Here is a 144179-nt window from a genome sequence, read left to right as displayed (position 1 = left end):
TGGCTGGAATCCCTGTTGGAGGAAGGAGAGAAGCGAGGATCTGAGCGGGGCACGGAACAGTCGGGAGCGGCTACCCGAGGTAGGCCGCAGCGCGTTACACGCCCTCCGGTTCGACTGAGCCCTAGCCCCGTTGCTATGAGGGGTGCTGTGACTGCTGCACAGTCATGCGGTGGTCCCAGCAGGTCCCCTAGGCCTATGTCGACGGGCGCTTCGTCGGTCGACATAGTGCCCCCCTCCCCCCGCCCACTCGTCGCGCTGGCGTCCTTCCCTATGGCGGTAAGAGGGCGGCTGTTAAACCGGCACGGGCACGGTACAACCCGCCTTGAGCTGCTGATGCGGGCGCGGAGGCAGCGGTCGACTTTCGTGACAGTGGGGTGAATATGGCGGACTCAGGTGATTGGTCCGACATGGTCGCTTACCATGCGGCATGTTCACAGGAGCTGGGACTTGCTTCCGGTGCCTGTGTGCAGCCGGGGTCGGCGCCATCTTTCCCAGTGCTGTTCTCTGCGCAGCCAGAATTGGCGGCGGGGGGAACAGGGGCGGGACGTCCTGGCAGACGCAGTGCGGCCAGGAAACAAGATGGCGGCTCACATAAAAAGAAGATGGCGGCGGGTTCGGGGAAGCGGGCGGTGAGCAAACAGCCCAGCCAGGGGGCGGGGGCTTCTGCGGTGCCTGTCGCTTCTCCACCCCGGTCCCCCCCGGGCCCCTGTCAGCATGGGTCAAGGCCAGGGGGGGAGTGTGCTAGGAAAGATAGGGTTGAAGGTGTTTTGGACTCGATTTGCCCTTCTCCTGCCTTGTCATCTTTTTCTCCTGCAGGTCCGAGGAGGGAGCGTTCCAGGCGAGGGAGGAAACGCCGGGCTGGAGGACATCGCCGGCACGGCCATCATAGACGTCGCAGGTCAGGTGACGTGAAGAGGCATGGTCGGCGGTATTCCTCGTCTTCCAGCGATGGATTCTCCTCCTCGTCGTCGACGACGTCTGCATCATCAGGATCGTGGAGGAGGTCGTCGAGGAGATCATCACGGCCGCAGAGACGCAGTCGACGCCGGGAGGTGCAGCGCTTGTCGGTTGATCAGGAGCAGCTGTCCCAGGTTGTCCCTCCCGCCGGGCCGGTGGAGGAGGTGCAGGCCGTGGTTCCAGTGCCGCGGCAAGTGGCTGAAGGACCCTCTGGAGTCGGTGGGACCTCTGGGAGCGGTGAGTCGGCCTGCGGTGACGCATGGCTTAATAAATCTAATGCAGCGGGTGCGGATTTGATTTCTGTTTTAAAAGCTGTGGTGGCTGGGTTAAAAGTGAATGAGGGAACGTCGTGTCCCTCGGTGCCACCAGAGGGAGCTATGCCCCCGTCTGAGAAAGAGAATGCTTTAACTAGTTTGACGTTTAGAGATTCATTGTTTTGTGGAGTCGCTCCTCTCGGGACTCATTTGTCAGCTGAGATCAAGGACAAGATTTGGAGGAATGAATTTGTGGATATTTGGTCCTTGGTCTCGGTGGAGCAGGTGACTGTCGACAAGGAGCGGGGTTTTGAGAGAGGTTCAGATAGGAAAGCGAAAGTCGCGAAAACATTTGGCAACTGGGTACAGTGTTACGCTACACTGGCTCATGTTATTTGCCAACGCTATCCTGGGAAAGGGGCCGAGTTGTTTGTCTATTTTGACACAATTTTCAGCGCCCACAGGCTGCACGGTGGTGCGGCCTGGTGGCGATATGATGAAGAATTTCGGCGTCGTTTGGCTTTGTCGCCTGATATTAGTTGGGCGACGAAGGCAACGGACGTGTGGTTGCAGCTTATCTTAGCGCAAGGGAGCAGGCAACAACGCCCCTTTCCCAGTGCGGCCGCAGCTCCGGGTCCCGCCCCTGGAGTTGCGGCCGCTAGGCCCACGGGTGCCTGTTGACTCTACAACGAGGGCCACTGTCGTTTCTTTGCCACGTGCAAATTCCGACATGAATGCTCCATCTGTGGGGGCGCTCATGCGGCGCTCCGGTGTTTCCGGAGAGGTAAGCAGCCGGTTAAGGCACCTCCTCCCGGCGCAGCGGAGAACGCCGGTGAACGTTCTCGAGATGGGCCCATGGTTAGAGCGGTACCACAGGAGGCGGGAAGCAGAGGTGCTCACTAGCGGGTTTTCGTTTGGTTTTGAGATTCCTTTTGAATATTCTGCGACATTGTCATTGGCTGACAATTTGAAGTCGATCAATGAGAATGTGGGCATTGCGCGGCTAAAATTGGCAAAAGAAGTGGAATTAGGGAGAATGGCAGGTCCATTCAGCGAGCCGCCGTATACGAATCTGCGAGTTTCCCCCCTTGGTTTAGTTCCAAAGAAGGAACGAGGAAAGTTTAGGCTGATTCATCACCTTTCCTTTCCTCGCGGTGGTTCTGTTAATGACGGTATTTCTAGGGCGGAGGCGGCGGTTTCGTACACGTCTTTCGATGTTGCAGTAAGGCTGGTACAGGCGGCTGGACAGGGGGCGTTGTTAGCTAAATCTGATATTGAAGCGGCCTTTCGTTTGCTGCCGGTTCATCCGGAGTGTTTTCACCTGCTGGGTTGTTGTTTAGATAAAGGGTTTTACGTGGATATGTGCCTTCCCATGGGTTGTTCAATATCATGCAGTTACTTTGAGATGTTTGCGTCATTTTTAGAATGGGTAGTTCGTTTGGAGTCAGGTTGTGACTCGGTCATTCATTATCTGGATGATTTTCTCTTTGTAGGCCCGGGGGGCTCTGGGTTGTGCAGCACGTTGCTGAGAGTGTTTCGACAGGTGATGTCGCGTTTCGGTGTACCTATTTCCGAAGATAAGACGGAAGGTCCTTTAACTGTTTTGTCATTTTTGGGTATCGAAATAGATAGCGAGCGGATGATTTTTCGCTTGCCCGATGATAAATTGGCAAGGCCAGTGACGCAAGTTGACCAGGTCATGGGGTCGAAAAAAGTGACGTTAAAACAGTTACAGTCGTTAATGGGATTGCTGGTGTTTGCTTGTCGTATAATTCCAATGGGTCGTGTTTTCTCTAGGCGTTTGTCTTTAGCCACTAGAGGTATCTCGAAGCCAAATCAATTTATCCGGGTAACCTCTTGGATGAAGAAGGATTTGTTTGTCTGGCATTCGTTTTTGAGTTCGTTTAATGGGAGGTCGGTGTGTCAGGACGCGGAGTTGTCTAATATAGACTTGGAATTGTTTACGGATGCAGCCGGAAGTGATGGTTTTGGAGCAATTTTGGGCCGAAGTTGGTGTAGGTCCCCTTGGCCCTTGCATTGGAGTGATTTGGGAGTTTTAAGTAATTTGACGCTATTGGAATTGTTTCCTATTATAGTTGCAATAGAGTTGTGGGGTAGCGTGATGGTGAATAAGAGGATTGTATTTTGGACAGACAACATGGCGGTGGTGCATGCGGTGAACGGGTTGTCGTCTAGTTCATTGCCGGTATTAGCTTTATTAAGACGGTTGGTTTTGAAGTGTTTGCGTTTGAATGTGTGGTTTCATGCAAAACATGTTCCGGGAGTCCGTAATGTGATGGCTGATGCTTTGTCTCGTTCACAGATGTCCCGGTTTCGGGAATTGCACCCAGCAGCTTTGGCAGAAGGGGTGTCCCCCCCCCCTTCACTTATGGGCCCTGGTCGAGGACAACTTATGAGGCTGTTGAGGGGTTCGGTGGTACCGGCGACTTGGAAGAGTCATTGCAGAGCGTGGGATCGGTGGTTGGAGATTGCGGGGAATAACTTCCCATCACAGGATGGGTGTCACCTGGACGTCACGTTAGCAAGTTTGGTACAAATACGTCAGGAAGGGGGTAGTGCGGCCACGGCGAGCAAGTTTTTAGCAGGGGTGGCCTTTATGTTAAAATTGTGGGGATGCAGAGATGTTACAAATGAATTTGTAGTTCGGCAGTCTTTAAAAGGGTGGAAAAAAGAGGCGTGTTCCAGGGACACGAGGCGGCCAGTATCTTTTTCGCTTTTGGGTCGGCTTCTAGCCGTTTTATGTTTTGTGTGTCGGGATGAATATGAAGTGTCCTTGTTCGGCGCGCCGTTTTCTTTGGCTTTCTTTGCCGCATTACGGGTTAGTGAGCTGGTTCCGCACAGCGTGGGGGCAAGCGGTGGTCTTCTCGGATCGGATGTAGTGACGTTGGGAGATTCTCTCAGGGTCTGTGTGCGGAGGTCAAAGACTGACATGGTAGGGAGGGGGGCTTGGCTGTCGATTGGGAGGATTGGGGGGCAGTATTGCCCGGTAAAATGGGTCCAGGAATTCGTGTTGGTCCGAGTGCCCGGGGCTCAATTCTTGATCCATCAGGATGGATCCGCAATGTCGCGTTTTCAATTTGAGGCGATTTTTAAGGCCGGTTTGAAGTACCTGGGTTTGCCACCGGGCGAGTTTGGTACACATTCGTTTAGGATAGGGGCGGCAACTGAGGCGGATGCCTTGGGCTTGGATTCGGCGGCTATCATGAGTCTGGGTAGATGGCGGTCTAATAGCTATAAGTCATATGTGCGACCTGATTTGGTTTTAAAGAGTGTGTAAGCTGGAAATTTTATAGTAAAAATGTCGCCCCTCCCCCCCCCCCCTGTTTTCCTTCCTTGTTTTATATGGAGTGTTATGTTAATCCTGCCTGTATCTTCATTTGACCGGAATGTAGCTTAATTTCTTTGTTAGGGTCGCGGCGCCCCCAAGTGTGGATCTTGGGGCATTCGTACGTGCATTGGGCAGCGGTTCGAGCGGGTCGAAGGCCATTAGGTCCGAATTTGGGCCTCTCACAGGCCGACGTCCATTGGAGAGGTGTCCGGGGATTACGGTGGGTGCAGTTACTGCCAGAAGTAGTGGCAGTTACAAGGCACACGTACGGACCTGTTGTCCTGATCATACATGTTGGTGGAAATGATATCGGCCAAGTAAAAATGGCCGAGTTATTGTCAATTATACGGACTGATTTGGCGCGTTTTCAGGACCTGTTCGCCCGTTGCGTGGTAGAGTGGTCCGAGATAGTGGCGCGCACGGTGTGGCGAGGAGCGAGGAACATGGCAGCGTTGGAGAGAGTGCGCAGGCTAATTAATGTGCGGGTGTCGCGGTTCATTCGCTCTATAGGGGGGATCGGGTTGCGACACCAATCCCTGGAGGGGGATAATGCAGATTTGCTGGCGCCGGATGGAGTGCATCTGAATGATATCGGGCTCGATATCTTTTTATTGGATCTCTTGGATGGTGCCGAGAGAGGGTTGGCGTTGCTTGGTGGGGGTGGTCGGGGGACTGAGTAGGTTTCTCAGTTCCCCCTTCTTGGCGGAAAGTACGGCAGATGAAGACGGAGGTAGCACCCTACATGCCTGATGGAGACAGGGAGCATCGGCAATTCAGGAGGAGAGAGAAATAAATATATATATATATGTCTTCATGCCGATGTTTGTAAATAAGAATAAAGCTGTGGCCACTTCCACATTTCCATAAAGAAGGTGTTGGTGTGTTAATTCAAAGAAGGATGGTTAAGGTCCTGGGCAGGTAAAGTGGATAATGGGTCCTTGCAGTCTTAATGGAGAGGAATGCTCAATAACTTAGAGCATGTTGAATCAGAGCAGCAGTTGTTTTCAATGTGCTGCTCAGCTGTCATTTCTTGCACGAGGGAAAGCTCGATTAGAGCAAGTTTGCAGTGGCAAAAGGAATCCTTAACCCCTTAATGACCGCCGATACGTCTTTTTACGGCGGTCATTAGTGGGCTTTATTCTAGAGCGCCGCCAAACTACGTCGCTGCTGTAGAATAAAGTAAACAGAGCAGGGAGCCGTGAAATCTCCCTGCTCTCAGCTGCCAGAAGCAGCTGAGGGCTGGGGGCGTCCCTGCTCTGCCGGGTGAGATCGATATTAGTATCGATCTCACCTGTTTAACCCTTCAGATGCGGTGCACAATAGCGAGCACCGCATCTGAATGGTTTTGGAGAGAGGGAGGGAGCTCCCTCTCATCTCACTGACACCCGGCGATAAAATCGCCGAGTGTCTGTGTCTTCTATGGCAGCCGGGGGTCTAATAAAGACCCCCAGGTCTGCCTGCAGCGAATGCCTGCTAGATCATGCCGCAGGCATGACCTAGCAGATGCCTGTCCGTTTTAAACGGACAGGCAGTAATACACTGCAATACAAAAGTATTGCAGTGTATTATAATAGCGATCGGAGGATAGGGAAGTCCCCTAGTGGGACTAGTAAAAAAGTAAAAAAAGTTTAATAAAGTTAATTAAAAAAAAAAGTGAAAAACCCAGCTTTTCCCCTTACAAAATGCTTTACTATTAAAAAAAACTACAATAAAGCAAAAAAGTTACACATATTTGGTATCGCCGCGTCCGTAACGACCCCGACTATAAAGCTGTTACATTATTTAACCCGCACTGTGAACGCCGTAAAAAATAAAATAAAAAACAATGGAAAAATTGCTGTTTTCTGTTAATCCTGACTTAAAAAAAATGTGATAGAAAGTGATCAAAAAGTCGCATCTACTCTCAAATGGTACCAATAAAAACTGCAAGTCGTCCCGCAAAATACAAGACCTTATACAGCTATGCCGACGCAAAAATAAAAAATTTACAGCTCTTCGAATGTGACAATGGAAAAATCTAAAAAATGGCTTGGACATTAGGGCCCAGAATGCCAGCAGGGGGAAGGGGTTAAGTTAGAACAATCTTGCAGTGGCAACGATTATATCCTTCCTGGTAGGAGGTAAACAAAGAACGCCTGTCCCTGGCGTGTGCCGTCAGTGTACTGAGGGAATCCCTGCTTTTTATGCTAGATTATTACCCCTGGCCCATCCCATCCAACACACCCCCTTGTGACGTATCAAGGGAGGTGTGTGTTTGAAGTGACAGATCTCTCCTCCCCGCGACTGAACGCACGCCGGGCATGAAAATCATGCCACGGCTGTGCGAGCAGCCGCGCCGAGAACGAGTGCCACTATTTACCCCCGGCGGACTTACCCAAATCTATTTACTGCAGATATTACTGCATCCCCTGGTTGCGATCAAGTGCAGACAGGAGATGTATGAAGGAAAAAATATCCCTTATGGTGACGTAGCAGCCAATGATTGGCTGTGACGTACCCAGTGTATTTCTCTTGCATCAGGTCCGTGTGCCTATACAGGCATCACGGGTCTGTGTTAGAGAACATGGATGATATCCATGCTTAGAGAGAGGCTACCCATCAAAAATTTTGAAAGAATCATTTCTACATGCACACTCATCAAAAAGGGAGGAATTACTTATACCTAAAAAGAAAGTAATTACACAACAACCTATACGACTAATAGGCACATTTGATATGGCAAACTATACGATCAGGAGTATACTAGACAAACATTGGAGAATTCTCCAGATGGATACAGATCTTAGGGGGATAGTTACACCTAAAGCACAAGTTACCTACCGAAAAGGCAGAAGCATCGGGGACCAACTAATGCATAGCCATCTAGAAACCACAAAAAGTGAAGGCTGTTGGTTAGATCGTAAAATAAATGGATCCTTTAAATGTGGGCACTGCAGAGCATGTACATTTATACTAATCACTAAAATGTTCAACAGTGCACAAACAGGAATTCACTACCCGATTAAAAGCTTCTCAAATTGTAGTTCCAATAATGTGGTATATAAAATCACCTGCCCATGCCCCTTGGACTACATTGGAAAAACAACAAGAGAATTCAGAAAGAGAATTTTAGAACATATAGGTGATGTGCGTCATAAAAGAGATAAACCTGTTTCCCGTCATGTACACTTGAAACATAAAGGAGATCCAAATTGTCTTAAATTTATGGTAATTGAACAACTACGACCATCCATAAGGGGTGGAGATCTGGATAGAACTCTGTTACAAAGAGAATCCAAGTGGATTTTTAAACTAGGTACTATGGTACCAAATGGTCTAAATGAACAACTGGACTTTGGTTGTTTCATCTAAATCCACTTTATATCCAATATTCAAGTATTAAATAATATTTCTGCTAAGTATCTCTAAATACATATTGAATTTTTTCAACCTCTGATAATAGCTTTAAAAATATCAAACTAAGTTTGCTACTTAAATATCAAGAATTTTAGTCACATGACTATTTATAAATGGATTACCCTAAATTAAACATAGCTTTTTTGATTATGCTCAGACATAATGCTGTGTGCCTGGTTCATTGAGTGCTGACATGCTTATGTCGGCACCACTGTCCCACGCACACGGCATTTGTTCCATTCTGACACTTCCCCTCTTTTCATCCCACCAATTACTCCCTGGCCATGCTCCTCATCTCTAAGCATGGATATCATCCATGTTCTCTAACACAGACCCGTGATGCCTGTATAGGCACACGGACCTGATGCAAGAGAAATACACTGGGTACGTCACAGCCAATCATTGGCTGCTACGTCACCATAAGGGATATTTTTTCCTTCATACATCTCCTGTCTGCACTTGATCGCAACCAGGGGATGCAGTAATATCTGCAGTAAATAGATTTGGGTAAGTCCGCCGGGGGTAAATAGTGGCACTCGTTCTCGGCGCGGCTGCTCGCACAGCCGTGGCATGATTTTCATGCCCGGCGTGCGTTCAGTCGCGGGGAGGAGAGATCTGTCACTTCAAACACACACCTCCCTTGATACGTCACAAGGGGGTGTGTTGTGTGGGATGGGCCAGGGGTAATAATCTAGCATAAAAAGCAGGGATTCCCTCAGTACACTGACGGCACACGCCAGGGACAGGCGTTCTTTGTTTACCTCCTACCAGGAAGGATATAATCGTTGCCACTGCAAGATTGTTCTAACTTAAGGATTCCTTTTGCCACTGCAAACTTGCTCTAATCGAGCTTTCCCTCGTGCAAGAAATGACAGCCGAGCAGCACATTGAAAACAACTGCTGCTCTGATTCAACATGCTCTAAGTTATTGAGCATTCCTCTCCATTAAGATTGACAGCCACATTTCAAGCAGCAAGCACTGACTTTGGACATCACTGCTTTATCGACCTATCTCCCCTGAGGAATTGCCTGGTCAGCAGGAAACGCGTAGGGAGAATTACCTGTTGTTTTCCACCATCCAAAGAGAGGATTCAATATATTTCGCTGGACACATTTACGTGGAGGACTACCAACCAAACACGGGGTAGGAGGGCAATTGCCCCACTGTTGTTTTTTACATTTTTTCCACATGTGATCCAAAAATCAAGCACCATTCATATTAGGAAACCATACAAAAGGCGGACTGATTTATTGCTGTTCATCGCTGTCAATAGAAATCTTGACAATATTCCGAAATGATGGAAAATCAATAAATATCTGTATGCAGTATTGGCAGATAGGATCCTCATGTTGTCTTACATGTTTGTTCATTATTTTTTACCTATACCAGTAAAAGTTATATTTTAGTACTCCGGATCTACTCTTTTTTTCTTTGTGCCTAAACAATGAAAGGGAAGTGGAGCTCCCTGGTGAGCTGTGGCCCCTTCATGCAGCCAAGAGTCGGACACCCACCTATCACAAATTGATGGCCTGTCCTGAGGATAGGCCATCAATTTTATCTCTCCGGATAAACCCTTTAGGGTGAAAATCTACAAATACGCAAACAATATGTCCACAAATGAATTACTAAAGTGCATATTTTTTTAATTTATTAAACAATTTCAGCAGCTGTTCAGATTATAAAATAATACACCAAGTCTGATGTGCTCATGCTGAATAAAAATGTAGATTGAAATTATATTCTAATTATGGCCTGACACGGATAAGTTTTATCAGTTTTAATTATTCAAAAATTAGTTTTTTTCATGTCATAGATTTGCTTTGCTTTGTCGTTTTTATAATTTTACTCCAGTTATCTCAAGGATTATGAGCCTGCTGAGAAATTAAGAGAATTTCCATTGTTTATCACTGGAAGATGTAGTTTAATTTAAATGATTTGTTATTAAAACTATGATATATTTAACTTTTAAATAAAGCGTTTTTGATGGTTTAATTTGGAGAAGTTGAGCTGGTTCTACTTTTGCCCGGTTAGGGTATGTTCACACGCTTAAAGAGGCTCTGTCACCAGATTTTGCAACCCCTATCTGCTATTGCAGCAGATAGGCGCTGCAATGTAGATTACAGTAACGTTTTTATTTTTAAAAAACGAGCATTTTTGGCCAAGTTATGACCATTTTTGTAGTTATGCAAATGAGGCTTGCAAAAGTCCAAGTGGGTGTGTTTAAAAGTAAAAGTCCAAGTGGGCGTGTATTATGTGCGTACATCGGGGCGTTTTTAATACTTTTACTAGCTGGGCGCTCTGAAGAGAAGTAACATCCTCTTCTCTTCAGAACGCCCAGCTTCTGACAGTGCAGATCTGTGACGTCACTCACAGGTCCTGCATCGTGTCGGCCCCATCGGCACCAGAGGCTACAGTTGATTCTGCAGCAGCATCAGCGTTTGCAGGTAAGATCGACTTACCTGCAAACGCTGATGCTGCTGCAGAATCAACTGTAGCCTCTGGTGCCGATGTGGCCGTCACGATGCAGGACCTGTGAGTGACGTCACAGATCTGCACTGTCAGAAGCTGGGCGTTCTGAAGAGAAGAGCATGTTACTTCTCTTCAGAGCGCCCAGCTAGTAAAAGTATTAAAAACGCCCCGATGTACGCACATAATACACGCCCACTTGGACTTTTACTTTTAAACACACCCACTTGGACTTTTGCAAGCCTCATTTGCATAACTACAAAAATGGTCATAACTTGGCCAAAAATGCTCGTTTTTTAAAAATAAAAACGTTACTGTAATCTACATTGCAGCGCCTATCTTCTGCAATAGCAGATAAGGGTTGCAAAATCTGGTGACAGAGCCTCTTTAACCAAATACGTCCGTAAAATACGAAGCTGTTTTGAGAAAATCAGCCTCTGAATTTGAGGCGTTTTTCGTGTCGAGGCATATTTTGGGGCGTTATTGCTCAGAGCCGTTTTGGAGACTTTTTTAGGTGTTTTTTCAGGCGTTTTTTAGGTGTTTTTTCAGGCGTATTCCAGGCGTATCAAAAACCAGCCCACTAGGGGCTGTACTTCTATTCCAGGCCTATAAAAACTCATTCCAAAAACAGCAACTTCCCTTTTTTGCCTAAGCTGTGGTTGGTGAGTGTTTTCTGTCTCAAAAATGAGTTCACCGACCTTAGAAGGGCCATTCCAGCAGAAGCAGCAGGGAGAACAAGTAGGAGAAAGTCACATTAAAGTTCACCGCCGCCATATGGTGGTATTGATGGAAGTAGTCCTCAATGTGATTCGACAGAGAATTTGTGAGGTAGGTTTTGAAATTAATGAATTTTGTTGTGACTGTTTTTAGAAGGCTTGTTCTTGCACATTTGGAGCATAAAAGGCGTCGGAGGTATTGGGTGCACCCCATTAATCTGCTCGGGAATGCAAGGGGACACATTGGGCACCTTTACCAAGAATTAAGACGGTGAGTTTGTTTTGGGTTGTTTGAAACAAAAGTACATTGATGATATATCTTCGCAAAATAATATTTGCTAATGCACATATTGGTTTAATTTCTCTGGTAAAGTGTGTTGCATCAGCCTACAATTGTTGCATCAGACAGTGTTTTTGATTAGAAAGACAAATGTGTAAGAAATGCAGCTTAATTTTTTGGCTTACAACAGTGGTTATTCTCCAATATCTTTTTTTTTTGCCTTAACTATAATGTATAAATGTCCCTTGCTTTTATCTATATATATATTCTCTTTTCAAATTGTGCCTACATATGGCTCATTTTGTAACCATTCATGTATGTATGTATGTTGCTCATGCTATGTTATTGTATTTGGTTTCTAACCCCTTCAGGACTGAGCCTGTTTTGGCCTTCAGGACGAAGCCGATTTTTCAAATCTGACATGTGTCAATTTATGTGGTAATAACTCCGGAATGCTTTTACCTATCCAAGCGATTCTGAGATTGTTTTCTCGTGACATATTGTACTTTTTGTTAGTGAAAAAATTTGTTTGATAAATTTTATATTTATTTGTAAAAAACACCAAGATTTGGAGAAAATTTGCAAAAATTTGCATTTTTCTAAATTTAAATGTATCTGCTTGTAAAACATATAGTAATACCACACAAAATAGTTACTAGTTAACATTTTCCATATGTTTACTTTAGCTTGGTATAGTTTTTTGAACATTCTTTTATTTTTCTAGGACGTTACAAGACTTAGAACTTTAGCAGCGATTTCTCATATTTTCAAGAAAATTTCAAAAGGCGATTTTTACAAGGACCAGTTCAGTTCTGAAGTGGCTTTGAGGGCCTTATATATTAGAAAGTCCCCATAAATCACCCCATTTTGAAAACTGCACCCCTCAAAGTATTCAAAACAACATTCAGAAAGTGTATTAACCAGGGGCGTAACTAGGAAAGACTGGGCCCCATAGCAAACTTTTGACTGGGGCCCCCCTCCCCTGGGTGTCACACAACCCCCCCCCCCTTGTAGATAGTGCCTTTTTTACAGCCCCCCCTGTAGATATCTACAAAGGGGGCTGTATGGCGTTCCCTACAGGGGGGACTGTATGTCGTTTCCTACAGGGGGTTGGCTGTATGGCGTTCCCTACAAGGGGGGGGGGGCTGTATGGCGTTCCCTACAGGGGGGAGGCTGTATGGCGTTCCCTACAGGCGAGGGGCTGCATGGCGTTCCCTACAGGGGGGGGCTGCATGGCGTTCCCTACAGGGGGGGGCTGTATGGCGTTCTCTACAGGGGGCTGTATGCCGTTCTCTACAGGGGGGCTGTATGGCGTTATCTACAGAGGGAGCTGTATGGCGCTAACGCCATACAGCCCCGCTGTAGAGAACGCCATACAGACCCCCCTGTAGGGAACGCCATACAGCGCCCCCTGTAGGGAACGCCATGCAGCCCCCCCCTGTAGGGAACGCCATGCAGCCTCCCCTGTAGCGAATGCCATACAGCGTTCCCCCTGTAGGGAACGCCATACAGCCCCCCCCCTGTAGTAACCCTACAAACAAAGTAGTAAGGATGCACTCCAATTCGTTGGTGCTATTCAGGTTCGGGTTGTACCCCACTAATAGATAGATAGAAAACCTAAAAGCACTCCAAAGACATATGGTTGTATTGATTCCAAGGAAGAATTATTTATTTTGCATTCATTCCACATGGTTTAATATATGTACAGAACAGTAGAAATTTCCATGCAAGCGATAAGTATTTAATGACGTTTCGGCCCAACCAAGGCCTTTCTCACATTCGCTGCAATGAAGATAAAAAATACAAATTCATATATAACAGTTTGTATAGGACGGAGAAAAATAATAAACATAAAGGATACAGAAATAATAATATATAAATATATTCAAAACGTTCCAATACGAGAGAATCGTTCATAATAGAAATTAACGATATAAATGACACTCTGCACAGGCAGTAAGACTTATTTAATAAATTTGACCATTTTATCTATGATCCAGTATAGTAAAGATTGTCTCCCTATAGCTAGGTATATAGGTATATATAAGGGATATGACCTAGAAACATGTAGATCTACAGATAGAAATGTATAACATAAATACAATTAAGACATCCAAGCCTGATCTAGTTAGAGAGGTATTGAAAAAATACCTCTCTAGACCATACCATAAAATACCGGTGTGGAAGTCAATGGTGGGTAGGAGTATAGACATAAAGAGAAGGTGAAGGGATAGACTGGTACCGTAGGTGCCTGGATACAGTAGCAAATGGTGTCATACCTGCATACAATCTCGGGGAAGTATAAAGTTATAATGGCGTCTGCCAGACGCTCGCGGGTGTGGAGATATTCACTGCAGCGTCTGTTTTTATGGCGCCCGCTTCAAAACCGGAAATCCGGTGTGTGGCGCGCAAAAAGGTGTTGGCGCATGCACAGTAAGGGGGATAACGTCCCCCAATGGAACGCAAGCTGTCCTGGTTGTTATGACTAGAGATGAGCGAACTTATCAAAAGTTCGGTTCGGCTAGTTCGCCGAATTTCACAAAAAAGTTCGGTTCGGACCGAACTAGTTCTGACCGAACCTGTCACTTACGTGCGCCGAGCATGCTACTGTCCAGGGTGCTGATAGAGTTAATGGGCTGCACTAACTCTTTCAGCAACCTTCACAGTACATGCTCGGCGCGCGGAAAATACCATTTAAATGTAATAAAAAAATAAAAATTATACGTTCGTACTTACTTTCCTCCTGTCCGGCCTCCAGCGATGACGTTTCATCCCTTTCGCCGATGCAGCCAATCACAGGCTGTAGTGGCGGTCACGCACGTCAGGATGACGCTTCATCCCACGTGACCGCCTCTGCAGCCAATCACAGGCTGCAGCGGCGACATGAATGAAACGTCATCGCTGGAGGCCGGACAGGAGGAAAGTAAGTATGAACGTATTATTATTATTTTTTGGCATGTATGTATGTTGGCATGTATGTATGTATGTATATCTGTGCATGTATGTTTGCATGTATGTTGGCATGTATGTATACATGTGCATGTTTGTATGTATATTTGCATGTATATATGTTTGCATGTGTGTATGTATGTTTGCATGTATGTATGTTTGCATGTATGTATGTTGTCATGTATGTTTGTATGTATGTTGTCATGTATGTATGTATATATGTGCATGTATGTATGTTTGCATGTTTTTATTTTTGCATGTATGTTTGCATGTATGTTTATATATATGTGCATGTATGTAATTATGTTTGCATGTATTTATGTTTGCATGTATATTTGTGCATGCTTGTATATATGTATGTATGTATCTTTGCATGTTTGTTTGTATGTATGTATGTTTTCATGTGTGTATGTATGCATGTATGTATGATAGTTTGCATGTATATATGTGTGTATGTTTGCATGTATGTATATTTGCATGTATATATGTGCATGCTTGTATGTATGTATGTTTGTATATATGTATGTATATTTGTATATATGTATGTATGGCCATGTATGATACTGTCTGCTGGCGCCCTGTATCTAAGTCAACTTTGCGGCAGGCTTCTATACATGGTATAACAGTCAGTATCACACATTAAACTGAATCTAAGCCTACGACATGTTTTATTTCATTATTTTATTTTTTTACAGGTTTGGTGTTTGGACTACGTCGGTTTCGAGGACTACTTCGATGACGGTTTTTTTTCTACAATAAAATGGTTAATGAGGGTTGTGTTGGGGGTGCTTTATTTCAATAAAATATTTTATCTATATCTTTGTCTTTTTCTTTTCAAATTTTATTATTACCACTTTAGTAATGGCCGCTGTCTGAGTGACAACATCCATTACTAATGCGAGGCTTAGTGTTAGCCGGTGCAGAGGCTAACACTAACCACCATTATTACCCCGGTACCCAAAACCACCAGGGGTGCCGGGAAGAGCCAGGTACGATCCAGTACCCGACCATCTGTTGTGATGGTCGGGCCCTGGGGCGGCCGCAGGCTGGTATTATGAGGCTGGGAAGGGCCAAAAACAGTGGACCTTCCCACCCTTGTAATGCTAGGCTGCTGCTGCTGTGTTGTATCTGGCTGGTTATAAAAGTGGGGGGGACCCCACGTCATTTTTTTAAATTATTTATTTATTTACATTTTTTTTTTAAAAAAGACATGGGGTTCCACCCAATTTATCATAACCAGCCACATACAACACAGTGTTATTAGCCTGGGAATGGACAAAACCAGTGGCCCTTCCCACCCATGTAATGCCAGACTGCTGCAGCCTTGTATATGGCTGGTTATTAAAAATGTGGGGGACCCGTCTATTGCTAAATTTGTTAAATTCCAAAAAAAAAACGACGTGGGGGTCCCCCCCATTTTTATAACCAGCCCGATACAACACAGCAGCAGCAGCCTAGCATTACAAGGGTGGGAAGGTCCACTGATTTTGGCCCTTCCCAGCCTCATAATACCAGCCTACGGCCGCCCCAGTACCCGACCATCACAACAGATGGTCGGGTACTGGATCGTACCAAGCTCTTCCCGGCACCCCTGGTGGTGGTGGGTACCGGGGTAATAATGGGTGGTTAGTGCTAGCCTCTGCACCGGCTAACACTAAGTACCGCCTTAATAATGGACGCTGTCAATCAGCCAACTGCCATTATCTAGGCACTAATAAAGTTTGAAAAAAAAAACACAAAGACAATTCTTTTTTATTGAAATAAGAAATCCCCAACAAAACCCTCGTTAACCATTTTATTAAAATTTGAAAAAACGCAGATCTACGCAGTAGTCCAACGAATCGTAGATGTAGTCCAATCGGTACATCAAAATCTGCAACAACATAAAAAAACAGTTATCAATGTGAACAATACCAATACTTCTACTCACCTACACACATATATACACGCACACACAAACAAACAACCATACACAGACACACACATATATACACAAACACAACAAGATATACACACACACATAAACAGACAAACACGCACATATACACAAACTCACACATATACAAACAAAAACACACATATCCAAACACACACACACACAGTTATACACACATACACGAACACATATACACAAACACATATACACAAACACACCCATATATACACACAAACACACACCCATATACACATACAAAAACACACACAAACATCTACACACAAACATATACACAAATACACCCATATATACACAAACATATACACAAAACACATATACACAAACACACCCATATATACACACACACACATATAAAAACAAAAACAGACAAAGTCACATACCCAAACACACATATATACACAAACACACACATACACAAACACGGTTTCTTTTAAATGCTGCTGGGGAACCCGCTCGATCCACTATATACGGCTGCGCTACAGTGCAGCATTTAAAAGAAACAGGATCCTGACCTGTCCATAGAGTTTAAGGCAGCACAGAGTATTTCAGGAGATGAGCGTGCAGATTCAGTGCTGCTGCGAACTCTGCTCTTACCATTACGTAGCTCTCAGTCTGTTACCTCTCCTCCACTCCTGTCCTCCAGAACACCTTCACATGATTGGCAAGTCACCACGTAATGGTAAGAGCAGAGTTCACAGCAGCACAGAGTATTTCAGGAGATGAGCGTGCGGATCTTGTGCGGGGTGGTGACTTGCCAATCACGTGAAGGTGTTATTGAGGACAGGAGTGGAGGAGAGGTAACAGACTGAGCTACGTAATGGTAAGAGCAGAGTTCACAGCAGCACTGAATCTGCACGCTCCTCTCCTGAAATACTCTGTGCTGCTGTGAACTCTGTTCTTACCATTACGTAGCTCAGTCTGTTACATCTCCTCCACTCCTGTCCTCTATAACACGTTCACATGATTGGCAAGTCACCACCACGCACAAGATCCGCACGCTCATCTCCTGAAATACTCTGTGCTGCTGTGAACTCTGCTCTTACCATTACGTGGTGACTTGCCAATCATGTGAAGGTGTTCTTGAGGACAGGAGTGGAGGAGAGATAACAGACTGAGAGCTACGTAATGGTAAGAGCAGAGTTCACAACAGCACTGAATCTGCACGCTCATCTCCTGAAATACTCTGTGCTGCCTTAAACTCTGTGGACAGGTCAGGATCCTGTTTCTTTTAAATGCTGCACTGTAGCGTAGCCTTATATAGTGGATCGAGCGGGTTCCCTAGCAGCATTTAAAAGAAACAGGATCCTGACCTGTCCACAGAGTTTAAGGCAGCACAGATTATTTCAGGAGATGAGCACGGGCAGCCGTTCGTTTTTCCGAGCCGTGCTCCCATCATGCACACGACCGTAAAAACACCCGTTATTGCGGGTCGTAATTACGACCCGCAATAACGGGCTCATAGACTTCTGTTACCCACGGGTACCTTTCCGTATTCTCACGGGAAGGTGCCCGTGCCGTTAAAAAAATAGAACATGTTCTATTTTTCTATTTTACGGGCCGTGCTGCTATAATTATAATGACAGCACGGTTCGCAAAAGCGGCCGGCTGCCCGTGGCCGGCCGGCCGTGCTCGTACTTACGAGTCGTAATTACGAGCACGGCCCGTAAAATAAAAAAATAGAACATGTTCTATCTTTTTAACGGCACGGGCACCTTCCCGTGAGAAAACGGGAAGGTACCCGTGGCTAACAGAAGTCTATGGGCCCGCTATTTCGGGTCGTAATTACGACCCGTGATAACGGGTGTTTTTATGGTCGTGTGCATGAGGCCCCGTAATGACGGGTGGCTACATGTGTGCACCCGTCATTACGGCAGCGTTGCTAGGCGACGTCAGTAAGGGTATGTGCACACACACTAATTACGTCCGTAATTGACGGACGTATTTCGGCCGCAAGTACCGGACCGAACACCCTGCAGGGAGCCGGGCTCCTAGCATCATACTTATGTACGATGCTAGGAGTCCCTGCCTCTCCGTGGAACTACTGTCCTGTACTGAAAACATGATTACAGTACGGGACAGTTGTCCTGCAGAGAGGCAGGGACTCCTAGCATCGTACATAAGTATGATGCTAGGAGCCCGGCTCCCTGCACTGTGTTCGGTCCGGTACTTGCGGCCGAAATACGTCCGTCATTTACGGACGTAATTAGTGTGTGTGCACATACACTAAATAGTCACTGTTCAGGGTGCTGAAAGAGTTAACTGATCGGCAGTAACTGTTTCAGTACCATGGACAGTGACTACCGATCACAGTACCTGTAAAAAAAAAGACGTTCATACTTACCGAGAACTTTCTGCTTCCTCCAGTCCGGTCTCCTGGCCGTTGCCTTGGTGACGCGTCCCTCTCGACATCCGGCCCGACATTCCTTGATGACGATGCAGCCTTGTGAGCGCTGCAGCCAATCACAGGCTGCCGCGGCCTCTGCAGCCAATCACAGGCTGCAGAGGCCTCTGCAGCCAATCACAGGCTGCCGCGTCAGAAAAGGTCGGACTGGAGGAAGAAGAGGGACTCGTCAACAAGACAACGACCGGGTACGTATGAAATGCTTTTTATTTTATTTTTAATCAGCAGCCTCTTTTCTCTATCAGTGATTGATAGAGATAAGTGGCTGCCGATTTGTATAATGTTTTTGACCGGGTTCGGTCAAAACGGGTTCGGCCGAACCCGGTGAAGTTCGGATTCGCTGCGAACCGAACTTTACCGGAAGTTCGGACCGAAACCGGGTTCGGTTGTCCCGGTTCGCTCATCTCTAGTTATGACGCCTAATGCAGGTTGATTACATGGCATGATTATACATAGCGACGGGATACAGCGATGCCTCACTCCTGGAGGTAAACATATGTGCAAGTAGCGTAGTGTATATCGAATATATATTAAATATATCAGTTAATGTTTACATTGACTAAACGGCACAGTAGTCTAGATGGCCGACGTGAGTGATTTTTTGACATAATAAGCTAGTGTAATGCGTGAATGGATACGATAGTGACAACGGAAAATGGATTCAATTCATGTAATGAAACGAAATTTATATACGTCTATATTGTATGTCAAAAAGGAAATAAAGATATTATATGTAACTTGAAAATGTATAATGTAAATAGAAAGAGAAATCTATATTTTTTTATTTTTATATAAATTTTGATATATTTTTATATTCCTATTTTTTTATTTTTTATTATTTTGTTCTTATAGTATATGTGTATCATAATACAAGAGAAAGGCGATATGAATTAATAAAATATGTCAGTAAATTATGTCAGAAACTGAGGAAGACTAAAGAAAAGATAGAAAGAAAGTGAACCGGTTTTATGGTACCTGTATCTGGTCGCATATTGGGTCTCTGTTACAAGCTTTTTCTAGCGTGCCTGAGAAAGAGATAAACATACTGTATTAGTTATATAAAACACTGTGATCGACAGAGGATATTAACATTGTCAACTTAATAAATCAAATTCTCTGTTTAAACCTTTGGGTGTCAGGGTATCTAGTGTGTGAATCCAGTATGACTCCCGTTGTTTTAATAATTGTATATGATTGCCACCCCTCCTAGGTCTTGAGACCTGCTCAATGATTTGAAATCTTAGCTGGGAAATGTTATGGTTAGATTTGATAAAGTGATCGGGGAGCGGTAGCCACGTTTTCTTACACCTTATTGTGGATTTATGGCTCGATATCCGATCTCTAATGTGTTGGGTCGTTTCCCCAACGTAGGTCAACCCACAGGGGCATTTGATTAAGTAGACAACGAAATTCGAGTCGCATGTAAAAAAGCCCTTAACTGAGAAGGTTTTGTTGGTGTGGGGGTGTTGGATCATATCCCCCTTAATAATGTTGGAACAGCACGAGCAATGCAGACATGGAAATGTGCCATTGCGTTTTGTCTGCAAAAAAGTTTGTCTCTGTATTCTAGAGAGGCTGCCAATGTCAGCTCTAATAACGCGATCACGAACGTTAGGGGGCCTCTTTGAGCACATCATCACTGGATTATTGAATTCTTCGATCTCCGGGTAGGCGGTATGTAATACCGACCAATGTCTGCGGACGCTCTGTAATAATTTCGGTATTAAAGGATGATAAGTCAAAACTAGTGGTAATCTAGCTTGTTTGTGTCTTCTCACCATGGTCTCGTGATTCGTCACTATAAACCTATCAAGTTCCTTCGACAAGAGTGGTCTATGGTAGCCTCTCTGCTCAAATTTTTTAGACATATTCTGTAGTCTAGTTCTTTTAGTGTCCACATCAGACACAATCCTGCACACCCGCATAAACTGAGAACGTGGTAGGGAACAAAATGTGTTCCTAGGATGGTTACTGCTATAGTGCAGCAAACTATTTCTATCTGTAGGTTTCGAGTAAAGGTCTGAGCTAAGAGATCCCACCTCATCCAGTATAATGATAGTATCCAAAAACGAGATCTTTTCCTTACTAAAATTAAGAGTAAATTTTAATTCATCTCTCACATGGTTAATGTGGGTGACGAAATCATCAAGGGACCCTGCGGGTCCATCCCAAATGCAGAAGATGTCGTATATGTATCTAAACCAGCATAGGGCATGTTGTATAAAGAGAGGATTGTTGTACACATGTTCCTCTTCAAAAAAAGCCATATATGCATTTGCATAAGGTGGAGCTATGTTTGAACCCATGGCCGTTCCGCATGTTTGAACATAGAACTCATCTCCAAATAGAATTATTTTTTTATGTAGAATTAGTGTGAGTAATTCAAGGCATAGTGATATTGAAACGGGTGACATAGTAGTGGATTCAAGTAAACGAGTAACAGCCTGAATACCCTTCCAATGTGTAATAGAGGTATATAAACTCGTCACGTCCAAGGTAGCTAAGATACAGTTATGACTAACCCTTGGGAGATCCCTAATTTTCTTTAGAAAGTGTCCCGTATCCAAGATGAAAGAGGGTGTGGTCTTAATCAAAGGAGTAAGAATCTTTTCCAAAAAGATAGAGAGAGGGGAAAGGATAGAATCTGTCGAGGCTACTATAGGCCTACCAGGTGGATGTTGTAAAGATTTGTGGATCTTGGGTAGGATATAAAATACCGGAGTCTTAGCTACCTTGGACGTGACGAGTTTATATACCTCATCTCCAAATAGAATTTTTTTTTAATGTAGAATTAGTGTGAGTAATTCAAGGCATAGTGATATTGAATCGGGTGACATAGTAGTGGATTCAAGTAAACGAGTAACAGCCTGAATACCCTTCCGATGTGTAATAGAGGTATATAAACTCGTCACGTCCAAGATTCTTACTCCTTTGATTAAGACCACACCCTCTTTCATCTTGGATACGGGACACTTTCTAAAGAAAATTAGGGATCTCCCAAGGGTTAGTCATAACTGTATCTTAGCTACCTTGGACGTGACGAGTTTATATACCTCTATTACACATTGGAAGGGTATTCAGGCTGTTACTCGTTTACTTGAATCCACTACTATGTCACCCGATTCAATATCACTATGCCTTGAATTACTCACACTAATTCTACATAAAAAAATAATTCTATTTGGAGATGAGTTCTATGTTCAAACATGCGGAACGGCCATGGGTTCAAACATAGCTCCACCTTATGCAAATGCATATATGGCTTATATGCGACCAGATACAGGTACCATAAAACCGGTTCACTTTCTTTCTATCTTTTGTTTAGTCTTCCTCAGTTTCTGACATAATTTACTGACATATTTTATTAATTCATATCGCCTTTCTCTTGTATTATGATACACATATACTATAAGAACAAAATAATAAAAAATAAAAAAATAGGAATATAAAAATATATCAAAATTTATATACAAATAAAAAAATATAGATTTCTCTTTCTATTTACATTATACATTTTCAAGTTACATATAATATCTTTATTTCCTTTTTGACATACAATATAGACGTATATAAATTTCGTTTCATTACATGAATTGAATCCATTTTCCGTTGTCACTATCGTATCCATTCACGCATTACACTAGCTTATTATGTCAAAAAATCACTCACGTCGGCCGTCTAGACTACTGTGCCGTTTAGTCAATGTAAACATTAACTGATATATTTAATATATATTCGATATACACTACGCTACTTGCACCTCCAGGAGTGAGGCATCGCTGTATCCCGTCGCTATGTATAATCATGCCATGTAATCAACCTGCATTAGGCGTCATAACAACCAGGACAGCTTGCGTTCCACTGGGGGACGTTATCCCCCTTACTGCGCATGCGCCAACACCTTTTTGCCCGCCACACACCGGATTTCCGGTTTTGAAGCGGGCGCCATAAAAACAGACGCTGCAGTGAATATCTCCACACCCGTGAGCGTCTGGCAGACGCCATTATAACTTTATACTTCCCCGAGATTGTATGCAGGTAGGACACCATTTGCTACTGTATCCAGGCACCTACGGTACCAGTCTATCCATTCACCTTCTCTTTATGTCTATACTCCTACCCACAATTGACTTCCACACCGGTATTTTATGGTATGGTCTAGAGAGGTATTTTTTCAATACCTCTCCAACTAGATCAGGCTTGGATGTCTTAATTGTATTTATGTTATACATTTCTATCTGTAGATCTACATGTTTCTAGGTCATATCCCTTATATATACCTATATACCTAGCTATAGGGAGACAATCTTTACTATACTGGATCATAGATAAAATGGTCAAATTTATTAAATAAGTCTTACTGCCTGTGCAGAGTGTCATTTATATCGTTAATTTCTATTATGAACGATTCTCTCGTATTGGAACGTTTTGAATATATTTATATATTATTATTTCTGTATCCTTTATGTTTATTATTTTTCTCCGTCCTATACAAATTGTTATATATGAATTTGTATTTTTTATCTTCATTGCAGCGAATGTGAGAAAGGCCTTGGTTGGGCCGAAACGTCATTAAATACTTATCGCTTGCATGGAAATTTCTACTGTTCTGTACATATATTAACCCCTTCCCTCTTTAGCCACTTTTGACCTTCCTGACAGAGCCTCATTTTTCAAATCTGACATGTTTCACTTTATGTGGTAATAACTACGGAATGCTTTCATCTATCCAAGCGATTCTGAGATTGTTTTCTCGTGACACATTGCACATAAGTTACTGGCAAAATTTGCTCAATATGTTCAGTATTTAATTGTGAAAAACACCAAAATTTTGCGAAAAATTGCAAAAATTTGCATTTTTCTCAATTTAAATGTATCTGCTTGTAAGACAGGCAGTTAGAATACGCAAAATTCTTGCTAATTAACATCCCCATATGTATACTTTAGATTGGCATCGTTTTTTGAACATCCTTTTATTTTTCTATGACATCACAAGGCTTAGAACTTTAGCAGCAATTTCTCACATTTTCAAGAAAATTTCAAAAGCCTATTTTTACAGGGGCCTGTTCAGTTGTAAAGTTGCTTTGAGGGCCTTATATATTAGAAACCCCCAAAAAGTCACCCCATTTTAAAAACTTCACCACTCAAAGTATTCAAAACAGCATTTAGAAAATGTCTTAACCCTTTACACATTTCACAGGAATTAAAGCAATGTAGAGGTGAAATTTACAAATTTCATATCTGATAATCTGGACAGGCTCTGAACATGAACTGCTTTCTTTCCATAAAAACTTCAACAAGTTCCATCCTACCATCAAACTCACTCTCAACTACTCTACATCTCAAATACATTTTCTGGACATGACCATATACATGAGAGACAATACCATACAAACAACAATCTACCATAAACCTACAGGCCGTCCAGCATATCTGAGATGGAACAGCTTCCATCCGAGACACATAAAGAAATCCATCATCTACAGCCAGGCTCTGCGATACATACGGATCTGTTCAGACTGTGAAGACACAAAACAACACCTGATATCACTGAGGAATACATTCTTACAACAGGGATACCATCCAAGGATTATAGATGATCAGATCTACAGAGCAACAAGAATTCCAAGGAGCAATCTTCTGGAGTACAAAAAGAAGGAAGACAACAGCAGGGTTCCCCTAGTGGTCATATACAACCCACAAATGAACATCTTGAGGAAAATTGCTGCTGATCTCCAACCTATATTTAACAAAGACAATAAACTGAAGGAAATATTCCCAGATTTACCACTCCTTGCCTACAAACAACCACCAAACCTAAGGAATCTCCTGGTCAGAAGTGCCCTCTCACCACCATCAGAGACTGGCACTTTTCCTTGCAACAGTAGAAAATGTAAGACCTGTACCAACATCTGGTCATCAAACACCATCCAGATACCAAACACACAGCAGGACTATAAAATCACTGGCTCGTTCTCCTGTACATCCTCCAATGTAGTTTACATGATCCTGTGTACAAGGTGCATCAATAAAGGAATCTACATTGGAGAAACAATACAAAAACTACAAACCAGCAAGAATCTTCACAGACATACAATAAAACAGGAGGTGGATACACCCGTGGGAAAACATTTCTCTGGACCTGATCACAGTTTGGCAGATTTAAAGGTACTCATTCTGAAGGGTCATTTTAAAAACAACAGAGAAAGAAAAATTTGGGAATTCAAGATGATGATAAAATTCCAGTCATTGACACAAGGCCTCAATCTAACACCAGGATTTATGAGCCACTACATGGACACACGTCACGTCCCCCATCAGACTGACTCCAGATGCCTTAACTCCTAAGTCATCACCCCTATAACCTCAATTTTATTGCCCCGGCTTATCTTAATGATATATCACTTCATGTACTAATTGTCTTTGTGTAACATCTAAATGTTGTGCTTTTTTCTAAGTCATTCATTTGTAAACTGCCTGAAGAAGGAGCCTCTGCGCTCTGAAAGCTTGCATATAGAACTTTTATGGTTAGCCAATAAAGGTATCATACCTATTATACTTTTGTCTTTTTTGACACAAAAGTATTTAACATTTCATATTGTCTCTGGCTAACACGGTACTACACTATTTTTTACAATATTTTTTTGCAGAAATACATTTTTAATACAATTTTTTTTATAACACAGAAGTATTTACCAGAGAAATGCAACTCAATATTTGTTGCCCAGTTTCTGCAGTTTTAGAAAATATCCCACATGTGGCCGTAGCGTGCTAATGGACTGAAGCACCGGCCTCAGAAGCAAAGGAGCACCTAGTGGATTTTGGGGCCTTATTATTATTAGAATATATTTTAGGCACCATGTCAGGTTTGAAGGGCTCTTGCGGTGCCAAAACAGTGAAAATCCCCCAAAAGTGACCCCATCTGGGAAACTACACACCTCAAGGAAATTATCTAGGGGTGTAGTGAGCATTTTGACCGCACAGGTTTTTTACAGAAATTATTGGAAGTAGGCCGTGAAAATTAAAATCTAAATTTTTTCAAATAAAATGTAGGTTTAGCGATATTTTTTCTCACTTCCACAAGGACTAAAGGAGAAAAAGTACTGCAAAATTTGTAAAGCAATTTCTCCCGAGTAAAACAATACCCCACATGTGGTAATAAACGGCTGTTTGGACACACGGCAGGGCTTAGAAGTGAAAGAGCGCTATTTGGCTTTTGGAGTTCAAATTTAGCAGGAATGGTTTGCGGAGGCCATGTCACATTTACAAAGCCCCTGAGGGGACAAAACAGTGGAAACCCCCCACAAGTGACCCCATTTTGGAAACTACACCCATTGAGGAAATTATCTAGGGGTATAGTGAGTGTTTTGACACCACAGGTTTTTTGCATAAATTATTGGAAGTAGGCCCTGAAAATGACAATCTAAATTTTTTCAAATAAAATGTAGGTTTTGCTAATTTTTTCTCATTTCCACAAGGACTGAAGGAGAAAAAGCACTGTAAAATTTGTAAAGAAATTTCTGCCGAGTAAAATAATACCCCACATGTGGTAATAACCGGCTGTTTGAACACACGGCGAGGCTTAGAAGGGAAAGAGCGCTATTTGGCTTTTGGAGATCACATTTAGCAGGAATGGCTTGCGGAGGCCAGGTCACATTTGCAAAGACCCTGAGGGGACAAAACAATGAAAACGCCCAAAAAGTGACTCCATTTAGGAAACTACACCTCTTGAGGAATTCATCTAGGGGTGTAGTGAGCGTTTTGACCCCACAGATGTTTCATAGAACTTATTAGAATTGGGCAGTGAAAATAAAAACAATCCTTTTTCTTCAATAAGACGTAGCTTTAGCACAAATTTTTTCATTTTCTCAACAAATAAAGGAAAAAAAGAAACCAATATTTGTAAAGCAATTTCTCCCAAGTACGGCAATACCCCATATGTGGTCATAAACTGCTGTTTGGGCAAACGGCAGGGCTCAGAAGGGAAGGACCGCCATTTGGAGTGCAGATGTTGCTGGATTGGTTTCTGGGTGCCTGGGAGCCCAAAACAGTGGAAACCCCCCAGAAGTGACCCCATTTTGGAAACTACACCCCTCAATGCATTTACCAAGGCGTGTAGTAAGCATTTTAACCCTGCAGGTGTTTTGTAGAAATTAGTGTGCACTCGATGTTGCAGAGTGAAAATGGGATTTTTTCCATAGATATGCCAATATGTGGTGCCCGGCTTGTGCCACCATAACAAGACAGCTCTCTAATTATCATGCAGTGTTTCCCGGTTTTAGAAACACCCTACATGTGACCCTAATCTTTTGCCTGGACATATGACAGGGCTCAGGAGTGAAGAGTACCATGCGGAGTAGAGGCCTAATTTGGCGATTTACAAAGTATTGGTTCACAACTGCAGAGGCTCAGATGTGAAATAATAAAAAGAAACCCCTGAGAAGTGACCCCATTATGGAAACTGCACCCCTCAAGGCATTTATTAAGGGGGTGTAGTGAGCATTTTCACCCCACAGGTCTTTTCCATAAATGAATACACTGCGGATGGTGCAAATTAAAAATTTATATTTTTCCCTAGATATGCCATTTCAGTGGCAAATATGTCATGCCAAGCTTATGACGCCTGAGACACACACCCCAAAAATTGTTAAAAGGGTTCTCCCGGGTATGACGATGCCATATATGTTGAAGGAAACTGCTGTTTGGGCACGCTGTAGGGTTCAGAGCTGAGGGAGCACCATTTGGCTTTTGGAGAGCGGATTTTGCTTGGTACTATATTTGTTTGAGTATTGCTGGTGTTTCCATTTATAATGTGGGGGTACATGTAAGCGGGGCGGAGTATATAAGGGGCATAGTCAGGTGGTATAATAATGGGGTAAAAAAAAATAATAAAATAATCCATAGATGTGTGTTACGCTGTGAAGCAATCCTTTCTGCACAGGCCAGTGTCGCACTGATAAATGGTGTCATTTCTTATCCCCCTTTTGGTCCACACTCCGCGCCTTTGTAGTTTGGGGAATTTTGCTGGGAAAGTGTTGTCCTGGTATAATACGGGCACCGTCGCTTCCAGCGGATATGTTTGGGCTCTCCCCTTCCTGGTTCCCTAATTTTAGGTCCTTGATAAATCGCCTCTTGAAACAGAAGAAATGTTCCCCTCGGGCACAACTGCATATTTTTTTATTTCCTGACTTATTGGAGCCATAACTAATTTTATTTTTCATAGACGTAGCGGTATGAGGGCTATTTTTTGGGATGCCAGGTAAACAAAAAAACGCAATTCTGGCACAGCTTTTTTCGTTTTTTTTTTATACAGCGTTCACCATGCGTTATAAATTACATGTTAACTTTATTCTGTGGGTCAGTACGATTCCGGCGATATCTAATTTATAGCACTTTTTTATGTTTTACAACTTTTTGCACAATAAAATTACTTTTGTAAAAACAATGTATTTTTTCTGTCGCCAAGTTGTGAGAACCATAACTTTTTAATTTTTTTGTCGACGGAGGTGTATGAGGGCTTGTTTTTTGCGGGACGAGCTATAGTTTTTATAGGTACCATTTTTGGATACGTGCGACTTTTTGATCACTTTTTATTCTAATATTTGTAGGGCAAAGTGACTAAAAAACAGAAACTCTGGTAACGTTTTTTACGTTTTTTTTTACGCTGTTCACCGCGTGCAATAAATAATATCATATTTTGATACCTCAGGTCGTTACGGTCGTGGCGATACCAAATACATAGGGTTTATTATTATTTTTCAATAATAAAGGACTTGATTAGAGTAAAAGGGGGATTGTGTTTTATTTGATTACTTGAAACTTTTATTGTTTTCAAACTTTTATTTTTTGCACTTTTTTTTACACTTTTTTATACTTTTTTTTACACTTTTCCTCAAGTCCCGCTAGGGGACTTGAAGGTCCAACGGTCAGATTTTTTTCTTCTAATACATTGCACTACCTATGTAGTGCAATGTATTAGATCTGTCAGTCATTCACTGACAGCAAGCCGATTAGGCGTCGCCTCCCGGCGGGACCTAAATCGGCTTCCGTAATGGCAGAGCAGGAGACCATTGTGTCTCCTGTTGCCATAACAGCAGTCGCCAGTCCTGATTGCCTGTCAGGGCTGGCGATCTGCTAGTAACCGCTATGATGCAGCAATCGCTTTCGATTGCTGCATCGAAGGGGTTAATGGCAGGGATCGGAGCTAGCTCCGGTTCCTGCCGTTACAGGTGGATGTCAGCTGTACAGTACAGCTGACTTCCACCGCTGATGACGCCGGATCAGCTCCTGACCCGGCGCCATCATCAGGAATTTCAGGGCCCCCTACAGCTAAATTTTCTGGGCCCCCCTACCGTGGCACCGCCTGTTAACGGTACTCCGTCCAGCACTATATCATGGTACCCAGGGCCGCCAGCAGGGGGGGTATTAGGGGTACTGATGTGAGAGGCCCGGCCAAACCTAATTGAAAGGGGGGCCCGGCAAACTGCCGCGACTTGCCTTTGGTAGAAAAAAAAGAGGCCCCTGCAATGGGGCCCGTTTTTTTCACCAAAAGAATGACGTGAGCTGCGGGCCCCCCTTTCAATTAGGTTTGGCCGGGCCTCTCACATCAGTACCCCTAATACCCCCCCTGATGGCGGCCATGGGTAGCATGGGGGTCGTCAAACACCGCCGCACGTGCGACCGATCGCGCGCACCCGCAAACTCCCGCGCATGCGCACCCGCGATCACCTGGAACCGCGCACCGAATTTTGAGGCAGATTTTGACCTGCCCACACTATCTTGCCACGTTTTTTGCCCGCAGCGATTGAGGACAGCAGACAAAAAACGCAGGGAAAAATGCATTTTCTGCCTCCCATTGATTTCGATGGGAGGTCAGAGGCAGAACCGCGGCAAGAAAGGACGTGTTGCTTTTTCTTTTTTCCGCGACTGGCTCCCATTGATTTCAGATTAAGGCTGGGTTCACACGACCTATTTTCAGGCGTAAACGAGGCGTATTATGCCTCGATTTACGCCTGAAAATAGGGCTACAATACGTCGGCAAACATCTGCCCATTCATTTGAATGGGTTTGCCGACGTACTGTGCAGACGACCTGTAATTTACGCGTCGTTGTTTGACAGCTGTCAAACGACGACGCGTAAATTGACTGCCTCGGCAAAGAAGTGCTGGCCACTTCTTTGCAACGTAATTTGAGCCGTTCTTCATTGAACTCAATGAAGAGCAGCTCAAGATTTACGAGCGTCACAAACGCCTCGCATAATACGAGGAGGAGCATTTTCGTGTGAAACGAGGCAGCTGTTTTATCTTGAAAACAGTTTGTCTTTTCACACGTAAATGCCTGCTATCATGTGCACATACCCTAAATCAATGGGAGGCGGTTTTGGAAGTTGTTTGGTGCTGATTCTGATACAGTGTTCAAGTCAATATCAAGGACCAAAAACTCTGTGAACTGGGCCTTATTGTTAGGGCTTATTCAGATGAACGTGTAATACATCCGTGCAACGTGCGTGATTTTCACGCGCCTCGCACAGACTTATGTTACTCTATGGGGCCGTGCAGACTGTCAGTGATTTTCACGCTCCTCGCACAGACTTATGTTAGTCTATGGGGCCGTGCAGACTGTCAGTGATTTTCACGCAGCGTGTGTCCGCTGCGTAAAACTCACGACATGTCCTATATTTGTGCATTGTTCGAGCATCACACACCCATTGAAGTCACTGGGTGCGTGAAAATCACGCCCAGCACTTCCACATCAATATAAACTATGAATGAAAACAGAAAAGCACCACGTGCTACAAACATACAGAGTGTCATAATGATGGCGGCTGTTAGGGCCTGTACACATCACCGTTCGCTTCCGTTCCGGGGTTCCGTCTGAGGTTTCCATCGGGTGAACCCCGCAACGGAAAGTGAAAGTGACAGCACAGCTTCCGTTTCCGTCACCATTAGCGCAGTCGACTGCGCTATTGATTCTGTCCGAAAACCAGCCGGAATGGTGACGAACGGAAACCATTAGCGATGTTTCCGTCACCATTGAGATCAATGGTGACTGAAACGGAAGCTGTGCTGTCACTTTCCGTTGCGGGGTTCACCCGAGAGAAACCTCAGACGGAACCCCGGAGCGGAAGCGAACGGTGATGTGAACAGGCCCTAACACAAAAATTTTGTATTTTTTTAAGCTGGTTCACAAAAAAAAATAATTCCAAATTCTACTGGACCAACTGCCTATTTAGAGACCGGCAGCAGCTCCAGGAGTGACATCATAAGGGACACACAAGGCGGATATGCTGAGTAAAATTACACAGCTTATCCGCCCCGGTAGCTGCAGGGAATTCCGACAGCAAAACCGCACCAAATAGTGGCGCAGGTTTCGTGAGGCATGTCCGCTGCGGGAATCCTGTAGGGAAAAAAAGTTTAGACTTACCCCGGCCGTAGTCCTGGTGACGCATCTCTCTCTTCTGAACGTAGCCCCGCCTCCTGGGATGACGCTGTAGACCATGTGACCGCTGCAGCAGTCACATGGGATGAAACGTCATGACAGGTGGCCGGGCTGCGCTAAGAATAGAGGATCGCGTCACCAGGACTACGGTCGGGGTAAGTCTAAACTTTTTTATCAATCTAACCCGTTAGTGACCGCCAATACGCCTTTTAACGGCGGCCACTAATGGGCTTTATTCTGATGCATACGCCTTTTCATGGCGCTGCATCAGGATAAAGTAAACAGAGCAGGGAGTGTCAAATCTCCCTGCTCTCAGCTGCTAGAGGCAGCTGAGGGCTGGGAGCGTCCCTGCTCTGCCGGGTGAGATCGATATAAGTATCGATCTCACCCGTTTAACCCTTCAGATGCGGTGCGCAATAGCGTGCACCGCATCTGAGTGGTTTTGGAGAGAGGGAGGGAGCTCCCTCTCTCTCCCACCGACACCCGGCGATACGAACGCCGAGTGTCTGTGTCTGTAATGGCAGCCGGGGGCCTAATAAAGGCCCCCAGGCACTGGCGTAGCTATAGGGGTCGCAGCGGTCGCAATTGCGACCGGGCCCCGAAGCCAGGGGGGCCCACGGCCCTCCCGCACCACATCAATAAAAAGTTACTATAGTAACTCGGGCCGCGGGCCCCTGTTACTATAGTAACATACTTTACTTACCTTCCTGGTTCCGGATCGCAGCGGAGGTCCTGACGTCAAGCGCTGTGCGCAGCGCATGACGTCACAGCGCTATGCCGCCGCGCACAGCATCGAGACTACAGAACTCCCGCCGCGGCCGAAGAGGAAGGTAAGCTTAGCCCTGACTGGCGGGGTCTGACTCCGGGACCCGCCAATCAGCTGTTTTGAAGGGGCCGCAGCACTCGTACGAGAGCTGCTCCCCTTCATTCCTGTCACTTCATTCCGGTCACACTGTGAATCGGTGTCGGCGATTCACAGTGTGAGCGAGTAGTGAAATGAAGGGGAAGCAGCTCTCGTACGAGTGCTGCGGCCCCTTCAAAACAGCTGATTTGCGGGTCCCGGGCGACACATCAGCTATTGATGGCCTATCCTGTGGATAGGCCATCAATGTTTAGGGACTGCACAACCCCTAAGCCTACGATGTAGCAGGCTTAGGGGGCCCATGAGACAGGATCACAGATTGTGTGATCCTGTCTGCTGGGCCCTGTATCTAAGCCAATCACATGGTAGGCTTAGATACATGGCCCATGCGTGATCCTGTCTGCTGGGCCCTGTATCTAAGCCTACCACACTGTAGGTTTAGATACAGGGCCCCAGCACACAGTAATCTTATACTGTATAAGATTACTGTCTGCTGGACCCTGTATCTAAGCCTACCTTGTGGTAGGCTTAGATACAGGGTCCCACAGACAGTATCACACATGGGCCCTGTATCTAAGCCTTAGGGTATGTGCACAGACACTAATTACGTCCATAATTGACGGACGTATTTCGGCCGCAAGTACCGGACCGAACACACTGCAGGGAGTCAGGCTCCTAGGATCATAGTTATGTACGATGCTAGGAGTCCCTGGCTCGCTGCAGGACAACTGTCCCGTAGTGTAATCATGTTTTCAGTACGGGACAGTTGTCCGGCAGCGAGGCAGGGACTCCTAGCATCGTACATAACTATGATGCTAGGAGCCCGGCTCCCTGCACTGTGTTCGGTCCGGGACTTGCGGCCGAAATACGTTGTCAATTACGGACGTAATTAGTGTGTGTGCACATACCCTAACACATGTGTTACTAATCATTTTTTGTGTGTTTTCTTACAGGTTCGGTCGTTGGACTACGGCGGATTCCAGGACTACTTCGATGACAGCTTTTTTTTTATTAATAAAATGGTTAATGAGGGTTGTGTGGGTTTTTTTTTTATTTCAATAAAATATTTTTTCTTTGTCTTTGTGTTTTTTTTTTTAAACTATATTACTACCGCCTTAGTAATGGCCGCCGGCTGATTGACAGCATCCATTGCTAAGGCGGGGCTTAGTGTTAGCGGATGCAGAGGCTAACACTAACCCCCTTTATTACCCCGGTACCCACCGCCACCAGGGGTGCTGGGAAGAGCCGGGTACGATCCAGTACCTGACCATCTGTAGTGATGGTCGGCTACAGGGGTGGTGGCAGGCTGGTATTATCAGGAGGGGAAAGGCCAAAAACAGTGGTCCTTCCCATCCTGGTAATGCTGCCTGCTGCTGCTTTATTGTATCTGGCTGGTTATGAAAATGGGGGGGACCCCACGTCATTTAAAAAAAATAAAAATAATTGGAAAGAACGATGTCGGGTCCCCCCCAATTTTCATAACCAGCCAGATACAACACAGCAGCAGCAGGCAGCATTACAAGGGTGGGAAGGGCCACTGTTTTTGGCCTTCCCCAGCCTAATACTACCAGCCTGCGGCCACCCCGGTGCCTGCCCGTCACTACAGATGGTCGGGTACTGGTTCGTACCCGGCTCTTCCCAGTACCCCTGGTGGCGGTGGGTACCGGGGTAATAATGGGGGTTAGTGTTTGCCTCTGCACCGGCTAACATTAAGCCCCGCCTTAGTAATGGAGGTTGTTAATCAGCCAGCGGCCATTATTAAGGCGGTGATAATAAAGTTTAAAAAGATACAAGCACATAGAAAAAATATTTTATTGAAATAAAAAAACACAACCCTCATTAACCATTTTATTGAGAATAAAAAAAACGCCGTCATTGAAGTCCTCGTATCCGAAGTCCAACAACCGAACCTGTAAAAAAAACACAAACACACAAAAATAATCAGTAACACATAAAGAAGCAAAATTATTATTCTTACCTATCCTGGGTCCAGCGCTGGATCCGCAATGTCAGCGAGCTGGGCCCTGTATCTAATCCTATCATGTGTGATACAGTCTGCTGAGCTGTGTATCTAATCCAATCATGTATGATACTGTCTGCTGGGCCCTATATCTAATCCGATCATGTGTGATACTGTCTGCTGAGCCACTGTATCTAATCCTATCATGTGTGATACTGTCTTCTGAGCCACTGTATCTAATCCTATCATGTGTGGTACTGTCTGCTGAGCCACTGTATCTAATCCTATCATGTATGGTACTGTCTGCTGAGCCACTGTATCTAATCCTATCATGTGTGATACTGTCTGCTGAGCCACTGTATCTAATCCTATCATGTGGTACTGTCTGCTGAGCCACTGTATCTAATCCTATCATGTGTGATACTGTCTGCTGAGCTGTGTATCTAATCCTATCATGTGTGATACTGCCTTCTGAGCCACTGTATCTAATCCTATCATGTGTGATACTGTCTGCTGAGCCACTGTATCTAACCCTATCATGTGTGATACTGTCTGCTGAGCCACTGTATCTAATCCTATCATGTGTGGTACTGTCTGCTGAGCCACTGTATCTAATCCTATCATGTGTGATACTGTCTGCTGAGCCACTGTATCTAATCCTATCATGTGTGGTACTGTCTGCTGAGCCACTGTATCTAATCCTATCATGTGTGGTACTGTCTGCTGAGCCACTGTATCTAATCCTATCATGTGTGATACTGTCTGCTGGGCCACTGTATCTAATCCTATCATGTGTGATACTGTCTGCTGAGCTGTGTATCTAATCCTATCATGTGTGATACTGCCTTCTGAGCCACTGTATCTAAGCATATCATGTGTGATACTGTCTGCTCAGCCACTGTATCTAATCCTATCCATAGTTTATAGGGTCGTAGTGCTATAGATATGCTATGCTGTCTCATATACACACTTTTTTTTGGGGCGGACACATATGTATTGGGGCTATTTCTCCTGACATTTTAAGCCCTGAGGGTATGTTCACACGGCAGCGTCTGTTACGGCTGAAATTACTGTGCTGTTTTCAGGAGAAAACAGCACCGTAATTTCAGCCGTAATGGCATGTGCAGGCGTCTTTTGCTGCGTCCATTACGGAAGTAATTGAAGCTGGTTTTCCATGGAGTCCATGGAAAACGGCTCCATTTACGTCTGAAGAAGTGACAGGCACTTTTTTACGCGCCGCCTTTTGACAGCGGCGCGTAAAAAAAAATGACAGTCGGCACAGAACATCGTTAGACCCATTCAAATGAATGGGCAGATGTTTGCCGACGCTTTTGAGCCGCATTTTCGGACGTAATTCAATGCTAAAACGCCCGAATTACATCCATAAATAGTGTGTGTGAACCCAGCCTTAGTGACGCCCCAGCTGCTAGTGCTGCATTGTTGGGTCACTTAGGCCATGAGAAGTTTGCGGGGGGGGGGGGGCCCAGTAAGAATTTTTGCATCGGGGCCCATGAGCCTCTAGCTACGCCCCTGCCCCCAGGTCTGCCTGGAGCGACTGCCTGCTAGATCATGCCGAAGGCATGACCTAGCAGATGCCTGTCCGTTTTAAACGGACAGGCAGTAATACACTGCAATACAAAAGTATTGCAGTGTATTACAATAGCGATCGGAGAATCACATATTATATTCCCCTAGTGGGACAAGTAAAAAAGTAAAAAAAAAGTTTAATAAAGTTAATGAAAAAAAAAATGTGAAAAAAAATTAAAAACCCAGCTTTTCCCCTTACACAATGCTTTACTATTAAAAAAACAAAATAAAGTAAAAAAGTTACACATATTTGGTATCGCCGCGTCCGTAGCGACTCCGACTATAAATCGATAACATTATTTAACCCGCACGGTGAACACCGTAAAAAATTTAATAAAAAACTATGGAAAAATTGCTGTTTTCTGTGAATCCTGACTTTAGAAAATTTTTATAAAAAGTGATCAAAAAGTCGCATCTACTCAAAAATGGTACCAATAAAAACTACAAGTCTTCCCGCAAAAAAAAAGCCCTCATACAACCGCATCGGCGAAAAAATAAAAACGTTACGGCTCTTCAAATATGGAGACACAAAAACAAATAATTTTGAAAAAAAAGCGTTTTTACTGTGTAAAAGTAGTAAAACATACAAAAACTATACAAATTTGGTATCGTTGCAATCGTAACAACCCGCTGAATAAAGTTATGGTGTTATTTATATCACACGGTAAACGCCGTTGATTTAAGACGCGAAAAAGAGTGGCAAAATTTCAGGTTTTTTTCTATTCACCCCCAAAAAAAAGTTAATAAAAGTTAATCAATAAATAATATGTCCCCCAAAATGGTGCTATTAATAAGTACAACTTGTCCCGCAAAAAACAAGACCTTATACAGCTATGTCGACGCAAAAATAAAAGAGTTAGAGCTCTTGGAATGCGACGATGGAAAAACGTAAAAAATGGCTAGGTCATTAACCGCTTCCCGACCGCCCACTGTATATTCACGTCGGCACTTGCTGGGCTCTGTGCAGTGCCGACGTGAATTCACGGTGGGTGTTAAAAGCGCGATCCGGGTGCCTCAGAGTAGCGCTGACACCCGGATCGCGCTGTTATCACCTGCCTCTGGTCCCGGAGTTATGATCGGGACCTGATTAGTTCAGGTCCCGGTCATGTGATCGCAGGGAAAGTGTGTTGTAGCAACGAACTGGAAAGTTTGTTGCTATAACAAACTGGAAAGTTTGTTGCTACAACAAACTTTCCCGGGGACCGATTGCTGGTGCTGCAGTCGGTTACAAGGCAGAACCGGGGGCCATATAACGGCCCCCGGGTCTGCCATGCACAGCAGCCTATGAGAACCAGCCGGATGCTGGTCCTCATAAGCTTCCTGTCAGTGTGACTCTCAGCGTCACACTGACAGTTTATAATACGTTACACTACCTAGGTAGTGTAATGTATTATAGCAGCGATCAGTGCTGCCAGTCTTCAAGTAAAACAAGTAAAAAATAAAGTAATAAAAAAGTTTTATAAAAGTGTAAAAACAAGTTATAAAAGTTACAAAAACAAAAAATGCTTTTTTTCCTATAATAAGTCTTTTATTATAGGAAAAAAATGAAAATGTAAAAAAAGAGTACACATATTTGGTATCACCGCGTTCGTAACGACCCGAACTACAAAACTATAATAATATTTTTCCCGCACGGTGAACAGCGCAAAAAAAATAATTAAAAAACAATGTCAGAATCACTTTTTTTTTGGTCATCAACCCTCCCAAAATATAGAATAAAAAGTGCTCAAAAAGTCGCATGTACCCCAAAATAGTACCAATAAAACCGTCCCGCAAAAAACAAGCTCTTACACCGCTTTTTTGACGGAAAAATAAAAACGCTATGGCTCTCAGAATATGGGGACACAGAAAATAAATAATTTTATCAAAGTGATTTTATTACGCAATCGCCACAAAACATAAAAAACCTATATACATATGGTATCGCCGTAATCATACCGACCCGCAGAATAAAGTACAATGTCATTTATACCGCACGGTGAATACTGTAAAAAAAAAATACAAAAAACATTGTCAGAATTTATGTTTCTTTGTCACTTTGCTTCCAAAAAAATAAAAAAAAAGTGATTCAAAAAAATCGCATGTACCCTAAAATGGTACCAATGAAAACTACAGATTGTCCCGCAACAAATAAGTCATCGCACAGCTCCGTTGGAGAAAAAATAAAAAAGTTCTGGCTCTCAGAATATGGCGATGCAAAATGTGCAGAGTGTTCCAAAAGCGGATAAGATCGGGCGCCATTTATCAGTGCGACACCGGCCACATATCTGCAAATTATTATTTATGTACCCCATTATTATACCCTCTTATTATGCCCTGATGTTCTCTGCCCAGCTTACATATACCCCCACATCATAACTGAAATACCAGCAAAACCCCAAATAGAACAGTTACCAAGCAAAATCTGCGCGCCAAAAGCCAAATGGCGTTCCCTCCCTTCTGAGCCCCACAGCGTGCCCAAACAGCAGCTTACGTCCACATATATGACATTTTATATCCGGGAGAACCCGCTCAACATTGTATGAGGTATTTGTCTTCAGTGGCACAAACTGGGCACAATATATTGTGCATTAAAATGGCACATCAGTGGAAAATGTTAATTTTCACTTTGCACCATCCGCTGCGCATTAACGCCTTGGCGCACCACGACTTAATAGCATGTCGTGGTGCGAGGGGTTATTTATGGAGCGGGCTCATGCGCTGTGCACGCTCCATATTCTGCAGGTGTCCGCTGTGTATTACAGCTGAAACCCGGGACTAACGGACAGGAACAGTGATCGCGCTGTTACAGGAGCCTGTAAAATGACATTATACTGCAATACATTAGTATTGCAGTGTATTGTACCAGCAACCTAATGATCGCTCGTTCCAGTCCCCTAAAGGGACTTTTGGGAGGTTTCCACTGTTTTGGTACCTCAGGGGCTTTGCATATGCGACATGACACCCGAAAACCATTACAGCTAAATTTGAGCTCCAAAAGCCAAATATTGTTCCTTCCCTTCGGAGTCCTGCCGTGGGTCCAAACAGCAGTTTATTACCACATATGGGGTATTGCTGTAATCAGGACAAATTGCTTTACAAATTTTGGGGTAATTTTTCTCCTTTATTCATTGTAAAAATTAAACATTTCTATGTTTTTTCAGAAAAAAGTAGATTTTCATTTTCACGGCCTAATTCCACTAAATTCAGCAAAAAAACTGTGGGGTAAAAATGCTAACTATACCCCTAGAACAATTCCTTGAGGGGTGTAGTCTTCAAAATGGGGTCAGTTTTGGGGGGATTCCACGGTTTTGCTTACTCCAGGGCGTTGCAAACGCGACATGGAACTGAAAACCAATCCAGCAAAATCTGCGCTTCAAAATCCAAATGGCGCTCCTTCCCTTCTAAGCTCTGCCGTGGGTCCAAACAGCAGTTTAGTACCACATATGGGGTATTGGCGTAATCGGGAGAAGTAGCTTTACAAGTTCTGGGGTGCTTTTTAATCTTGATTCCTTGCAAATATTATTTTTATTTATATTTTTTCAGAAAAAAAGTAGATTTTCACTTTCACAGACAAACTCCAATAAATATAGCAAAATACCTGTGGGGTCAAGATGCTAACTATACCCCTAGATAAATTCCTTGAGGTGTGTAGTTTCCAAAACTGTCTCACTTTTGGGGGATTTCCACTGTTTTGGCACCACAAGACCTCTTCAAACCTGACATGGTGCCTAAAATATATTCTAAAAAAAGGAGGCCCCAAAATGCACTAGGTGCTCCTTTGCTTCGGAGGCCGGTATTTCCATCCATTATCACGCTAGAGCCGCATGTGGGATATTTCTAAAAACTGCAGAATCTGGGCAATAAATATTGAGTTGCGTTTCTCTGGTAAAACCTTTTGTGTTACAGAAAAAAATGTATTACAAATGAATTTCAGCAAAAAAAATAAAATTTGTAAATTTCACCTCTACTTTGCTTTAATTCCTGTGAAGCGCCTAATGGGTTAAGAAACTTTCTGAATGCTATTTTGAATACTTTGAGGGGTGCAGTTTTTAATATGGGGTGATTTATGGGGTCTATCTAGTACATAAGGCCCTCAAAGCCACTTCAGAACTGAACTGGTCCCTGTAAAAATGGCCTTTTGAAATTTTCTTGAAAATGTGAGAAATTGCTGCTAAAGTTCTAAACTTTGTAACGTCCTAGAAAAATAAAATAATGTTCAAAAAACTATGCAAATATAAAGTAGACAAATGGAATATATAAAATAGTAACTATTTTGTGTGGTATTACTATCTGTTTTACAAGCAGATACATTTAAAATGAGAAAAATCATAATTTTTGCAAATTTTCTCTACATTTTGGTGTTTTTCACAAATAAGCAATGAATTTATTGACCAAATTTTTCCACTAACATAAAGTACAATATGTCACGAGAAAACAATCTCAGAATCGCTTGGATAGGCAAAAGCATTCCGGAGTTATTATCACATAAAGAGACACATGTCACCTTTTTTTTCTTCTCATTTGTGATTTTTGCGGCAGAACCGCAGCATTTCCGCAACAGAGGAGCAGCGATTCCACAGAATAAATTAACACGCTGCGGCTTAAAAAGCCAAAAGCCACACTGCAGATCAATTTGTTTTGCAGCGTGTGGATGAGATTTGTTCAATCCAATCTGCTACTGTAATACGCTGCAGATTTTCCACAATAAAATGTGTTGCATAAAATCCGCAGTATTCATGCCTAGTGTGTTCCTACCCTAAGGCCGGATTCACACGAGCATGTGCTTTTTGCGCGCGCAAAAAACCTTGCGTTTTGTGCATGCAAAAGGTCCATAACAGCTCCGTGTGGCATCAGCGTATGATGCGTGGCTGCGTGATTTTCGCGCAGCCGCCATCATTATGACACTCTGTTTGTATGTTTGTAGCACGTGGTGCTTTTCTGTTTTCATTCATAGTTTATACTGCTGCGGAAGTGCTGGGCGTGATTTTCACGCACCCATTGACTTCAACGGGTGCGTGATGCGCGAACAATGCACAAATATCGGACATGTCGTGAGTTTTACGCAGAGGACACACGGACACACGCTGCATGAAACTCACGGACAGTCTGCACGACCCCGTAGAGTAACATAGGTCCGTGCGAGGCGCGTGAAAATCACGCACGTTGCACGGACGCATTACACGTTCGTCTGAATAAGCCCTAACAATAAGGCCCAGTTCACAGAGTTTTTGGGCCTTGATATTGACTCGGACACTGCGTCAGAATCAGCACCAAACAACTTCCAAAACCGCCTCCCATTGATTTAATCTGAAATCAATGGGAGCCAGTCGCGGAAAAAAGAAAAAGCAGCACGTCCTTTCTTGCCGCGGTTGCGCCTCTGACCTCCCATCGAAATCAATGGGAGGCAGAAAATGCATTTTTTGCTGCGTTTTTTGTCTGCTGTCCTCAATCGCCTCGGGCAAAAAACGCAGCAAAAAAACGCAGCAAGATAGTGTGGGCAGGTCAAAATCTGCCTCAAAATTCTTTAAGGAATTTTGAGGCAGATTTTTTTTCTGCCTGCAAAATACTCTGTGTGAACAGGGCCATACTTAAACAGCACTTTGAGACATTTTACTCACTGTTTCAGAAGAGCTGCTCCCACTCCAGTCCTCTTCAGGCGATGTCTTCTAGGCGATGTCTTCGGTCCAGACGTCCAGTCCTTCACCTCCAGCCAGGTTCCAGGTAAGTTCTGTCCATGTGTGTCCGCGGCTGCGCGCGCTTCGTTCGCGGGTGCACGCGTGCGGTCGCATCTAGGAGCGCCCGGGCTGTCGCATCTGGGAGCGCCCGGGCTGTCGCGGGTGCGCGCTTCCGGGCTTTCGCGGGTGCGCGCGCGGGCGATCTCGAGTGCGGGCGTTCGTGGGTGCGCGCTCGCGAGTGCGCACGCGCGGGAGTTTCCTTGTGTGCGCGCGATCGGTCGCGCGCGCGGGCGGTTTGACGGCCCCCATGACGAGAGGGGGGGCCCGCAGCTCACGACATTCTGTGGTGAAAAAAACGGGCCCCATTGCAGGGGCCCATTTTTTTCTACCAAAGGCAAGTCGTGGCAGTTGCCGGGCCCCCCTTTCAATTAGGTTTGGCCGGGCCCCTCACACCAGTACCCCTAATACCCCCCTGATGGCGGCCCTGCGCCATCTTGCCGGAAGCTACGGAAGCCGATCACGCTCCGTCGCCGGGCGGATCTTGACCGGCTTCGGTGCTAGGCAGACCGGGAGGCCAGTATTAGGCCTCCGGTTGCCATTGCAGCCACTGGAACCCCGGCAATTTTATTGCCGGGGTTCCGATGAGCTGCAAACACCTTAAATGCAGCGATCGCGTTTGAGCGCTGCACTTAAGGGGTTTATGGCGGGGATCTAAGCTAATTTCGGTCCCCGCCATTACAGCCGGATGTCAGCTGTCAGATACAGCTGAGATCCGGCGATTATGACACCGACTCTGAGCCGGTGCCAAACATTTGCCGTAAATATACAACATTTTGCGGGAAGCACAGGCTTTCCATGACGTATATTTACGGCAAATGTCAGGAAGGGGTTAAACCATGTGGAATGAATGAAAAATAAATAATTCTTCCTTGGAATCAATACAACCATATATCTTTGGAGTGCTTTTAGGTTTTCTATATACCCCTCCTGTAGGGAACGCCATACAGCGTCCCCCAATGTAGGGAACGGCATACAGCGTCCCCCCCCTATAGGGAACGGCATACAGCGTCCCCCCCTCCCAAAAAAGTCTGACCTACAGTGTGTCCTACTAAAAGACATGTATCCCCTATCCACAGGATAGGGGATACATGTGTGATCGCTGGCAGCGATAGGGAGAACGGGGGACGGAAAGTCCCCTGAAGTTCTCCATGACTAACCTCGGACTTCCGGCGTCTGCACAGCTCACTAAAAATGAAAGGAGCGCTGGTCACGCATGCACACAAGTGCGACCGGCGCTCCATTCATTTCTACTGAGCTGCCGACACAGACCCCGGAAGTCCGAGGTTTGTGATGGAGAACTTCAGGGGACTTTCAGTCGCCCGTTCTCCTTATCGCTGCCAGCGATCACACATGTATCCCCTATCCTGTGGATAGGGGATACATGTCTTTTGTTTAATGGCAGAGCGGGGAGATACCTCCCTGCTCTGCCGTAGTATTCAGTGGCGTCCCGCTGTAGCCGCCATAGCGGCTGCTAGCGGAGCCTCCGGCCATGGTGGGGGCCCGTTCCAGAGGGCGACACGGGCTCCCTCAGCTACGGCGGTAGTTACACCACTGGTATTAACCCTTTAGGCGTTTAACAGGATTAAAGCAAAGTAGAGGTGAAAGTTACAAATTTCATTTTTTTTTTTTTTACAAAATTCATTTGTAATACATTTTTTTCTATACCACAGAAGGTTTTACCCAAGAAATTTAACCTAGTGGATTTTGGGGCCTCCTTTTTTTTAGCATATATTTTAGGTACCATGTCAGGTTTGAAGAGGTCTTGCGGGGCCAAAACAATAAAGACCCCCAAAAGTGGCCTCATTTTGGAAACTACACCCCTCAGGAAATTTATCTAGGGGTATAGTTAGCATTTTGAAGCCACAGTTTTTTTGCTAAATTTATTTGAATTAGTTTGTGAAGATGAAAATCAAAATTTTTTCTGAAAAAACGTAGAAATGTTTAATTTTTTCAAGAAATTAAAGAGAAAAATCACCCCAACATATGTAAAGCAATTTCTCTTGATTATAGCAATACCCCATATGTGGTAATAAACTGCTGTTTGGACCCACAGCAGGACTCAGAAGGGAAGAAGCACCATTTGGATTTTGAAATTCTGATTTTGCTGGAATAATTTTCAGTGCCATGTCGCGTTTGAAATGCACTGGAGGGAACAAAATATTGGAAACCCCCCGGAAAGTGACCCCATTTTGGAAACTACACTCATCAAGGAATTTTTCTAGGGGTAAAGTTAGCATTTTGACCCCACAGTTGTTTGTTGTTTTGCTGAATTCATTGGAATTATTCTGTAAAAGGTAAAAATCTACTTTTTTTTCTGAAAAAAGGTAGCCATTTTTAATTTTTACAAGGAATAAAGGAGAAAAAGCACCCCAACATTTGTAAAACAAATGTGGTAATAAACTGCTGTTTGGACCCACAGCAAGGCTTAGAAGGGAAGGAGCGCTATTTGGCTTTTGGAGCTCAAATTTAGCTGAAATAGTTTTTAGGTGCCATGTCGCATTTACAAAGCCCCTGAGAGGCCAAAACAGTGGGAGCCCCCCAAAAGTGGAAATTACACCACTTAAAGAATCTATCTAGGGATATAGTGGGCATTTAGACCCCACAAGTCTTTTGCAGGATTTATTAGAATCAGGCCGTGAAAATGAATATCAACATTTCTTCCACTAAAATGTTGCATTTTTTCAATTTCACAAAGGATAAAGGAGGAAAAAGCTGCCCAACATTTGTAAAGCAATTTCTCCCGAGTACGGCAATACCCCACGTGTGGTCATAAATGGTTTTTCATTAGAAAGTAATTAACCCTTTCTGGACTGATCCATTTTTTTCTTTTCCTTTTTCGTTTTTTTCCTCCCCGCGTTCCAAGAGCCACAACTTTTTTATTTTTCAGTCAATAGAGCGGTTTGAGGGCTTATTTATTGAGGGACGAGCGGTCGTTTTTATTGGTACCATTTTTTTGGTACATACAACTTTTTGAGCACTTTTTATTACATTTTTAGGTAGAGCCAAGGTGACCAAAAAACAGCGATTTTGCCGTTTTAAATTCTTTATTTTTCACGTGAGACGCTCCATATATCACCCACCCACACTAAGACTTGCTATGTCGTGGTGTGCGAAGGGGTTAATGTGCAGCGGATGGTGCAGAGTGAAAATGACAATTTTCCACTCATATGCCATTTAAGTGCACTATATGTTATGCCCAGTTTGTGCCACTGAAGACAAATACCTCATAAAATATTAACCGTGTTCTCCCGGGTATGGCGATGCCATATCTGTGGACGTAAACTGGTGTTTAGGCACGCTGCAGGGCTCAGAACGGAGGGAGCGCCATTTGGCTTTTGGGGTGCAAATGTAGCTTGGTAGTTGTTCTGTTTGGGGTTTTACTGGTGTTTCAGTTTATAATATGGGGGCATATGTTATCTGTGCGGGGTACATCAGGGTATAATAAGAGGGTATAATAATGCAGTAAATAAATAATAATCCGCAGATATGTGGCCGGTGTCGCACTGATAAATGGCGCCCGATTTTACCTGCTTTTGGACACTCTGCACATTTTGCATCGCCATATTCTGAGAGCCAGAACTTTTTTATTTTTTCTCCACCGGAGCTGTGTGAGGGTTTATTCTTTGCGGGACAATCTGTAGGTCTTCATTGGTACCATTTTGAGGTACCAGAATTTTTTTTTATCACGTTTTATTCCATTTTTTGGCAAGCAAGGTGACCAAAAACCATCAATTCTGACAATGTTTTTTATTCGTTTTTTTATGGCCTTCACCCTGGGCTATAAATGACCATTTTACTTTATTCTGCAGGTCGATACGATTATGGCGATACCATATGTATATCATTTTTTTATGTTTTGCAGCGTTTGTGCAATAAAATAACTTATTTATAAAATAAATTATTTTTTGTGTCACCATATTCTGAGAGCGATAACTTTTTTATTTTTCAGTCAAAAAAGCGGTGTAAGGGCTTGGTTTTTGCGGGACAGGATGCAGTTTGTATTGGTACCATTTTGGCGTACATGCAAATTTTTGATCACTTTTTATTGTATATTTTGGGAGGGGTGGTAACCAAAAAATTGTGATTCGGGCACTGTTTTTCGTTTATTTTTTTCACCGTGTGGGAAAAATAATATTACAGTTTTATAGTTGGGGTCGTTACGAACGCGGTAATACCAAATATGTGTACTTTTTTTAACGTGTTCATTTTTTTCCTTTAAGACTTATTATAGGAAAAAAAAGCATTCTTTGTTTATGTCACATCTAACTTTTATTTTCACACTTTTTAAAAACATTTTTATTATCTTTTTTTACTTGTCCCACTAGGGGACACTTAGGCTTAGACTTGCAGCTCTGATCGCTGCTGGAACACATTACACTACACACGTAGTGTAATGTGTTCTAACTGTCATTGTGACGTAACTGTCACACTGACAGGAAGCATCGGAGGACCGGCTGGAGGCTGCTCCTCCGAGGCTTCCGTACATGGAAACCCGGAGGTCATTGTCTGGCCTCTGGTTGCCGTGATAAGGATCGCCAGCCCCCGTAAATGCATGTGGGGGGCTGCCGATCCGCTGTAAACCTCTTCAATGTGGTGATCGCAATCGACCACCGCATCTAAGGGGTTAATTGCTGATTTCAGCGTCGACAGGCCGCTGATCGGCAACGGGGAGAGCAGGGCAGACGCCCTGCACAGTTAGCGCCGCGCGGCGGTTAACTGCTAAAGTGCGGACGTAACTGCACGCCCAGGTGCGCGAAGTTACAGCTCCTTTTGTGTCTCTGTATGTGTTATAATGTGTATGTCTGTTCAGGTACCCAGAGAAATTCTACAAATTCTGTCGCATGACAATCCCGGCATTTGACAGTCTGGAGGTGATTATTGGCGTTCACCTTAGGAGGCAGGATACCGCCATGCGGACAGCCATTCCTCCTGTGGAGAGGCTGCTGATCATGTTGCGGTGTGTTTGTATATATTTTAAGGCTTGTTTTCAACATTGGGCAGTATGGAGGATGGGAATCTAATTAAAAGTCATGTATGTTTTTCTAATATGCATGATAAGGTTATGCTGTTGTTCCTTGTAGTTAGTTGATACTCATTTTAGTTTTCTTTTCTTTACAGATTTCTTGCAACAGGGGAGAGTTATTCATCCCTGCACCTGCAATTCCGGGTTGGGAAATCAACCATCAGCGGAATAGTCAGGAGCACATGCCAGGTGATCTGGCAGTATGTGCAGCCCATTGCGATGCCCAGTCCGTCTCAGGAGAATTGGTTGCAGGTGGCAGAAGGCTTTCAATCTGTGGCCAATTTCCCAAATTGCATAGGCGCCATCGACAGTAAGCACGTACATGTGCAGCAGCCACCGCGGTCAGGATCACATTACTTCAACTACAAGAAGTCTTTTTCTGTGGTCCTGATGGCGGTGGCTGATGCCTCGTCCAAGTTTGTGGCTATTGACGTCGGCGCATATGGAAGCACTGGTGACTCCCGGGCGCTACTAACATCTACATTAGGGAAGCAAATCCTGCTAGATCAGGTAACTCTACTTCCTCCCAAACCTCTTCCGAGTACCACGCGTCCAGTCCCCTTCATGATGGTATGGGATGAGGCTTTTCCACTGATGCCCAACCTTCTGCGCCCACAGGGACTAGATGCCTGTAGGATAGTCTTCAATGAGAGGCTGAGCCGGGCACAACGCTTCGTGGAGTGCACCTTTGGGATCATGGTAAGTGGAGGGTCTTTACCTGTGCACTTCAGTTGGATGCGTCCACAGTAGATAGGGTCATTAAAGCTACCTGTGTTCTTCACAACTATGTTCCGTGACCCCCACATCAACTGGCGGTTAGGAAGACCATCCAACCGTGGAGTACAGGTGAGAGATGCCTTCACGGTCTACTTTATGAGTCCCGAAGGTGCAGTGCCCCGGCAGGATTCCAGCCACAGTGTTCAGCAGCCGATCCAGGAGTAGGCGAAAAATGTTTTGAATTTATTTTGGCTAACATTTTGGCCACAATGAAAAGTGTTTATTCTCCCCCCCCCCCCCTTTGTATACACTATGTGTTGTTGTTATTTTGCATGTCTTATGTTACTTATAAAGTGATGACATTTTGGAAGTGTTCTTGTAAAAATTTACCACAAATGCAGTAAATATGTTCAGACATCCAAATATATGTGTTGTGTCAATTGATCCTTGGACCTTAGTTTGTTAGGTTTCTTCTTGGGTCCCTTGTAGTTAAATTAAAAAAAAACCACATGTTTTTGAACGGAAAATAATTTTACTGCGTAGAGCATGAAATAATTTTCACGATTTGCATTTAAACAATTTCCCCCCACTCCTCTCACAATCACAATGTCAACAAAAAATTTTTTAACATAAAAAAAATACAATTCTATGTGCCATATGGACACAAACTCCATATATACCACTTGCCTATTACATTTGGGTAAAACGGGGAGGAGAGTCATAATTTGAGGGTGGGGGATAAGTTGGTGGAAAATTTGGAGGATAACTTTGCCTAAAACCAGTGGTCGTGTATTGGGGGGGGGGGGGGGGGGTGGGTAAGGGTACATTGTTTCCAGAAACTGGGATCCAGCAGAGGGAAGGGAATGGAATGGGAGGGTGGGGGGTTGGGTGTCTCATTCTGGGTGGAGGCGTTTAGACATCTTGGGCTATGGGGCATTCTAGAATTTGGCTCCCTAAGGCCAGTGGCCGTATGGAGGCTGGAAACTAGTTCTTCAGGGCGGGGGGGGGGGGGGCAGGGGGACAGCGATCTCGAAGGCTGCCGCCACGGCGTGAACATAACTTATTAAAGTCTGCCCAACATGGGGTTGCATTCGGCGGCAGCGAGATGCAATTGCATACCCAAAATAATAAAATTTGTCATCGCCGTGGACCCCCAGGATAAAGGACATGGTGTCTGTCTCTACTTCGAGTTGCCTGTCCATTGTCCAGAGGGTTCTCCGAGATCGCTGTCGGGTGGAAGGTGTCCGAGTGGGGGGTGGCGGACATGTTGGTGTGGCCACTGGCAAAGTGGCGCCAGCAGGTGGCTCTGAGGTTTCTTCTGCCCCTTCCGCTGCTGTGGACACGCATGAAGGTCCGGCTTGATTAGGTGAGTGGGCCGTTGCTTCCAGAGGTTCTTGTTGAGAGGTCGATGGAGTGGGTTCCCTCTCCCTCTGCTGCTGTTCCTCTTGTTCAGCAGGACACTCTTCCATACTTCTTCCAACATTTCCTGAGGATCTGAGAATGTTCAAAGAGAATATGATGGTCATTGCGAGCTGAGATCACTTTCATCCTTTACCGCAACTGACATGTTTATTTCAGCAATTACATTTTTGCACACCCACCATAACACAAAATCAAACATAACATATGGAACTTAATTACTAATTAAACACTATCCGAAAACACACACCTAGGGTAGACGGACCAGCAAATGCTAGTTTGCTAGCATGACAACTTGCATGACGAATGTATTGCACAAATTACTATTTGTTTGAATGCCTCCAAAAAGGAAATCCTCTGCTCCTTCATGAGACTGCCAGGGTTGTAGTACAATGTAAACAGCGGGAACACCTGGTGTTTCTAATCACGTCAATGCCGAGGTTCGCGTGAGAATGGCATTTAGGGGGTGACATGAGCATGTTTGCTATCTCAAATATCACATGATTAGACACACACACACACACACACACACACACACACACACACACACACACACACACACACACACACACACACACACTGCATGTTGGGTAGACACAGTTCCAAGGTCGCGATCAGGAAGAAAACAGAAAAGGGCAAACAGTTGTGTTAAGGTGGGAAAAGTTGACATTCATAAATGTTTTGTGCTTCATAAACCTGACATATATGAGAATAATACATATTCGTGTAAATGTATGCCTACAAATGAGCTGCTTGACACCATAACAACATTTTGTGCTTTACAAATGAATGCACAAAAACTTACTGGCAGAGTGCCCCGTCGGGCAGGAGGAACAGCAGCTGCTGATGGTAAGGACATTGTGTCCCTTGTGAGGGAGAGGACCCACTGCTCTCAGCCTTTTTCAGGTGCCTCTGGAAGTGGTCCCAGACAATTTTCCATCTATTCTGAAGGTCTTTTTCTGAAAAAAAAGGTGAAAAATCAACTCTGTACCAAAACTTCATACTATCCCTTTCAGGAAGCGTTACTTAATTTTGGTGTTTGGTTTGAAAATCAAATGTTGCAGAAACAAAACACTCCTAAGATGCGGGTCTATGCATGTCCAAATTACTTACTCCTCACTGGCGTTCCAGACTGTCATGACGAAAGCATTGTTTTGCAGATACACACCATTTGCCTTTCAAAGGACTAAACATCATCATTATAATAACCTATGTGTGCATATTAGGAACACTCACCAATTTCGCCCTGCTCCTTGTTTGTGCACCTCACCGAGTCCAGGTACAGCGCCACACAAATTTCCTCCCATGAGGCCTGTCTTTGCCTGCGGTTGCTGTAACCGCGTATCTGTTTGTCCCAAAGATTGGGGCGGGCCTGCACCTTAAAACCACAGAAAAAACAAAAACCGCCCACAAAATCAATATTCACCAACAAGCGTAAGGAAAGGGCATTTTTTTTCCCTAAGGGATTCTTTATAGGACTGGCACAAAACACAAACACAAATATGCTAAGCTATTGTTTTGAAATCAGAATCACTGGAAGACATTTTAAACCTACTAAGGTTAGTTAATGTGGTAAAGTGCGTAATGTGGGCCGCTGGGGTTGTACGTGCAAGGAAACGCAACGAAGTGCATTGTGTCGTGTTTGCACATTGCTCTGCTCAAAACACACATCAAACGAACGCAATTAAACTACTGTATTTAAATAATCACAGAGTGAACATTTGGGACAAACCTTAACACACCATAAACGTGACACAAATATGCAGCGAACATACTACACAAAATGTGCCTACACAGACTAAACCACGATTAGAATTTTGACATATATACAATCACGACTTTCAAACAGAGAGTTTAACGTTAATAACTGGTACACATACGCCGTCAGTTCTGAGTGTGGACAATGGCATCTGTACATATTGCAAACAAAATGCATGTTTCCTAAGCGTTGCTAACATTACATACATTGCATTGGGTAAGCTAGATTTGGGCGATGTATAAGAATACAGGCACATTTAAGGAACACATTACATTAAACTAAGAACAGTGGCTAGACACATGTTTGCACTTGCATAGTGTCTGCAATGCGAAAATATAAGTTTTAGCCCTAACAACAAACATACACAAAACAAACAACATTGCTTTCATGTGGTCCTTACCTCGGAGATAAGGGCATCCACATCTATATGCATCCTCCTGTACGCTCGGTCTGCCATGGTGAAGTTCCTCAATTTTGTTTTTTAAAGCACCTTGCAAGCACCATAAACTGGCCTTTAAAAATGGCTGCTTTGGCAACACCCCTTGGTGGAGTGTCGGCCAAGTTTCAGGCGTAATTTGAAGCATTTTTTTCAGGCTTAAATGCTCCAAATGTGTGCCAAACGCCTGGAAAGTGTTTTGGAAGACTCCCATTGACTTCAATGTGATAACGGACCATCAATTACGGCGCAAGCAGTGACATGCACTTCTTTGACGCGGGCGTATTTTTACGTGCCGTCTTTTGACAGCGACGCGTAAAATTACACCTCGTCTGAACAGAACATAGTAAAACCCATTGCAAGCAATGGGCAGATGTTTGCAGACGTAATGGAGCCATATTTTCAGGCGTAATTCAAGGCGTAAAACGGACGAATTACGTCTGAAAATATGCCGTGTGAACACACCCATAAGGAGCGCTGATTGACAATAACAGCATGTCAATGTCATGCCAATAAGTGACAATTTTTTGGGCCGCACAAAAGATGTTATCACTCGAGAAACGTTTGCTGTATGTTGGCTGATCGCAGCCCTGTTTACATAGGACAATTTGGAACAGGTGTTTGTACAAACGTGTAAATGGGCCTCAAATGAGCACTAACTTTTCAAACAAGTTATGCTAATCTAATAGTATACCTCATATATATCAACTTTGTAATTTACTTACTGTAAGGCTGGATTTACACGAGCATGTTCGGTCCGTAAAGGACGGAACGTATTTTGGCCGCAAGTCCCGGCTGAGCGTGCATGTATATGCGGAGTCGGAAGGAATAGCTGTGACCAAACGGTCTATGAACAAAAGGATTGGGCAGATTGAATGAGTATTATGAAGTGCTGATTTGTTCAATCTTTTTTTCACAAAGGCAACTCAAGTACATTATGACTACTAATACAGGTTCTCCTTGTGGTTTGCATGACATTGTGGGTCTTGCTACTTTCCTGCCTCGCTGCGAGACAACTGTCCCGTACTGTAATCATGTTTTCAGTACGGGACAGTATTTCCACGGAGAGGCAGGGACTCCTAGCGTGGTACATAACTATGATGCTAGGAGCCCGGCTCCCTGCAGTGTGTTCGGTCCGGTACTTGCGGCCGAAATACGTTCCGTCCTTTACAGACGGAACATACTCGTGTGAATCCAGCCCTAAAATTTGGTTTTATCCATATAAACTCTGTGTGAAGTTACTGCCACTAGATGTCTCCCTTCATGTAACCTGCTGTCCAACCTCTGTTGTCAAGCAAAATCCATTTCTAGTTACAGAGCAGAATTGATGGACTGCAGGAAGTGGGGGTATGTCTCTTCACTGCCTACACTTAGAAGTCTATAGAGAAGGGAGGGGGGAGCAGGGGGAGGAAGCGGGAGCAGAGTAACACAGAAACCCTACCCATGAGTGCTGTGTATAAAAAAAACCTGATAGCCATTAGGCTCCGCCCACTAGCTCAGATTCAACTGAGAATTAGAGAGAGCCTGCAGCGGGGAAAACTGCAAATAAATACCATATACAAGTGATATAATGGTGAAAAATAGTGTTACTCCTCATGTACACATATATGACCGCTTATTCTGAAATGTCACTTGAAAATTTAGATACACTGTAAGACTCATTATAAAAATGAAGAGCACGGGAGAATGTCTTTACCTGATATAAGGTTATTATCTTGCAAGTATAAAGTTTAACCAGTTGCGGACTGCCTATAGACTATAAACCTCCGGGCGGTCCGGAGTTAACTTTGCAAGGACGTTCCAGAGAGAGATAGGATATGTTCTATCTCTCAACAGATCGGAGAGTCAGGTCCGTTTTCACAGACCCGATTCACCCACTAGACTGAAAACTATCTTGGAAGCGTGCAAATGGGCTAATAGTCATATGTCAACAAACCATCTTTGGAAAATTTCTGTCGAAAAGCCAGTTTGCATTCATTGTAAACTCCGCCTTATGGCCAGCGTGTAAGAAATGTACACATATTTGGTATCGCTGAAGTCAACAGAAGTTGCAAAATATGTCTTCAGGTGTGTTTACCCCAAAGGTATGCACCAGATGTAAAAGAACATCAACTAAAATCATATATAAAATTTTTTTTTTACATTTTTCTTCCATATTTAAAAAAAAATAAAATATCACTTTTTTTTTTTACACAATATGGAAGCCCAATATGTTTTGAGAAAAACAAGACTAAACACATGTAGGTTGGAAGAGTAAAAGAACAACAATTTGCTTTTGAATTGGCACATGGCTAATACTTGAAAATGGGCCTGGTCAAGAAGGGGGTAAAGCTTCTGGTCAGGAAGGGGTTAAGCTCTTCAGCATCATGATCATGATTGATCAGTGTCAAAGATAGAATGTTCCATGCAGTGGCGCAACTACCGCAGTAGCAGCCGTAGCGGCTGCTACGGGGCCCGCGGCTTGAGGGGGTCCGTGCCACCAGCCGACACGTCCCCCCCATGTGCGCCACTAGCAGGCGTTATGGCTGCTACAGCAGCAGCGTCGCTACTATAGGGCCCGCGCCGCCGAGCCTCCAACAAGTATGGGCCGTGCGACACAGGCCTGTAGGTGTCGCTAGCACCGGAGGGGGCCCCGGTGCTAGCGACAGCTAAATACATGCATTAGCGCTGAATGGCCGGGCATGCCCCACCATTCAGCGCCTTACAATGACGCTGATTGGCTAGCGGCGCGATGACGTCATTGCGCCGCCTCCATGTTTTTAAAGGTGCTGATTGACGGGGCAAGTCATTCTGCCCCGCCAATCAGCGTCATTGGACGATGCTCGTTCAGCTCCAGCAGACCCGCTCAGAAGAGAGCAGATCTGCATCGCCAGCGAACAGGAACGGGATCATGTGAGTATGTAACGTTTTTTTTTTTTTTTTTTTCTCATAAAACTGTTAATGCCATTATCTATAGTTGGGGCTCTATCTACAGGGGGGTCATCTATATGTAGGACACTATATACAGGGAGGTCTGTATGTGGGGATGTGGGGCACTAGCTACAGGGGTGGTCTGTATGTGGGGATGTGGAGCACAATCTACTGGGGGTCTATATGTGGGGATGTGGGCCACTATATACAGGGGGTCTATATGTGGGCCACTATCTACAGGGGGGTTCTATATGTGGGGCACTATTTACAGGGGGAGCTATATGTGGGACACTATACAGGGGTCGGCGATATGTAGAGCATTATCTATAGGGGAGCTATTTTTTAGGGCACATTCTATAGGGGTGGGCTATATGTGTGACACTATATACAGGGGTGGGTTACCTGTGGGGCACTAGCAACAGGGTGGCTATATGTAGGGCACTGTCTACAGAGGCGGGCTATACGTGGAGCACTACCTATAGGGGATGCTATATGTAGGGCAGCACGGTGGCTATGGGGGCACTATCTACAGGGGGCATGGTGTGTGTGTGTGTGACAGTGTATGGTACTATTATAATCAGGGACACAGTGTATGGTGCCATTATAGTTAGAGGTGCAACAGGTGTTGAGAATTTTTACTTTGTTTATAGGTGCAGAAATGTTTTAAAAGTGAGAAGCTGAAGACATCTGAGCGGAAAACGCAGAAATCCATCATATATGTCTGGAACGGATGGAGAAGAAAAGAACTAAAATCTGAGACGTCACTGGTGAGTCACTTAATGTAAATGTTTATTCTGCTTCTAATCAGCACTGTAGTCTCTGTATGATCTGCAGCGAGATGATTATGATATGATTTTTTTTTTTTTTGTGAAACAGCATCTCCCAGCATATCCTCACCATTGTTAGTGCCATGCTGGGAGCTGGAGTTTTACAACGTACAAACCTATGCGGCAGGGATTGAACTAAATTGAGCTGTATTTGTTCTGGTGTTGTATATATGTACTGATCTTGGTTCGGATGCTGTATGTACACTACCGTTCAAAAGTTTGGGGTCACGCAGACAATTTTGTGTTTTCCATGAAAACTCACACTTATATTTATCAAATGAGTTGCAAAATGACTAGAAAATATAGTTAAGACATTGACAAGGTTAGAAATAATGATTTTTATTTGAAATAATAATTTTCTCCTTCAAACTTTTCTTTCGTCAAAGAATGCTCCATTTGCAGCAATTACAGCTTTGCAGACCTTTGGCATTCTAGCTGTTAATTTGCTGAGGTAATCGGGAGAAATTTCACCCCATGCTTCCAGAAGGCCCTCCCACAAGTTGGATTGACTTGATGGGCACTTCTTACGTACCATACGGTCAAGCTGCTCCCACAACAGCTCTATGGGGTTGAGATCTGGTGACTGCGTTGGCCACTCCATTACAGATAGAATATCAGCTGCCTGCTTCTTCCCTAAATAGTTCTTGCATAATTTTGAGGTGTGCTTTGGGTCATTGTCCTGTTGTAGGATGAAATTGGCTCCAATCAAGCGCTGTCCACAGGGTATGGCATGGCGTTGCAAAATGGAGTGATAGCCTTCCTTATTCAAAATCCCTTTTACCTTGTACAAATCTCCCACTTTACCAGCACCAAAGCAACCCCAGACCATCACATTACCTCCACCATGCTTGACAGATGGCGTCAGGCACTCTTCCAGCATCTTTTCAGTTGTTCTGCGTCTCACAAATGTTTTTTCTGTGTGATCCAAACATCTCAAACTTTGATTCGTCTGTCCATAACACTTTTTTCCAATCTTCCTCTGTCCAATGTCTGTGTGCTTTTGCCCATATTAATCTTTTTCTTTTATTAGCCAGTCTCAGATATGGCTTTTTCTTTGCCACTCTGCCCTGAAGGCCAGCATCCCGGAGTCTCCTCTTCACTGTAGACGTTGACACTGGCATTTTGCGGGTACTATTTAATGAAGCTGCCAGTTGAGGACCTGTGAGGCGTCTATTTCTCAAACTAGAGACTCTAATGTACTAATTGTTGCTCAGTTGTGCAGCGGGGCCTCCCACTTCTCTTTCTACTCTGGTTAGAGCCTGTGTGTGCTGTCCTCTGAAGGGAGTAGTACACACCGTTGTAGGAAATCTTCAGTTTCTTTGCAATTTCTCGCATGGAATAGCCTTCATTTCTAAGAACAAGAATAGACTGTCGAGTTTCACATGAAAGCTCTCTTTTTCTAGCCATTTTGAGAGTTTAATCGAACCCACAAATGTAATGCTCCAGATTCTCAACTAGCTCAAAGGAAGGTCAGTTTTATAGCTCCTCTAAACAGCAAAACTGTTTACAGCGGTGCTAACATAATTGCACAAGGGTTTTCAAGTGTTTTCTAATCATCCATTAGCCTTCTAACACAGTTAGCAAACACAATGTACCATTAGAACACTAGAGTGATGGTTGCTGGAAATGGGCCTCTATACACTTATGTAGATATTGCATTAAAAACCAGACGTTTGCAGCTAGAATAGTCATTTAGCACATTAACAATGTATAGAGTGTATTTCTGATTAATTTAATGTTATCTTCATTGAAAAAAACTGTGCTTTTCTTTAAAAAATAAGGAAATTTCTAAGTGACCCTAAACTTTTGAACGGTAGTCTAAGTACTGAGCTTGGTTTTGGTGCTGTATATACATATGAGATTGGTTTTGGTGCTGTGTATATATGTAATGAGTTTGATACTGGTGCTGTATATATGTACTGAGCTTGGTTCAGGGGATGTATTTATGTACTGAGGTTTGTTCTGGTGCTGTATTTATGTACTGAGGTTTGTTCTGGTGCTGTATATATGTACTGAGCTTGGTTCTAGTTCTTTTTTTATGTACTGAGGTTGGTTCTGGTGCTGTATTTATGTACTGAGGTTTGTTCTGGTGCTGTATATATGTATGGGCTTTGTTCTAGTGCTGTATTTATGTACTGAGCTTTGTTCTAGTGCTGTATATATGTACTGAGCTTTGTTCTGATGCTGTATATATGTCAGAGCTTGGTTTCAGTCCTGTATTTATGTACTGGGCTTTGTTCTGGTGCTGTCTATATGTACTTAGCTTGGTTCTAGTGCTGTATTTATGTACTGATCTTGGTTGTGGTACTGTATTTATGTACTGAGCTCAGATGTGGTACTGTATATATGTCAGAGCTTGGTTCTGGATCTGTAGTTATATAGGATATATTTATAATAACAAAATTGCAGGGCAGATGGAGTTGTTCTCAATTCATTTTATATTTAATGGGAATCTCTCAGGTAGTTTTAACCCCTTGAAACGCCACCATGCGGTAATACATGACCTGACACTATTTCCAAACATTCCCTTGCATGTTTTTTTCAGATACAGCAAAATTCTTAAAATCCACTTTTAAAACGACGCACACTATATGCTAATTACTCATTAGAGGGTCATGGGGCGGTGCAGCTATCCTGCAGAGTCACATAGTCCTGCCTCCAAACCCACCTTTCCATGTTTGAGTGACATCTCCCTGGCTGATACAACTTTCTCGGTTGCACCATTGCCTTGTGGCACTATACACAAGGGGGGCTGTGTGGCACTATACACAAGGGGGAGCTATGTGGCACTATACACAAGGGGGAGCTGTGTAGAACTATACACAAGGGGGAGCTGTGTGGCACTATATACAAGGGGAAACTGTATGGCACTATTTACAAGGGGGATGGCTGTGGCTCTATCTACAGGGGGTTGAGTGTGGCACTTTCTACTAAGGGGGGGCTGTGCTGCACTTTCTACTAAGGGGGGGGCTGTGTGTCACTATATACAGTGGGAGCTGTATAGCGCTATATACAGTAGGTGCTTTATGGCAAAATCTACAGTGGGCTGTATGGCACTATCTACAAGGGGGATGTGGGGGCGCTATCTACAAACGGGGTGTGACACTGTCTATAGGTGAGGCTATATTGCAATGTCTACACGGGGGGCTGTATGGCACATTTGACAGGGGGCAATATTTATAAGGGGGCTGCTTGTGGCATCCGGGGGTGGGGGGCCCTGTTCAAGAGTTTGAAATGGGGCCCAGTCTTTCCTAGTTACGCCCCTGGTTCCATGTTACACTTCCCCGTCAGCCATGACATTTTGATCACCAGGCCTGTCCAGTAAAAAAAGAAATCTGATATTACATTTTAGTTGAAAATAAATTTTAAAAGAAAAATAAATAAGAGTATGAGTTTTAAAGGTTCTGACCTATCAATGCATATGCATAACTCCACCTAAAATATTTATATTGATGTTGTCACGTACCATAAAAAGGGATCAATGTCTTAAGCCAAAGAAAACAATATTTTGTTGTTTTAGTATTATATTAGTATACATTAGCATTACTGACTCAATTTCATCATAAACATATTTTAATTTGGCTGTGGATATAAAGTGTATTAAATTATTGTGTTTATTTGAATAAGGAAGAGCTAAACAGAATCATGTATAAAATTATTTAAGATTCATTTTAATTGAAGGTTTTAAGCATTAACCATGTTCTCACTTAATCACTTAATAAGGTGTTAAACGACATATGTTCTCTTTTGAGAACTCCATTGTTCATAAAGGTTAATAGATTCTGGCTTGTTTCCAATGACAAATATTTTTTCATGGAAAGCGACTAGTTATTGTGGTCTCTCAGCATATCTGTGTAAAATAAAACAATTTTTTTTACAGATTTTGCTTTTAATTTGAACTCTAACAGAAAAATTGCTCAGCTCCCCACTGAATAAAATCCACATTTAGATGAAATAGTTGGAAAGAACATACGCCCTGTTATTGGCATTAAAATGCCTTGAATTTTCTTCATAAGTCCCTGAGTGCATGACCTAATACATGGGTTCTGCATTCTAGTATATCTCTGTTGAATTTATCGTTACATGTAAAAACGGTCCAGAATTCGTGATCTTTAGGGACCCATGGCAGGCATGACCTGTTCTGGCTAATATAATATTAGAGTGTTTTACAACACATTTGTTCTTAATTGGAGTCCCAGTGGTACAGTATATAAACAGGTTTTGATTGACATGTCTTAAATGATCTTGGGTGGATTTTCGTTTATCTTTGGCCTCCAGACATCCGAAAACATTTAATGTGATGTAACAGCAAAAATGCACCACTAGATGTCAAACAGCGCTGACCATACTTTCCTTAGACATAAGTAAAAATAAATATAAATTATAGTATACTTTAAAAAGCTAATATTTTTATATAAATACATAAAATTGTGTAAATCAGGGCGTGGCTAGCGGCAGAGCAGGACGGACACACCTCGAGGGAGCTCCATACGACCAGGCACCATCTGGGTCCATCCGGGTCCATCCTCCCCTCTACAACATTGTATTGAGGCGTTGGAGACCATATTTCTCACCAGCTTTACCGGCCATACATTTTGAGCCCAAAATCGGCTCATTCGGAGGATTTTTAATTTGAGACCTACCGGCCGGACTGAAGCCTAAATATGCGGCCATTGCTGCTGGCGCGTGTAGCGTGCCAAGCTCTTCGGAGCTCCGGAGACCAGGGGCATCCTGAACAGTGCTGTGGTCCCCTCTGCTCCCTCTCCAAGCTGGCTGGGAATCTCTGGACGGCCACGGGTGAACACACTGCCCCCACAAACAAGAATCCCTGGTGACGCGGCCGCCATCTTATATATCTGCTTGCTACATACTTGCAGACCTATAGAGAAGCATCACAGTAATGGCAATGAGTTTTTGATATTAATTACATAAAGGGACAACTGGATCACTCTGGTGGCAGGGGTTACATAGGCCCTCGTGGAGCCATGCATACTCTCTGCTCTAAGGCGTTTCTCACTGGTGTACTGCAAGAAGGTGTTATCCCTGATGTTAGCACTTCCAATAGCAATGTCGAGCAAAAAGTAATCCCTCCACATTATCTAATAGGAAGCGGGTGTAACGTCTATGGCCGGGGGTCGTCCTTCAGACTTACCCCTTGACGGCCCCGGCCATGGACATCTCTCTTCACGGCGTCAGCTCCCTCCAGGGAGACGCCAGCACTCACTTCCGGGTCCTCGGACTGATTCCCGCAGGGTGCGCGCGCCCACGCGCCCGCGCGTGCACGGCCTTAAAGGGCCAGTATGCGTCCAGCTGTCACCCATCAATTATTAGCCCAAATGGCTGCTGGACTATAAAAAGGGGCTCTGCCCAATGGTTCCTTGCATGAGCGTTGTTGTATACCTAAGTTTGTCTTGCAAATGGTCTCCCAGTGTTTTCTAGTTCCCAGTGTTACCCGTTCCTGCTGCCTGTACCCTGTATCCCGTGCTATCGTATCTACAGTGAAAGTCAAGTCGAGTCTTCTGCTGCATCCATGGTGCCACCTGCTGAGAAAGTCAAGTCGTGCTTCTGCTACTGTCTACATTGCCTCAGCTACCTGTCCTGAACTATAGACATTGTTTTGTACCTTGTTGGCCAGCTGCTACCCCGCTACGCGGTACGGCCCAGTGGGTCCACACCCCGCGCCGTGACAGCGGCTACCGAGGACACTTTCTTATATAACATCCCCTGTGTCTACGGGAGTCCCTCAAAAGCCTGCACACATGCTTTCTGTTCATACACCAAAAAACACTCGGTTCGTATACCAGCAACGCTCCTGCCTGAGGCATAGCTTAAATTTTTATTGGATTTGCCTTGCTGTAAATCTATTTATTCAAACAGACTTGGAACGATATCTGACTCATTTCTACCCCATCTCCTCAGGGGGCCTAGCCCTAATTTTTCTGGAAAACCAACAGCTTTCTACATGATCTACTTTGCTAAAGACGTTAACCTAGGCTACTAAGGTTTGAATATTTGAGACCTTGGTACCATTTGGAGCAGCCACCCATATTTAGCATTCATCCCACAACATGGTCAAGATCGGACTGAACAAAGCCAGAGACACATCTCGCAATCCTAGATCATGAAACCTAGACAATTTTGTATGCAAACCTAACTCTACATTGCAAGCGGGAGACCTCCCAACAGACATACCTGACAAGATGACTGCTAAGAACTCCTTAATCCCCAATCAGGAGGAGGACAGTGATACGCAGGACAATTTAATCTCAAAAGATCTTCCGATTTCGAGATCATTTATTCATCGTGCTCTGACCAAAGCTCTTGACCCCATTATCTGAGACTTACATGATATTAAACAAGATATTAAACAGTTTGTGGCTAGGGTGGAAAACTTAGAAGCTACCCAGGCACAAGTTATTAACTGTTCAGAAGCTGCCACCACCACTTTCAATGCATGCCAATCTCACCTAAATAAAGTGTCAGACTGGCTGGAAGACCAGGACAACAGAGGCAGGCGCAATAACATCAGAATAAAAGGTAGCAAACTCATTTTCTTCCAATACTTGTCCCTGGTCACTCTCAACAAAAGGAGAGCTTTGAGGCCTTTCACTGAGTCCCTACATAATCGCAAAATCCCGTACAGGTGGCAATTTCCCTTTGGGATTACTTTTCAGACCCAAGGCAAACGCTTCTCTATCAATAACCGAGAAGAGCTCCAAGAGGCGCTTTCGCTTATGGATCTTACTGACCTAAATATCCCAGACTGGGCGCAAGTACAAGTCGCTTCCCTTCCTTCTATCACTCCTCAAACACCCTGGGAAGTTGCTGGCTCCAGCAAAGGTGCGAAAGTCCGCAAGAAACATGGAAAACTCACTCCCAAAAGAATACATATGGACAGCACTCATTGACCTGAGCTCAGATACCTACTTTCCATTTCTAACCCAAGTCGCTTCTTATTCAGACCTGCTATATGGAAAAATATTTCCATCATGACATAAGTGACTGCTTGTTTTTACAGCACATGAACGTCGAATGAGGCTTACTGTCTTCAGTTTAGTAATATGGGTTTCTACACATTGTTTCCTTGAGGTTTATTTGGAACCCTATAATTCATTTATTTACTACACATTCCCCACTGGTCTTGAGCCATATGTGCTAATGAATAGATATAAATGACAGTGGTCACCCCCTCCTTACATAAGATACTTTAGTTGGGGTTATAGTTTACGCTACTTAATGGTTTACTGTAGATGAATAGATCTATGTTGTGTAAAAGTTGAAATAACAGTTACGTGTTGCTTAAATTACTCATATATGTGCTTGGCTGCCTCTATACTCACTTATAATGATGAATCTTGACATTACCTTCTATGTTGACATCATGACTTATGCTGTTAATAAACTTGTGTCGTGCTATGTTTACCTGATTTAAATGTATGTTCTAACCCTTCTCTCCCCCATTCGATGATTTTCTTCCTAGTGCTCAGGGAGGAAGCCTCCGGTAGCAGTTTCACCTCCTTTTGCCAACCCTCATGGAGAAGTGCTGCACACTGACAGGTCAATATTCAGTGTCCGAACACCCTCTGTCTCGAGAGCAGTAAGACACCTTTTAAAGATTTTCCTCATTATTGTCTATACCAGGATGACTGTTAACCCTATTAGAATGACCTCTTATAATGTTAGGGGCAAATAAATCATGACGTTCCAACCAGACAAAGACTTCTTCCGGTTTGTCAATGAATACCGCAGAGCCATTGTGCATCAATCTGAGTTTGGCTGGGTAAACTATAGTGAAGAGAATGTTTTTCTCCCTCAAACATTTCTTGGCCTCTTCAAATTGCTGCCATTGTTTTTATACCTCCAACGAATAATCAGGAAAGACTCTCACATCCTGGTTAGTGTGTTTTAGAGGCCACTGCTTTCTTGCTAATTCCAGCAATTTGTCTCGGTCTTTGAAATTCATAAACTTGGTGATGAAAGTGCATGGCGGTGCCCCAGGTGGATATTCCCGTTCCACACAGAACATAGGGGAAAAGGCAGTATTTCCAAATAAGGACCTGAGCCAAGTTTCCAAAAATGTAGCAGGGTCTGGTTTTTCCACACCTTTAGGGAGGCCAATGAAGCAGATGTTAGATCTTCGCAAGTGGTTCTCTATGTCATCAACTTTAGCACACCATGGGGACTGCTGCGCTTCTAGAGTGTCGACTCTCGATCTCAGGGGAATCACCACATCTTCTGTAAGAAATGCACCTCTCAGACTCAGCAGCCCTTTCGCATAGCGTGTGTACTTCAGTTCTGAGGAGGCCAAAGTCTGTCTGGAGGGAATCAATTTTCTCAGTCAGAACCGTGCGAGATTCAGTAATGGCCTTCAGCACGTCCAACATGGACAGCTCAGGTGGGGAGACATCTGGAGTGGAGGGAGAGGCAGAGGGCTCAGAAAGCCAAGATGCACGGGCCCCCGGACGTAGGACCGGTGGACTTATCCATCTTGTCCGTGATTTTAGGTTGCTTAGGGGGAGCCATTATGGGAGCACCCTGAGCAGCAGGATAGTGAAAAAGCAAAGAATTACCTGAGACTGGTGCACAGCCAAACATACGTTGAAGCATAGGGAAGGGGGAAGATCCTCCAGTTTCATAATGTCCAGATTAAATCCGTAAAAAGTATAGATGGGCAGCAGGGAAGTGGTAGCGTACCACATGTTTCGAAATGTAACCCTGGCAGATCTTGATGGTGGGGTACACCCATGGGAGTGAGAGATTGCAGGATACACTCACCGCCTCCGGCACATCTGGCAGGTCTGTAAGGTGCTCAGCAGGCAGGCAGAGTGAATCCAAAATGGCGGCCGTGTCTCCGACTGCGGTTGCCAGCACCAAAATGAGGGGCGCCCTCAGGGCTTCACCAGTAGCTGGAAGTAGCGTATGAGTCAGTCAGGAGACCAGCTGGCAAGCCTTCCGTCCCCAGAGACCGCGATGGACTGATGGAAGGCCAAATGGTAGGCCGGAAAAAGAGCTAGCACCCAGGGGAACCTCTTGGGACAGGGTCCTAGAGCAACCCACTCCTTCAGGGGCCGTTATTATATCTCACCGGGCCTCTGTGCCACCGACCGGAAGAGCGGTCTGCACACTTCCGGTTCTAAATTTAGGCCGGGGATCCGACTCTGATACTAGACTTCCACACTGTAGTTCCACTGAACGGCGTAAAAAACCCTTCTGGGTTTAGCTGTATCCATGGGGAGCACCACTGTGTTCAGTTCCTCGAGGGAATCGATGTTTCAATGGAGGATGGCTGTAAATTATCTCCTATCTCACGTCTGCTCTCGCCAGTGTCCAGTGTCCAGGTCATGAACTACTACTCAACTTTACATATAATGAATCAACAATTAGTTTCTTGGATCTTAATATTCATAAGGAAAATAATAAACTTAAAACTTCCACTTTTTAAAAACCATTGGCAGGAAATAATCTATCCTTCTCAGATTAAGGGAATCCCAGTAAGTCAATTCCTATGAATATACGTCGGAACTGTTCTAAATTTGATGACTTTAAATTGGAATCTACAGAACTATCAAAACGCTTTGAGACTACGGGATACACAAAAAATGTGATTGAATATGTGTATAACAAAGCCTTAACCCTTTCAGGACTGAGCTCATTTTGGCCTTCAGGACCAGCCCTGTTTTTTCAATTTCATTTTTAAAAACACCCTTTTCTCTTTTTTTTCTTGTCTCTTTATCTTGACAGGGTTAATTTCTTGTATAAACTATTAAAAGACCTATGTAGGGGGCGGAGCATCGCGTATGGCCACTTTTACCCGTGGCTCCTAACGGCCTCAGCAATCTACCCTGCATCAGAGGCATCCTGACCCCGGAGACCACTGGCATCCCGCCACACCTGGGTTGGCGGTGAGTGGGGGTGATGAAGAATCCCCTCTGTTTTTAGCCCCGGAATCACAGGCAGTGTCACGCTGAGGAAGAAGCGGCGGCAGCCGCCATCTTAAATAGCCGCGGGACGGCGGTGATTTTCCCCAACGTCCCAGGGTGAGTGGATCTCCCCTGAGTAATCAGCCCCAGAGTCTTTGGTGGTCCCCATCGACCCCGGCGGTCGCACCCAGGCAGTGATCCCTGACAGAGGTCCGTGAACAGCCGCCATCCAGCTAGGCTGCGGGACAGCCTCTTCCCGCCACACGCCTGGGTAAGTGGACCCGCACAGGGGAAATGTCCCTATAGACTCCGGAGGACCCAATCTATGCCCCAGGGCCCTGCACTTTGGAGAGGGGTACAAGTCCTGCAAGGGACCACACATCCCCCACACACCTGGAAATATTGGGGAGGCCCCAGAGAAATCTGTGCGGCTCCCTGGAGACCCTGTTCTCCCTGACCAAAACGCCGACCACACTTCGTGGTAGATGGCCTGCGTAGTGCCCACCTCTCCGCCTCTGGTGAACGGACGATGGTGACTAGCCCTGCCTCATATTGGTCCTGGAGCTGGCTTCTGGCGGAACACTAACGTTATATTTGCATCCTAATCTCTTCTGTCTGGATCATACAGCCAGTGATGTTTTAACGATTGTCTGAATGCCGTTGAGGTAATTCCCCGTCTGCCCCTCTGTTATTCTGCTCTAATATGCTCTTTTGACGCCTTACCCCTGACTTAGGGAATTGTGTCATAGACAGATATCTCACAAAATCGTCAAAAGGAAAGTCGACCCGCTCTCAGAACGCCCCAGTACTGGACTCCCCAAGCTCCTACACCATAAAACTAAGGGAAACGCTAAAGGGGGAAAATTATCTCAACTCGCACCCGCAATTCTCTTCGGAGCTACTTACAGGAGATGATATGACCCCCCCTCAGCTGTCCTCACAAAAAAGCCCTCAACATCGCTCTGCGATGGACTCACTTCAGGCTACCCTGGTGGCTCAGGAGGTCTCAAAGTTTTTGATGCCCCTCTTTGATAAACGCCTGGATGTCCAACACATGTCTATTAACTCGGCGCTGGCCCAGATCACCTCCAACTCTCAGAAGATTGCTGAAGGAGACCAGGTACACCTCCTCTGAACATACCATATCAAATCTGGAGGATACCCTGTGCCAGAGCCAAGCTATAACTCAGGCGCTAAGGGACGAACTGGAGTATCTATAAAACAGGGACAGACACAGCAACATAAGATTTGTGGGTATCGCTGAAATGGTGACGGCAGATTGCATGATGGACTATCTCACCAAATCCCTTCCACAAGCACTTAACCTAGTTCTTGGGGGTGACCCCCTCATGATTGAGAGAGCACATATGCTGGGCCCTCTTAGGTCCAATTGAGAAGTCCTGTCATAGCCAAGTACCACTATTGGGCAATTAAGGAAAAAGTTCTGACAGCATACAGGAATCAGATGGACTTATTGATCAACAGTTCCAAAATCCTGATTTTCCAGGACTACTCTGCAGCTGTCTCACAAAAAAGAAAAGCCTTCGCTCCTGTTTGCCACTTGCTTCATGAGAGGAACACTCGCTTTCAACTTTTATTTCCGGCAAGGCTGAGAGTTTAAGATGGCGAACGCATACGCATTTTTGAAGATCCGGTTCTGGCTCGGAGACAGCTTCACCTGGAGGACCACGATGCCGAGTCATATGCACCTGTGTTACCAGGGAATATCATACCAGACTTTCATTGGACATGTGTACATTTCGCAAACGGTTGCGAACTGATGCAGACAACGTTCAGTTTGCTTTATGACAGTAACATCGCTGTTCTTAGCCTAGATTGCTGTTACTGTTGTTCATCTAATTGTTGACCTGTTTTGCCTTTATTGCTGTTATTGCCTGTCTCTGATGTATTCTCTCCTCTTTCAGACCCCTGGGTGCACGGCTCCTGAACTTGCTGACACCTCTCTATTTAGGCTACACATGCGGCTCGCTGGGACCACGTGAAGTGGTGACTGGTTCACATCTCTGCTAATCCAGAACTTCCTACTAGATACAGGATGAGTACCTCACATAGACTTATCACATATCACCACATTTAAAATTCTTCTCATGGAACGTTGCAGGCCTAAACATGCCTCTGAAGAGACGGAAAGTGCTTAACCACCTCAAGAGACTCTCCTCAGATATCATATTTCTGCAGGAGACTCACTTAATTCCGCCTTGCACTCTTCTTCTTCAAGGGGGGTGGCGATTCTTTTTAGAAAAACCCTACAATTCAAGCTAGAACAATCCATTAGTGACCCCCATAGATTAGCTTTCACATCACGGTGGAAGGCACTCCCTATTTATTGGTTAACATATACGCCCCTAATCAGGACCAACACGTATTTTGCACAGAGGTTCTTCAGATAATTCTGGGTCTCCCACGCTGCAATTTAATAATTGGCGGGGACTTTAATCTAGTCCAAAATGTCTTTATGGATCGCTCCGCACCAAACCCTCAAACCCAAATGGCTGCATCTTCCTTAGAGTTTTTCATTGACTCTCTTAATTAGTGTGACCCCTGGAGAGTAGTTGACACTGGAGCAAGGGAATATATGTGTCACTCGAGTTCACATGGCACATTTTCAAGAATAGACTTTCTAATCTCCACCTCATTGTTTGGTTCCCATAATAATTCCCGAATCTATCCGATTACTATTTCGGACCATGCCCCGATTACCTTGACTATGGCCTTGTCCTCCTCAACTGAGAGAGCTAAAATTTGGAGATTTCCTGCCTACCTGACAGATTCCTCTGAGTTCCAACAATACTTTCAAATGCACTGGGGTAATTACTTGGATGACAACATATCTCAGTCAGATGATATCCCTCTATTGTGGGCTGCATCGAAGGCTGTGACGCGGGGACATGTCATCAGTTATCTGTCTCTGAGGCGAAAATGACGAAGAGATCGTTTCACTGCCTTACATAACTGTCTATTATTGACCCAAAGGACCCATGCTAATGATTCTACCCCGGAAAGTCATCTAGCGTATATCAGAGAGTTAAGCACCTCATGGACACCTTTATCCATGATGAATCTTCCTGGCAGGTGAGAAATACAGACAATAAGTTTTATAGGTGGGGTAATAAGACAGGCAAACTCATGGCCGCTCCTCTCCTTGCTTAAATGGAAGGTGTCATGAAATGATTTTTTTTTATATAATATTGCTTTTAGTGTGATATTAAAATAAATGTTATTTATTTGTGTTCTTATGTTCTATTTTTTACTGTGTTCTTACTTTTACTTCTCTATGGGGGCTGCCATTTTTTTTCATCTTTGTATGTGTCGATTAACGACACATACAGAGATGGAATACGGCACATACATCCCCAAAGAGAATGCGAACGGGAGCAGTTCCATTCACTGCAGCGTACGCCGTTTGAGTGGGAACGGCGCATGCGCTGCTCCCACGCAGACCAAAACTAAGCTCGTTAGCAGAGCAAAATCCGGAGCCATTTTCATGTGGACCGGAAGCTGCTGCCGGACAGTCAGATGACGACTTCCGGCCGCGGTTTCCGGCCATATGTTCAAGGAAGCGAAGGTGCAAGTAATAGGAGCGGAGGCGGCAGCGGTGGCAGGAGCAGGTAAGTTATGTTTGTGTATGTGATGTGCGTATTATGTCCGTGTATGTTAGTGTTATACTGTCTGCTTAGCACTGTATCTAATCCTCCTACACTGTGCATTCGCTCAGAAAATGGCGGCACACAGTGTAGGAGGTTTGAAGATTCAACCACCTCCATCTCCTGGCACTAGCCAGAATAAGGGAGGGGGGATTGTGTGAGGACACTAGAGCAAGTGTGTCTACCCCAAATTTGCTTACAAAAATATATGTAAAGTTGCACTCCTAGATAGATTTGTGTTGGTGCTCTATAGGTTCGGGTTTAGGAACCCACACTATCAGTCCATAGAAAAAATCAAAAGCACTCTATAGATATTGGAAATATTAATTTTCAAAATTGCTTTATTATATTTTCAAATGAAAATGGTATTTTGAAACAAGCGATTATTCTGTAGACGTTTCGGCCTATCCAAGGTCTTTATCACAATCGCTACAAGAAATAGAGAAATAAACACACATGATATATATGTTTTTCAGCTACATTAGCATATATACATTTTAGGCTTAAACAGATATTGACAATGTCAAAAAAATCCACATTCAATACATGAATTGACAAGGCTTAGTATCAAACAAAAGATAAATTTTCAGTGTAGTAAAGAGACAATTTAAAACATAGGACAACATTTCCTTCATAATTTTTAAGGCATTTCATCACAATGTAAGCAGCATGTAGTATATTCGCAGGGACCATGGCAGGTATATTGCTCTGCGGTAAGAAAAGTGAAATACTAGAAATTGGTACACATGCAGTCAATAGACCAATAATTATGTCAATATATGTACAAACATACAAAGAGCCATTTAAGGAAAAACGAAGGAACAGTATTGGTAAAATACCCCTCAAGACCATACCATAAGATACCGGTAATCAGGTGCACAGAACAGGAGCAAATAAAGAGCGATGGTAGATGGAGTATGGAATCAAGAGCGCAAGGGAGACATACCTTCCTATGATGTTTGACCTGGATCGATGTAATGGCGTCTGCCAGACACTCCACAAGCATTGGTGTAGCTACTGTCTTGAACACAAGCCTCAGATATAGGGCGCTGGTAATTTACACCAGATATCCGGTGTTGTGTGAAACGCAATCTGCGCATGTGCGCTGTTGTGAACAATGTGATGAATGGCGTCCCTGGAACGCAAGCTCTGATGTATCTCTAGGGTATGTATAATGTCAGTGATAACCTGATGTATATAGTTAAATCAAAGAATATGTGACCATATCAGGATATAGTGATGTACAAAAGATTAATGCATACTGGAAAAAATAAATAAATACTGGAATGATAAAAGAAAAAAAGAAGATGAAAGAATAAAGGAAATGTATGTAGAATTACAGATGCAAAGATAAGAGGAGAAAAAGGAGGGGGAAAAAAAAAGGGGAAAGAACAAAGAGGATTCAGTGAACCGGTTTTATGGTACCTGTATCTGGTCGCACAATGGATCTCATATTTTTTCTATCATGCCTAAAAGAAACAGAACATAATATTATTAACAGAGACACTCAACTGCAATAGTAATACAAGTTTAGGATAATAGATCATACTCTCTATTTAGACCCTTAGGAGCTAAGGTTTCTAATGTATGTATCCAATAAGATTCCCTCTTTTTCAATAAATTAACATGGTTGCCACCTCTCCTGGGTCTGGGTACCTGTTCGATTATTTGAAATCTCATTTGGGAGAGATTATGGTTAAGCTTAATAAAATGATCAGGTAGAGGTAACCATGTTTTTTTGCATCTTATGGTCGATTTATGACTAGATAGATGGTCCCTAATATGTTGAGTGGTCTCACCTACATAGGTGAGGCCGCATGGACATTTAATTAAGTAAATCACGAAATTGGAATCACATGGAAAATAACTCCTAATGGGGAAAGTCCTATTACTATGTGGGTGCTGAACTGTATCACCCTTTATAATATTAGAACAACATGAACAGTGTAAACATGGATACGTGCCATTACGCCTTGTTTGCAGGAAACTTTGTCTGGATATTTTAGTGAAACTGCCAACATCAGCTCTGACAAGGCGATCACGAATATTAGGGGATCTCTTTGAACACATCATCACAGGATGAAAAAACTCCTCAATATGAGGGTAAGCAGTGTGTAATGTTGACCAATGTTTCCGGACAATCTGTTGTAATTTAGGTACTATGGGATGGTAAGTAAGAACTAACGGTAATCTGACCTGAGTAGATTTTTTTTGTTGTTGTTCTGTTTGTTTCGCGTAATTTTTCCAATTCTTGTGACAGAAGTGTTGGTGGATAGCCTCTCTGTGTAAATTTCTTAGACATTTCTTGTAACCTAGTTATTTTGGTATCGTTGTTCGATACAATCCTGGAAATTCTCGTAAACTGTGATTTTGGTAATGAACTTTTATTGTTTCTAGAGTGACTACTCTTGTAGTGCAGCAATCCATTCCTGTCTGTTCGTTTGGAATAAAGATCAGAAGTAAGATAGCCCTCATGATCCTTTATGATAGTAGTATCAAGAAAACAAATACTATCCTCATCTGAATTTAGAGTGAATTTAAGTTCTACCAGCGCCCTATATCTGGGGCTTGTGTCCAAGACAGTAGCTACACCAATGCTTGTGGAGTGTCTGGCAGACGCCGTTACATCGATCCAGGTCAAACATCATAGGAAGGTATGTCTCCCTTGCGCTCTTGATTCCATACTCCATCTACCATTGTTCTTCTTTATTTGCTCCTGTTCTGTGCACCTGATTACCGGTATCTTATGGTATGGTCTTGAGCGGTATTTTACCAATACCCCTCCTTCGTTTTTCCTTAAATGGATCTTTGTATGTTTGTATATATATTGACATAATTATTGGTCTATTAACTGCATGTGTACCTATTTCTAGTATTTCACTTTTCTTACCGCAGAGCAATATTCCTGCCATGGTCCGTGCGAATATACTACATGCTGCTTACATTGTGATGATATGCCTTAAAAATTATGAAGGAAATGTTGTCCTGTTTTAAATTGTCTCTTTACTACACTGAAAATTTATCTTTTGTTTGATACTAAGCCTTGTCAATTCATGTATTGAATGTGGATTTTTTTGACATTGTCAATATCTGTTTAAGCCTAAAATTTATATATGCTAATGTAGCGGAAAGACATATATATCATGTGTGTTTATTTCTCTATTTATTGTAGTGATTGTGATAAAGGCCTTGGATAGGCCGAAACGTTCACAGAATAATCGCTTGTTTCAAAATACCATTTTCATTTGAAAATATAATAAAGCAATTTTGAAAATTAAGATTTCCAATATCTATAGAGTGCTTTTGGTTTTTTCTATACCCCAAATTTGCAGCATAAAGCAATAAAGTTGCTTTACCACATTGACCATGCTGCAATTTTGGGAACAGCTCCCTCTAGTGACCAGCACATGGAAATTAGAATCTAATTTATAATATTTCCTGACTTGTGAAAAAAATTTAAAAAATGAAAACAATGTGTAATCACTCAAATAATGATGGTTTAACTAAAAAAAATAAATAATAATTTCTCTTTCTGACATAGATTTATTTCTGGCCTCGGTTCATTTGCCCACTCTCTCTTCAAAACAACAGCTTTTCTTGAACTCAGAGATACAGGTGGAAGAGCTGAGACAGTCAATTTCTTTGACCTCTAATGGGAAAACGCTGGGTCCAGACAGATTTTCAGCAGAATATTACAAACTGCTAGGCCCCCAAACTGTACCGATCCTGACGAGTCTATGTGATGAAACTTTTATAGAAAATAAGCCCATTGACCGCTTCACAGAATCTCGCATAGTGCTTATACCGAAACCAGATAAAGACCCATCCTTACCCCAATCTTATCGCCCGATATCACTATTAAATCAAGATTATAAACTTTTGGCTAGAATATTGGCGGACAAACTCCAGTGCTTTCTCCCCGGTCTCCTCTGGTGAGGCCCAGACTGGGTTCACATAGGGTAGGACCAGCATTAAATATATTAGAATGGCAGTGGCTTCGACTGTTTTGGCGCAGGACCCGACACAACCGGTCACCATGCTCATGAGCCTGGATGGCGAAAAGGCCTTTGACACCGTGGCATGGCCTTTTTTAGACGCGGTCCTCTCAAAATTACAATTTGGCACGGTTTTCTCTCAATTTGTACAGTTTCTGCGCTTTTACGCAACGTGTGTGACGGTCAATGGGCTGAATTCCACCCTTATAAATATATTTAGGGGCACAAAACAGGGCTGCCCTCTTTCCCCATAACTTTTTTTTTTAAACTCGTTTTATTGAACTCCAAGCTTGCAATAAACAATATACGATGTTACAGTAAATCAAACCGTAGTACATGAAAATTGAGCACATATCATTCCATACATTTCCATACAGTACATATTACAGATCATACAGTACATCCTAACCGCACATGTTCAAAATTATCCAAGTTTAATCATAGTTTATTCCGTTATACCTATATTTAGTAGGAATCGTTCTAAACATATTTTACTGCAATAAGGAGTGCATTCTCCCTCTCGTACCCAAGGTTTCTGATGTTGCGAGCCAGCCATCCCAAATCTTCCCAAACTTCTGTTCACATTTCCTATTTCTGTATACAACTTTCTCAAACGGTATGACTGTATTAACTAGTGATTTCCATTGCTCGACCGTGGGGGATTTATCCGCCATCCATCTCAGGGCTATAGCCTTCCGGGCCAGAAATAAAGTCTCCCTTATAAACACCCGTATATGAAACATCCATCTTTCCTCCTGCAGCAAGCCCAGCAAGCATACTTACGGAGTTTTGGATATGGACACCGTCACAATGCTATTTAATACCTCCAATATCCCATCCCAGAATAAGCTAATACAGGGACAGCCCCATATGAGATGCATGAAGTCAGCCCCAGAGGAGTGACATCTATGGCATTCAGAATTTATGTAAAGTGGTCGTGTAAGGTAGCACTGGTGTAAAATGTACAGTTGAGTCATTCTATTATTGGCTGACGGAGATACCAGCATTGGAGACTCCAACGCCTCTATCCAGTCCTCCTCTGACATATTAGGAATTACCTCCTGCCATGCCATCTGCACGGGTAGTGTTTGCGTTTCAATTTTTGCATTTAGGAGATGGGTGTATAGTGCTGAGATGATACCCTTGGGTCCCTGTGTCTTAAGCACTCCTATCAGCGGGAATTTTGAAATAGACAGGGATTGCATTTTGAACTGTGCGGTCAACGCATGTCTCAATTGCAGATACCTGTAAAACTGGGTTCGATTTAATCCAAATTTCTCCATCATCTGGGTAACGATAGCAACACATTGTCATCATACACATCCCCCATGCACTGAACTCCATTTCCCTTCCAGTACTCAGATCCCTCTAACATGTGTAAGTGTGTAAACATGCGATTATCCCACAGCGGCGTTCCTTCCTCTATAGCCCCAAAGTCACACATCAATTTTGTTGCCTTCCACACCTGATGTGCTAGTCTGTGAAGCAGGAGCAGGTTACCTCTAAACAAGGCAGAAAAGAAAACGAAAAACTAATGGACCAACCAGCACACTTTGGGTAAAATAAATACAAGATAAGACTGTATTAAACAATTTATACAAAATGTATTTATTATTAAGATTTTTTTAATTTTATTTTTTTATATAGAAAAAACTTGGATATAAATTACATTATCCATGCACAATTGTCAGATTGGTGGAAATTCATTGTGCATAGAAATGGATTACTAACATTCATAGAAATGAATTACTAACAAAGTTGCAAGAGCTATTGCGATATACCGACAAATTATTGCATGCATATAAACATTGTTTTACAAAATGATACAATAAGGGCGGGTTCACACATGGCGGAATTGCACTTAAATTCCGCTGCGGACACTCCGCAGCGTTAATCCGCAGCGGAGCCGTTTCTACATTGACTTTCACTTTAATTTAGCAGTGTTCGTTTACACGATGCGTACAATTCCGCTGCGGAGCATAGGCTGCGGAGCGGAATTTGGTGTCCGCAGCATGCTCTGTCTGTTGCGGAGCAGTGGCGGACTCATGGCGGAATTTCTCCATTGACTTCAATGGAGATTCAAAGTTCCGCAATGAAGTCCGCAGCTGTCATGCACATGTCATGTGTGCTGCGGATGCGTCTTGCTTTTTTTACTTGACATTTCTTCATTCTGGCTGGACCTATGTATTTCTAGGTCTACAGCCAGACTGAGGAAGTCAATGGGGCTCCCGTAATGACGGGAGCGTTGCTAGGAGACGTCAGTAAATAGTCACTGTCCAGGGTGCTGAAAGAGTTACGCGATCGGCAGTAACTGTTTCTGCACCCGGGACAGTGACTACCGATCCCAATATACATGTATCTGTAAAAAAAAATGAAGTTCGTACTTACCGAGAACTCCCTGTTTCTGTCTCCAGTCCGGCCTCCCAGGATGACGTTTCAGTGTAAGTGACGGCTGCAGCCAATCACAGGCCAAGCACAGGCTGCAGCGGTCACATGGACTGGCGCGTCATCCAGGGAGGTCGGGCTGGATGCCGAAGGAGGGACGCGTCATAAAGACAACGGGCGGTAAGTATGAATTTCTTTTACTTTCACTAGGGAAAGTGCTGTCCCTTCTCTCTATCCTGCACTGAATAGGGAGAAGAGAAGCACTTTTCCTGCAGTCTGCAGCAGCTAGTCCGCATCAATGTACTGCACATTTTGTGCAGATCCGCTGCAGAATCTGCAACGCAGATTCTGTGCGGCATCGATGCGGACAGTTGCGGAGGAATTCCGCCATGTGTGGTCATGCCCTAACATTATGTGGTTTAAAGGGAATGTGTTGCCAGAAAAACATGTTTTGTTTTTTTTAATTAAAAATTTAGTGTGTGGGTGATTAAACATTGTTCAAATTTTTTTTATTTTTTTCACGAGTCAGGAAATATTATAAATTAATTCTAATTTATAATATTACCCATTTCTGGTCACTAGATGGAGCTATTCCCAAAATTGCAGCATTGCAAAATTGGGTAAAAAGCCCTCGCTCTAGTGAGCTCTCAGCTTCCCCCCCTCCTTTATCCTGGCTAGTGCCGGGATAAACGAGGGGTTTGAACGGTGTAACCTCCTACACTGTGTGTCGCCATTTTTTGAGCTAACACACAGTGTAGTAGGTTTACATACAGTAGTAAACGTACACAAACACGAACATACAAATAAATCTCTTACCTGCTCCTGCCGCCGCGGCTCCCTCCGGCCCGTCCGCTCCGTCTGCTGCCGCTGGTCCAAGTGCACAAGTCCGGAAGCCGCGACCGGAAGTAGTAATATTACTGTCCGGCCGCGACTTCCGGTCCACAGGAAAATGGCGCTGGACGGCGCCAATTTCTAATTGGACTGTGTGGGAGCGGCGCATGCGCAGTTCCCACACAGACGCCGTACACACAAGTGAATGGGACGGGAGCCGTTCGCAGTCCCTATGGGACTGTGGCTGCCGTATTCCATGTCTGTATGTGTCGTTAATCGACACATACAGAAATGGAACAAAAAATGGCAGCCCCCATAGGGAAGAAAAAGTGTAAAAATAAGAAAAAGTAAAACACAAACACACAAATAAATATAAACGTTTTTAATAAAGCACTAACATCTTTAACATATAAAAAAATAATTTGTGATGACACTGTTCCTTTAAGGAGAAATGACATACAAGAGAATATAAGCAGGTTATTCCCTCCCAAAGCCGGCTATATGCTGTTCAGATTGTGCGTTTAAACAGGAGATAAGGCAGACACTCCCAAGATCTGTGCTGTGCTGTTCACATTGTGCGTTTAAACAGGAGATAAGGCAGACACTCCCAAGATCTGTGCTGTGCTGTTCACATTATGCGTTTAAACAGGAGATAAGGCAGACACTCCCAAGATCTGTGCTGTGCTGTTCACATTGTGCGTTTAAACAGGAGATAAGGCAGACACTCCCAAGATCTGTTTGGAGAAATTTTGTCTAGCTACCTGCTAGGGATTTTCCACTCGTGCCTTCAAATTACAGGCATCGTCCAGATTTCAACATTTATGTTATGGACGGGATCCAGGTGGCAAAGGATCCGGAAGAGATTTTTTTTAGGAGATGCCAAGTATAACCTATATTTAAGCAAGATGTCATGAGCAGTTATTTTTTCTGGGAATATATATTCACATGACACATATCTGTATTAGACCAAAAATTGCTTCCTTAGAGAGGATTATTTCAAACCCTTTTCTCAAGGTTTTTTCACTGGTACCTTTATGTTGTAAGTGTAGTCCAAGTCCCAACACTTTTTACAGGACGAAAATCCAGCTTTATAGCACAGGTCCAGAAAAGCCTCTTAACCTCTAAACAAAGCCGGATTCTCCAACACCGGCCACATGACTGAAACGCCCAGCACCTGTCCCAAAGCATAGTTGGAAAAGGATTCCTCCCCCTTGCTGATCCACTCCTTCAAGTATCGTAGTTGGCCACTTAAAAAATAGATGTAGAAGTCAGGTAGTGCCATGCCTCCCCTATCCCATGGACGCTGTAACTTAGTCAGTGCTATTTTCCTTCGAGATGTCCCCCATACAAAGCTAGCCGTAAGTGAGTGTAACCTATCAAAGAAGTACCTCAGAATGGGTCCGTTCACATGTTCCAGTAAATACAATCCCTTTGGTAAAAGGATCATCTTTACTAAGTTCACCCTTCCTGTCACGGACAACGGCAGCGTTTTCCAAGCCTTAAATTTTTCCATGAAAAGGGTCTCCAATGGGTATATATTTTTGTCATGAGACTTCTCTGGAAGCCTAGTGATGTGAATGCCTAGGTATTTAAAAATCTCAACTACCGGCAGGTTATAATATATATCTGGCCACTCCACTTCCCACAGAGGCATCAGTGCCGATTTAGTCCAATTTATCAGCAGGCCCGAGTACTGACCAAAACAATTTACAATGTCAATAGCCCTTGGTAGGGTTTTGTGTACCTCGGACATATATAGGACCATATCGTCTGCATATAATCCTATCCTACTCTCTCTATTGCCAATATTCACCCCCCTAAATATATGGTCTTGACGTATGCGGAGGGCCAATGGCTCTATAGCTATTGCAAAGAGAAGAGGAGATAGTGGGCATCCTTGCCTAGTGCCCCTGCTCAGATCAAATAAAGCCGTACCCACCCCGTTAACTAATAAATTCGCCCTATGATGTTTGTATAAGATAGATATCCATTTGGAGAAATCAGGCCCGCACCCAAATTTTGTTAGAACCGCGTGTAAGTATTTCCATTCTACCGAGTCAAAGGCCTTTGCCGCGTCAAGAGATGCCAACGCCCATTGCTTATTCAGCTGCCTCCCTACTTGTGTAACCGCCTGAACCCTTCGAATATTCCCAGATGTGGACCTCCCCGGGATGAAGCCAGATTGGTCCTCATGTATGATTGATGTTATAATATGGTTAAGTCTGTTCGTTAAAATTTTTGTTAAGATCTTATAGTCTAGATTGAGCAGGGAGATAGGTCTGTAATATCCACACTCCAAACATCCTTTTCCGGCTTCAGCAAAATAATAATGGTAGCTTCATATAAGGAAGTAGGCAATTCCCCCATTTCAAAGGCTGCCTTATACATCTGGAGCAACTCAGGACCAATGATATCCAGATATCGGGAATACACTTCCAACGGGATCCCGTCCGGCCCTGGCGCCTTCCCTCTATTAAGATCCTTCACTGCCGTCTGTAGTTCCTCCATGTCTATATCCCCATCCAGATAATCCCTATGTTCCCTTGATATCCGCGGAAATTCTATCCCCTCCAGATATTCCTTCAGTGACTCCTACGAGTAATCACATTGGGATGTATATAAATCCATATAGAATCTACGGAACCGATCTCCAATCTGCTCAGCGTCATGGATAGGTTGACGCCCTTCATCTAAAATTTCCACAATAGCTGGAGAGGATTTATTAGAATGTACTATGTGTGACAATAACCTACCAGACTTATTACCTAATTCAAAGGCATTTTGTTTAAGGAAGAACAACTTCCTGTCCCCCTTCTCCTTTAGATGTATCTGATACAGCCTGCCCGCCTGCTGCCATTGCAATCTGTTCTCCTCGGTCGGCTCCTCTATAAATGTCTGTTCCCTGTCCTTCCAGTTTCCCGCCAATCTATCTTCCTCCACCCTGGATGTTTTTTTAATAATGGAGATAGTGGACCGTAAACAGCCCCTCAAGTATGCCTTAAATGTATCCCACTTCAATAAGGCAGAAGTCTCTTCGCCGTGAATTTCAAAAAATGGGGTTAACTGATCAGGAATTCGGTCATTCGTCCCTATCAGCGACAACCAGAATGGATGGACCCTCCAATTGAGTTTGCTAGCCTGTCTATCATATAAACGAAACGTCACTTGTAATGGCGCATGATCCGATACATTAGGAGGGGCATATTCAACCTCAGTCACCCTAGGTCCCAGTGAAGCTGATCCAAACACATAGTCTATTCTAGACAATGCCCCCCTGGCAGGAGTAAAACATGAAAATTCACTAGATTGAGGATGTTTCAGTCTCCACATCTCCACCCACCCCATCTCGTCTGTCATGCGTTGCAGATTGGAGGTTGAGGTCAATTCCTCAGCCCCACCCCTAGGCAGGGCCGCCATCAGGGGGGTATTAGGGGTAGTGGTGTGAGGGGCCCGGCCAAACCTAATTGAAAGGGGGGCCCGGCAACTGCCGCGACATTCTTTTGGTAGGAAAAAACGGGCCCCTGCAATGGGGCCCGTTTTTTTCACTAAAAGAATGTCGTGAGCTGCTGCTGCTGCTGCGGGCCCCCTCCCCTCGTCATGGGGGGCTGTCAAACCGTCCGCCCGCGCGCGCGCACCCGATCGCGCGCCCAAGGAAACTCCCGAGCGCGCACCCACGAACGGCCGCACTGGAGACCGCCCGCGCGCGCACCCGCGATCGGCCGCGCGCGCACCCGCGAACGAAGCGTGCGCAGCCGCGGACACACATGGACAAAACTTACCTGGAGCCTGGCTGGAGGTGAAGGACTGGACGTCTGGACCGAAGACCTCGCCTGGAAGACATCGCCGGAAGAGGACTGGAGTGGGAGCAGCAGCTCTTCTGACACAGTGAGTAAATTATCTCAAAGTGCTGATCATTTATGGCCCTGTTCACACAGTATTTTGCAGGCAAAAAAAAATCTGCCTCAAAATTCCTTAAAGAATTTTGAGGCAGATTTTGACCTGCCCACACTATCTTGCCGCGTTTTTTTGCTGCGTTTTTTGCCCGCTGCGATTGAGGACAGCTGACAAAAAACACAGCGAAAAATGCATTTTCTGCCTCCCATTGATTTCGATGGGAGGTCAGAGGCGGAACCGCGGTAAGAAATGACGCGCTGCTTTTTCTTTTTTCCGCGACTGGCTCCCATTGATTTCAGATTAAATCAATGGGAGGCGGTTTTGGAAGTTTTTTGGTGCTGATTCTGACGCCGTGTCCGAGTCAATATCAAGGCCCAAAAACTCTGTTAACTGGGCCTTATTGTTAGGGCTTATTCAGACGAACGTGTAATACATCCGTGCAACGTGCGTGATTTTCACGCGCCTCGCACGGACCTATGTTACTCTATGGGGCCGTGCAGACTGTCAGTGATTTTCATGCAGCGTGTGTCCGTGTGTCCGCTGCGTAAAACTCACAACATGTCCGATATTTGTGCATTGTTCGCGCATCACGCACCCATTGAAGTCAATGGGTGCGTGAAAATCACGCCCAGCACTGCCGCAGCCGTATAAACTATGAATGAAAACAGAAAAGCACCACGTGCTACAAACATACAAACAGAGTGTCATAATGATGGCGGCTGCGCGAAAATCACGCAGCCGCGCATCATACGCTGCTGACACACGGAGCTGTTATGGACCTTTTGCAAGCGCAAAACGCCACGTTTTTTGCGCGTGCAAAAAGCACACGCTCGTGTAAATCCGGCCTTAGGGTAGGAACACACTAGGCATGAACACTGCGGATTTTATGCAACACATTTTATTGTGGATAATCCGCAGCGTATCACAGTCGCAGCAGAGAGGATGAGGTTTAAACAAATCTCATTCACACGCTGCAAAAAAAATGGACCTGCAGTGTGACTTTTTAAGCCGCAGCGATTCAATTTATTCTGTGGAATCGCTGCTCCTCTGTTGCGGAAATGCTGCGGTTCTGCCGCAAAAATCACAAATGAGAAAAAAAAAAGGTACTTTTTTAAATTGATAAAGTTTAGACTCCCCCGGCCGTAGTCCTGGTGACGCGATCCTCTATTCTTAGCGCAGCCCCGCCTCCTGTCATGACGTTTCATCCCATGTGACTGCTGCAGCGGTCACATGGTCTACAGCGTCATCCCAGGAGGCGGGGCTACGTTCAGAAGAGAGAGATGCGTCACCTAAACTACGGCCGGGGCAAGTCTAAACTTTTTTTTCCCTGCAGGATTCCCGCAGCGGACACGCCTCACGAAACCTGCGCCACTATTTGGTGCGGTTTTGCTGGCAGAATTCCCTGCGGCTACCTGGGCGGATAAGCTGTGTAGTTTTACTCAGCATATCCGCCTAGTGTGTCCCTTATGATGTCGCTCCTGGAGCTGCTGCCGGTCTCTAAATAGGCAGTTGGTCCAGTGGAATTTGGAATTATTTTCTTTTGTGAACCAGCTTAAAAAAATACAAAACTTTTGTGTTAGGGCCTGTTCACATCACCGTTCACTTCCGTTCCGGGGTTCCGTCTGAGGTTTCCGTCGGGTGAACCCCGCAACGGAAAGTGAAAGTGATAGCACAGCTTCCGTTTCAGTCACCATTGATCTCAATGGTGACGGAAATATCGCTAATGGTTTCCGTTCGTCACCATTCCGGCTGGTTTTCGGACGGAATCAATAGCGCAGTCGACTGCGCTAATGGTGATGGAAACGGAAGCTGTGCTGTCACTTTCACTTTCCGTTGCGGGGTTCACCCGACAGAAACCTCAGACGGAACCCCGGAACGGAAGCGAACGGTTATGTGAACAGGCCCTAACACAAAAGTTTTGTATTTTTTTAAGCTGGTTCACAAAAAAAAATAATTCCAAATTCTACTGGACCAACTGCCTATTTAGAGAGCGGCAGCAGCTCCAGGAGCGACATCATAAGGGACACACTAGGCGGATATGCTGAGTAAGACTACACAGCTTATCCCGGGAGCCGCAGGGAATTCTGCCAGCAAAACCGCACCAAATAGTGGCGCAGGTTTGGTGAGGCATGTCCGCTGCGGGAATCCTGCAGGGAAAAAAAAGTTTAGACTTGCCCTGGCCGTAGTTTAGGCGACGCGTCTCTCTCTTCTGAACGTAGCCCCGCCTCCTGGGATGACGCTGTAGACCATGTGACTGCTGCAGCAGTCACATGGGATGAAACGTCATGACAGGAGGCGGGGCTGCGCTAATAATAGAGGATCGCGTCACCAGGACTACGGCCGGGGCAAGTCTAAACTTTTTTATAAATTTAAAAAAGTGCCTTTTTTTTTTTTTCTCTCGTGTGATTTTTGCGGCAGAACCGCAGCATTTCCGCAACAGAGGAGCGGCGATTCCACAGAATACATTGACACGCTGCGGCTTAAAAAGCCAAAAAGCCGCAGCATGTAAATTTTTTTTTGCAGCGTGTGAATGAGATTTGTTTAAACCTCATCCGCTCTGCTGCGACTGTGATACGCTGCGGATTTTCCACAATAAAATGTGTTGCATAAAATCCGCAGCGTTCATGCCTAGTGTGTTCCTACCCTAAGGCCGGATTTACACGAGCATGTGCTTTTTGCGCGCGCAAAAACGTGGCATTTTGCGCTTGCAAAAGATCCATAACAGCTCCGTGTGTCAGCAGCGTATGATGCGCGGCTGCGTGATTTTCGCGCAGCCGCCATCATTATGACACTCTGTTTGTATGTTTGTAGCACGTGGTGCTTTTCTGTTTTCATTCATAGTTTATACTGCTGCGGAAGTGCTGGGCGGGATTTTCACCCACCCATTGACTTCAATGGGTGCGTGATGCACGAACAATGCACAAATATCGGACATGTTGTGAGTTTTACGCAGCGGACACACGGACACACGCTGCGTGAAAATCACTGACAGTCTGCACGGCCCCATAGAGTAACATAGGTCCGTGCGAGGCGCGTGAAAATCACGCACGTTGCACGGATGTATTACACGTTCGTCTGAATAAGCCCTAACAATAAGGCCCAGTTCACAGAGTTTTTGGGCCTTGATATTGACTCGGACACTGCGTCAGAATCAGCACCAAAAAACGTCCAAAACCGCCTCCCATTGATTTAATCTGAAATCAATGGGAGTCAGACGCGGAAAAAAGAAAAAGCAGCACGTCCTTTCTTGCCGCGGTTCCGCCTCTGACCTCCCATCGAAATCAATGGGAGGCAGAAAATGCATTTTTCGCTGCGTTTTCTGTCTGCTGTCCTCAATCGCCGCGGGCAAAAAACGCAGCAAAAAAACGCGGCAAGATAGTGTGGGCAGGTCAAAATCTGCCTCAAAATTCGGTGCGCGGTTCCAGGCGGTCGCCGGAGCGCATGCGCGGGAGTTTGCGGGTGCGCGCGATCGGTCGCACGGGCGGCGGTGTTTGACGGCCCCCATGCTACCCAGGGCCGCCATCAGGGGGGGTATTAGGGGTACTGATGTGAGAGGCCTGGCCAAACCTAATTGAAAGGGGGGCCCGCAGCTCATGACATTCTTTTGGTGAAAAAAACAGGCCCCATTGCAGGGGGCCTGTTTTTTTTCTACCAAAGGCAAGTCGCGGCAGTTTGCCGGGCCCCCCTTTCAATTAGGTTTGGCCGGGCCTCTCACATCAGTACCCCTAATACCCCCCCTGATGGCGGCCCTGGGTACCATGATATAGTGCTGGACGGAGTACCGTTAACAGGCGGTGCCACGGTAGGGGGGCCCAGAAAATTTAGCTGTAGGGGGCCCTGAAATTCCTGATGGCGGCCCTGCCCCTAGGTACAAATTTATCAAGGGACGGATTCAAAAGGAGATTAAAATCTCCCATGCATATGACCTTAGCGTCAAGGTAGCTGGAAACAAAGTGAACTGCTGACTGTATTATGGACAAATTTGCTGGGGGTGGATTATATATCCCTATTATCACAAATGGGACACAGTTAATATATGCATGTGTAAATACGTATCTCCCCTCTGCATCTCGCACCGTCCGCGTGGCATTCCACCTTACCGATCTATGAACTAGAATTGAGACCCCGCAAGAATACGTTGTGTGCCACGAGTGTTCTGCCCATTGAACCCATGTTTTTTTTAGACGATGTGCTGTATCAACCACTATATGCGTCTCCTGGAGGCATAGAATATGCGGCCCATATTCTCTCACATGTTGAAACACCGCTATTCTCTTACGGGGATTGCCCATGCCTCTAATATTCCAGGACATAACTTTCAATTCAGCCATGTACGCCTACCTGCACATGTCTGACCAGGATTCTCCCCCTTATCCCCTGTGTATAATGGAATCTGTATGTCTTTAGCATATATCTCGTATATTGCCGAATAAATCTAGCAAGCATTATAACTTTCATCCAACAAAACATAACTTCCCCCTTTGGGGACTTCCATGAGATGGTTCCCCACCCACGGGTAAACTTATCAGCAACCTGTAAAGGCTTAACTGTAACTGTTATTACATGGCTAACTTTTTCGGGGTATCTGTGCATACAATAAAGATGTTACTTTTAAACTGCACAGAAATACAGCAACTATATTAGCCCAAGTTACCCCCGCTATTCCCCATCAGACCTCTTCATACTTCATCTGGAAACACCGGACAGGCCATAGTATAAAAGGATAAATCGGCCGCCCCCTCTCATGGCTTCAGGAATTCAAATCAGAATGTCTTGGCTCAGTCACCAATCTGCCAGTCCGTTCACCAAGAAGAAAAGCCATACTGCATACCTGGACCTTCGGTATCTCGGCCAGCCTGACGAGTTACACGTGGCTATTTCAATCCCGACGGTCGGCTGGTCTCATAGATAGCCATTCCTCCGCTTCTCTCGGATCTCCAAAGAAAACCGCCTTTCCTCCCTCAGTAATACGTAGGCGAGCTGGATAAGCCATGGAATATGATATATTCAGATCCCGCATCTTCCGCTTCACTGCAATAAATGTGGCACGCTTTTTTTGTAACTCCGCCGAAAAATCTGGAAACAACATCACTTTGGAATTCTCGTACTGAATATTAGGATGTAAACGAGCCATCTGCAGAATCTGATCCCGATCCTTCCAGTTGAGTAAGCGAGCTAATAAGGGTCTTGGTGGCATGCCTGGCTGCGGCAGTCTTGCGGGTACTCTGTGTGCGCGTTCCACCGCAAATGCTGCTGAGAATTGCGCCTCAGGAAAGGTAGTACGGAACCATCTCTCAATAAAGGTGCCAGGTGTCGCTCCCTCTACAAGTTCCGGTAGGCCGATAATGTGGACATTATTCCTGCGGGAGCGGTTTTCCAGATCATCACATTTCTGCTGCCACATCTCTACTTTAGCCTCCACCGCCGACAATCTTGCAGGAATGCGTATATTAGTATCTTCAATGGCAGAGCTCTGTGTCCTTCACCCGCTCCCTTAACTTCTGCACATCATGGCGTACCAGCCCCAAATCCACCCTCACTTCCTCTATCTTCCCTGTCAGCGATGTCGTGGATACAGTAATGGCCTGCAGCAGTTCATATACCTGCTGCAGGGTCATCTCCGCCGCAGGCTCCGTCTCCTCATGTTGCACCGTGCTAGTGCTCTGGCCTCGTGGTAGCCAGGATCTCTGTGCCTGAGACGCTGCGGCGCCATTTTGAGAACTGTCCCGGACAAAGTCCTTCAGTTTCTCCGCCGCCGATGTACCTTTTGCGGGACCCATTGGTGCCATGACTCAGTGCCTCCTCGTGAGCCTGTCAAGAGGTCTGTCGGTCTCAGGATTCTGTCAGGATCACAGGTATAATGGGTTACCGGCCGGAGCTCTCACTCAGTGCGACCGCTCATGTTGCTTGCTGGCCACCCCCCCCCCTCCCCATTACTTTTTAATCTCTCCATCGATCCCCTGTTACGCCATCTGGTGCAAACTCAGATTTTTCAGGGAATTGAATCACACAGTATAGAATTAAAGGTAGCCACATTTGCGAATGATATCTTGCTAGTGGTGTCAGATCCCAAGTGGGTGCTGGCCCCACTCATTCGGGATCTGGATAGACTGGGGAGATAGTCCAGCTATGTGTTGAATGTGGACAAAACTGAATCTCTTTTACTAAATTGACCTTCTGTACCGCTGTGGTCCTCGGCTTTCCCGTTTCGGTGGCAATCTTCAACGTTATCATATTTGGGGGTACAAATCTCCAAACATCCGGGTAAATTATATAGGATTAACATTTCCCAATATATTTCCCAATTAGAGAAGAGATTAAGCACTTGTAAACACTTCATTCTCTCCTACTTGGGGAGGGCGAATCTGCTTAAGATGTCGGAATTTCCTAGACAGCTCTATCTCCTAAATAGATAAAAAGCGGATTAACTTCCTTTATAGGAATTTTATATGGGGAGGGAAAAAATCACGTATAGCCTTCCACATCCTGCAGCAGCCGAGGGCTAATGGGGGGAATCATTTCCCTAATATCAAGCAATATAACTTGGTGGCACTGCTATGCTTTTTTCTCTGACTGGCTCCATGACACTTCATGTTACACATCCATCCCTCTTGACTCTAATCTCTTCCCAGGTCAGGCACTTGCAGCTCTTCTACACCTTCCTTACAATCAGTTATCAACTGACACTAGAAACAACCCTTTACTCTTTAACAACTATTGGGTATGGCAAAAAATCAGAACACATATTCAGCCTTCCTCCTCGCTGTCTCTCTACCTGCCATTAATATGCAACCCTAATTTCCAGGGTGGCAACCCCCATGGCATCTTTTGTAGGTGGCATGCACTGGGTCTGACCTCAATACAACACTTTGTTCACATATTGGAGAGGAGGATACTTACGCTGTCTGAGATGCGGTTGAAGTTCCCAACCGCACCCATTGATCCCTTCCATTATTCACAAGCCAAAAGCTATATCACAAATGTCTTGAAACAATTTCCAGAGCGGGAATGGAATCCCTACCTTCTCCAAGGCTTCTCCAGACAAAACATACAAAAAGGTCAAATAACCAGAACTACCAGTTCTTACACCTACCACTAGACTATGCCACAACTCAAAAACCACTGACTAAATGGCAGATTGATGATCAATCGCTCACTTACTCCGTCATTTTGAAAGCTTTGGACCACGCCCATAAATTCCTGCCCTCAGCCCGATTTTTAGAGATGAGACTTAAAATAGCACACAGATATCTAACTCCACTTGTAGGCCACAGAATAGGTTTATATCCCACCTCCCAATGCTTTAAATGCCACACCATGGAGGCCAATCTCCATCATTGTCTCTGGGCCTGCCCTAATATTCAGACTTTTTGGTCCCGTATTCGATCATACACAACTCCGAACCTCATGAACTACACTCCTGACACAGCACTTTGGGCAATTTTTGGCTATATGAACCCGGACACACACAGATGCTCCCAAGGAGAATATAGATTGATACATTGTGTGGCAGCAGCGGGTGCGAATGCCATCTTACAGACCTGGCTACATGACCGGGCACGACCAAGCTGTTTTTTGGATAAACTCTCATATTTATTCAAGATGGATTGGACGGAGGCTTCTCTCCATAAAGAACTCCAAGTGGAGCAGTTCTTTGCCACATGGGAAACCTTCATCTCCCTACTTCCACAGAGAGTTAGGACGGATATTAGGAACTGCTTTCAGCACACTATTTGGTTTCACGAACACATACTTCTAGGAAACACACCAGTGTGAGGGTGCAGGGGTTCTGGAGTGATTGCGGTGTTGGTGGGAGTCGTGCACTCAGTTGGCGTGTTCTCTTCTCTCAGACGCTCCTGCAGAGTTTACAGTGGCATGGATGGAGATGGGTGGTCGGCTGGTCCCCGTCCCACCTCTTTGTCCATGGTTGCATTGGGCTTTGATTAAGAGGAGGAGAGGCATGCTTTCTCTTTTTGTATGCCATTAATGCAGCAGGGGATTTTGCTCCTAATACAGGCTGACTTGTTTGTTTGTTTTTTTCCCTCCCTCCCCCTGACTAATACTATAAGGTATCCTGATTGATAGTTGTGTATTCTATAAGCACCTGTAATCTCTTGTAACGAAATTTGCTTCTGGGGATCCCCCCTTCTTTTATTTTTGTTTTTATTTTTTAGTTTCTCTCCTTTTTTTATTCCTGTACCCCATAATTGAAAAAGTTTAATAAACAAAATTGGAAAACAAAAAGTCCTATTTAATAATTTAGCTCTCCTATATGGAGGATGTATTCCCATTGAAATGTATGTGGAAATTAATGACATAAGGTTTCTTAACCCCTTCCCGCAAATGGGCGTTACTGTACATCCTTTTTAGCGGTGCCGTCCCACAAAAGGGCGTACAGTAATGCCCTGCATTCAAACTGTCACCATGTCACTTGACATGCTGACATCACAATACGTAAAAAGGAAAGTGAGGCAGCACTACCAAATTTGTGAAAATAATGATCCGTTTATTCCACTCGTGTGCGACATTTCAGTTCAGTGTGAGCCTTTCTCAAGCATGACAGTGAAGTACAAAAAGCACATATATATGCAAGTCACAATCAAATATCTCATTACATACATTTCGTGAAAAGATAAAAGAACAATACAGCCAATGTACATCAAATCGTGTCAATACAATCCCTTGTGGATATCCTGACATACATATGAATATAAATATATCGAGTAATGTATATAAATAGTGTAAACATCATATAACGTTAATAAGACCAATCAGTGAGATTGGAAAATATCTGTGACAGCATGTGAATAATATTACCACAGGTGTTTAAAACACTTTAAAAACATTCTGACCTCGCTGGATCGGCTGCTAGCGTCCCACACTGTCCACTGCGCATGCCCGTGAGTTACATCACATCCGGTATGGCATTGATATGCATCATGACGTCGGACTTCGGCTCACGCATGCGCTGTTCCCACTATTGACGTGAATCGCCATTTTGGATGAGGGCAAAAAACCTTAAAGACCGGCTGGTCCATGTGGATGTAGGATCATCGGTTAAAAATTATCAAACATTTTTAGCACCTCCAAAAACAGGGTGTTTCCCATGTCTGGGGTGCTACAATTATAAAAACCTTATAAAAAGTGAGATATTTGTTCATCCGACAAGAGGTACTGTACATAAAATCAAATATCATTTAACATGCAAATCTGATTATGTGATATATATTATACAATGCCCCTGCAAATTACTATATGTGGGTGAAACTACCCTGGAATGCAAAAAACTCATCAATAATCACAAATCAACGATTCGCACTAAAAAAATCGATTTACCTCTGCCCAAGCACTTTGTGGAGAAAAACCACAGTGAAAATGATTTTAAGTTATTTATAGGTGACCATGTACCCCGTGATAGACGTGGTGGTGATAGGATCTCGAAATTAAAACGTTTAGAGCTAGATCTTCAAACTAGATACCCTATCCCCAAAAGGTCTCAATGTGGATTTTAAGATCTTTCCCAGTTTTTCCAGATAACCCATGACACGGTACAACAGTGCCCTCTTCCAAAATGGCGATTCACATCAATAGTGGGAACAGCGCATACGCGAGCCGAAGTCCGACGTCATGATGCATATGTGATGTAACTCACGGGCATGCGCAGTGGACAGTGTGGGACGCTAGCAGCCGATCCAGCGAGGTCAGAATGTTTTTAAAGTGTTTTAAACACCTGTGGTGATATTATTCACATGCTGTCACAGATATTTTCCAATCTCACTGATTGGTCTTATTAACGTTATATGATGTTTACACTATTTATATACATTACTCGATATATTTATATTTATATGTATGTCAGGATATCCACAAGGGATTGTATTGACACGATTTGATGTACATTGGCTGTATTGTTCTTTTATCTTTTCACGAAATGTATGTAATGAGATTTTTGATTGTGACTTGCATATATATGTGCTTTTTGTACTTCACTGTCATGCTTGAGAAAGGCTCACACTGAGCTGAAACGTCGCACACGAGTGGAATAAACGGATCATTATTTTCACAAATTTGGTAGTGCTGCCTCACTTTCCTTTTTGTGTATATTGAAGGGTCATTGGACTGTGACCTAAGAGGCTTGCACCCAACTTATACTCTTTTGTCCAGTGCTGCTGATATTTGCTTGTTTCTTGTGACATCACAATGATTGTTGTTTTCCGTGACAGCTAACAATCATAGTTAGCCGACACATGACCTATCAGAGCGGTCCCGTGTCGGCGATCGCTGTGATTGGTCAAATGTGACAGACCAATCACAGCTGTCAATGACGGCATAGTGCCGTCTCCCGGCTCTGAGAAGCTAATTTCGTGTCAGATCTTCTCAGAGCCGGTCATCAGTGTAGTGTAGTGTGGTGTAGTGTAGTGTAGTGTACTGTGTGTCAGAGTGTTTCTGACAGAAAAACTTGATAAAAATATAAAAAAGTCTCCTCTATACTCACCCTCCATGCCCTTCAGCTGATCCCTGCCTAGTGTGAAAGACCCTGTCCGATCTGTGAAGGATCCTGTCAGATCTGTGAAGGTCCATGTCAGATCTGAAGACCCTGTCAGTGTCCATGTAAATTTTGTTTAATAAGTTCCCTCATTTTACCCTATACTGACCCTTAGCCCCAGCTTCTGTCACCTATTAATCCTGCTTACCTGCTGACGTCCGTCACCTGCTGATCTCCGTCACTTGCTGACCGTTTACTTGCGGACTTCTGTCCCTACCTACTCCGTCCTCTCCTGTATTTTTAGGGAGTTTAGTTTTCTTGTTCAAAAAAAATAAAACAAATAAAACTAAAAAATAATATAAAAAAAATTGTAACAGTTATTTAGCAATTATAGGGAGTCTTGTCATGGTTAGCGCTACTTTATATAGGCCCATTACCTGACCTCTGTGTCTTGTCACCACCTGTGACCTATACATTGGTATTTTTAGGGATCACTTTTTTCAGTTTTATTAGTTATATAGTTATAAAGTGTACCATACCAATATGGCCCAGAGATTTTATAGTCCAGATGTGACATATGCTTTGTTATTCTCCGACACCGACTCAGCAAGTGATGATGAGATGGAATTTGTTCTTTCATCTTTATCTTCATCTAGCAAGTCTGATGAGCCCCCCCCCCCCAACGCAGAAGAGCAGTTGGCCCTGCACAGCCGGATTCAAATAAGGCGTTGTGGGTACCCGCTGTAAATTATACCCCTCAGGTTCCCAACTTTACTGCCTCCTCAGAGATCCAAGTAGAGACAGCGGGGTTCAGGGAATTCTATTTTTTAATTTGTTCTTTTCTGATGAATTTGTTTCTGCGATGGTCCAGCAGACCAATTTGTATGCAGAGCAGTTTATTGCCAGCAATCCCACCTCATATAATACCAGAGTTCAAAGCTTGACCCCCACAGAGCCAGTGGAACTCCGAATATTTTGGGGCCTATTGTTAAACATGGGCCTCATTAAAAAAACACGTATCCGGGACTACTGGTCCTCTGACGTATTGTACAATACGTCTCTCTACAGTACGGTGATGAGCAGAACACGTTTTGAGGCCCTGCTCAAGTTCTTGCATTATAATGACAATTCCCGTTGCCCACCACCCAGGTCCCCCCATTATGACAGGCTATATAAGATTAGGCCTGTCATCGACCACTATAATATAACATTTTCAGAAAATTACACCCCTGAAAAAAATATAGCGATTGATGAATCTCTCGTAAATTTCAAAGGGAGGCTGCACTTCAGGCAATACCTCCCAAACAAACGGGCCCGGTATGGCATAAAAATATACATAGGTGTGTGAGAGCGCCACCGGATACACACACCGCTTTAAAATTTACGAGGTGAAAGATTTAAAAATTGCCCCTCATTTCTTGGTATCAGCGGCAAAATAGTTTGGGACCTGATACACCCTTTACTTTGTCAGAGATATCACCTATACGTGGACAATTTTTGTAACAGTATTCCTCTCCTAAAGTCCCTTTCGTCCAGATCTACCGTGGCCTGTGGCACTATCCGGAAGAATCAGAAGGACCTCCCCAAAACCCTGCTGGGACAGACGGTGCAGAAAGGGGAACGTAGTGCTGTCTGCAGCGATAATCTGCTCTTTCTTAAATTTAAGGACAAAAGGGATATATATATATATTGTCCAGCATTTATAATTCTAGCAGCAGACATGTTATAGTACGTGGATCCACCAAGACTACCTGCATCCTGGACTACAATCGCTTCATGGGTGGAGTGGACCTATCCGATCAAGTGATCAAACCATATAGTGCCATGCGTAAGAGAAAAACATGGTACAAAAAGCTGTTCGTCCACCTCACCCAAATTACATTTTATAATGCGTTTGTGGTGTCCAGGTATGCAGGCAATCGTGAAACCTTCCTGCAATTCCAGGAGAAGGTGATCAAGGCCCTAATATTTGGAAACCCAGAAGGGGAGGGTACTGCAAGTAATGTAAATCGCATTATTCCAGGCCAGCATTTACCCACAGAAATACCTCCTACCGAGAAAAAAAGAAGACCCCCAAAAAAATGTCGAGTGTGTACAAGAAGAGGGATCAGAAGAGACACCACCTACCAATGCGATACATGCCCCACAAAACCTGGCCTATGCATAAAAGAATACTTCAATCACACCTCATTAGAGTTTTAACTTATTTTTTATTTATCAGTCCCCTCTTTCTTCATATTGGCCATTATAGTGATTTTATTTACTTTCCCATTTTCTGCCCATTGACTAAAATTTGAATAACCCCAAAACAAAACAAAAAATTCTCACAATACCCCTAGATGAATACCTAGGGTGGTGTCGCGTTACAATTGGTCACGCAAAATTAGAATAACTGGTAAAACCTTAAATCAAAACTAAAATTTCTCACTATACCCCTAGATGAATGTATTGGGGGTTGTAGTTTTTAAATGTTCTATTTTTTTTTGTTCTGCCTGTTATTATGATTATGTTCTGCCATAAAAAAGCAGTTATTTTCATTCTTCGTACTATTTTACTTTTTGGTGATACGGGCATAGTTCTTTTATTTGGAGGATATACAAGCTGTTCCTGATCAGTGCAGTATGGGCTTGTTTTACGGTTTTGTGTAACTTGTTCTACCCGATAATACTGCTGGTAAAGCTGACAATAATTTGTGGATTAGTGATCATTTAATGTATCTATACATACGGTGTTGGCTACTCCTCCTTTATATATTCTGCAGGTGATTGGTTGTTTTGCGCACATTTCAGTTCCTACCTTGCCGGGCAGGAATCTGTTATGGAGTGCCAGCGTCACTTGGCACGTTTGTCCCTCATATAGGGATTGATTATGCTAATGAGACATTGTACAACCAGTCCCTTTAAAAATTTAAATTATATAGCCCAATGGCTGTCTTTTTATTCTGCGAACATGCTCAGTATTTATTTCCTCCACTTTTCAAATATATTGCCTTTCACTTCAAAGTAGTTTCATATATTTTTAAAAATCTTCCCAATCTAATTTACTACAGTGAAGGAAATAAGTATTTGATCCCTTGCTGATTTTGTAAGTTTGCCCACTGTAAAAGACATAAACAGTCTAGAATTTTTAGGCTAGGTTAATTTTACCAGTGAGAGATAGAGTATATAAAAAAAAAAAAAGAAAATCACATTGTCAAAATTATATATATTTATTTGCATTGTGCACAGAGAAATAAGTATTTGATCCCTTTGGCAAACAAGAATTAATACTTGGTTGCAAAACCCTTGTTGGCAAGCACAGCAGTCAGACGTTTTTTGTAGTTGATGATGAGGTTTACACACATGTTAGATGGAATTTTGGCACTCTCCTCTTTGCAGATCATCTGTAAATCATTAAGATTTCGAGGCTGTCGCTTGGCAACTCGGATCTTGAGCTCCCTCCATAAGTTTTCGATGGGATTAACCCCTTCCCGCTCCTTGACGTACTATTACGTCATGGCAGCTGTATCGTTCGCGCTCCATGCCGTAATAGTACGTCTCGGGAGTAACGGCCGTTTCGGCCGTCCTCCCGACACATACAGGAGCTGTGACGCTGCTGTCTTGTTCAGCAGCTGTCACAGCTCCTACAGCGGGGACCGATCGCTGTGTCCCCGCTGATTAACCCCTTAAAAGCCGCGTTCTATAGAGATCGCGGCTTTTTAGGGGTTAAGCTGCCATCGCCGGCCTGCTACGCGATAGCGGCCGGCGATGGTGACTTTGGCAACCGGACACCAAACAATGGCGTCCGGCTATGCCATAGACGGAAGCCTAGTGGGTCCTGACAACGTCAGGACCCACTATGCTTGCTGTCAGTGAGTAGCTGACAGTTCTAATACACTGCACTACGCATGTAGTGCAGTGTATTAGAATAGCGATCAGAGCCTCCTGCCCTCATGTCCCCTAGTGGGACAAAGTAATAAAGTTAAAAAAAAGTTAAAAAAAGTTGTGTAAAAATAAGAAAATAAAAGATTTAAAAGTATTAAAAGTAAAAATCCCCCCTTTTCCCTTATCAGTCCTTTATTATTAATAAAAATATATAAACAAACAAATAAACTATACATAATTGGTATCGCCGCGTCCGTAACGGCCTGAACTACAAAATTATTTCATTATTTATCCCGCACGGTGAACGCCGTAAAATAAAATAATAATAAACCGAACCACAATCACAATTCTTTGGTCACTTCACCTCCCAAAAAATGGAATAAAAAGAGATCAAAAAGTCGCATGTACCTAAAAATGGTACTGATCGAAACTACAGTTCGTTACGCAAAAAATAAGTCCTCGCACGGCTTTATTGATTGAAAAATAAAAACGTTATGGCTCTTAGAATAAGGTAACACAAAAAGTGAATGATTGTTTACAAAACGTATTTTATTGTGCAAACGCCATAAGACATAAAAAAAAACTATAAACATCTGGTATCGCCGTAATCGTATCGCCCCGCAGAATAAAGTGAATATGTCATTTATAGCGCACGGTGAACGCTGTAAAAAAAAACGAAAAAAAAACAATAGTAGAATTGCTGTTTTTTAGTCACCACGCCACCTAAAAATAGAATAAAAACTGATCAAAAAGCCGCATGCACCCCAAGAAAACTACAATGGATTCCTCAAGGGGTCTAGTTTCCAAATTGGGGTCACTTTTGGGGGGTTCCCAATGTTTTGGCACCACAAGACCTCTTCAAACCGGACATGGTGCCTAATAAAAAAGAGGCCTCAAAATCCACTGGGTGCTCCTTTGCTTCAGAGGCCGGTGCTTCAGTCCATTACCGCCCGAGGGCCACATGTGGGATATTTCTCAAAACTGCAGAATCTGGGCAATACGTATTAAGTTGCGTTTCTGTGATAAATCCTTTTGTGTTATAAAAAAAATGGTATAAAGAGGATTTTCTGACAAAAAAAAAATGTAAATTTCACCTCTACTTTGCTCTACATTTTTGTGAAACACCTAAAGGGTTCATAAACTTTCTACATGCTGTTGTGGATACTTTGAGGGGTCTAGTTTCTAAAATGGGGTATTTGATAGGGGTTTCTAATATATGGGCCCCTCAAAGCAACTTCAGAACTGAACTGGAACCTAAAAAAATAAATAAATGAGGCAATACTTCGCTTCTTACATTATACTGATAATGAGCCGTGCCCACCCCGAGATTACCCCAGTTTTGACCGTTTGTCTAAACGGAGACCCCTATTAGACCGTTCCAGTGCCCGGTTTTCCCAAGCATACACCCCCGAGAAGTGTATTTCTATTGATGAGTCCCTGGTACATTTTAAAGGGAGGGTTCAATTCCGCGAGTACCTGCCGGGTAAGAGGGCAAGGTATGGCGTGAAGATGTATAAGCTGTGAGAGTGCATCAGGGTATACCTGCAGGTTTAGGATATATGAAGGAAAGGCCACCCCCAAACCAGACTGCATCCTGGACTACAATAGGCACATGGGAGTGATGGACTTGTAAGATCAAGTCCTGAAGCCCTACAGTGCCATGCGGTGTGGTATAAGAAGCTGGCCGGGAACATCATATAGATGGCTTTGTACAATGCGTACGTGCTACGTCGATGTGCAGGCCAGACGCGAACTTTCCTGGAATTTCAAGAGGTGATTATCAAGAACCTAATCTTTAGGGACCAAGAAGGGGGGGCACCCAGTACTTCTGGAAGCGGGGCCACACGCATCGTACCAGGGCGGCAACACTTTCCAGGAGAAGTTCCCCAAACTGGCAAGAAGGGAAAAAGTCAAAAGAGGTGCAAAGTCTGCTATAAGAGGGGGATAAGGGAGGACACAATATATCAATGTGACACGTGTCCCGAATAACCAGAGCTCTGTATGAAAGTGTTTTAAAATTTATCATACATCCCTTGGATTATAATTTACCCCAATTTTACTTACCCTGATGCACTCCGCACAGCTTATCCCCCCTCGTCTTTCCCCTCTGGGCCCTGCTGTGTGTCCAGGCAGCTGATAACAGCCACATGTAGGGTATTGCCATACCCGGGAGAACCCACATTACAGTTTATGGGGTGTAGGTCTCCGGTCAAAATGGTCACTACACCTCTAGATGAATGCCTTAAGGGTGTAGTTTTTAAAACGGGGTCACTTCTTGCGGGTTTCAACTGTACTGGTACCTCAGGGGCTTCTGCATACATGACTTCGCACTAGAAAATCCTGAGTAGGCCAAATGGTGGTCCTTTCCTTCGGAGCCCTCCCATGGGCCCAAACGGCAGTTTATCACAACAAATGGGGTATTGCGGCACTCAGAACAAATTGCGCAACAGAATGGGGTATTTTGTTTCTTGTGAAAATAAGAAATTTTCAGCCAAAACTACATATTATTTGACAAAAATAATTTTCTTTTCATTCCCAGCCCAATTCAAATAAGTTCTGTGAAGAAACTATGGGGTCTAAATGGTCACATTACCCATAAATGAATTCCTTGAGGGGTGTAGTTTCCAAAATGGGGTCACTTCTGGTGGTTTTCCATTGCTTTGATACCTCTGGGGCTCTGCAAATGTGACATGGCACCCGAAAACCAATCCAACAAAATCTGTACTCCAAAGAACACACAGCGCTCCTTCCCTTCTGAGGCCTCCCATGGGCCCAAACGGCAGTTTATCACCACAAATGGGGTATTGCCGCACTCAGTACAAATTGGGCAACAAAATTGAGTATTTTATTTCTTGTGAAAATAAGAATTTTTGAGCTAAAATGACATATTATTGGAAAAAATATATTTTTTTTAAATTCCCAGCCCAATTCAAATAAGTTCTGTGAAGAAACTATGGGGTCTAAATGGTCACATTACCCATAAATGAATTCCTTGAGGGGTGTAGTTTCCAAAATGGGGTCACTTCTGGTGGGTTTCCATTGCTTTGATACCTCTGGGGCTCTGCAAATGCGACATGGCACACGAAAACCAAACCAGCAAAATCCGTACTCCAAAGAACACACAGCGCTCCTTCCCTTCTGAGGCCTCCCATGGGCCCAAACGGCAGTTTATTGCCACAAATGGGGTATTGATGCACTCAGGAGAAATTGGGCAACAAAATTGAGTATTTTGTTCCCTGTGAAAATAAGAAATTTTGGTAAAAAATTACATCTTATTGGAAAAAATGACATTTTTTTAATGTCACAGCCCAATTGAAATAGGTGCTGTGAAAAAACTGTGCGGTCAAAATGCTAACAACAACCATAAATGAATTCCTTGAGGGGTGTAGTTTCCAAAATGGGGTCACTTTTGGTGGGTTTCCATTGCTTTGATACCTCTGAGGCTCTGCAAATGCGACATGGCACCCGAAAACCAATCCAACAAAATCTGGACTCCAACAAACATATAGCGCTCCTTTCCTTCTGAGCCCTCCCATGGGCCCAAACGGCAGTTTATCACCACAAATGGGGTACTGCCACACTAAGGACAAATTGGGCAACAAAATGGGGTATTTTGTTCCCTGTGAAAATAAGAAATTTTGATCACAAATGACATTTTATTGGAAAAAATGACATTTTTTTCATTTCAGAGCCCAATTCAAATACGTGCTGTGAAAAAAATGTGCGGTCAAAATGGTAACAACAACCCTAAATGAATTCCTTGAGGGGTGTAGTTTACAAAATGGGGTCACTATTGGGGGATTCCTACTGTTTTGGCACCTCAACACCTCTTCAAACCTGGCATGCTGCCTAAAATATATTCTAATAAAAAAGAGGACTCAAAATGCACTAGGTGCTTCTTTGCTTCTAGGGCTTGTCTTTTAGTCCACGAGCGCAGTAGGGCCACATGTGGGACATTTCTAAAAACTGCAGAATCTGGAAAATACATATTTAGTAGTGTTTCTCTGGTAAAACCTTCTGTGTTACAGAAAAAAAAATGAATAAAATTGAAATTCAGCAAGAAAAATGAAATTTGCAAATTTCACCTCCACTTTGCTTTAATTCCTGTGAAATGCCTGAAGGGTTAAAAAACTTTATAACTGCTGTTTTGAATACTTTGAGGGGTCTAGTTTTTAAAATGGGGTGTTTTATCAGGGTTTCTAATACATAGGCCCCACAAAGCCACTTCAGAACTCAAGAGGTACCTTAAAAAAAAGGCTTTTGAAATTTTCTTAAAAATATGAGAAATTGCTGTTTATGTTCTAAGCCTTGTAACGTCCTAGAAAAATAAAAGAATGTTCAAAAAACGATGCCAATCTAAAGTAGACATATGGGAAATGTGAACTAGTAACTATTTTGGGTGGTATAACCGTCTGTTTTACAAGCAGATGCATTTAAATTCTGAAAAATGCAATTTTTTCAAAATTTTCTCTAAATTTTGCAATTTTTCACCAATAAACACTGAATATATCGACCAAATTTTACCACGAACATGAAGCCCAATGTGTCACGAGAAAACAATCTCAGAATCGCTTGGGTAGGTTTAAGCATTCCGACGTTATTACCACATAAAGTGAAATATGTCAGATTTGAAAAATGGGCTCTGAGCCTTAAGGCCAAAACTAGGCTGCGTCCTTAAGGGGTTAAGGTCTGGAGACTGGCTAGGCCACTCCATGACCTTAATGTGCTTCTTTTTGAGCCACTCCTTTGTTGCCTTGGCTGTATGTTTCGGGTCATTGTCGTGCTGGAAGACCCAGCCACGAGCCATTTTTAATGTCCTGGTGGAGGGAAGGAGGTTGTCACTCAGGATTTGACGGTACATGGCTCCATCCATTCTCCCAATGATGCGGTGAAGTAGTCCTGTGCCCTTAGCAGAGAAACACCCCCAAAACATAATGTTTCTACCTCCATGCTTGACAGTGGGGACAGTGTTCTTTGGGTCATAGGCAGCATTTCTCTGACTCCAAACACGGCGAGTTGAGTTAATGCCAAAGAGCTCAATTTTAGTCTCATCTGACCACAGCACCTTCTCCCAATCACTCTCAGAATCATCCAGATGTTCATTTGCAAACTTCAGACGGGCCTGTACATGTGCCTTCTTGAGCAGGGGGACATTGCAGGCACTGCAGGATTTTAATCCATTACGGCGTAATGTGTTACCAATGGTTTTCTTGGTGACTGTGGTCCCAGCTGCCTTGAGATCATTAACAAGTTCCCCCGTGTAGTTTTAGGCTGAGCTCTCACCTTCCTCAGGATAAAGGATACCCAACGAGGTGAGATTTTGCATGGAGCCCCAGATCGATGTCGATTGACAGTCATTTTGTATGTCTTCCAATTTCTTACGATTGCACCAACAGTTGTCTCCTTCTCACCCAGCGTCTTACTTATGGTTTTGTAGCCCATTCCAGCCTTGTGCAGGTCTATAATCTTGTCTCTGACATCCTTAGAAAGCTCTTTGGTCTTGCCCATGTTGTAGAGGTTAGAGTCAGACTGATTAATTGAGTCTGTGGACAGGAGTCTTTTTCATACAGGTGACCAGTTAAGACAGCTGTCTTTAATGCAGGCACCAAGTTGATATGGAGCATGTAACTGGTCTGGAGGAGGCTGAACTCTTAATGGTTGGTAGGGGATCAAATACTTATTTCTCTGTGCACAATGCAAATAAATATATATATAATTTTGACTATGTGATTTTCTTTTTTTTTTAAATATAATCTATCTCTCACTGGTAAAATTAACCTAGCCTAAAAATTCTAGACTGCTCATGACTTTGACAGTGGGCAAACTTACAAAATCAGCAAGGGATCAAATACTTATTTCCTCCACTGTATATGTCAAAGTGAGATGCTGTTCTTAACTCTACGGACTGACACATTTGTTGGTCATATGCTTTTTTAGCATGACATAGTTATTTGTACAGGCAAATGAAATATTTAGGGACAAAAAAGACAAGTAACCTAAATAACACTTAAGGTGCTTTTGCTGCCGCAATTCCCCCGAAAATCTACGGGAGAATTGCGGCCCCATTCATTTCTATGAGCCCATGCACACGACTGTGGTTTATAAAAGGACGTTCAAAAAATGATGCAAACATAAAGCAGACAAATGGGATATGTGAAATAGTAGCTATTTTGTATGGTATTTGTAAAGGATCTGCCAGGTACTACGTCTGTGTAAACTCCCGGGATTAATCAGTCGACACCTGAGGCCAGACCTCTTAGACTGACACCGGCTCCCACCAACCAGGGTGGCAGGCTCAGGAGTGGGAGAGCCTATCGCGGCCTGGTCAGTCGGAGTTAGCTCCGCCCCCTGTCCATTTATACCTGCCGTGTTCTCTTCCTCAGTGCTTGTTATTCTTCTTGGATTCCTGGCCCCACTGCTGCCTTGCTCCAGCCTGCTTCTGCCGTGCTTCTGCCTTGCTTCAGTTCCGCTTATCCTGCTTCGCTTTGCCCCTGGCTTGCTTCCTGCTCCGTTCTCTCGTTGGTATACTCCACTACATCCTGATCCTGACTGACTCATTCACCGCTCCGTTTCCTTGCGGCGTTCCGTGGGCTACTGCCCCTTCCCTTGCGTGTTCCCTGTTTGTACTCCCTTGCACTTAGACAGCGTAGGGACCGCCGCCAAGTTGTACCCCGTCGCCTAGGGCGGGTCGTTGCAAGTAGGCAGGGACAGGGCGGTGGGTAGATTAGGGCTCACTTGTTCCCTTCACCTCCTTCCTGCCATTACAGTATTACTATCTATTTTACAAGCAGATGCATTTAAATTTAGAAAAATATTGAATTTATCGACCAAATTTTTTCACTAACATAAACTACAATATGTCACGAGAAAGCAATCTCAAAATCGCTTGGATAGGTAAAAGCACTCCCACATAAAGTGACACATGTCAGATTTGAAAAAATGGGGCTGGTCCTGAAGGCAAAAATGAGCTTGGTTCTGAAGGTTAAAAGATCAAATTAATCTTGTGTATTTTTTTTTTATGAGGTATGTTACCTTTAAAGGGAATGTGTCGCTAGAAATTTTTTTTATTTTATTTTTGTTAAACAGTTAGTGTATAAATGATTAAACATTGTTCTAATTTTTTACATTTTTTTCGCGAGTCAGGAAATATTATAAATTAGATTCTAATTTATAACATTTCTCAGTGATGGTAACTAGATGGAGCAATTCCCAAAATTGCAGCATTGGCATGTAGTAAAGCAACCTCATTGCTTTATGCTGCAAAATTGGAGAAGACACACTCGCTCTAGCGTCCTCAAACAATCCCCCCTCCCTTATCCTGGCTCGTGCCAGGAGAAAGGAGGGGATTGAACGATCAAACCTCCTACACTGTGTGTCGCCATTTTTTGAGCGAACACACAGTGTAGTAGGCCTACATACAGTAGTAATCACACATTAAAACACGTACATACACAGAAATAACTTACCTGCTCCTGCCGCCGCCGCTCCCTCCGGTCCGTCCGCTCCGTCTGCTCCCTCCGCTCCTAGTGCTTGCATTAGAACACATGTCCGGAAGCCGTGACCGGAAGCAGTAATCTTACTGTCCGGCCGCGGCTTCCGGACAAGAAAATGGCGCCGGATGTCGCTCGGCCGAAGACCTTCCATTTGGACTGTGTGAGAGCGGCACATGCACCGTTCCCACACAGACGGCGTACAGCATAGTGAATGGAACGGGTCCCGTTCGCATTCACTATGGGGCTGTATGTGCCGTATTCCATGTCTGTATGTGTCGTTAATCGACACATACAGAGATGAAAAAAAAATGGCAGCCCCAATAGACAAGAAAAAGTTCAAAAATAAAAAAAGTTAGACACAAACACACAAATAAATAAAACATTTTTTAATAAAACACTAAAAGCAAATTGGTATAATTTTTTTTTTTTTGCGACACCCTTCCTTTAAGGGTATGTTCACATGCTCAAGTAAAAACGGCTAAAAATTAGAGAGCTGTTTTCAGAGAAAACATCCTCTGATTTTCAGCCGTTTTTGAAGCTGAAAACGTTTTTTTGAGGCGTTTTTTTGGAGCCGTTTTTGGAGCTGTTTTTCCATTGACACAATGAAAACAGCTCCATAAACAGTTCAAGAATTGACACGCTTCTTCTTTTTACATGACACTATTTTTCCCTTTCAATTCAATGGGCAGATGTTTGTAGAAGTCTAACTACCGTTTTTCTCAGGTGTATTTCGAGAGGCTAGCGCCCTGAAATTCGCCTGAAAACACAGCGTATGAACATACCCTAATTAGGACACTATATAAAGCCTAGATGTTACCTATGTATCCCAGTGGCTCTGAGGAAGTCCCGGATGGAATGAAATGTGTTAGCCAATTAAAGAGCACGCACGTGAGCAACGTCATCACACCGTGAGTTTGACCTGTCGTAGTTGTATGCCACACCATGCTACTTGGAAATGGCCATACCCCATTATGACAAGGAACACTGATAACATCCGAGTGATCAGATTAATATACTCTTCATAGCCATTATCGTATACTTGTTGCATGAACTGCATTATCATAGGCCTGGAGTCTATTTAACCCCTTAAGCACTGAGCCATTTTTATTTTTTTTAATTTTCGTTTTTCACTCCCCTCCTTCCAAGTACTATAGTTTTTAATTTTTTCGTCAGAGTAAAGTGAGGGCTTATTTTTTGCGGGAGGAGTGGCAGTTTCTAATGGCACCATTTAAAGTACCATATAATGTACTTGGAAACTGGCCAAAAAATTCTTTGCGTGCTGACATTGGAAAAAAACTTTGAATTCTACATTTTTTGGGGTTTTCATTTTTACGGCTTTCACCGTGCAGTAAAATCGACAACTAAATTTCATTCTGCGGCTCAATATGATTACGGTGATATCAAATTGGTATCGTTTTTTTAAATATTTTACTACTTTTAAAAAAAACAAAAATTTTTTGTTAAAAAGGCTCTGTCACCACATTATAAGTGCCCTATCTCCTACATAAGGAGATGGGCACCATAATGTAGGTAATTTAAAATGTGGAAAAACATGCATCATGCGCTGCTACTTAATAATGTATGTAATATATATTCCATTATTAAGTAGCAGCGCCGTTCATGATACATGTTTTTCCACATTTAAAATTTCATATTTGCGGTGGCCAATTGGTTCAACCGGTTTTGGATCCTGGCAGCAGCACTTTTCACTTCCAGCTTGATTGTTCATATATTGGCGTTTTTATCCATCTGAACTTTGGTGAGCATACCTCTGTTTCTAATTGCCTATACCGCCTTGGATTTACCTGCACCATGTGGCGCCGTGCTTTTTTCCTCTATTCCTCTATAATGTAGGTGACAGCAGAGCTTTTTATTACAAAAAAAACTATCTATTTTCACCACGTTATTAGCGGTTTTAGCTTTATGCTAATTAGTTGTTTCTTAATAGACAACTGGGCGTATTTTACTATTGACCAAGTGGGCGTTGTACAGAGGAGTGTATGACGCTGACCAATCAGCGTCATGCACTTCTCTCCATTCATTTAGTCAGCGCATAGGGATCCTTTTAGATCAGTATGTGCTGTCTTATACGAACACATTAACGATACGGAAGTGTTTAGACAGTGAATAGACATTCCACGGGATGTCTATTCACAATCCCTGCACTTCGTTAACGGTTGTTTGGTATTTACAGCAGAGCAAGCGTAATCTCGTTGTAACCTGTCATTTACAGCGTGATCTCGCGAGATTACACTTGCTCTGCTGTAACTACCACAGAAACATTAACGAAGTGCCGGAATTATATATTTATTACGTAAGAATGGGGTTTACATAATTCCACATGATTAGTGCATCAGGTTATTCAGACAGTATAGAACAGTAATTGTTTGAACATAGTGTCCATATTTTACTTTGTGTTTAGGAGTGAGACAATTAAAGGCCAAAAAAAAACACCACTTACCTTCAATATGGCTCTAAATTCTATAGACGGCAGTCTGTGATCTTCTAGATTCTGAATCTTGGCAAATCAACCAATAACTGGAAAACAAACTCACCTGCAAAATGAAGGAAATTATCAGCATTTGGGTCAAAAAACATAAAGGTATGTTACAAAAAAAATAAAAAATGAAATTCATTCAAAACAAATGATACTTACTGGTAACTTGAAAGAGGTGAACTGCGTATTTGCTTTGAATATAATGACCATGGGATTACAGAGCTCGCTCCATTTCGAACCCTTATTGCTTAACCTTACCATCAATACTGTCCACCCCTTTTCCTGCTTCCAGGCCTTTTTCCCCTCCTCCCATGTCACTCTCCACTCCCCCAGTGAGACACACGAGACAGTGGGTTGGAAATTTTCGGCCACAGCAGCCATTTTATTAACAAATTTACATGAACATAAAACATTCCTTTATAAATAACATTACTAGGAAAGGGGAAGTCCTTGGAGCTCCAAAACTTTTGCGCCAAACTGCCCCCTGTATAGCTACTTACCCCCAGCCGTCCCCTACAGGCTCAGAGGCACCTTTCTGCTCCGCAGTTGGCTTGCCAAGTATGTAAAACCACTCCCCGGGACACCACCCAGCAGGAGTCCAAAATACGCCCATCTCCATGAGCAATTTTGTATTTGTTAGGGACCATACCTCTGATGAATCCCCTACTTCAAATTACCACCAACTCCAAGGACCCCCCAATCCGCCAACAAAGCCACCGTGACTCCTCTCCTACCAGTCACCACCAGCCGACTCCTGTAAAAGAAAAAACAGCAGCAGCAACAAAGAATCCACATTGCTAAACAAAACATAACCCTATCTTAACGGAGGGCGGGCGGGACAAGTCTAACTGCTTTCCTGGGGCGTGAATGGCGCGAAACTGTCTCTCACCCTTCCTATATTCCCTCTGTCCACCACGCCCCCTCCCCTCCACCTTCCTCCCCCTCCTTCCCTTGAACTTTTCACCTCATTCCTTCTCCCCTGCAACCCTGGTCATGTTTGCCTCCCCCAATCATTGCATGATGTGTCCGGCTATTTCTTGACCATGGGATTACAGAGCTCGCTCCATTTCGAACCCTTATTGCTTAACCTTACCATCAATACTGTCCACCCCTTTTCCTGCTTCCAGGCCTTTTTCCCCTTCTCCCATGTCACTCTCCACTCCCCCAGTGAGACACACGAGACAGTGGGTTGGAAATTTTCGGCCACAGCAGCCATTTTATTAACAAATTTACATGAACATAAAACATTCCTTTATAAATAACATTACTAGGAAAGGGGAAGTCCTTGGAGCTCCAAAACTTTGGCGCCAAACTGCCCCCTGTATAGCTACTTACCCCCAGCCGTCCCCTACAGGCTCAGAGGCACCTTTCTGCTCCGCAGTTGGCTTGCCAAGTATGTAAAACCACTCCCCGGGACGCCACCCAGCAGGAGTCCAAAATACGCCCATCTCCATGAGCAATTATGTATTTGTTAGGGACCATACCTCTGATGAATCCCCTACTTCAAATTACCACCAACTCCAAGGACCCCCCAATCCGCCACACAAGCATACTTAGACCACCTTTAAGTATGCGAGCCCCCACCATCCATCATCGCCCGCTCGATTCCTTCCTGAATCCGCAAGGCCCATAGGTCAATGCCCACCGCATTGAGATGCACTCCATCACCTAGCCAAAACTTCCCTTGGCCATCCTCGAAATCGTAGTGCCGCACAAAAAATCCCCCGTTTTTTACCACAAAGCTGGAAACCGCCCGATTGACTTTTACCCGGGCCTTGTTCACACGCTCTACCGAACGCGCATTTCTCCATACACTACGCGGCACTATTTCCGACCAAATCACCTTTACCTTCGGAAAACAGGACCAAAGCCGGAGAAGGTCATACTTCACATCCCGAATTAATTCTCTAAACGGGCGAGTACCTAAGTCGTTTCCCCCTACATGAAGGACCAACAAATCAGGAACCCGATCCAGCTGCGCATACCAATGGAAATCCGGCAAAACTCGACTCCACACCATACCGCGCGTGCCCAGCCACCGTATCACCACCGCCGACCTTTGGAACCCCAGTTGCCGCCCATCTGGCCGCACATCCGCCCTTAACGCCCCCCAGTGCACATATGAGTGCCCAAGAATCCACACCAGCGCCGGCGTACCATCTGAAATAAAAGAATAACAACGATAACACCCACCAAAACAGCACGTTGATACGAGAAAACAAATCACATAAAGTGGAGACGCACGTAGGACTTATACCTCCCCGACTCCCAACGACCTATGCGCTTCACCACATCAGGCCCCAACCCCCATGACCCAGCCTCCGTGGCTGCTCCTATACGAAAGGAGTGTGGTGAATAAATACCTTTATCCAAACCCAACACCTGCAAACATCTACGGAAGACAGCTGTAAACTGGCACCTTGACAAGAAAGCCCCATCCGTATGACATAACAGCGGCCCCCTCCTACACCCTCGCAGCGCGACGTACCGCTCATAGCATTTCACCGGGCACAACCCCGCCCTTGCCACCGCCCCCAGAACCACTCGTTTACCTTTTCCACTTTGATCCGATTTCGACCGCCTTACCCAGAATTCCACTCTCCCCCTTCCTCCTGTTACATCTTCCGCTTGCAAACCCCCCGCCCTCTTCTTACTAGGGGAAATTAACTCGCCCACTCTTAAAGCCCCAAAAAACGCCCATGAAAAAGCCAACTGAAACAATGCTACCTCATAGCCTGAGAAACACACCTTCCCCAACGCTCCACCTAACTGCGCCAAAAGCGCGAAAGAAACCGGGCGACGGCCGTCCGGCCACCCCGCCCCCTTTTTCCAAAACCCCTTCAACGCCTGGACAATCAAGAACTCTTTCGTCACGTCCCCCAACCCCCTTAGTTTAAAACCAAAGGCCAAAGCTGACACGAACCGATTCACTTTAGACACCGACCAGCCTTCCACTGAGACCAAACCCAAAAACCCCAACAAAGCTACCACTTGTTCCTCCATCGACCCGCCTCCGGGTGAACCTGTTAACCACGACACCCAGTCCCTCCACGCCGCGTCGTACGCCAACCATGTACCAGGCGCTAGAGAAGACTTGATCAAACCTTGTGCTGCTCTTAAACCACGTCCCAAAGCCATCCCGGGAACGCGACCCCTTCCAGATCCGCCTCCGGTGCCAACAGACGAAACCGCTCCCACTGTAGGCGAGAGAGAGAATCCGCGATGTCATTCTGCACCCCCGGAACATGAACCCCAACAATCCACGCATTGAGTTCCAAACAACGCAACACCAGCCGCCTTAACAACCTCACCACCGGGGGTGAAGAAGCCGTTACATTATTGATTGCCAACACCACCCCCATATTATCACAGTGGAACCGCACCTTGCTATTACGGAAACGCTCCCCCCAAATCTCCACCGCCACCACAATTGGGAATAGTTCCAGAAGTACAAGATTACGAACCAGTCCCAACGACACCCATTCCTCCGGCCACTGGCCCACGCACCACCGTCCTCCACAATAAATTCCGAAACCCACACTACCAGCAGCATCGGTAAACAATTCCCATTGCACATTATCCACCACCGGCGAGATCAACAACGATTTTCCATTATACAAATTCAAAAACTCTCTCCATACTGCCAAGTCATCCCGATGCTCCCGCGTCAACCGCACAAAATGATGTGGGGCTCTAACCCCCGCCGTTGCTGAAGCCAACCTCCTGCAAAAAACTCTGCCCATGGGCATTATCCGACAAGCAAAATTATGTTTTCCTAACAACGACTGCAACTCCCGCAGCTGAATCTTATGAAGCTGACCCGCCCTGCTCACTTCCAATCGCAACGCTTCCAGCTTGTCCTTAGGAAGTCGACACTCCAATGCCACCGAATGCAGGGTAATGCCAAGAAAAACTATCCAAGTACTGGGACCCACGGTCTTCTCTGGAGATAACGGAACCCCAAATCGCTGAGCGACCCACTGTATTGCCCCCATCAAATTGGCGCACACCTCCGAACCCACTGGGCCCACACACAGGAAGTCATCTAGATAATGTATGACCGACTCTAACCCTGCCACTTCCCGGATTACCCACTCTAGGAACGAACTAAACGCCTCGAAGTACGCGCAAGATACTGAACAACCCATCGGGAGACACCGATCCATATAATAAGCCCCCTCCCAGTAACACCCTAACAGCCGCTGGCTGTCCGGATGAACCGGGAGAAGCCGGAAAGCCGATTCCACGTCAGTCTTTGCCATAAGGGCCCCCGCCCCGTACCGTCCCACCCACTCAACTGCCGCGTCAAACGACGTATATACCACCGAGCACAGCTCAGGCGCAATGCCATCATTTACAGACAACCCCCGCGGATGCGACAAATGATGGATAAGCCGGAATTTATTTGGCTCCTTTTTTGGAACAACCCCTAACGGAGACACAACCATGTCCTGAACGGGCCGCACCGGGAACGGCCCCGCCATGCGCCCTAACCCCACTTCTTTACGCAACTTGTCTGACACTACCACCGGATACTCCATTGCCAACTTTAAATTCCGTAGGGAAAGGGGGACCGCATGAACCGGGGAAGGGATCACAAAACCAAACTGAAAACCACGCAACAACAACTCGCCTTTCTCCCTGTCCGGGAACCTATTTAGGTACGGCTCCATCTCTTCCCACCTCACCGGCGTCAGCCCCATGACCCCCACCACTTCCCCCTTTTCCCTTCCCTTTTTTGAAACACTTGGCAGACCCGTGCGAAGTCCCGCCGCAAGAGGAGCAAGAGTGTTTAAACTTACAACCCGCCCCAAACTTGCATTGACCGTCGTTAAACTGCCAGCACAAGCCCGCCCTTCCTCCTGTCCCTCCCCCCGATTGCCCCGATTGTCCTGAGGGGCCGGAAACCCCAGCCCCCCCCTTGAAAGGACTGCCCGAACTTAGCCGGGGCCATTACTTTTAACCAAAGCCCAATGTCTTTATTATCCCATCTAATGTTGGGACGAACCGCTTTCCTCTGACGAAACTGCTCGTCATACCGCAACCAAGTCTGACCCCCATACGAGCGATGCGCCTCACCGATCGCATCCATGTACCCGAAAAGGGCGGAGCAATTCTCCGGGGCCTTTTCCCCTATAACACTGGCCAGTATGGCAAACGCCTGCAACCAATTCACAAACGTCTGCGGGATTAAACGATATCGACGCTTCTCTTCCTCCTCCTTTTTACTTTCCCACCTTTTACCCTTATCTAAATTAAACTTTTCCAGAGGAAGAAGCGAAAAGATTTCTACGTACTCATCCCTCCAAATTTTTTCTTTCACTTCAGTCTTCAAATGCGACCCCAACAACCCCTCAAAACAAACGTACACCTCGCCTTTAGCTTTATCATCTAACCTCACCCTATCCACATCCTTATCTTTATCAGTCTGAACCGCAACCGTCACTCCCCCGACCTCCACCTCGGATACCGTCATCGGGGGTTGCACTGCTTCCCACCCCCCGCCCCGCTCCCGAAACCCACGCCTCAACCGGGGATGCAGCAGGCAACCTACCCTCCTCACAACGCGCTAGCAACGCCTTTACACAGCCAAGCAATTCCTGCACATCTCCCCCCCCTCTCCCAACAGACAACAACCCACTATTATCAACATTCCTAACTGCCTCCCCTTGGGAAACCTTGTGACATCGACTCACCAGACTGCATGGGCGCTGAGTTCCCACCAGCCGGGGCGACGGGATCTCCTTGACGATCATCCTCCATTGGCACACCTCCGTTTTCGCCCACCTCCGGACATCTGGGGCCTGAAGCCGCACCGCAGGCTCTGCAGCCGTGCACACCATCCTGAACCGCATAAGTGTCGCCAGACGTCAAGAGCCGTTCCGGCCTCCGCTCTCTCTCCACCGCTGCCCCCTCCCTCGGTCTCTGCAGCACCACCGATTGTGGCCTGCGTGACCGTCCGGGGACATCTTCATGCTGACAGGCGGGCCGCCCGACTGGAGCATCGCCAGAACGGCCCGCCGCAAATCCTCGTGGTGCTGACCTGGAGACGGGAGGCACTGGCCTGGGACCCTGCCCTCGACTCTCCGGAGGGCCTGACCGGCGACCGGGATTCCTCCCGGACCGGGACCTCCGCCCTCTAGTGGTGGAAGCGGAAACCCGGCCCGGAGCGTCCCTCGAGGGGCTCCCAAGCCTGCGTCGAGCCCTAGGCAATTCGTCCGGGTTAAGGCGTTCTGGCGGCCGCACCCGCCGCGACCGCCGGAGGGGGGATGTCATCACATCAGGCGCTGCCTGCGTACCGGCCGCACTCGAACCCGCTGCCTCCTCCAGCCCTGCCGACAACTCCGTCCCTGATGCCACCGGACCCGTCCTCCCGAGCTCCTCCTCAAGCCAGGCCATGCCCACGTTCCGCCACAGCCTGCCGCACTTGCTCCATCAGGGCCTGCATCGTTCACAAGGTCAGTACAAGTCTAACTGCTTTCCTGGGGCGTGAATGGCGCAAAACTGTCTCTCACCCTTCCTATATTCCCTCTGTCCACCACGCCCCCTCCCCTCCACCTTCCTCCCCCTCCTTCCCTTGAACTTTTCACCTCATTCCTTCTCCCCTGCAACCCTGGTCATGTTTGCCTCCCCCAATCATTGCATGATGTGTCCGGCTATTTCTTTCATGGATAACGAACCTCAAAACAGTCAACAAAACAAGGGAACTGAACAAGTAACGTTGAAGGGTCATCCTGTAAAAATAGAAGAGGAACAATGAAGTCTGGAACATATATTAAATATATTAGAAACAGTCTAACGTTTGTAAGCATCTGCCATGACTTAAAGGGGTTGTCCCAAGTTGACTCAAAAAAATTTTTTTATACATTCTAAGCAGGAAATGAATTTGAAAACATTTGGTGTTAAAAAATTTAAAAAATTCATTTCCTAAGTGCCTTTTTTTTACACTTGATAACTCAGCAAGTGCTGGTTATCTTTTCTAAAAAGGGGCGTGAGCGGCTCGATGTCAATCAAGCCGCTCCGCTCTGCAGTGTGCGCGCTCCCGATGTTGCTAGATACTGTAGTTCTAGCAACATCGGGAGAATGTTCGTCTCAAGCGGGCATGGTAAGCCCGATTGAGACGAACTTACCGTGAATGTACTGTACAATACACTACACTACACTACACTAAACTACATTCACCCCGTTTCGGCAAGCCACTTTTCCCTCCCCCACCCTGTCACTACATTTTTGTACCCGCCGCATCGGTGCTGCATCAGCACCCGGCGAACAACTAAAAATATATAAAAAAAATAAACTCACCTAAGACGTTCTAACGGCGCTCTGAACGGTCCCGTCACTTGCCATCTTCCTTCTTCTTGGCGCCGCTCGCATTCATAGTAACAATGCGTTGTGGCGCAGATGACGTAATCATATCAGGCCCACGTGATTACATCATCTGCGCCCACCGCTCTGTTATTGTGAATGGGAGAAGAAAAGTGACGGGACCGTTCAGCTCTTCGTGGGAACGTCTTAGGTGAGTTTATTTTTGTATGTATGTTATCATGTATGTATGTATGTATGTTTTCTTGTATGTATGTTGTCATGTTTGTATGTGTATATGTGCATGTATGTGTATATGTGCATGTATGTTTTCATGTATGTTTGCATGTATGTATGTTGTCATGTATGTATGTATGTTGTCATGTTTGTATGTGTATATGTGCATGTATGTGTATATGTGCATGTATGTTTTATGTATGTTTGCATGTATTTAGGTTTGCATGTATGTATGTTTGCATGTGTTTGCTTGTATGTATGTATGTATGTATGTTTGCTTGTATGTATGTTGTCATGTTTGTATGTGTATATGTGCATGTATGTTTGCATGTATGTATGTTTTCATGTATGTATGTTTTCATGTATGTATGTTTGCATGTATGTATGTTTTCATGTATGTATGTATGTATGTTTTCATGTATGTATGTTTGCATGTATGTATGTTTTCATGTATGTATGTATGTTTTCATGTATGTATGTTTGCATGTATGTATGTTTTCTTGTATGTATGTTGTCATGTTTGTATGTGTGTATGTTTTCATGTATGTGTTTTCATGTATGTATGTTGTCATGTTTGTATGTGTATATGTGCATGTATGTTTGCACGTATGTATGTTTTCATGTATGTATGTATGTTTTCATGTATGTATGTTTGCATGTATGTATGTTTTCTTGTATGTATGTTGTCATGTTTGTATGTGTGTATGTTTTCATGTATGTGTTTTCATGTAGGTATGTTTGCATGTATGTATGTTTGTATGTATGTTTTCATGTATGTATGTTGTCATGTTTGTATGTGTATATGTGCATGTATGTGTATATGTGAATGTATGTTTGCATGTATGTATGTTTTCATGTATGTATGTTTGCATGTATGTATGTTTGCATGTATGTATGCATGTATGTTTGCATTTATGTATGTTTGCATGTATGTATGTTTGCATGTATGTATGTTTGCATGTATGTATGTTTGCTTGTATGTATGTTTGCTTGTATGTATGTTTGCTTGTATGTATGTTTGCTTGTATGTATGTATGTTTGCTTGTATGCATGTATGTATGTTTGCTTGTATGTATTTATGTTTGCTTGTATGTATGTTGTCATGTTTGTATTTGTATATGTGCATTTATGTGTATATGTGCATGTATGTTTGCATGTATGTATGGTTGCATGTATGTATGTATGTATGTTTGCATGTATGTATGCATGTATGTTTGCATGTATGTATGTTTGCATGTATGTATGTTTGCATGTATGTATGTTTGCATGTATGTTTGCTTGTATGTATGTTTTCTTGTATGTATGTTGTCATGCTTGTATGTGTATATGTGCATGTATGTGTATATGTGCATGTATGTTTGCATGTATGTATGTTTGCATGTATGTATGTTTGCATGTATGTATGCTTGCTTGTATGTATGTTTGCTTGTATGTATGTTTGCTTGTATGTATGTTTGCTTGTATGTATGTATGTATGTATGTTTGCTTGTTTGTATGTATGTATGTTTGCTTGTATGTATGTATGTATGTTTGCTTGCTTGTATGTATGTATGTTGGCTTGTATGTATGTATGTTTGCTTGCTTGTATGTTTGCTTGCTTGTATGTATGTTTGCTTGTATGTATGTTTGCTTGTATGTATGTTTACTTGTATGTATGTTTGCTTGTATGTATGTATGTTTGCTTGTATGTATGTTTGCTTGTATGTATGTTGTCATGTTTGTATGTGTATATGTGGTTGTATGTTTGCATGTATGTATGTATGTATGTATGTATGTTTGTATGTATGTGTATATGTGCATGTATGTTTGCATGTATGTATGTATGTTTGTTTGTATAAATGTCTGCATGGCCATGTATGATACTGTCTGCTGGCGCCCTGTATCTAAGCCAACTTTGCCGCAGGCTTCTATACATGGTATAACAGTCAGTATCACACATGAAAGTGAAACTAAGCCTACGACATGTTTTATTTCATTTTTTTTTAATATTTTTGATTTTTTACAGGTTTGGTGTTTGGACTATGTCGGTTTCGAGGACTACTTAGATGACGCTTTTTTATTCATCAATAAAATGGTTAATGAGGGTTGTGTTGGGGGTGCTTTATTTCAATAAAATATTTTATCTATATCTTTGTCTTTTCTTTTCAAGTTTTATTACTATCTCTTTAGTAATGGCCGCTGTCTGAGTGACAAGGTCCATTACTTTAGGGGAGGCTTAGTGTTAGCCGCTACAGAGGCTAACACTAAACACCATTATTACCCCGGTACCCACCACCACCAGGCGTGCGGGGAAGAGCTGGGTACGATCCAGTACCCGACCATCTGTTGTGATGGTCAGGCTCTGGGGCGGCCGCAGTCTGGTATTATGAGGCTGGGAAGGGCCAAAAACAGTGGACCTTCCCACCCTTGTAATGCTAGGCTGCTGCTGTGTTGTATCTGGCTGGTTATAAAAATGGGGGGGACACTAAGTACCGCCTTAATAATGGACGCTGTCAATCAGCCAACTACCATTATCTAGGCACTAATAAAGTTTGAAAAAAAACACAAAGACAATTTTTTTTTATTGAAATAAGAAATCCCCAACAAAACCCTCGTTAACCATTTTATTAACATTTTCAAAAAACGTAGATCTACGCAGTAGTCCAACGAATCGAAGATGTAGTCCAATTGGTACATCAAAATCTGCAGCAACATTAAAAAAAAGTTATCAATGTGAACAATACCGATACTTATACTCACCTACACACACACAAACAACCACACACAAACATATACACAAACACATAAACACACATTCATATATTACACAAACACACACATAAACACACAAACACATACACACAAACATATAAACAAACACACACATATACACACAAACACACACATATACACACAAACATATACACAAACACATGTACACAAACACCCATATATACACAAACACACAAACACATACACAAACATATACACACAAACATATACACAAACACACCCATATATACACAAACACACCCATATATACACAAACACACCCATATATACACAAACACACACACATATATACACAAACACACACACATATACACAAACACACGTATACAAAAACACACACAAACATATACACACAAACCTATACACATATGCACAAACACACCCATATATACACAAACACACACATACACACACACACACACACACACACATATACATATACAAAAACACACAAACATATACACACAAACATATGCACAAACACACCCACATATACACAAACACACACACATAAACACACAAACACACACACAAACATATACACAAACATACACATATACACACAAACATATACACAAACACATGTACACAAACAAACCCATATATACACAAACATACACATAAACACGCACACACACATATACACAAACTTATACACAAACACATATACACAAACACACCCATATATACACAAACACAGACACACACACACACACACACACACTTACCTTTAGTGGAGCGCAGACTTCTCGCGACGGGTGCCTTCCACTGCATCTCCTTGCAACTCCTGCGCATGCGCCGACATGCGCCGAGATACGCGTTCATGAGTAAATGACATCCTCTGCTCAGGACGCAGAGGATGTCATTACGCATGCGCGGCCACCGCTAAAGGTAAATAGCGGTGGCCGGGAACCTAGGCAACGAGCAGGATACAAAGAGGGACCGACCGCAACTTCAATCAACGATATCAAGAAAACTACATCGCTGGACGACGGACAGGTAATTAGAATTCTTCTTATTTTTACGTGGGGGAGCTTTATAGCTCCATTTATCAACTTGGGACAACCCCTTTAATTCACACAGGAGCAATAAAATGCTATTCTGGTTTAAGAAAAGTTTTCCAGTAGTCATCTCTGGTGAAATATACATCTATATACAGGGTTTTATCTTGTGGTTTCTAGCTAGGCAGATGCTATACAAACGTATCACTCTGAACCATGCAAAAGATTAGTAAACTGGAACCATGTAACGGAGAACAGGAAATGAGTTAGTATAAACCGTTTAACTAGGTGAAACTCAAAACTTCCAAACCGATATAAAACTGGTCACACTGAACTGGTAAACTGTATACTCACAAAGCCTACTGAAAGGTATGTCTCCGTGCTTTGGCCTCAGAAAACTTGTCAATCATGCTCTGTATATCAAGCTTTCTAGCCCTCTCATTTTCAACACTTAGTAGAGCAAGATGACTTAGTCTCTGTTGAGACATTGTACTCCTAAGGTAATTTTTGATCAGTTTTAACTTTGAAAATGATCGTTCTGCTGATGCTACGGTCACTGGCAGAGTAAGAAAAAGCAGAAGTGCTATGCAGACATCAGGTAGAGTGGAAGCCAATCCAGAGCTGTCAACCAACAGGAGAGTAGCTAGATCTCGAACAGATGAAGATCTTTTGATATCCTCTGGAAGCGCAGACCGGAAACTTAACAACTGACCAGGAAAATCATTGGATAAGTCATCCTGGTAGAAGTCTTGCAATTTTGTTGCTTCTTTGAAGACTACATCATCAGATTCTCCTGAAAGTGTTGCTGGTTGCAAAATTTTGAACCTCTGTAGAACAGTATTCATGGCAGAAAACCGGTTTTGCAGCTGATTTATAACAATATCCAAACATTGGTTTTGAATCTTTCTTCTGGGTCCTGTAATCTTTCATCCAAACACAGCTCATCAAAGTGTCGCTTAACTTTCTTCACTCTTTTATTTACAAACTTTGCTTGGATGCCCCATGTTTCTGCTAGAGTTACTGCTGTCCTTTTTGCCTCGTCATAATTATTTCGAAAGTCGCATTATCTACCAGTTTGGTTGCAGTACAAAGATCCATGTCTTTTGACTGCAACATTTTAGAAACCAAATTAACATTTTCTAAAACTTTGGCTTGCAGGACAATTATGAAAATAAAATGGAAGGATTCCATTTTTGCCTTCAATGCGCTAGCCTCATCTCTCTCTTTTGGCTTGGTGGAAATAATAATAATTTTAGACAAAGCCTGTAAGATATCCTGAAACCTAAATCTTAGAGCTAGGACAGAATCATATCGAAAAGCCCATCTTGTTGGGCAAAGTTGTTTTAAAGTTATAGAGGATTCAGAGGTAAAGGATGCTAAAAAAATGGCCATCTCTTCACACTGTCACCAAAGAAAGTATATAGAGACTGAACAGTGTCAAAAAAACTAGAAATTTCAGGTATATTTGAAACTGCATCATGCAAAACTAAATTGAGGTTATGGGCAGCGCAATGCATATAAAGAGCATTCTTTTCTTTGCTGAGAATGCGAGCCTGAACACCAGTGTAAATGTCACTCATGGTGGCAGCTCCATCATAACCCTGGCCTCTGCATTTTGATAGATCCAGACCTTTCTTCTCTATGGATTCTATAATTGTCTATTCAAGGCCAGCTGCTGATTGATCCTCAACAGACTGGAAACCTAAAAAGGCTTCCTTGATTTTAATACTGGATGCTCGAAAGTTTTCATCTCTCTCAACAACGACGTATCTAATCACCTGACTGAGTTGATCAATTTTCCCAATGTCTTGAGTTGCATCCATTATGATAGAATAAAACTGTGACTTCTGGATTTCAGAAATTATCTCCTCCTCCACTTTGCTCGCAAGAAGACTAATCAGTTCATTCTGTATTTGTGGACTAAGATATTTCACTGTTCCTTGGGGTCTCTGCAAAAGGTCCTTTAGTACAGGATCATATTCAGCGAGTAACTCAATTATGGTGAGAAAATTGCCATTGTTCACCTCCCCTAGTTTTTCCCTGTGACCACGAAAAGCAAGGTTGGCCATAGCCATTGTTAATGTAACATTAACAATCCTATGTAAAGCTTGTCTCCAAAATGTACTCTCTCGCCTTATTTTTTTTTTCATTTTCCTCATCTATGGTTTTATTACATCTCCATTGGTCATACACTATACATGCCTCTATGTGGGATTGACTAGTTTCATGGATTTTGATTTTTGCGGACAACCTTTGCCACTTCTGGATACCTTTTGCCCATGCTGGTTCAAATCCCTGTCTCTTCTGATCTCCAAACACCCAGCAAGGCTCACAATAGGCTGCATTGAGTCTGGGCGAATAACACAGCCAAGTAACAGGTATTTTTAGGCCTGTTTTAGTGACTCTCTCATAGAAACTTGCCGAGAAACACCTTCCATCTATTTTATCTCTAGGAAACGGCCCTTGTGGTCTGCATGGACCATTACTTATAATAAATCTTTTAACATTTCCATCTTGAATGGTAATAGGGTAATGGCCTCTGTCTGTTACGTGTTCCTCGGATAGAACACCTTCAATAAGGCTAGACTGTGTAGTTGACTCTGACACAGACTGACTTTCCATCTGTTCCTCTGTTGTACTTGTGCTACAGCCTGCATGTACACTTGTTACACTCTCCTGCAATGAACTCTGTACAATACTGCCAGGACTTACATTTACATCTTCTATTGATGACGTTTCTTCAGTTCTACTGTGAGAAGCAGATAATGTACTTGCATCTCCAGTTGCTTTAAAGAAACAACATATTTTTTGAAGTTTGGCATATTTCTCTTCTTCTTCCCTCTTCTTTTTGCGCTTTTGAGCACCACTCAAAGCATGGTGAGACATGATGCAGTTATATAAAAATAGACTTTTTTTTTTATACTGCATGACAAAATGCATATCTCTGGTAGAATAATAACTATATAATCTATAATAAAGCAGCATATGTACAATAGGCCCATATGAAGAAAGTGCTGTCCGTATACTATCCACAATTGCAGATAGTATAGGACACATTCTATCCTATTGGCTAATGCACACGACCATGGTTTCCACGGTCGCGTGCATTGGCTGGGAGCCCAGACCGCAAAAAGGTAGGACATGTTTGTTTCAAGGAAAGTATGGAATGTACGCCGCTGTGCCTGGTATACAATGTAGATGAAGTGGTGCTTGTCAGAGCTCCCGGGTGCCTTCAATCAGCTGCAAATTTGTGAAATGTTCCGGACTGATATTACTTACTTTTTTTATACACTTAGAGAAGTCTCCCAAATTGCGTATCCCTGGCGAGTCTTCTGCTTCTGGCTGATGAAAACAATTCCAAGTTCTGTCCTAGTGAAAGAAAAAACAACCACGTCATTTTTTTGCACATGGACTCTCTTCCATTTATTGACACTTAAAGAGCTATTCCCAACTCAGATATTTCTGACAAAGCCACAGAACAACATTAAAGGGGGTTTCTGGGACTTAAAAATTGATGGCCTAATTACGATAGATCATCATATCAGACTGGTGAGGGTCCAAAACCCAGGACCCACCCCCAATAAGCTGTTAAAAGCCTCTTCCCTCCTCACCAAGCACAGTGCTGTACATTGTATAGCGACCAGTGGCATAGCTATAGGGGTCACAGCGGTTGCCAGCCCCAAAGTAGTGACGCCGGTACTAGAGCATAATGCCAGCCATACCTACCCCCACACAGTATAATGCCAGCCATAGCTGCCTCCACACAGTATAAGGCCCCATAGCTGCCCCCACACAGTATAATACCCCCATAGCTGCCTCCACACAGTATAATGCCCCATAGCTGCCCCCACACAGTATAATGCCCCCATAGCTGCCCCCACACAGTATAATACCCCCATAGCTGCCTCCACACAGTATAATGCCCCATAGCTTCCCCCACACAGTATAATGCCCCCATAGCTGCCCCACACAGTATAATGCCCCCATAGCTGCCTCCACACAGTATAATGTCCCATAGCTGCCTCCACACAGTATAATGCCCCCATAGCTGCCTCCACACAGTATAATGTCCGATAGCTGCCTCCACACAGTATAATGCCCCATAGCTGCCCCCACACAGTATAATACCCCCATAGCTGCCTCCATACAGTATAATGCCCCATAGCTGCCCCCACACAGTATAATGCCCCCATAGCTGCCCCCACACAGTATAATACCGCCATAGCTGCCTTCACACAATATAATGCCCCATAGCTGCCCCCACACAGTATAATGCCCCCATAGCTGCCCCCACACAGTATAATGCCCCCATAGCTGCCTCCACACAGTATAATGTCCCATAGCTGCCTGCACACAGTATAATGCCCCCATAGCTGCCTCCACACAGTATAATGCCCCATAGCTGCCTCCACACAGTATAATGCCCTATAGCTGCCTCCACACAGTATAATGCCTCCATAGCTGCCTCCACACAGTATAATGCCCCCATAGCTGCCCCCACACAGTATAATGCCCCCATAGCTGCCTCCACACAGTATAATGCCCCCATAGCTGCCCCCACACAGTATAATACCCCATAACTGCCCTCCACACAGTATAATGCCCCCATAGCTGCCTCCACACAGTATAATGCCCCCATAGCTGCCTCCACACAGTATAATGCCCCCATAGCTGCCTCCACACAGTATAATGCCCCCCATAGCTGCCCCCACACAGTATAATGTCCCCATAGCTGCCTCCACACAGTATAATGCCCCCATAGCTGCCTCCACACAATATAATGACCCCATAGCTGCCTCCACACAGTATAATGCCCCCATAGCTGCCTCTACACAGCATAATGCCCCCATAGCTGCCCCCACAGCATAATGCCCCCATAGCTGCCTCCACACAGTATAATGCCCCCATAGCTGCCCCACACAGTATAATGCCCCCATAGCTGCCTCCACACAGTATAATGCCCCCATAGCTGCCTCCACACAGTATAATGCCCCCATAGCTGCCTCCACACAGTATAATGCCCCCATAGCTGCCTCCACACAGTATAATGCCCCTCATAGCTGCCCCCACACAGTATAATGTCCCATAGCTGCCTCCACACAGTATAATGCCCCCATAGCTGCCTCCACACAGTATAATGCCCCATAGCTGCTTCCACACAGTATAATGCCCTATAGCTGCCTCCACACAGTATAATGCCTCCATAGCTGCCTCCACACAGTATAATGCCCCCATAGCTGCCCCCACACAGTATATTGCCCCCATAGCTGCCTCCACACAGTATAATGCCCCCATAGCTGCCCCCACACAGTATAATACCCCATAACTGCCCTCCACACAGTATAATGCCCCCATAGCTGCCTCCACACAGTATAATGCCCCCATAGCTGCCTCCACACAGTATAATGCCCCCATAGCTGCCTCCACACAGTATAATGCCCCCCATAGCTGCCCCCACACAGTATAATGCCCCCATAGCTGCCCCCACACAGTATAATGTCCCCATAGCTGCCTCCACACAGTATAATGCCCCCATAGCTGCCTCCACACAATATAATGCCCCCATAGCTGCCTCCACACAGTATAATGCCCCCATAGCTGCCTCTACACAGCATAATGCCCCCATAGCTGCCCCCACAGTATAATGCCCCCATAGCTGCCTCCACACAGTATAATGCCCCCATAGCTGCCCCACACAGTATAATGCCCCCATAGCTGCCTCCACACAGTATAATGCCCCCATAGCTGCCTCCACACAGTATAATGCCCCCATAGCTGCCTCCACACAGTATAATGCCCCCATAGCTGCCTCCACACAGTATAATGCCCCTCATAGCTGCCCCCACACAGTATAATGTCCCCATAGCTGCCTCCACACAGTATAATGCCCCCATAGCTGCCTCCACACAGTATAATGCCCCCATAGCTGCCCCCACAGTATAATGCCCCCATAGCTGCCTCCACACAGTATAATGCCCCCATAGCTGCCCCCACACAGTATAATGCCCCCATAGCTGCCTCCACACAGTATAATGCCCCCATAGCTGCCTCCAAACAGTATAATGCCCCCATAGCTGCCTCCACGCAGTTTAATACCCACATAGATGCATCCACACAGTATAATGCCCCATAGCTGCCCCCACACAGTATAATGCCCCCATAGCTGCCCCCACACAGTATAATGCCCCCATAGCTGCCTCCACACAGTAAAATGTCTCATAGCTGCCTCCACACAGTATAATGCCCCCATAGCTGCCTCCACACAGTATAATGTCCCATAGCTGCCTCCACACAGTATAATGCCCTATAGCTGCCTCCACACAGTATAATGCCCCCCATAGCTGCCTCCACACAGTATAATGCCCCCATAGCTGCCCCCACACAGTAAAATGCCCCCATAGCTGCCTCCACACAGTATAATGCCCCCATAGCTGCCCCCACACAGTATAATGCCCCCATAGCTGCCCCCACACAGTATAATACCCCCATAGCTGCCTCCACACATTATAATGCCCCCATAGCTGCCTCCACACAGTATAATGCCCCCATAGCTGCCTCCACAGAGTATAATGCCCCCCATATCTGCCCCCACAAAGCATAATGTCCACATAGCTGCCTCCACACAGTATAATACCCCCATAGCTGCCTCCACACAGTATAATGCCCCCATAGCTGCCTCCACACAGTATAATGCCCCCATAGCTGCCTCCACACAGTATAATGCCCCCATAGCTGCCTCCACACAGTATAATGCCCCCATAGCTGCCTTCACACAGTATAATGGCCCCCACACAGTATAATGGCCTCCACACAGTATAATGGCCCTCACACAGTATAATGGCCCTCACACAGTATAATGGCCCCCACACAGTATAATGGCCTCCACACAGTATAATGTTCCCCACACAGTATAATGGCCCCCATACAGTATTATGGCCCCCACAGCTGCCTCCACACAGTATAATGCCCCCATAGCTGCCTCCACACAGTATAATGCCTCCATAGCTGCCTCCACACAGTATAATGCCCCCATAGCTGCCCCCACACAGTATAATGCCCCCATAGCTGCCTCCACACAGTATAATGCCCCCATAGCTGCCTCCACACAGTATAATGCCCCCATAGCTGCCTCCACACAGTTTAATACCCCCATAGATGCATCCACACAGTATAATGCCCCATAGCTGCCCCCACACAGTATAATGCCCCCATAGCTGCCCCCACACAGTATAATGCCCCCATAGCTGCCTCCACACAGTAAAATGTCTCATAGCTGCCTCCACACAGTATAATGCCCCCATAGCTGCCTCCACACAGTATAATGTCCCATAGCTGCCTCCACACAGTATAATGCCCTATAGCTGCCTCCACACAGTATAATGCCCCCCATAGCTGCCTCCACACAGTATAATGCCCCCATAGCTGCTCCCACACAGTATAATGCCCCCATAGCTGCCTCCACACAGTATAATGCCCCCATAGCTGCCCCCACACAGTATAATGCCCCCATAGCTGCCCCCACACAGTATAATGTCCCCATAGCTGCCTCCACACAGTATAATACCCCCATAGCTGCCTCCACACAGTATAATGCCCCCATAGCTGCCTCCACAGAGTATAATGCCCCCATAGCTGCCTCCACACAGTATAATGCCCCCATAGCTGCCTCCACACAGTATAATGCCCCCATAGCTGCCTTCACACAGTATAATGGCCCCCACACAGTATAATGGCCTCCACACAGTATAATGGCCCCCACACAGTATAATGGCCCTCACACAGTATAATGGCCCCCACACAGTATAATGGCCTCCACACAGTATAATGGCCCCCACACAGTATAATGGCCCCCACACAGTATTATGGCCCCCACAGCTGCCTCCACACAGTATAATGCCCCCATAGCTGCCTCCACACAGTATAATGCCCCCATAGCTGCCTTCACACAGTATAATGGCCCCCACACAGTATAATGGCCTCCACACAGTATAATGGCCCCACACATTATAATGGCCCTCACACAGTATAATGGCCCCCACACAGTATAATGGCCTCCACACAGTATTATGGCCCCCACAGCTGCCTCCACACAGTATAATGCCCCCATAGCTGCCTCCACACAGTATAATGCCCCCATAGCTGCCTCCACACAGTATAATGGCCCCCACACAGTATAATGGCCCCCTAACAGTATAATGGCCCCCACACAGTATAATGGCCTCCACACAGTATAATGGCCCCCACACAGTATAATGGCCCCCACACTGTATAATGGCCCCCATAGCTGCCTCCACACAGTATAATGGCCCCCATAGCTGCCCCCACACAGTATAATGGCCATCATTGCTGCACGGGCACAGTGAATTCTGGAGCAAGGGGCCGTCAGCTCCTTGCTCCAGCATTGAATTAAATTGTATCTGTGTCCTGCACAGATACAGTACTTGGCACATGAACCACAATTTTAAACACAGACAGCACGATACGATACAATACATTACATATACACACAGACATACACACACAATGACCTCCTCACCTGTTTTCTGGTGATCGGCTCCAACTTGCGTCCAGGATCTCTTCCTCCGTCCGCACCACGCTGTGTCCTCTTCCTGAATGCATGGAACGCCCCTCACGTGATGTCACATGGTACATCACGTGAGGGGCGTTCCATGCACCATGTGATCGCGATATCACGTGAGGGCCCTTCCTCACCGCAAATAATTGTTTTTAAAAATCTGTTAATCTACGTTTGGCAACGAGGGCCCGTGGGCCCCCCAGGCTTAAGGGCCCGGTCGCAACTGCGACCGCTGCGACCCCTATAGCTACGCCAGTGATAGTGCCCATCTCCTTATGTAGGAGATAGGGCACTTATAATGTTTTGACAGAGCCTCTTTAAATAAAATAATTGTTTTATTTCACCACATTGTGAGAGCCATAACTTTTAAATTTTTCTGTGGATTGAGCGGGATGAGGGCCGAGCTGAATTTTTTATTGGTACCATTGTTTGATACATACAACTTTTTCATCACTTTTAATTACATTTTATTTGAGAGCTTAGGTGACCAAAAAACAGCGATTTTAGTGGTTTCAATTTTAGTTTTTTACGTCGTTCATCATGTGAGTTAAATAATGGTATATTATAATAGGTTGGGCTTTTAGGGGCATAACGATACTAATTATGTATATTTTTTATATTTTTTACATTACTTTTGAGGAAAAATGGGAAAAGGGGGTTTTTCTGAACCTTTAATAGTTTTTTTTTCATTACTTATAACTATATTAAGCTTTTTTTTTACACATTTTATTAGTCCCTCTTGGGGACTTGAACCAGTTATCGTTAGATAGCTGGCACAATACACTGCAACACTAATGTATTGCAGTGTATTGTTGTTTTCACAGACTTCTGTTAAGCCTTGCTAGAGGCAGAAAGAAGGCAGTCCTTGGGGTCTTTATTACGCCCCTGGGCTGTGCTCTTTTCAACGCCTCAGATGCGGTTGTGATTGGCTGCAGCATTTGAGGGGTTAAACGGACAGGAACAGCGCTATCGCTGTTACTGGCTGTCAGTTCCAGGTGTCAGATGTAAAACACAGCTGACAACCGCTGAGTATGGAGCGCACTCAGTTGGGGAGCCATACTTCTCTATGACGCTTATCAAGTACACATAAGCGGGGCCGGCCTCTGGGGTGTGCGACCCATGCTTTCCCACAGGGCGCATCACTCCAGCAGGTAGAAGGGGGCGCTGCTCTGGCTCCCTTCCCCTGCTTGTGTTTCAGGAGCAACCGTGCCCGGCGACTCTGCAGCTGCCCGGGCGTTTCTTCTCTCAGTGGCATCGTTACCGCTTTTAGGCGACACCGGGCATGAAGGCGCCCATCCCGCCCACTGGGGCAGGCACCCCCATGCCCGGTGGCACCAATAGCAGCCGCTGTGACTGCTACAGTGGTAGCGACGCCACATTCAATAGTACCTGCGTCCTTAGGATGCAGATACTATTGAACACTATGGCAGAGCAGGAAAGTTTCTCCCTGCTCTGCCATTTACTAGGCTACAGGCCCTTCAGCCTACAGCCTATCAGGCTTAGGGACAGATGTGATGATCATGCCGGCCAATGCAAGGATCCTGTCGTCGGCGTTATGGAGTAGCTCCATTCGTTGTGGGAACGGGGCCTAGGTGAGTACAAGTGTTTTTGTTTGGGTGGCACTGTCTACAAGGGGGAGGTGGGAGGCACTGTCTACAAGGGAGAGGAGTGGGGGCACTGTCTACAAGGGGTAGATGGGGGGCACTGTCTACAAAGGGTAGGTGGGAGGCACTGTCTACAAGGGGAAGGTGGGGGCCTGAATGGCACTGTCTACAATGGGGAGGTGGGGGGCTATATGGCGCTGTGTACAAGTGGGAGCTGGGGGGCTATATAGCACTGTCTATAAGGAGAATGTAGGGGGCTGTATGGCACTGTGTACAAGGGAGAGGTGGGGGCCTGTATGGCATTGTCTACAAGGGGAAGGCAGGGCACTGTCTACAAGGGGAAGGTGGGGGGCTGTATGACACTGTCTACAAGGGGAGGTGGCGGGCTGTATGGCACGGTCTACAAGGGGAAGGTAGGGGGCTGTATGGCACTGTGTAAAAAGAGGAGTTGGGGGCTGTATGGCATTGTCTACAAAGGGGAGGTGGGGGCACTGTCCACAAGGGGAAGGTGGGGGGCTGTATGGCTCTGTCTACAAGGGGAGGTGGGGGCTGTATGGCACTGTCTACAAGGTGGAGGTGGGGAGCACAATCTAGAAGGGGAAATGAGGGTTGTATGGAAGTCTACAAGGGGGAGGTGGGGGGGGCTGTATGGAACTGTCTACAAAGCAGAAGTGGGGAGATGTATGGCATTGTGTACAATGGGGAGGTGGGAGGCTGTATGGCACTGTCTACAAGGGGAGGTGGAGGGCTGTCTGGCACTGTCTACAAGGGGAGGTGGGGGCTGTATGGCACTGTCTATGAGGGGGAGGTGGGGCTCTCTGCCACTGTCTATGAGGGGGAGGTGGGGCTGTCTGCCACTGTCTACAAGGGGAGGTGGGGGCTGTATGGCACTGTCTACGAGGTGGAGGTGGGGCTGTATGACACTGTCTTCAAGGGGGACGTAGGGGGCTGTATGGCACTGTCTACAAGGGGGAGGTGGGGCAGAATGGCACTGTCTACAAGAGGGAGGTGGGGGATTATGGGGAGAAGGAGGATTATGCCACTGTCTAGAAGGGGGAGGTGGGGGATTATGGCACTATTTACAGGGAGGCTGCATGGCACAATCTACAGGGGGCTGTATGAAACAATCTACAGGGGGCACAGTCTGCAAAGGGGACTGTGTGGGGGCCACTAAGCGGACATTATACTATGTTGGTGCACTACAGGGGCAATGGGGGGCATAATAATGTGTAGGCACAATTAGATGACAAAAGACTGTGTCCTTGAAGGGGTTATAATATATTATATTATTAAATATTATTATTATAATGTATAGGGCAGCTATGGTGGGGGCAATATACTGTATGGGGGCACTAAAGGGGCATTATACTGTGTGGGGGGCACTAAAGTGGCATTATACTATGTGTGCGGCAATATACTGTGTAGGGGCACTATAAAAGGCATTATACTGTGGGGGGGCATTATATTTTTTTTATGGGCCATTTTTTTATGCTGGGGGCGGGACGCCGAAAGATAATTTCGCACGGGGCGCCATCTATTCTAAGGCCGGCCCCGCATGTATGTGATAATGCATCAAGGAGTTAAAAAAAAACTATAGGTTACCTATATGTGCATAATTTACCTCATACCTGTTGCTGGAATTATATACCACTTATTTGAATAACATTTATGCCAAAAAGAGGAAAAATACAAAAGTGTTCTACATATTCTACTGGATGCTGGTTGCATTAGCTGCATATCTATTCTTTGGAAACCATCTTTTTCATCAAAAAGTGCATAATTTGAGATGCAATATTTAAACATACTTCAAGGAAACATATGGTCTTTGGTCGGCTATAAAGAGGTTATATGCATTTTGTGCTGTATTGTACACTGTATTGCATACAAAAAGTGCATAATTTGCCAGTTGTCTGCTGCATGAACTGCATACGCAATGTCGTACTCTGTAGTTTGGATTTGACTATGGCTTTGTCCACCATTTTTCCAATTGTGAGTAATATATGATATCTTAACCCCTACAAGACACAGCCTGTTTTTTCAAATCTGACATGTTTCACTTTATGTGGTAATAACTTCGGAATGCTTTTACCTATCCAAGCGATTCTGAGATTGTTTTCTCGTGACACATTGGACTTTATGTTACTGGCAAAATTTGCTCGATACATTAAGTATTTAATTGTGAAAAACACCAAAATTTCTAGAAAAATTGCAAAAATTTGCATTTTTCTAAATTTATATGTATCTGCTTGTAAGACAGATAGTAATACCACACAAAATTGTTGCTAATTAACATCACCCATATGTCTACTTTAGATTGGCATCGTTTTTTGAACATCCTTTTATTTTTCTATGACATCACAAGGCTTAGAACTTTAGCAGCAATTTCTCAAATTTTCCAGAAAATTTCAAAAGGCAATTTTTACAGGGGGCAGTTCAGTTGTGAAGTGGATTTTTGGGCCTTATATATTAGAAACCCTCGATAAGTCACCCCATTTTAAAAACTTCACCCCTCAAAGTATTCAAAACAGCATTTAGAAAGTTTCTTAACCCTTTAGATGTTTCACAGGAATTAAGGCAAAGTAGATGTGAAATTTTCACATTTATTTATTTTTTTGCAGAAATTCATTTTTCATCTATTTTTTTTGTAACGCAGAAGGTTTTACCAGAGAAACGCAACTCAATATTTATTGCCCAGATTCTGCACTTTTTAGAAATACCCCACATGTGGCCCTAGTGCACTTATTGACTGAAGCACAGGCCTCAGAAACAAAGGAGCACCTAGAGGATTTTGGGGCCTCCTTTTTATTAGAAAATATTTTAGGCTCCATGTCGGGTCTGAAAGGGTCTTGCGGCACCAAAACAGTGGAAATCCCCCAAAAAGTGACCCCATTTTGTAAACTATACACCTTGAGGAAATTATCTAGGGGTATAGTGAGCATTTTGACCCCGCAGGTTTTTTGAAGAAATTATTGGAAGTAGGCCGTGAAAATGAAAATCTACATTCTTTCAAAGGAAATGTAGGTTTAGCTAATTTTTTCTAATTTCCACAAGGACTAAAAGGAGAAAATGCACCACTACTTTTGTAAAGCAATTTCTCCCGAGTAAAACAATACCCCGCATGTGGTCATAAACAGCTGTTTGGACACACGGCAGGGCTTAGAAGGGAAAGAGCGCCATTTGGCTTTTGGAGCTCAAATTTAGCAGGAATGGTTTGCGGAGACCACATCGCATTTGCAAAGCCCCTAAGGGACCAAAACAGTGAAAACACCAAAAAAGTGATTCCATTTAGGAAACTACACCCCTTGAAGAATCCATCTATGGGTGTAGTGAACATTTTGAACCCACAGAGGTTTCATAGATTTTATTAGAATTGGGCAGTGAAGATAAAAAAAAATCATTTTTTTCTAATAAGATGTAGCTTTATCTCAAAATTTTTCATTTTCTCAACAAATAAAGGAATAAAAGAACCCCAACATTTGTAAAGCAACTTCTCTGGAGTACGGCAATAACCCATTTGTGGTCATAAACTTCTGTTTGGGCACACGGCAAGGATCAGAAGAGAAGCAGCGCCATTTGGCTTTTGGAGCACAGATTTTGCTGGATTGGTTTCTTGACACCATGTCACTTTTGCAAAGCTCCTAAGGTACCAGTAGAGTGGAAACTCCCCAAAAGTGACTCGATTCACAAAACTACACCCCTTGAGGAATTCATCTAGGGGTGTAGTGAGCATTTTGACCCCACAGGTGTTTCATAGATTTTATTAGAATTGGGCAGTGAAAATAAAAAAAAATCCTTTTTCTTCAATAAGACATAGTTTTAGCTGAAAATGTTTCATATTCTCAACAAATAAATGAAAAAAAGCACCGCAAGACTTGTAAAGCAACTTCTCCTGTGTACGGCAATACCACATATGTGGTCATAAACTGCTGTTTGGGCACAGAGTAGGGCTCAGAAGGGAAAGAGCGCCATTTGGCTTTTGGAGTACAGATTTTGCTGGATTGGTTTCTGGTCGCTATGTCGCATTTGCAAAGTCCCTGTGGGACCAAAACAGTGGGAACCCCCCAGAAGTGACCCCATTTTGGAAATTAAACCCCTCAAGGTATTCACCTAGGGGTGTAGTGAACATATTAACCCCACAGGTGATTGGCAGAAATTGGTGTGCACTCGATGTTGCAGAGTGAAAATGGTTTTTCAATAGATATGCCAATATGTGGCGCCCAGCTTGTGCCACTGGAGACACACACCCCAAAAATTGTTAAAAGGGTTCTCCCGGGTATGCCGATGCCATATATGTGGAAGTAAACTGCTGTTTGGGCACACTGTAGGGTTCAGAAGGGCGGTAGCGCCATTTGGCTTTTGGAGTGTGGATTTTTGCTAGTAGTAGTTTTGTTTTGAGTCTTACTGGTGTTTCCGTTTATAATGTGGGGGTACATGTAAGGCGGGCGGAGTATATAAGGGGCATAGTCAGGTGGTATAGTGGGGTAAAAAAAAACAATAAAATGATCCATAGATGTGTGTTACGCTGTGACACAATCCTTTCTGCACAGGCCGGTGTCGGACTAATAAATGGTCCTTACTTATTCCCCTTTTGGTCCACACTCGGGATCTTTGCAGTTTGAGGAATTTTGCTGGGAAGTGTTGTCCTGGTATAATACGGGCGCCCTCACTTCCAGCAGATATGTTTGGGCCTTCCCCTTCCTGGTTCCCTAATTTTAGGGGCCTTGATAATTCGCCACTTGAAACAGAAGAAACGTTCCCCCCGGGCCGGCACAACTGCATATTTTTATTTCCTGGATTATTGGTGCCTTGGCTAATTTTATTTTTTCATAGACGCAGTGGTATGAGGGTTGTTTTTTTTTTTTGTGGGATGAGCTGTAGTTTTTTTTGGTACCATTTTGGGGTGCATGCGACTTTTTGATCACTTGTTATCCTTTTTTTTTTTGGGAGGCAAGGTGACCAAAAAACAGCAATTCTGGCATATTTTTTTTAGTTCTTTTTATACAGCGTTCACCACGCGTTATAAATTACATGTTACCTTTATTCTGCAGGTCAGTCCGATTTCGGTAATACCTAATTTATAGCACTTTTTTATGTTTTACAACTTTTTGCACAATAAAATAACTTTTGTAAAGAGAATGGATTTTTTCTGTCGCCAAGTTGTGAGAGCCATAACGGTTTTAAATTTTTCGTCGACGGAGCTGTATGAGGGCTTGTTTTTAGCGAGATGAGTTATAGTTTTTATAGGTACCATTTTTAGGTACATGCGACTTTTTGATCACTTTTTATTTACATTTTTGGAAGACAAAGTGACCAAAAAATAGCAATTATGTCAGTATTTTTTAGTTATTTTTTTTACGGCGTTCACTGTGCCAAATATGTATGGCTTTATTATTTTTTTCAATAATAAATGACTTAATAAGGGAAAAAGGGCGATTTGTGTTTTGTGTTATTATTTGAAACTTTTATTGTATTTTTTACAACTTTTATTTTTACTTTTTTTTACACTTTTCTTTAGTCCCACTAGGGGACTTGAAGGTCCAACTGTTTGTTTGATGTTCTAATACATTGCACTACCTATGTAGTGCAATGTATTGGAACTGTCAGTTGTTCACTGACAGCAAGCCGATCAGGCTCCGCCTCCGGGCGGGGCCTAATCGGCTAACGTAATGACAAATAGGAAGCCATTGTTAGGCATCCTGTTGCCATAGTAACAGTCGCCAGCCTTGCCATCGTATGGCAGGGCTGCCGATTGCATACAAACCACTTTGATGCAGCGATTGCATTGAATCGCTGCATTGAAGGGGTTAATGGCAGGAATCGGAGCTAGCTCCGGTTCCTGCCGATAGATCGGGGTGTCCGCTGTAACATACAGCGGACACCCACTGCTGATGACGCCGGCTCAGCTTCTGAGCCGGAAGCTGAGCCGGCGCCATCTTGCCGATGGTACCGGAAGCCTCCTGGGCCCCGCCGACGACGGGGCATAGGAGGATTTCGTTACTGGCAGACCGGGAGGTAAGTATTACCCCTCCGATCGCCTTTGCAGCCACCGGCAACCCAGCGATTACGTTGCTGGGGTGCCGGTGGCTATAAACTCCTCACATGCTGCGATCTCTATTGAACGCAGCATGTGAGGGGTTAATCGGTCGGATCGGATGCTAGCTCCGGACCTGGCCGATACCTCAGGGTGCCAGCTGTAACATACAGCTGTCACCCGGCGGTGATGTCGCTGGTTCAGCTCCTGAGCCAGCTCCATCTGTTTCACGTACAGTTACATGGAATTGCGGGAAAACACCAGTTCCCATGACGTAACTGTACGTGAAATTGCCGGAAGGGGTTAAGGACTGTTTTCAGCCGTGGTCAGCTTGCAAATAGGTATATGCATGTAAATATAGAAGTTTTTCTTGTATTATACTACCTGGCCAGGAGTTGTTTTATTTTAAATATATTGTATTTGTCTAATTAGGCGAGAGCCTTGAGAAATGGTATTTGTATCTCTTATTGAATAAATTCCTATATTATTTTTTTTCTACCCGATTGTGTGCTGGATATGTCCTAGTATGTTTTGTTTTTTCATTTTTCCTATACGTTTTTTGTAGAACACATGACACGCCATGACTAAGAACGAGTGATTTGTTCGAAATGCATTGGTTTGCTGCATCCACCCCTTTGTGCTTATTGCATTTTAAACCCCTTCCCGACATTTGTCGTAAGTATATGTCATGGAAAGTCAGTGCTTACCGCAAATTGTCGTATATTTACAACAAATTGATGGCACCGGCTCAGAAGCTGAGGCGGTGCCATCATCCCCGGATGTCAGCTGTATCTTACAGCTGACACCCTGCTGTAATGGCGGGGACCAAAGTTATCTCCGATCCCTGCCATTAACCCCTTGGATGCAGAGATTGAAAGCGATTGCTGCATCTTTGTGGTTGGCAGCAGATAGGCAGCTCTGCCCTGCAATTACAGGGCTGCCGACTGCTGCTATGGCAACAGGAGGCCTAACAATGGCCTCCTGCTCTGCCATTATGGAAGCCGATTAGGCTCCGCCTGGAGGCGAAGCCTAATTGTCTTGTTGTCAGTGAATGATTGACAGATCTAGTACATTGCACTACATAGGTAGTGCACGGTATTAAAAAAAATATCTGACAGTTAGACCTTCAAGTCCCCTAGTGGGACTAAATAAAACTATGAAAAAAAGTTGTAAAAAATCTAATAAAATATAATAAAAGTTTCAAATAATAAAATAAAACAACATCATCCTTTTTCCTTATTCAAGTACTTTTATTATTGAAAAAAACGAAATAAACCATACATATTTGGTATCACTGCGACCGTAACGGCCCGAGCTATAAACATATTATGTTATTTATTCCACACGGTGAACGGCGTAAAAAAACCGTAAAAAAATAATGCCAGAATTTCAGTTCTGACATAACCCCTGACATAACCCAATGTCCGTATATAGACAGTGATGTCAGGAGCGGAGCTGGAGTCCCATTTAGAGTGCTAGAAGCGGCTCTGCCCTGGGACTCCGGCTGGGGAAGCCCTTGACATCACTGTTTATATATGGACAGTGATGTCAGGTACTTCCCTAGAGATGGAGTCCCAGGCAGAGCACTAGTAGCGCTCTGCTTGGGACTCCAGCTCTGGAGTTGCCCCTGACATCACTGTCCATATACGGACAGTGATGTAAGGAGCAGAGCTGGAGTCCCAGGCAGAGCGCTAGTAGCGCTCTGCCCGGGACTCCGGCTCTGGCCTTGCCCCTGACATCACTGTCCATATATGGACTGTGATGTCTGGGGCTTCATCAGAGTTCCGGAGGAAAGACTATACTAGTGCTCTGCTCTGGGACTCCGGCTCTGGCGTTGCCCCTGACATCACATTCTGGTCCAGGAGATTCCCTTGACGTCACTGTCTATGGACAGTGACGTCAAATGTTCCTCCAGCAGAGGAATCCCCGGCCTAAGCATCGGCAGCGCTCTGGCTTGGGATTCCTCTCCTAAAGGTAGCCCCAATGGAGCTATCTACGGAGAGGTGTGTGTGTGTGTGTGTGTGTGTGTGTGGCACTATCTACAGAGGGCACTGTGGCATTATCTACAATGGGCACTATGGCATTATCTACATAGGGCACTGTGGCATTATCTACAGAGGGCACTGTGGCATTATCTAGGGGTGTGTGGCATTGTCTACAGACGGCACTGTGGCAGTATCTACAGAGGGAACTGTGGCATTATCTACAGAAGGCACTGTGGCATTATCTACAGAGGGCACTGTGGCATTATCTACAGAGGGCACTGTTGCGTTATTTACAGGTGGGTGTGCGGCAGTATCTACAGAGGGCACTGTGGTATTATCTACAGAGGGCACTGTGGCATTATCTACAGAGTGCACTGTGGCACTATCTAAAAAGGGGCTGCCCAATCTTGATATTCTTGTGTCTGCCAAACGGGGTGGCAAACGTATTTACAAAACGGGTACATTCCTAGTCAAGGGCGTAGCTAAAGGCTCATGGGCCCTGGGGCAAGAATTCAGCTTGGGCCCCCCTAACCCTCCCCAACACCACAAGACCCCTGCCACGCCTATCGCCAGCCGCCTTGCCCAACAGCCCCCCCAGTACAATTCCCCCCATAGCCGCCCTCACAGTATAATGCCCCACATTAGCTGCCCCCATACAGTATAATGCTCCCCGTAGCTGCCCCCATACAGTATAATGCTCCCCATAGCTGCCCCCATACAGTATAATGCTCCCATAGCTACCCCCCACAGTATAATGCCCCCATAGCAGACCCCATACAGTATAATGCTCCTCAGGGAATGCCCCCATAGCAGCCCCATACAGTATAATGCCCCTTATAGCTGCCCCCACACAGTATTATGCACCCATAAAGTATAATGCCCCCATAGCAGCCCCATACAGTATAATGCCTCCATAGCTTCCACACACAGTATAATGCCCCCATACAGTATATCATATATAGCTGCCACCATACAGTATAATGCTCCCATAGATACCCCCCACAGTATAATGCCCCCATAGCAGACCCCATACAGTACAATGCTCCTCAGGGAATGCCCCCATAGCAGCCCCATACAGTATAATGCCCCTTATAGCTGCCCCCACACAGTATTATGCCCCCCATAAAGTATAATGCCCCCATAGCAGCCCCATACAGTATAATGCCTCCATAGCTTCCACACACAGTATAATGCCCCCATACAGTGTATCATATATAGCTGCCACCATACAGTATAATGCTCCCATAGCTACCCCCCATAGTATAATGCCCCCATAAAGTATAATGCCCCCATAGCAGACCCCATACAGTATAATGCCCCTCATAAATTCCCCCCTACAGGATAATGCCCCCATAGCAGCCCCATACAGTATAATGCCCCTCATAGCTGCCCTCACACAGTATAATGCCCCCATAAAGTATAATGCCCCCATAGCAGCCCCATATAGTATAATGCCTATATAGCTGCCACATACAGTATAATGTCCCCCATACAGTATAATGCCCTCCATAACAGCCCCATACAGTATAATGCCCCTCATAGCTACCCCCACACAGTATAATGCCCTCCTTAGCTTCCCCACACAGTATAATGCCCCCATACAGTATAATGCCCACATAGCAGCCCCATACAGTATAATTCCCCCTTTAGCTGCCCCCACACAGTATAAAACCCCCATAGCTGTCTCCCTACAGTGTAATGCCCATATTGCTGCCACCATATCAGCCCCCCAGACAGTATAATGCACCCATAGCAGACCCCATATGGCATAATGTCCATCATAGCTGCCCAACACAGTATAATGCCCCCATAGCAGCCCCATACAATATAATGCCCCTCATAGCTGCCACCTTATCAGCCCCCCAGACAGTATAATACCCCTCATAGCTGCCACCATATTAGCCCACCTCCTTATACAGTATAATTCCTCCATATCTGCATAATAGAAAAATAATAAAGTTACTTACCTAGCCCCGTTCCCACGACGGGTGGAGGACAGTGGCGTAGCTAAAGGCTCATGGGCCCCGATGCAAAAGTTCTTATTGGGCCCCCCCCCGCAAACTTCTCATGGCCGACGGTCCGCAGCTTTCAGCTGCATCGCTGTGTCTCCTAAGTGACCCAACAATGCAGCAGTAGCAGCCAGGGGCGTCACTAAGGGCTTAAAATGTCAGGGGAAATAGTCCCGATACATATGTGTCCACCCAAAAAAAAATGTGTGTATAGGAGACAGCATAGCATATCTATAGCACTACGACCCTATAAGCTATGGATAGGATTAGATACACAGCTCAGCAGACAGTATCACACATGATAGGATTAGATACATTGGCTCAGCAGACAGTATCACACATGATAGGATTAGATACAGTGGCTCAGAAGGCAGTATCATACATGATAGGATTGGATACAGTGGCTCAGCAGACAGTATCACACATGATTGGATTAGATATAGGGCCTAGCAGACAGTATCACACATGATAGGATTAGACACAGTGGCTCAGCAGACAGTATCACACATGATAGGATTAGATACAGTGGCTCAGCAGACAGTATCACACATGATAGGATTAGATACAGTGGCTCAGAAGGCAGTATCACACATGATAGGATTAGATACAGTGGCTCAGCAGACAGTATCACACATGATAGGATTAGATACAGTGGCTCAGCAGACAGTATCACACATGATTGGATTAGATATAGGGCCAAGCAGACCGTATAACACATGATCGGATTAGATACAGGACTCAGCTCGCTGACATTGCGGCTCCAGTGCTGGACCCAAGAAAAGGTAAGATTAATAATTTTGCTTCTTTATGTGTTACTGATTATTTTTGTGTGATTGTTTTTTTACAGGTTCGGTTGTTGTACTTCGGGTACGAGGACTTCAATGACAGCGTTTTTTTATTCTCAATAAAATGGTTAATGGGGGTTGTTTTTTTATTTCAATAAAATATTTTTTCTATGTGCTTGTATCTTTTTAAACTTTATTATTACCGCCTTAGTAATGGCCGCTGGCTGATTGACAACCTCCATTACTAAGGCGGGGCTTAATGTTAGCAGGTGCAGAGGCTAACATTAACTGCCACCAGGGGTGCTGGGAAGAGCCGGGTACGAACCAGTACCCGACCATCTGAGGGGGATGGTCAGACACCGGGGTGGCCGCAGGCTGGTAGTATTAGGCTGGGGAAGGCCAAAAACAGTGGCACCTACCACCCTGGTAATGCTGCCTGCTGCTGCTGTGTTGTATCTGGCTAACACTAAGCCCCGCCTTACCAATGGATGGCTACAGTTGATTCTGCAGCAGCATCAGCGTTTGCAGGTAAGTAGCTACATCGACTTACCTGCTAACGCCGATGCTGCTGCAGAATCAACTGTAGGCTCTGGTGCCGATGTGTCCTCGCTCGTCTGACACGATGCAGGACCTGTGAGTGACGTCACAGCGTGATCTGGCAGAAGCTGGGCGTTCTGAAGAGAAGTGGATGATACTTCTCGTCAGAGCGCCCAGCTAGTAAAAGTATTAAAAACGCACATAATACACGCCCACTTGGACTTTTACTTTTAAACACACCCACTTGGACTTTTGCAAGCCTCATTTGCATAACAACAAAAATGGTCATAACTCGGCCAAAAATGCTCGTTTTTTAAAAATAAAAACGTTACTGTAATTTATATTGCAGCGCCTATCTGCTGCAATAGCAGATAGGGGTTGCAAAATCTGGTGACAGAGCCTCTTTAAAGATATAATTCTTTTATGTTTTCCTTCAATTAAACTACCTGATAAAGATCAATTAATTATTAAGTGGCGAAAAGATTATCCACCACAGGAAGTGTCCAACTGGGAACAGAAGGCGTGAAAGCCAAATTCGAATGGAATGTGGATGAATCAGGAAGGTAAACCGGTAGCACCCAAGGCACTCTTGATGGCACTTGCATGGTGTATGACCTCACATATGCCTCCAAGACTGCAAAGATCGATTTGGTGAGCTCTAATTGGTATGTCCCAGGTTTTACATCTGTTGCTGATTAATTCTGTTAGAGCTGTATAGAACAATCCTGGAATACCAGTGCCAACCTTACCAACACACTTATCTCCCACGGAAAGACCTTCCCAGGTAAAACAAATTGTTTTCATCGAGCTTCCTAAGATAAGTGTGATAAGTGTGTGTTAATTTTTTCTTAGAGTAGGTAAAAAAACATATGCCTTAGCCGCTTTTCAGATAAAAAAATATGTAGTATCTGTGAAGATTTCTGAGGGTAGAGGCTGTCACGGGGATCAGCTCAGATCAAGGTACAAATCCCACTCAAAAGTATTACAACACAAGTACAAAATACAATGTGGGTACATTGTATTTTGTACTTGTGTTGTAACACTTTTAGCTGCACATTTCCTAGATACCCCGTCCAGTGGAAAGATATAATTTATGATAAACATTTTTATAAAGGGGCTTGACGTAGACCAAGAGCTTGCCACTTCGCATGCACTTAGAACAACTCTTATAGGGAATGTTGTTATTGTTGTCACCACCATAGAAACATTTATTTGAAAAATTAACAAAGGTTGAGTCCTCAGCAAATGCCTACAAACTTAAACCAAGACTTAAGAAAAATCTTAGGACTTAATAAAATGATCAACTTCATCAATGAGATGCACAGAGTCACTAGGCAGTTACAGCCTGAGCCAATACAACGTGCTTGTCATGAACTGAAGGCAATGTCACAGTTCCAAGCTGCCTTGCAGAAAAGCAACTTGCCAGAGGAATAGGACTTGGATGCGGAGGGTTTGTGGCAGTCATAATAAAACTCCACTAATCTGCCTACGAGGGAACTCACCCCAGGCTCACAGTATGAGGTGTTATGTACAGCCTGGTGATATACACTAACAAGCCACACTGTCTGACAGATGAGAAGGACCATATTAAGTTCGGCTGACATCAACCACCCTCAAGGTAAAGGAGGAATCGACGTGGATCCACATCTAAGACTGCAAAAGCCCAAAGACCTGAATGAAAAGAGCAAGGGGCCAGGCAGCAAAGACGAACCAGTCAGCAGCATCCAAGTGTTGTTCACAGCAGGAGACAAGTAAGTGACCAAGGGAAGGGTAATAATAAATCCCCCACTGCACACCACCATACTGTCTGACTCCACATTTGAGTGGGTTATCCGAAGGGTGTCAGTCAGTGAAGTTCAGAAGACAAAAGAGGATGAAAATGTACTGGACTTGTCTCTGGCACTGATGGGACCCAAACCTGAGTTTGGTGATAGCAGGTTTTATATTATTAGTTGTAGCTCTATTGTATTTATTGTTTAAGGTTTATAATTATAACATATGTAAATATCCCAAAGTACTGCAATCGATGAAGCTCTTAGACAATTGGGAGACATACAGGTGTATAAGAAACTCGACTACGATCCAAAATTTGACATCATGAAAAAAGTTAGAATCATTGTTGATAATGCATACGCTTTAGATTTGATAGATGTCAAACTGTATGAGTATTTACGGGTTGAACATCCTAGGACACCTGTTTTATACCTACTCCCTAAGATCCATAAGAATATGTGTAAACCACCTGGAAGACCAATTGTCTCAGGGATTGGATAGTTATTTACACCAATTGCCACATTTCTTGACCAGCTGTTACATAAAGGAGCGACCAACACAAGGTCTTATGTCTTATGTCCAGGACAAAACCCAATTTATTAACAAATTGAGAGATATAGAAGTTTGGGATGACTGTTTCTTGGTGTCCTTTGATGTGGTATCTCTTTATACCAGTATTGAACATGAGAAGGGGATGTTGGCGGTTACTGAATTGTTGCGACATTGAACCCTTGATAACGAACAAAAGGAATTTATAGTGACATTATTAGAGATTGTGTTACAGTGCAATTACTTTCTCTTTCAGGACACCTTTTATATTCAGTGCAAAGGCACAGCTATGGGGTCCAATGTCGCTCCAACGTACGCCAACATGTTCATGGCATTTTTTTAAGAAAAATTTGTGTACCCATCCAGTTTCTTTCAATTTTTGGGGGGCTGGATGAGGTACGTAGATGATATCTTCTTTGTATGGCACAGTCGTGAAGTACAGTTATTGAAATTTCAAGATGAAATTAACAGTCATTTCCCCGAACTTCAATTTACTTTGATGTATTCTAAGGACAGCATGCAATTTTTGGATACAGTCGTGTCTAAGTAGGATAACTGTCTTGTCACTGATTTATATGTGAAACCAACTGACTGTAACAATTTATTGCACTATAATAGCTGTCATCCACAGGGAACGGTAGAATCCCTTCCATTTAGTCAACTCCTTAGAGTGACAAGAATTGTATCAGATGATAACAATGTGGAGGATAGACTTAATGTTATGTGTAATAAATTTCTTAGACGAGGCTATCCTAGATCTGTCATCGAAAGGGCTACTAATGAGGCCAAAAAATGCAAACGTAGTGATCTACTTGTGAAAAATCCTCACAAGAAAGCATTTAAGAGAATCCCATTTGTGTCGAAATTTTTCCCTGTCAGTAGGAACATTTCCAAAATCCTTAGGAACTAATGGCCTATTCTTAGTGATACATTCCCTGAGAAAACTGAATTTCAGTATCCCCCTATTATGTCTTTTCGTAGGTCTCCCAATCTTAGAGATTGCTTAGTACGTGCAGATATTGGTTCTCTGACCAAGACTAAGATGAAAAAAAAAGGGATGTTTTCCCTGCCTTGGATGTTGCAATTGCAACAATATGATGCGGGATAACACCATGGTACATCCAAGGACTGGGAAAATATATGGGATTAAACAATTCTTTATGTCTTTCCAGTTACGTTATATATATTATTCAATGTCCATGTGGACTATTATATGTGGGAGAAACCACTCAGGAATGTAGAACACAAATTAACCAGCATAAGTATACCATTAGGAGGAAGAAGGTAGATTTACAGATTCCAGAGCATTTAATTAAATTCGGGCATAATATCTCACAGCTGCGATTTAAAATAATTAATGGGGTAGCTCCAATGAGGAGAGGAGGAGACAGAGAAAAGACCCTAAAAAAAACTTGAATTAAAATGGATTTATGAATTGGACACCCTGGAGCCTAAGGGGTTAAACAGGGAGTTCAGGACTATGGTTATCTGTTAGGATTGTGTCTTTTGACATAATTTTGGCCACATCGTTATTGGTAATAAATTTATGATAGAGTGCATGACCAGGAGTCATGTGATTGTGGGTATTATTGCATATACTTTTTTAATATTACCTGCTTGTTTTCTTATATATTTTTAGGCTATTTACGCTATATGGGGGATCACTTTTGAATTATTTGTGAAGAAAGCCTTGAAGAGACCTGATCAGTCTTTTGGATTGCTGCTCGTTCTGAGATTTTCTGCCTGTCTCATTGAAAATTATATGCATTGGACCGTTATAGGCTCTTCAAGCATGAATTTTTGTGGTTTAATAACTATATAAAATTGCTATTTAATAAATACTGTTGATCCCATGCTTGGGACATTTATAATTGATATTGCATGATTAATGTATTTTGATTATCATCTTCCTGATGAGGCACGCAGAATCCACTTCCAGGACTGATCATCTGTGATGTGTTAGCGTCTTTAGTTTTGCTTTGACAAGCGGTTCTCTGTTGATTATCGTGATGTCCATTATTAGGTATCATCACGTAATCTTAACTAGTGCGCACACGCACGTGCATGCGCGGTCCGCATTGAGATTGCGATGTGCAACCATGGAAATGGCAGACGCCGGATATTGAGGAAATAAGGGTTTCCTGTCATGCGCAATAGAGTACTGCAGACGCTGACAGAACAAGATGTCTGAATCGACTGATACCCAGGTACTACATTGGCGATCTATATATGTTTTGTGATTGTATTTCGTTTTGATAATGTGGGGGATTTTTAACCCCTATCCGCACGAGTAAGTAACTGTACGTCGCTGCGGGAGGTTACTTCCCGCACGAGGATGTACAGCTACTGAGTTTTTTCCGGTGCACACTATCGGCGACAGTGTGCACCGGGAACCGGGAGGTTAGCTGTCGCCAGCGGTCCTTTGCCGCTGATTTAGGTGAATTGACCCCTTAAATTCGGCGATCGGTTGCAATCGCCAAATTTTAGGGGTTTCTAGAATATCGGCAGACCCCGGTCCGAAATCGCGGGGTTTGCTGATAGTTAGTATTGCAAATAGAAGCCAAACAATGGCTTCCGTGTCTGCCATGGACGGAAGCCCATCGGGACCAACCTTCGGCTGGTCCTGATAGGCTTCCTGTCAGAGTGACAGGAAGTCACTGTGTCGTTCCCGATACACACTGTCGGTGACATGGTGTGCATCGGGAACTGGGAGATCAGCTGTCCCCGACAGCTGACATTCCAGTGATGCCGATCAGCGGCTCATTGCCGCTGATTTCGGCAATTAACCCGATAAATGTGGTGCTCGATTGCGATCACCACATTTAGGAGGTTTGTAGCACATCAGCAGCCCCCATGCAATTGTGGGGGGCTGCTGAGGCTAGTGATGGCATCCGGAGGCAAGACATGTATGGAAGCCTATGAGGACCAGCCTCAGGCTGGCCCTCGTAGACTGTCAGAGTGACTGTGACATCACACTGACAGTTGGAATAGCGATCAAAGCTGCAGGTAAAAAGAGAAAGTGTAAAAAGTAAAAAAAAAGTTAATAAAAATGTTTTATAAAAGTGTAAAAATAAAAGTTTTTGTTTTCCAATAATAAGTCATTTATTATGGGGAAAAAATGAAAACGTAAAAAAAATGTACACATATTTGGTATCACCGTGTTCGTAAAGACCCAAACTATGAAACTATAATGTTATTTTTTCCGCACGGTGAACGCCGCAAACAAAATAAATGGAAAACTACCTCTCCCCCCTCCCAAGGTATAGAATACAAAGTGATCAAAAAGTTGTATTTACCCCAAAATAGTACCAATAAAAACTACAACCCGTCCCACAAAAAACAAGCCCTTACACAGCTTTTTTGATGAAAAAATTAAAAAGTTACGGCTCAGAATATGGTGTCTCAGAAAATAAATTATTTTATAGAAACATAATTTTATTGTGCAAACGCTGCAAAACTTAAAAAAACTATACACATATGGTATCGCCGTAATCGTACCGACCGGCAGAATAAAGTACAACCTAATTTATTGCGCACAGTAAACGCTGTAAGAAATAAAGAATTTAAAGCGCAAAAATTGCTATTTTTTGGTCAGCTTAGCTCTAAAAAAGATCATGTGGGGTCAAAATGCTCACTATACCCCTAGGAAAATTCCTTGAGGGGTATAGTTTCCAAAATAGGGTGACTTTTGGGGGGTTTCCACTGTTTTGGTCCATCCGGGGCGTTGCAAACCCGACGGGGGAAGGGAGACAGACAGATGAGCCCTAATCTACCTGCCACTCAGTCCCTGCCTACTTGCACGGCCCGTCCTAAGCGACGGCGTACAACTGGGCGACGGTCCCTACACTTACTAAGTGCACGACAGACAAACAGACGAGAGTACACAGAAGCTAAGGGAAATGGGGCAGTTGCCCACAGCAACACCGTGAGCAACAAGAGTAGTGAACGAGCCGAGTCAACCCAGGAGTGTACGAAGTACCAAACACAGAGCAGGAGAGTAGTCAGTAAAGCCAGGGTCAAATTGAAGCAGAGGTCAATAGTACTAGCAGGAGCAGCAGAGCCAGGAACCCAGACAGAATCACAGGCAAAGGAAAAGCAGGAAATGAAGGTATAAATAGACCGAGGGCGGGAACTAGCTCCGTCTGGCCAGGCTGTGATAGGTTCTCCCACTCCTCAGCCTACCAGCCTGAGTGGTAGCAGATCAAGTCACTCTATCAGACCTCTATCAGACCTAGGAGCAGATGCAGACTGATTAATCACGGGCGTCGACACAGAAGCTGTGTCTGGTAAATCCTTTACAATCTGTGCTCCAAAATCCAAAAGGCGCTCCTTCCCTCCTGAGCCCTGCTGTGGGTCCAAACATCAGTTTATGAGCACATATGGGGTATTGCCATAATTGGGAGAAATTGCTTTACAAATGTTGGGGTGCTTTTTCTCCTTTATTCCTCGTAAAAATGAAAAAAATGTATGTTTCCAAAGAAAAAAAGGTGATTTTCATCTTCACAGACTAATTCCACTAAATTCTGCAATAAAACCTGTGGGGTCAAAATGCTCACTATACCATTAGAAAAATGCCTTGAGGGGTGTATTTTCCAAAACGGGGGGTCACTTTTGGGGGATTTCGACTGTTTAGGTACCACAAGACCTCTTCAAACCTGGTGCCTAAAATATATTCCTAAAAAAAGGAGGCCCCAAAATCCTCTAGGTGCTCCTTTGCTTCTGAGTAGTCCATTAGGACACTAGAACCACATGTGGGATATTTCTAAAATCTGCAGAATCTGGGCAATAAATATTGAGTTGCGTTTCTCTGGTAAAACCTTCTGTGTTACAGATTTTTTTTATTACAAATGAATTTCGGCAAAAAAAATGAAATTTGTAAATTTCACCTCTACTTTGCCTTAATTCCTGTGAAACACCTAAAGGGTTAAAATACTTTCTGAATGTGGTTTTGAATAACTTGAGGGGTGCAGTTTTCATAATGGGGTGATTTATGGGGACTTTCTAATATATTAGGCCCTCAAAGCCACTTCAGAACTGAACTGGTCCCTGAAAAAATGGCCTATTGAAATTTTCTTGAAAATATGAGAAATTGCTGCTAAAGTTCTAAGCTTTGTAACGTACGTGAAAAAAATAATTATGCAAACATAAAGTAGACATACGGGGGATGTTAACTATTTTGTGTGGTACTACTATCTGTTTTACAAGCAAATACATTTACATTTAGAAAAATTCTAATTTTTGCTCATTTTTTATAAAATTTGAAGTTTTTCACAAAAAAATATTGAATTTATCGACCAAATTTTTTCACTAACATAAAGTACAATATGTCACGAGAAAACAAACTCAGAATCGCTTGGATAGGCAAAAGCATTCCAGAGTTATTACCACATAAAGTGACACATGTCAGATTTGCAGAAATCATCTGTGTCCACAAGGCCAAAACAGGCTGTGTCCTAAAGGGGTTAATGATGTGATTATGTATTTTTAAGGGTATTTAACCATTGTTGATATTAAACGTGTTCAGGAAGTGATGTCATTCAACATGTGTTATATAAAGTGTGCACTGATTCACTATCATTGCTTGACAAAGGCCCAACAGGGGTTGAAAC

Source organism: Rhinoderma darwinii, chromosome 3, assembly GCF_050947455.1.
Source record: "Rhinoderma darwinii isolate aRhiDar2 chromosome 3, aRhiDar2.hap1, whole genome shotgun sequence".
NCBI lineage: Eukaryota > Metazoa > Chordata > Amphibia > Anura > Rhinodermatidae > Rhinoderma > Rhinoderma darwinii.
This window is presented reverse-complemented; position numbering follows the sequence as displayed.